General features: G+C 40.2%; 4 protein-coding genes and 2 pseudogenes across 4 annotated transcripts in view; 2 read left to right on the top strand and 4 right to left on the bottom strand.

The window, feature by feature from the left end:
* Window positions 1-9,110: 9,110 nt before the first annotated feature.
* On the top strand, window positions 9,111-20,594 carry LOC116512687 (transmembrane protein 68-like). The gene is made up of 6 exons (XM_032223293.1): window positions 9,111-9,419; window positions 13,801-13,965; window positions 14,154-14,347; window positions 16,736-16,796; window positions 17,736-17,875; window positions 20,371-20,594. Exons 1-6 carry the CDS (start codon window positions 9,128-9,130, stop codon window positions 20,473-20,475), a joined length of 957 nt encoding a protein of 318 aa, XP_032079184.1. The 5' UTR covers window positions 9,111-9,127; the 3' UTR covers window positions 20,476-20,594.
* A 12,776-nt stretch (window positions 20,595-33,370) lies between these two features.
* LOC116512794 (transmembrane protein 68-like) lies at window positions 33,371-39,662 on the top strand. Its single transcript, XM_032223460.1, has 6 exons — window positions 33,371-33,679; window positions 35,289-35,453; window positions 35,640-35,833; window positions 37,403-37,463; window positions 38,352-38,491; window positions 39,531-39,662. Exons 1-6 carry the CDS (start codon window positions 33,388-33,390, stop codon window positions 39,633-39,635), a joined length of 957 nt encoding a protein of 318 aa, XP_032079351.1. The 5' UTR covers window positions 33,371-33,387; the 3' UTR covers window positions 39,636-39,662.
* A 22,142-nt stretch (window positions 39,663-61,804) lies between these two features.
* On the bottom strand, window positions 61,805-76,297 carry LOC116512714 (transmembrane protein 68-like). Its single transcript, XM_032223336.1, has 6 exons — window positions 75,989-76,297; window positions 71,604-71,768; window positions 71,223-71,416; window positions 68,760-68,820; window positions 66,922-67,061; window positions 61,805-62,074 (listed from the first exon to the last, which is right to left on the bottom strand). The coding sequence occupies exons 1-6, from the start codon at window positions 76,278-76,280 to the stop codon at window positions 61,970-61,972; spliced, it is 957 nt and encodes a 318-aa protein (XP_032079227.1). The 5' UTR covers window positions 76,281-76,297; the 3' UTR covers window positions 61,805-61,969.
* Window positions 76,298-85,758: 9,461 nt separating this feature from the next.
* On the bottom strand, window positions 85,759-97,508 carry LOC116511996 (annotated as a pseudogene).
* An 18,595-nt stretch (window positions 97,509-116,103) lies between these two features.
* Window positions 116,104-124,932, bottom strand: LOC116511953 (annotated as a pseudogene).
* Window positions 124,933-133,874: 8,942 nt separating this feature from the next.
* Window positions 133,875-144,179, bottom strand: part of LOC116512603 (transmembrane protein 68-like) — an 18,848-nt gene continuing 8,543 nt past the window's right edge. Inside the window, exons 4-6 of the mRNA XM_032223181.1 lie at window positions 135,930-135,990; window positions 135,234-135,373; window positions 133,875-133,975 (exon numbers count right to left, since the gene is read on the bottom strand). Of these exons, the coding sequence (XP_032079072.1) occupies window positions 133,892-133,975; window positions 135,234-135,373; window positions 135,930-135,990 (285 nt within the window). The 3' untranslated portion in view covers window positions 133,875-133,891. The remainder of the gene's footprint in view (window positions 133,976-135,233; window positions 135,374-135,929; window positions 135,991-144,179) is intronic.

Genomic DNA, 144,179 nt, shown 5'->3' with positions numbered 1-144,179 from the left:
CAGTCAACACTCGGGCGGGTAAATTGGGAACCTATCCCCAGGCCTGATGGGATAGCCAGGTCTTAAGGGCTATGCGGAAGGTCTGGACAGTGGTGAGGGTGCGGATCTCGACGGGGAGGTTATCAAGATCATATGGCCAGAAATGAAGAAAGAGGAGGTGAAGAACTCTGAAATACTTGAGTATTTAGGATATTGCATGAGGGGTCTCCGGTAATTCAGAGTCAGTACTGTGAGGGCTCTCATCTCAAGCAATTCCATCTTCCAAGAACACCAACCCAATTTCAGGCCCCATTGTGGTATTCCTCCTGAGGTAGCAACAGCAGTGGTGGGATTCAATTTTTTTTACTACCGGTATCGGCATGGCTTGGCGGATGTGACATGGCTTGGTGGGCGTGGCATGGGGTGTGAGGCTGGGGAAGGATACTGTAAAACCTCTATTCCTTCCCCACTCCAGGGGAAGGTTACTGCAAAATCCCCATTTCATTCCGATCAGCTGGGACTCAGGAGGCAGAGAATAGATGGGGGTGGAGCCAATCAAAGTTGGTGTTTACTGGTTCTCCGAACTACTCAAAATTTCCACTATCAGTTCTCCAGAACTGGTCAGAACCTGTTGAATACCACCTCTGAGCAATAGACTTTTCCAGTAGGGGCAGTAAGAAGGCAAGTCAGAAGTTGTCACTTAGCACTAGTTAACCCACCTTGATGGGATATGGTGGTTCAGTGGCTAAGAAACTGAGCTTGTCGATCAAAAAAGTCGGCAGTTCAGTGGTTTGAATCCCTAGCGCCACATAACGGAGTGAGCTCCTGTTACTTGTCTCAGCTTCTGCCAACCTAGCAGTTCGAAAGCATGTAAAAATACAAGTCGAAAAATAGGAACCACCTTTGGAGAGAAGCATTCGATGTGCCTTCGACATTTAGTCATGCTGGCCACATGACCACAGAGACGTATTTGGACAGTGCTGGTTCTTCGGCTTTGAAATGGAGATGAGCTCTGCCCCCTAGAGTCGGGAACAACTAGCACACATGTGCGACGGAAATCTTTACTTTTACAGTAATCCACCTTGAGCGCTATATTTGACAAAGTAAAGTCATTATTTATATAATTTCTATGATATGTGCTCAACAAGGCTTACTTGACAATTGAGGATCAAAGAGGAAATCTACTTCCTGCAATTTAGAAACTTTATCTCTGTTAAAGCAGCTTAAAATTGTATTTGCTTTCTGTTGTATCTGAGTCTGTTGAACTACAATTCCCACCCCCTTTAAAGTATTATTACTGGTCTAGGTATTTCATAGCTCTATTCTGAGACAACTGAATTATTTCTGATTGCATACAGTTGCATTAATATGAGCTAAATTTTCATTTCCTGCTATTTCTGTACCCTATTAATTTTTAGTGAATTCAATTTATGTTTTCTAGGTATGAATTATCCTACCCAGTCTTGAGATATCTGGAAATATGTTAAAACATGCTTCATATCTAAGTATAATCTTTATTGTCACTATACTTAAATAAAACCTCACTGGTGCAAAATTAGGGCAGAAATGAAAAAAAAAAGGAATAGAGAAAAAAAGCTAGCATGTGCATGCAGTGATTGTGGTTGTATTTAAAAGTCTGACAGCCCAAGGATAGGAACTATCTTTAAACCTATTTGTTCAGGTGGCTAGAATGGTAGACGTGCGAAGAGACACTGACCAGGGTGTGAATCATCTCTGAGTATCTTCCTTACTCTGCTAAAGCAGTGAGATCTGGTGATGTCATCCAGTGGTGTCAGAGGGCAACCAATGGTTTCTTATGCCGAATTGATAAGGTGACCAGACGTCCCGCATTTGGCGGGACAGGCACGCCTTTTCATAAATTTTCCCGCGTCCCGCGTCGTTCTTAAATAAACACGCTTTTTTTGCCGCTCGCAGTTCCCTCGCTCCTCCACCGCTGGGCTGGCTCATCATTCACCTGATTTTTTTGCAGAACTCTAAGGAAATGAAATCTCTGTTGGGCCTTTCCAATCACCAGAGACGTGTTGTTTTTCCAGGTGAGATCTTGACTAATAAGCACTCCCAAGAATTTAAAAGAGGAAACCCTCCCCACAAAACCCCACTCGATATACAGTGGGGAAGGCTCCTCTTTGTGCTTCCGGAAATCTAGCACCATCTCCTTTACTAGTATTTAGTTGTAAGTTGTTTCTTGAGCACCTTAATTAATATAAGTTATTAATTAAATCATTGAAGAGTACAGGATTCCCAACTGAATATTGTGTGATCGCCAAGGAGTAGTGACCTTCCTCCCATATTTGGGCATACCGGGGGTTGTAAATCTAAATAGATATCTTTCACCCTGGCTGATAAGGAGTCGAGCTCTGTGGCTCAGTGGTTAACACATCTGCCTAAGATGCAAAACAGCACAGGTTCGATTCCCAGTAAGGGTATGGCTAGCAGATGAGAGCTAAATAGCTTGAAATAGATCTATACTAGTCTCCCTTTATTTATTAATCAGCACAAATACAACATATATATATATATATATATATATTTAGGGTCACAACCCCTGGTATGCCCCAATTATGGGAGGAAGCTAATTGCTTCCATTCTCTGTCCATCGGCTCATCACAAGAGACCATCCAGACAGAAAGCCCAATATTTTACTGTTGCCTTTGTTACATTTTGTATTGTGTTATTTATCAGCACAAATACAACATATATATATATACACACACACACACACACACATAGACACACAGACACACATAGATAGATATAAACTAACTTCTAGAATTGAATACCTGCATAAATGATAGAAATGGGAGACATCTATTGGTATAAGATAATAGTGTGCTATATAAATCTATGATATATATTAATTAAGGACCAAAATAGAATTGAATACTATATAGGAATGTTCAGGTATTTAAACGTGATATTAAGGAAGGTTAACTATTGTTAAATATTGAAATATACAATTACTTATATTATTTATATTACTGATAAAGTAGAAGTAAAGTAAAACTTATATGCAATTGTGGGCAAGGATAAATAGGGGGATAAAAATGGCAACTTCAATAAAATTAGTGAAAAAAACTACACCCAATGTGATTTCAGCCACACCCCCTTCCTCAAATCAAAGATCAATTGAGAGTGTGTTGGAGTTGGAGAGAGGTGAAAAGATGGCAGGAACAATAGGGACAGCTCCAACGATGCAGAATATGCAATTGATGCTCCACATGATACAAGAGACATTGGCAAAAAGCCAGGAAGTGACAACTACTAATCATGAAGAGACAAGGAGGAATCATGGAGAAATGAAAAATGAATGGGAGAATTGAAAGGAACTATCAAAAATGTAGATGACAAAATTGAAAGTATACAGAATGCCTTAGCAATTAATGAACAGAAAATCCAGTGTATGGAAGAAAAAATTGTACAAGCAGATCAGAAGATGGGAAAAATGGAATTGGAATATAAAAAACTTAATAAAGAAATAAAAATATCAATAACCTGACTTGAAAATGAAAGAGCTGCATTCTACGTAAAATTCCAAAACATACTGGAAGAGAAGGAGGAAGACCTGAAAAGAAAAATGATTGAAATTTTCACTGAAATTCTCCAAAGAAAAGAACAAGAGTTGAGAGGAGAACTCGATGAAGCTTATCGGAAGCATACTAACTATGCCAGAAGACATAGACTCCCGAGAGAAGTGCATGTAAGATTTGCTAAAAAAACAATGAGAGATGAAGTGTACAAAAAAACTAGAGAAGACATCGATTACATTACAGGAAAAAGAGTTGATCATGCTCAAACAGATTCCAGATTCCAGAATTCGGGAACAAGGTAGGCAGTACCAATTTTTAACAAACCAGTTAAATAAAAATAGAACAATGTACAGATGGTTGGTACCAGAAGGAGTTCTGATATCTTGGCAAGGAAAAAGATATAAGATAGAGAATACAGAAGAAGCACAGAAATTCTATGAAGAATATAGCAAAGCAGAAGAAGAACAAAGAAGTAAGGAGGGGAAGAAACGTTAGGTGACAAGGAAAGAAACAAGAGAGAAGAACAGAGGCAAGAAAGAGAGAGAGCAGAGAATGAAGGCGCGAGAGGGAAATGTCAGATACAAACTAGAAATTAAAAAAAAGCCCAGCTAAAGATGGATCAAGAAATAACAATTAGCTCGATAAACTTGAATGGACTGAATGAACCAAAAAAAAAAAGAGCCCAGATGTTTAATAAACTTAAGAAATTGAAAGTAGATATAGCCTGTATACAGGAAGTAAAAATTGACAGAACTTGGATTTCATCTGGGCTATGTAGACGAAACTGAAATAGAACCAAATGAGTGGGCAGACCAATTTAATAACTCAAAAGGAATTAGCACAGAAAATTAAAGTAGTCAGACTGAATTACTTGGAATAAGCCATCAAATCAGGACGATGGCTGGCATATAGACTGTAGAACGAAAGAGAAAAAAGGAAATGATACGAAACTATATGGGTTTGTGGAAATACCATCCCCCAGAAACATAAACTGAGATTTGAAAGAGACACCTATAACAATAGAAAAAGAAAGGGAGGGAAGAAGGAAGGAGATGAGAGGAGGAAGGAAGTAGAGAAGGGAAGGAAGAAGGAAGGGAAAGGAGAAGAGGGTGGAAGGGAAAGAAAGAGAAGGAGAGATAGTAGGAAAGGAAGAGGAAGAGTGGAGGAGAGGTAAGGGAATAAGAAAGAGGTAAGGAGAGGTGGGTGAAAGGGAGAGAAAGAGAAGGAGAGGAGGGTGGAAAGGAGAGAAAGAGAAGGAGAGAGGGCAGGAAGGGGAAGAGAGAGGGTAGGAGTAGGGGAGAGGTAAGGGAAGAAAGAAGGGGAAGGAGAGGAGGAAGGAAGGAAGTAGAGAAGGAAGGGAGGGAGAAAAGAAAGGGAAAATAAAGCGCTAGGGATGGTAAATAGGCGCTAGGGATGGTAAACAAAACAACTCAAACTGTATATTATAACCTTTTAAATGGAATAACAAAAGTATAAGAATGGCAAAGAAAAAGAATAACTATGTGAATGTATGCCTATAATTGTATGTAAGAGAATAAATGACAGTAAGAATATAAAACACAATATAGGTAAACAATATTTTGTTATAAATAGCTAACTATGCATAAATATAGAATTCTACATAAAAATGGATAACGAATAAGGAGAACATGAATGCAAGATAGAAATGTATAGAAGGGAAAACACTAACTGTAAAGAAACCGATACGGAACTGCTGTATGATATATGATGGAACTTCTTGTTCCTATGTTGTTTTAAGTCATGTGTTTGTTTTTGTTTATGTGTTTATGTGTTTAAAATAAAAAAATTAAAAAAAATGTGATTGGTTACTGTTTTCCTCAATTGGCCGTAAGAGGGAGCCAGAATGCCTGTTACCTCTCTCTCTGTTTGTTAGATGCTGGGCTGATCTGATCTGAGTGCCCTGAGCTATTGTAAGTTTTGCAACTGTTAGCAACTCTGTGTACCGGACTGATTATATGTTACTGGACTATGTTATTTGGATTATCCCTTAACTGAAAGATGTTGATGACGGACTGTCTTATCCGTCTATGACTTGGACTGTTTGATGGACTCTGATACCTCTATTTCCACGAAAGTAAAAGCCTATTTAAACTGCAGTGCAGGGCTGGGTTTCGACCGGTTCGCACCGGTCCCTGCGATCCGGTTGGTCGCCGAACCCGGAAGTAAGTAACTTCCGGGAACGGCGAAGCCCCCCCCCGTGCCCGCGCGCGCCCGCACACCCGCGCCCGCTCCTTACCCGGTTTTTTCGAATTTCGCGCTTTCCACGCATGTGCAGAACGCCTGCGTGATCCTCCAGGAGCAGCTGGAGCATCGCGCAGACACTAGTACGCATGCGCGTGTCGTGCGCGTGCACGAGTGCAGCGTGTGCGTGCGTGAGGACACCGTGTGCGTGCGCGAGGACGCCGCGTGCGTGCACGAGGACGCCGCATGCGTGCGCGAGGACGCCGCCGGCCTCGTTCCAACCGATCCGGTTGGAACGGGGCGAGAAACCCACCCCTGCTGCAGTGTCTCTGTATGCTGGTTTGTGTGTTCTCCAACACAACTCTCACAATGCTTCGCTGAACGTACTCACTCTCCCAATGGGGAGCTTACCTAACAGTTTCCATTGATGCCTTCTTATCCATACAAAGGAAAAGCTGGAGACAGTTTTCAGAAAGTTTCCAGATTTCTCCTTCTATGGATAAAAGGGCATCAATGGAGGTTGCTCTTGTTCTATGCTACAAATGTTCTTTTTCTTGTTCCTTATTTATTTAATTGTTGATTTCCTAAATTTATTCAGCTGCCCATCTTACTCATGTGACTTCACTGGCATAGAAAAATATAACAGCAATGACCAAATACATTATGACAAAAATTATTTTAAAATATTTTTTTTTAATTCTTATAATCTTTGGTATGGTGCAATCAATTTCCCTACCAATGCAGCCACTTTTCAGGTGCCCATATACACATTCCCAAATCCCAGGCTAAATGGAAAAAAACATGTCTTCTGGTAGGTCACAAAATTGGAACCAATCTGACTCTAGGATGATTGAGAGTTGTGCACCTACCAGTTGTGCAATGATCGCCACAAAGTTGGAAGTTGAAAAGAGCTGCAGATAGATCAATGCAAATAAATATCTCCCAAATCCAAATTGCATGTTGTGCAGAAGAGCATTCCCTCATGCTGATTGGTTCTGACTTCCTGCTGAGAAACAGGGGAAGGTAAGGCACATTCAAGTGGAAAATGTTAAAATTTGCAGATGTATAAAAAGAACACTGATGCAACCATCATTGAACGACAGGCACTAGACATGTTTTCTCATGTGCAGGGCTGGAAAAGTTTGTTGCAGGCTTCAGGAAGACATCCCAAAGGATAGATGTCACAACAGAAAATAATCTTCCAATTAAATGATATTCCTTTGTGTAATATCAAAAACTGATATTCCCACAAAATGCCTTCCTGCTTGAGATTACATCAGATCACAGCTCCCAAAGGGTCTCATGGTCCAGGACTCAGACTCAGATAAATCTGCCTCTGCTGAACCAAGTGGAAAGTCAACTCAGCAGAATACCAAACCAGGAGTCTTCTAAGGTTGATTAAGCACAAGGCACCATGAGAACAGTTAGAGCAGACTTAATTCTCATTTCATAAGCTGCTTGTTCTTCACTTAAAGATAAATGTTGGCATTGGCTAAAAGAATGGTTAAGTCTAGGTTTATGAATTGAGTTTGTTCTCACTCCACCCTCCGAGGGAGGAGAATTTATTCATTTAAAAACCATATTTCATCAGCATAAAATTGATCTTCCAAGCAAGCTGTTTGAAGGAGGTAATGATTGTGTATGCAGGTGAAATTCATCTCTTTTTTTCAATACCAGTGGGTCCCTTCTGTTTTTAATCAATAATGCTCTGATTGTTCATAAATTTACAACTTTTCTTTTAATGTTTTGACATTGACCTCAGTAGGATATTTCTATTGCAGAAAAGTTGGATAGTGAGAGGTTGTTAATGTATAAATTACTGTTTCATTCTGAAGGAAATTCAGTTGAATTAACTATTTTTATCACCTGTTCTAAATGACTTGGGGGGTCGGATGAAGAGTCTTAGAATCATTTTGCAAAAAGCTGAATATTATTACAAGACTTTGTGGCCATTCTGAGGTAGCTTTTCAAATATCTGTAGAATCTGAAATATTACTGCTATATTATTTCATCTATGAACAAAGCCAAGAAGAAAGGCTAATAGTGATACCAGCTATCAGAGTGTGCATGGAATAGTGTTATGCTATTGCTTCTATCTGTCTCGTTCTGCTAGAAGTTCTTTGAGCAGGTTAGCTCACAGAAAACAAAGACAGGAAATATTTATTCATTATTAATATTTTTTAGAAAAATTATATTTATTATTCTGAATAATGAATTTATTACTCATTCTGTCAGTAAATCAGAGCGTTTCCTTAATAATAGATTGCGAAAGATTGATAGATTGCGAGGCAAGATATTTCTTCACCCTGTTCTGCATTACTGTATAGTGGTATAAAGAAATCCTTAAATGAAGCATTTCTTACTGAACAGTTAAGGGAGTGGGTGCCTTTTTCCATACTTATACGGCTGCTTTGGCATCTGTTCTGTTGAATCCGTGCACATCATTTTTTTCCCTCGAACTCAATATACTCAGCAGCTATAGAATGTTTAGATTTATAACCAATGTTTTTTTAAAAAAACAGTTATATTAAATGGGAGTAAAACACTTGCTATGTTAGAGTAGCACAATGTTTTTATAAGCTCTGGGAGACTGCTTTGCTGTGCAACATCCGTGATATATTAGCTGCAGTAGAACTACAAGAGTCGTATTTTGGAATTTATGGTGATGAAACTCTTGAAGCTAACTTGCCAACTGAAGATTAATGTCTTCAGACACAAACCTATTTTAGTGTTTGTTTCTATTAATTGAAGCTAACCTGCCTACTGAAGTTTAGTGTCCTCAGACAGAACTACCATCCCTGTTTTAATCGCATTCTGCCTTGGAGATGCCTGTCATAATGAAACAGGTTCTAGCAGAAGGGAACAGAAGGTGGGTTTCTTGCAAGAAGTCTACAATTGATCCCTTTCTAATAAAAATAAAGGAGGAGGTAGAAGCTCAGGGACAGAATGGACATCAGTCAGGAAGAAAGAGTTTCTATGACAGATTTTTAACAGAGGATTTCAAGATTTGTCTTGTATGCACAAAAACCCACAAGTTCTTTCAAAAATCAAGGACTCCCTTCTGAATAGACACCTTTGGCTGGTCAAACCTTTTCTTTCTTGGTTGGTTAAAAAAACAAGTTTAGTGTCAGCCTCTAATTATACTAGTAATATTTCATTAAAAGTACCAATAGTTTGATTGATTGTACTAAGATTTGATTTGTTTTATCATCTCAGCCCAATCTTCTCCATTAGGCTATATGAAAGCGTCATTACAATGTATTCAGTGCTATTCTGATATTCTGCTCTTATCCGAAAGCTCAATATTGCAAATAGTAATTATATTAAAGAATGTTTGTATGGTTTTTTTCAGGAAGAAAACATTTTTGGACTTTTATTCCTGTAGTCTGAGTTTAAACATGACTGCAGAAAATATTTACTATACCCCTGGAAAAGAATATTTCATCTGGCCAACTTACATTTTGGAAGAATGTGCAGGCTTTATGGTGTATCCCATGACAGTGTTAGTAATATTGATAATATTATATTATCCACTTATATTTGCATTTTCATTCTTCTATACCACTAGTCTAGTATATTATGTGTTAGAAAAAATTGGTAATTTTCCAGAAGATGGCAATAGCAAACAATGGGATATGCCAAAGAAAATGTACGCATGGATAACAGACTTGTTTGGAAAGATATTGCATGGTAAGTAGGATGTTCTTCATTAATTCTTTAAGGCAGAGATAAGAAATTTATTTTCACTCATAGACATAATTCTTGGGGCCAACCCTTAACTGCAGTCATTTGCATCTTGAAACCTCATCAGAATGTAGTAGAAAATAAAGGGGAAACTGAGGCTGCATACTGTCAATTTATATAGAATTCACTTATTAAAAAATGCTTCTACAATTAGTCAACAAACTCCCTTAATCTTTGAGGTTGCAGAACTGAATGCAGGAGCTGCCTTAATCTCAATTTAAGAAACTAATTGCAGGTATTACACACAATATCAAGTTTGCTTATGGTCACTCACACACAGTGATGTACTGTGAGGTTTATGGCTGGTGAGGCAGTCTTCCCCCCCAACATCCCACTGTCTAAAGTGGCTTCTTTCTTTCGCCCGCCTGAGCTCTGACAGCCCACCAGCTTGCTTGCTTTTGATGGCTGCTGTTTCTGCGGCTGCCGCGGACATAGAGGTGGGCAAAAGAAAGCGGCAGCCCGGCAGCCCGCCTGAGCTGCCCACACCTGTGGCGGGTAAAAGAAAGCGGTAGCCTGCCAGCTGGCTTTCTTTTGCTGGCCCCTATGTCCGCGGCTGCTGCAAAAGAAAGAAAGCGGCAAAAGAAAGAAAGCCGCAGCCCGCCAGCTCGCTTTCTTTTGCCCGCCTCTGTGTCCACAGCAGCTGTGAACATACAGGCCGGCAAAAGAAAGTGAGCTGGCAGGCTGCCACTTTCTTTCTTTTGCCCAGAGGGAGCAGCCCAACTGAGCTGCCCGCCTCTGGGCAAAAGAAAGCAGCAGCCCGCCAGCTCGCTTTCTTTTGCCCGCCTCTGTGTCCACAGCAGCCGTGAACATACAGGCCGGCAAAAGAAAGTGAGCTGGCAGGCTGCCACTTTCTTTCTTTTGCCCAGAGGGAGCAGCCCAACTGAGCTGCCCGCCTCTGGGCAAAAGAAAGCAGCAGCCCGCCAGCTCGCTTTCTTTTGCCCGCCTCTGTGTCCACAGCAGCCGTGAACATACAGGCCGGCAAAAGAAAGTGAGCTGGTAGGCTGCCACTTTCTTTCTTTTGCCCAGAGGGAGCAGCCCAACTGAGCTGCCCGCCTCTGGGCAAAAGAAAGCAGCAGCCCGCCAGCTCGCTTTCTTTTGCCCGCCTCTGTGTCCACAGCAGCCGTGAACATACAGGCCGGCAAAAGAAAGTGAGCTGGCAGGCTGCCACTTTCTTTCTTTTGCCCAGAGGCGGCAGCCCAACTGAGCTGCCCACCTCTGGCCAAAAGAAAGCAGCAGTCCACAAGCTTGCTTTATTTTGCCCCCCTCTATGTCCACGGCTGCTGCAAAAGAGAGAAAGGGGCAAGAGAAAGAAAGCGGCAGCCCGCCAGCCTGCCTGAGCTACCCACCTCTGGGCAAAAGAAAGCGACAGCCCACTAGCAGAGGCGGGTAAAAGACCCGCCTCTGCTGGCAGGCTGCCGCGGACACAGAGAAAGAAAGCTCGCAGGCTGCCCTCCTTGCCTCTCCTAACCCCTTCCCTCTCTTCACTCTCAAACACACACACACATACAAAGTTGCAAAGTCCCTTCGACCCACATACCTTTTCAAGCTGTTTCACAGAGGATTTCAACTCTGCTCTTGCCTGCCATCATGAAAATGTAAAAATGTAAAAGGAAAAAGGCAAGAGCTGCCTAGGTCAGGCTGGGCTAGTTGCTGCCAGAGTGCCCAATGGATGACTCTGCTTAACTATTTAAAAAAGCCTCTAAAAAACTCCCTCTACAGGAGGAGGCAAGAGAACCACGTGACTCATCTACATAAGGAATTTTTCAGCTTTTAACCCTTGCCTAAGGGTTGCTCAAGTGATCATAAAGTCAGACTAAATGAGGCACGTGGTTCTCCTGCCTCCTCCTGTAGAGGGCACTTTTTAGAGGCTTTTTTAAACAGTTAAGCACTAAGCAGAGCCATCCATGGTGACTCTGGCAGCAACTAGCTTAGCCTGACTACAGCTCTTGCCGTTTCCTTTTACATTTTTTTTCTTTTCATGATGACAGTGGTGAGGCTCAGCCTCCCCTGCCTCCCCTGACTGCATGTCACTGCTCACAAACACACACACACAAACACAAACACACAATCGCAGCCCAGGTCAACACCCATGATCCAATTATTTTTAACTGAATACTGAGTTACAACTGGTTCTTTGGAATTTGTGGAGGCCTGAAGAATTTAAAGTAAGTGAAAAACTTTACTGGTTTTGCAATGTACATTTTCATTTTCTCACATGCACACAGACACTTATCCATATTTGTCACATCCTTCTCAGCTAGGCTGCCAAGTATTAGTCAGAAGGATGGAAGCCACCAATTACATATCGAAAGTTAACTCAAAATGCACAGGCCTTAGGATCCCTTTTATCCACCAAAGAATTCAGTTTGTTGATTCGTAGGACTTGCCGTGATCAGTTTCAAGTCTGTTGGTGGGACTTTGGGAAGGGTTTTCCATGTGCTCAGGCTCAATTTCTTTAGTCTAGTTTGGGTGACATTTTTGTTTTGTTTCCTTAAAGACTTAGCTCCTTTGTATATACTTCCTGGAGGTTTTCAAAAATAAAAAGGTCAACCATTTGACTGAGATATTATGCATTTTGTGCTTTGGCCAGGGGTTAGAGTAGAAGACCTCCAAAGTCTCTTCCATCTCTATGATTCTATGGTTCCATAATCTAGAAGACCTAATTTCTGGCTTTTTGTCTGCACTGCTTATGTGCTTGTTTCATCTTTAGTCTCATACATACATAATTTTAAAATAATAATAAGATCAACCCTATGTATACTGTAAAACTAACCATAAAATACCAGAAATATTTAGGTATAGTAGTATAGTCTGTATTGTTATTGTACAAAATAAATACAGTGAAATTGGTTTTAGACTCACTGGTGCAAAATTATAGTGGAAACTAAAAAAGAAAGAAAAAGAAAAAAACTACTCGTACATTTCCACATGTGCATGGAGTGATTGTGGTTGTATTTAAAAGTCTGACAGTCTAAGGATAGAAACTATTCTTAAACCTATTTGTTTGGCTGGCTATACTTTGATGTCCTCTGCCCGATAGTAGAAGTGCAAAGAGACACTGACCAGGATGTAAATCAGCTCTGAGTATCTTCCTTACTCTGCTAAAGTAGCGAGACCTGGCGATGTCATCCAGAGGGCAACCAATGGTTTCTTATGCCAAATTGATCACTCTCTGCAGTGCCTTTCTGTTCACAGCTGTGAAGCCAGTTATATATACATTTTCATATCATTATATTCCTAAAAATTCAGAATTATAAAAATAAAAACCAGTATATAATCATCTTAGGAAAAGTTTTAAAAAAATCAGAGAGGATATTGTTCAGTACATTGGAGGAGCAAGACCTTATATCTAGTAAAAACACTAGCAAATGTTTTCCCTGTTGGGACAGAGAATAGAGCCTGGGTCTTCCATGTGTAAGGGAGCATGTGCCTATCATCACCGGCGTAGCAACCCCAAAAAGCCCTGGCCTTCTCCCCAGTGCTCTATTTAGTGACTGCAATTTGGAAAACAGTCATTGAGTGAAGCGGCCATATGGCTTCTCCTATTATAATCACAAGAAGACCTATAATATATTTTGTGCTAAGGTTTCAGTTGCTTAGAAACACATTGGCTTTACATTTTACATTAAGACATAATTTCTCCTGGTTTGGGTCTGGCCATCCAACCTAGTAATCTGTAATTCTAGTCTTTTTGACAATTAAAATAATTGGAATTTTATTTCATATGCAAAGTACAATAACTAGAGGTCTGACAGTAAACAAATTAAATCAGGAATATTTCTTCTAATCCTTGCTTCTACCACGTACAATTTTTCCTGTGCCTTAATATTAAACTCCAAATGAGCTGTTTAATTTAAACTTGTTTTTTTCAAAATTGTAGTTAAGCTATTAAACATTACCATTAAATATACCTTTGGATAAAGCTGGAAGAAGCCATCTAAAGCCCATACATTCTATATGTTTGTAAGAATTTTGGAAAGTATCAACAGAATACTAAAATTGTGTTTGTAAAATGAGTTTTTTAAAATGGACAAAATTTTCAAAGACATAAATATTTGTAGGAAAGGTTTGATGCCATTAACTAACACGAATGTAAATAACTTATAGGAAACTAGGCCAGATGTGCAGGATCACAAAAGCAGTAACATTGATTTCTCAGAGGAGTCTTTTTTCTTTTTTTAGGATTCAATGTGATGGTTCCAAAAAGCACATTTGATTTAAAATATTTAGCTTGATAAGAAAAATATGCCATATTTTTATGTGATCTTATATAGGAAACTCTTGTGACAAAAAAGTTGAAGCCATTTTATTGTTCTCCCAATAACAGGTTATGAGATTTCTGGATTAGAAAATTTACCCCAAGGACCAGCGCTTCTTGTTTTTTATCATGGAAGCTATCCAATTGACTATCACTGTTTTGCAATAAGGTTGTATAGACTCACTGGGAGATTCTGCTATTCTGTGATAGACGATTTGCTCTTGAGTTTACCAGGTAAAAAAAATTACTATGTTTAGGCGGGTGGGTTTTTGGGGGGGAGTTAATAAAATTGATTCACTAGCGTGTGAAGTCCAGTTTTCCTTTCCAAGGTCTTATTTGGAGTTATGTTATTATGGAAATACATGTATTCTGTTTTATTTTACAAGCAAGAACAGAATGATTCCTTAGGTCTGTTTTTGCAGGACTAAAACGATTCATTTCCATTCATCGCTGTGATTGTTCTACAAGAGAAAGGTGCATAAATGTTCTGAAACAAGGGCACTTACTTGGAATTGCACCAGGAGGACTACGAGAGCAGAACTATGGAAATAACCAGTATAAAGTAATATGGGGAAAACGTAAAGGATTTGCTCAAATAGCTATAGATGCCAAAGTGGTAAGCCATTTGTCTTCATATTTTTTCCTAGTGGTCTTTTAAGTGGAATATGCATTTGCAAATATTATCTATTTATTTTTAAGCTATTTGCTAATGCACAGGAGGGTGCATACAACCACAAATCAGATTTGCCAGACCAGGAAAAGAAAAATCTTATTTCTTTCAGTTCACATAATTCAAATTACTTTTTTTATTTTCATCAATTTATTATGCTAAACTATTTAGGAGAATGAAAGTATAAATGCATATATTATACATTATGTTGTCATGCATACAAATAGTATAACTACAAAAGTAGTGAAAATAAAAGTAATAATTAAAATAGGAAGGAAGGGTTGTGTTTCCTTTTGCTCTAGTAAAAAGTTGCCTATCCAACCCTAAGCAATCCATACAATGCATCAACGATTAGATATTAAAGGCAGTACACAGGAAACAAACCTTATGACTTATCCATCTTATGCCAAATTTGACTGTAATAAAAAGTATGCTGCTCTCGCCACATCTCCTGGAAAAAAAATGAAAAAAATAAAGTGATAAATAATGCAAGTATTATTTATACAAGTATATAATAATACAAGTATACATAAAATTAGAAATAAAGTCATTGCCCTATAAAACTTAAAAATTATGCTGCTCTCCTGCACTCCCCATAAAAAAAAAGAAAGCCATTGATATATAAAATTTGGTGCAAAATTTGGTGGAATCAGGCAGTTAACTTGTGTTTTCTATGTTTAATTCCTTTTATCAGATCTCAAACCAGGTGAGGTGTTTCTGTGTGTTTCTGTTTGTGTTTGATTGATTAGTGGGCATATCTATATCTGCCTGGTTCATATTCAAAAAAGTTCCATCATTACCTTCCCTTACAAAAGTGTCATTGGTGGCAGCTAGTTGGAAAATGGCTATGAGAGTGAATATGAAAACTGTTGAATTTAATTTTTCAATTGATTGAAAATAAACCCATTCAGCAAATTTTAAATTTGAGATTACAAAGGTTTTCAATCCACAGGTCATACATCTCATTTAAAGTACACATCTGTGCTCTAGTAATCAACTTTCAAAGTTTTCTTTTAAGAATGAAATGTAAACATGACACTTTTTCAAGAGGCAACTGGACTTTCTGGATTTTCTTTGAAGATGTTTTGCTTCTCATCCAAGAAACTTCTTGGATGAGAAGCAAAATGTTTTCAAACATTTGGGCAATGATGACCTGGATGACAGAATCACTATAGATATGTAAATAGTACGCTTTTTTCCACACTGGAAGGTATAATTAATTTCAATTTCTTTCTTTAAATCAATTTTACAAAGTCTTAACATTTTTAAAAACTTTCAAAAACTGACTTTAAAAATCACATCTTTGTTGTATATTTGGGGAGGGATGCAAACAAATAAAGATCTCAGCAAGCTGGAAAAAATATGTTTTTCTTTTTAAATGTATTAAAGATTAACTAATTCAGCAAATGGTAAACTTGAAGTGCTGAATGATTTTCAATCTTAAAGAAACAATAAACAGTAAAACTCCCAAAGGATTAAAAAGAAGATGACCTTGAAGACCTTAAAGGCTTAATGTGCTTTATGGCGTAGATTTGGGCAAACTCCAGATCTCGATTCCAGACAGAGTTTTGGCTGTCCAGATCTTATATCCAGTTACCTTTTCAGCCATAATGCGCCTGCAATGCAAAAAATAAATTGAAATTTTAGTTCATTTTCACCTCATTGGAACATTTCTGTCTCTGAATTGGAAGGTTCTGGAAGGTTTCTACCTTCCCCCAAAGGTCTACGTCAGTGTGGTCAAACTCAAGGCCTGGGGGTTGTAACCAGCCTGCTTAGGCCTGGCCCACTGGGCTGCCCTGAAAACAGCAAAAGACTCACCCGTGGTGCCTGTGTCAGCATTTGCCTGAGTATACTAGATGCCAATAACTGATCTGAAGGAGTAAATTTATCTGTAAGAAAGATGGACAAAGTTATAGGACAATGTAATAAACGCTCAATAAAAAAAGAATCATAATATTTTCATTCAACTCTTGCGTTTGTCTTCCCTTTGCATATTAGTTGGTTATGTGAAAAATAAAACTGAAGTTTAATATTAGTTTAAAAATCAGGATCTTTTGGATGTATGAGCATGAAATATCAGCATTAAGAAAAAACGTTCAGCATGTCAGTACCTGAACTACATTTAGTACAATGACAAACCAAACTACATTTAGTTCAACAATGCCCTGCTGAAAAGGGATGTCATAAAAATACAATGATCTTATACACTATATTGTTCATATTAGTTAAAATAAGTTTTTTATTGATGTATTTTATGTCCAACCAATACATTTTATTCCTTTCACATATTATAACTAAAAGAAGCTCATTATTTGTTTCTTTTATTTCTTCTAGCCAATCATTCCTTTATTTACACAAAATATTAGAGAAGGATATATGGCATATACAAACATAAGTAAGTAAAACTTTATGTATTCTTGAAAATGTTATTTATTTAAGACTATAAATTTGTACATCTGCATCTTTGCTTATGTTTAATTTGAATGAAAAATAGCTAAATCTGGGTTCTAAGTAAACTAAAAATATATTTGGGGTAGATTAATTTGGGATTATTTTTATTTTATTTAATGTGAAAAGACTGTATATGCTCTGTCTTCAGATATCTATCTGCCTGTCTGTCTGTCTGTCTGCCTGTCTGCCTGCCTGCCTGCCTGCCTGCCTGTTTGTCGGCCGGCCGGCCGGCCAGCTGGCCGGCTGGCCGGCCGGTAGGTAGGTAGGTAGGTATGTCTTTCTGTCTATCTGTCTGTCTTTCATCTATCTCTCTTATCTCTCTATTTCCTATGTATCTATTTATCTATCTATCTCTAGATATAGATTACAAATCTACAGATATACAAACACATATACTGTATACATATACATACATATGTACATACTCCAGAACTCCAGAGCTTTGGTGGAAAAAACTGATTTAATACATTTCCCATAACTGACGTGATGTCATGGGATTACAAGACATACGGATGACCCAGAAGTTATGGATATTCAGCAAAGTTATCCATATTCTGTAAATTAATTGGTAATTATCCTGGAAAGACTGCCTGTCTTGTCTGTTTATCTGTCTACTTATATTTGTGTGTCTATTTATATGTCAGGATTCTCCTAACTCTAATTTTTTCATAACTTTTTAATCTAAGTTGTATTTTGCAAACTGTAAGGTTCCAAACATGATGGCTTATTTTCTTGTTTCTACACACTGCAAAAACTTTCCATTAGTTGATTTCATTGCTGGCATTAATTATTGCATTTAAATATAGGCTCCCAACAAAGTCAAATATGAAACTCTTGGCAATCTACTAATATACATATCATATTTTCTAAAATTTGTACCCAGGACCAATGAGATGGTTTTATGAGAGAAACCGATGGTTCATCTTTCCATTGTATGGAATGTTTCCAGTTAAACTTATAACCCATATTGGAAAACCAATTCCATATGATCCAGATATAACTCCTGAAAAATTAGCTGAACAGGTAAGCGTATTTCTATTCTAAAAAGAAAGTATCCATTCAAATTAAAACTTCCTTATTTATGAAATTATAAGTTCTATAATAACTATTTGCAAACAGTTATGGAAATAGACTAAGTCTATATGCAGAAATATTGTTGAGTGTTTGTTACATAAATGTCAATGTAACATTATCATTCATTCATCCCTTACTGTTTAAACAGCACTTATTCAAACTACACAATGTTTGGAATGTTTGGAATGTTTATTATAATTTATAGGCCGCCCTTTTCCCTGAGGGGACTCAGGGCGGCTTACAAAACACGGGAAAGGGGGTACAAAGACAAAAGACATAAGACAATACATAATATTAAAAATAGAGCACAACATTCATTCATCATTCGGGAGGGGACAAACTAAGATTTTTCATCCCCAGGCCTGACGGGCTAGCCAGTTCTTGAGGGCCGTGCGGAAGGCCTGGGCGGTGGTGAGGGTGCGAATCTCCACGGGGAGATTGTTCCATAGCGTCGGAGCTGCAACTGAGAAGGCTCTCCTCCGAGTAGTCGCCAGTCGGCACTGACTGGCGGATGGGATTCGGAGGAGGCCTACCCTGTGCGATCTGATGGGACGCAGGGAGGTAATTGGCAGAAGGCGGTCTCTCAAATAGCCAGATCCACTACCATGGACCGCTTTGTGAGTGGTAAGTAGGACCTTGAAGTGCACCCGGAGATCAACAGGTAGCCAGCGCAGCTCACGGAGGATCGGTGTTATGTGGGCGAACCGTGGTGCGCCCACAATCACTCACGCGGCCGCATTCTGGACTAGCTGAAGTCTCCGGGTGCTCTTCAAGGGCAGCCCCATGTAGAGCACGTTGCAGTATTCCAGCCTAGAGGTCACAAGGGCTCGAGTGACTGTTGTGAGAGCCTCCCGGTTCAGGTAGGGCCGCAACTGGCGCATCAGGCGAACCTGAGCAAATGCCCCCCTGGTCACAGCTGACAAATGATGGTCGAAACTCAGCTGTGGGTCCAGGAGGACTCCCAAGTTGCGGACCCTGTCTGAGGGGTATAAATTTTGTCCCCCCAGCCTGATTGATGGAACATTAACCAAATTTTTGGGAGGAAAACACAACAGCCACTCGGTCTTTTCCGGGTTGAGCACCAGTTTGTTAGCTCTCATCCAGTCTTTAACAGCCTCAAGGCCCCGGTTCATCACTTCCACCGCTTCATTGAGTTGGCACGGGGCGGACAGATACAACTGTGTATCGTCCGCATATTGGTGGTATTTTATCCCGTGCCTCCGAATGATCTCGCCCAGCGGTTTCATGTATATGTTAAATAGTAGGGGGGATAAGACCGAACCCTGCGGCACCCCACAAGTAAGGGGCCTCGGGGACGATCTCTGCCCCCCCACCAACACCGACTGCGACCTGTCCGAGAGGTAGGAGGAGAACCACTGCAGAACAGTGCCTCCCACTCCCACCTCCCGCAGTCGTCGCAGAAGGATACCATGGTCGATGGTATCGAAAGCCGCTGAGAGGTCAAGGAGAACCAGGATGGACGCATGGCCTCCATCTCTGGCTCTCCAGAGATCATCGGTCAATGCGACCAAAGCGGTTTCTGTGCTGTAACCGGGCCTGAAGCCAGACTGGAAGGGGTCAAGATAGTTAGCTTCCTCCAAGGTACGCTGAAGCTGGAAGGCCACCAATATGATTAAGAGCATGTATAAATGAAAATATCCATCAAATATACTGTATGTCACACTAAAGCTTCATCATGGAGGGTTCAACCTCTTCTTACCCAATAAGTTTATATTTAAAATTTATCCAATTATGGTTTATTCAGCAAACCACTGTTAGGAACAAATTAAATAAGAGGCATCAGCATGCATTCTGTTTTTTAATTATACAACTGGGTGCAGGAAACCGTCTAGCCTAGGTCAGAACAAGAGGATGTAGAAGAAGGCTTGAACACCATCTCCAGCCATACGGCATAATTCCAACTCTTCTGCAAGGGCATTTCTAAGAAGGAGAAAGGGATGAAGGTTTGTGTTTTTACATGCAAAGGAGGAATATTCTTTTTTATAGACATTGCTGCAAATGTTCAACTCCGTTTACCAGGGTCTTATTCTCGCCCACATGAATTTACTCTTGTTACAGTATACAAAAAGAGACAGATATTTGCACATCATATATTTTCAGATTTATAGGAAAATGTGATTTATGTGAATGGTGTAGCATGAGCAGGAAGAGAGAAAAAAAATCTTTGCCATAAGATAAAATCAAAGATAACATTGGTTTCCAAATGTATGTTAAAGACTGTGATGAAGAGCAAGTTAGAATTTTATATATGTGCTTAAATATGTGGTGTGTTCTATTAAAGAGTCCATATATTGTATATTTAGTTCCAGAATGTTCTCTCAATAGGTCCTGAACCATAAATCTAAATTGAATCTCTTTTTTTCCTTTTTTTTCTCCCATTCCATCCCACTCCACTGTTCCATGCCACTCCACTGCTCCAACAGACTCAAAGGGCAATAGAAGATTTACGGGACAAACACCAAAAAATCCCAGGAAGCATATTGCATGCTCTTCGGCAACGCTTTGATGCACATGCCAAACATAAATAGTGATATAACATCAACAATCTTGTGGATAAGATATGTGCATATGTAGTTAATATGCGTGTATGTGTAGTGCATGCGTTCCATCAGGCACTTTTTAAAAACAGAATGTCAGGGCAAGACTGTTATCATAAAAGAACTTATCATTAAACACTTTGAAAACAATTACTAGAAACCTGTCTTACCTTATCTAATATTTTTAGATAGCTTCCTTAGTAGACCTTAGGAATTTTGTAAAGTTAGTATGATATCTCTTGCTTTCTTTACAAAGACGTTGACAGAGTATTTTATTCTGTGCAGCAGGATGTTAGTGAACAGGTTACATGATGATTGATTGAGTGCACTGCTGACTTGAAAATTATTCTGAAAGAGTGATCATCATTCATCAAATACAGAGATATTCAGTTGGGAATCCTGTACTCTTCAATGATTTAATTAATAACTTATATTAATTAAGGTGCTCAAGAAACAACTTACAACTAGATACTAGTAAGACAAAGGAGATGGTGCTAGATTTCCGGAAGCACAAAGAGGAGCCTTCCCCATTGTATATCGAGGGGGGGTTTGTGGGGAGGGTTTCCTCTTTTAAATTCTTGGGAGTGCTTATTAGTCAAGATCTCATCTGGAAAAACAACACATCTCTGGTGATTGGAAAGACCCAACAGAGACTTCATTTTCTTAGAGTTCTGCAAAAAAATCAGGTGGAACAACAGCTGATGACCTCTTTCTATTGGTCCACCATAGAAAGTGTCCTCACATACTACATTACAGTATGGTATGCTGGTTTAACAGCTACGGACAGGAAGGTACTGCAGAGAGTGATCAATTCGGCACAAGAAACCATTGGTTGCCCTCTGACACCACTGGATGTCATCGCCAGATCTCGCTGCTTTAGCAGAGTAAGGAAGATACTCAGAGATGATTCACACCCTGGTCAGTGTCTCTTCGCACTTCTACCATCAGGCAGAAGACATCAAAGTATAGCCAGCCGAACAAATGGGTTTAAAGATAGTTTCTATCCTTGGGCTGTCAGACTTTTAAATACAACCACAATCACTGCATGCACATGCTAGTTTTTTTCTCTATTTCTTTTTTTTTTTCATTTCTGCTATAATTTTGCAAGAGTGAGGTTAAAACCAATTTCATTTTATTTAAGTACAATGACAATACAGATTATACTTAGATATGAAGCATGTTTTAACACATTTTTATATATCTCAAGACTGGGTAGGATAAGGTGACCAGATGTTCCGCTTTTGGCGGGATAGTCACACTTTTTCACAATTTATCCCGCGTCCTGCGACGTTTTTAAAAAGTCCTGATTTTCATGGGTGAGTGGACAAAAGGGCATCGGCACTGCAGCCAGGACCCGCTGTGCGAGGGCGAGGGAAAAGCAGGGCGGAGCCTGAGGGAAGCCGGAGGGAGGGGGCTCGGAGGGAGAGGGAGCCAAGGTGGCGGTGGCTGAGGAGGAGGAGGTCTCGTGGCCGCCGCTGCCACCGCCGCCGCCAAGGAATTGCAGGATAGTGGCTTTGTGCCGGGAGGACGGCCTGCGGAGCTGGAGGCTGTGTGGCAGGTACGCGCTGCCGAGCACTAACAGGAGTCGCGGGCATCCGGGCGGGAAGACTCCAGGATGACTGAGAATCCCCCCTCGAAATTATTCCGTGTTATTCCAGATAGGATAGAATATTGCCTTTTCCACTTTCTCCACTCCCCCCAATGGCGGTTAAGAATCGGCAAAAATTTGGGGCGTGTGTCTGTGGGAGAAAGAAAAGAAAAGAAAGGAAAAGAAAAGAAAAGAAAGGAAAAAAGAGAAGAAAATGTCTTTTTCTCTTCCACGGTTATTTCTGCGGGGCCGCTCGGAGGCGTTTTCCCCACAGCACGCGCACACTCCTTTAAAGTTGCGGGGAGAAAGCAAGAGGTGAACCCCACTTCTCTGCAACGTGTCTGAAGCGCGTAGGGGAATCGCTGCCCCACTCAGGTTTCAACTTCGGGGGGGTGACCAAGCGAAGGAGGGGAGCAGAGGGGAGAAAAAGTGGTTTGTTGTAGAGTTGATAAAGCTTTAAGAGTTTGGCGGCGAGAGGATTCTGAATGGATCCCGAATGATCAGCACTCAAAACCAGTCTATTACGTCCTGCTTTTTGTGGGGGAAAGATAGAGAAAGAGGGAGAGGAAAGAAGTTTTGGGAACGGCCGCAGCCTTCCTCATCTGGATCCTGGAGTGAAGCACGGAGAACAACACAAAAAAAGTGTTGGGTTGGGGTTTTTTGGATACTCTGATTTTCGTCTCTCTCGTTACTGTTTTCAATTCAATTCTTTTTTTCCCCAGCCTTTTTTTTAAACTGAACGCTTCTACCTCCACCCCTCCTCCGCCATCTGCCCCAAGGAGTTTTGGAGTGGAGGGGAGGAAGAGGGTTTGAGGCGCGGGAATGGAGGTGGTGGTCGCCGCCAAGTCCCCCCGCCCGGGTTCCGGCGGAAAAAAGAGGACGGGGGTGGGGTGGGTGGGTGGGTGGATCAGCTGGCGTAATCCCCCGCTTTCCAAGCTCGCAAAGAGCACGGATCTCTCCAACTCTTTATTGCTCTAAGCTCCCCGCGCCCCGCTTCCCAACCATTCACTTTGCGCTTGGGGAATTTGCAATGTGCGGTTGCCGGTCAGAATTTGCAAGATGGTACATAGTTGTGCATTTTTTTCCCTCTTCCCAGGGTGGGGTATCCGGAGCGGGGTAGTTCCAAATTTTGGCAGCTTTTGTCAAGTTTTATTTTATTTTTTATAAAGCGAGTTTTGTCACTTTAGGTGGGCGGAACTGGTTAAACCAGGTGCAGCCCTATCTACCTACCCAGGCAGGGGACCCTTGGGTGGGTTGATCTGCTGCCCCCCCCAGTTGTAATCCATCTGACATGATGGAGTGGAGGGACTGCTGCTTTACAGGAGCCGCCTACGGTTTCTGACAGGTTCTTCTCTCTCCCAACTCCGCCTAGTAAACTATTTCAATCCCTTTTCTAAATGACACTGGTCATGAGAACAAGGTTTCATGATGAGGTGGTTTACGTGGAAGAGTTTCCGAGGAAATAAATAAAAAGAAATTGCCAGGCGTGCTGAGTTCGACGGGACTCAAACTCAGGGTGGGAAATGAACGTCTGGGCTGCGTGCTCTTTGCTGCGTCCCCAGTTCCTATATAGTACATCGATCTAGAATCTTTACTGGTTCTCTGGTTTTTCACCATGGATTTGTCCCCCTTTGGCTTAGCAGCCCTTGAATCTGAGAAGCCCCATTGAGCTTCTGATCTCCATGGTGTTAAGAGTGTTTCCCTCTTCCAAGTGTATCCCCAAAACCTGTTGTAGTAATACCTTAATTACTACAACAGGCTTAATTAAATTCCCCTAACTCTTTCCAACACTGGTTTAACAGAGAACATTGGAAGTACAAGTAAACATTTTAGCCTATGCCAAGTTCTTCCCTGTCCCCCACTCCCAATTTATGAATTTGCCTCAAGGGACAGAATCTCAAGTTCTCCCTAGAAGTATTTTACACTAAGGTTTTTAGCTCCAGCATCCCTGTTTTTAAAATGCTGAAGACCCATCCTGATCCCTCCAATGACGTTCCAGATAATGAAATATGCACGGCATGTTGTAGTAAAAAAAAAAGTTGCCAATTATCATGGTTGAAACAGGATCTGAATTGTAGAACTCCAATTTGCTTGGCATAATGTTTAAAGAACTTTGATTTGAAGAGAAGAGATTTCAGAGGAAGAAATGGCTGTGGCTTCAGAGGAACAAGTGGCAGCCTCAAGTTACATGAGCTTGCCATATGTCATACCTACATGCTTGCAAATTATTTTACTTATTGCACCAAAGACCCAGCTAGGAAAAATGATAACACATAGAATCCTTTAGTGAATGCTATGCAGCAGTATGTGTATCAAAAGCATAGATTTACAGGAGCTTAGTAGAAACGTGCTGTAGTACTAATGCAAATCAAAAGCAGAAGAATTTATCCTTGAGGATCTTTACTATGTTCAGCCTCTTCCCTCTTCAGGCTTCAGAATTTAAGGAAAGAGAGAGGAAGAGGGTGAGGAGGGAGGGAGGGAGGGAGAGAGAGAGGGGGGAGTGTGTGCACGGAGGGAAGATTTTCTAAACCCCATTGAATCCAGAGGGGGGGGGGAGAGAGAGAGAGAGAGAGTGAGTGAGAGTGCACCGAGGGGAGATTTTCTAAACCCCATTGAATCCAGAGGAGGGGAGAAAGAGAGAGAGAAAGAGGGAGTGTGTGCACAGGAGGGGGGTTTCTAAACGTCCCATTGAATCCAGAGGAGGGAGAGAGAGAGAGAGAGAGAGAGAGAGAGAGAGAGAGAGAGAGAGAGAGAGGGAGTGTGTGCACAGGAGGGGGGATTTTCTAAAAGTCCCATTGAATCCAGAGGAGGAGAGAGAGAGAGAGAGAGAGAGAGAGAGAGAGAGAGAGAGAGAGAGAGAGAGAGAGAGTGCACAGGGGGGGATTTTCTAAAAGTCCCATTGAATCCAGAGGAGGGGAGAGAGAGAGGGGGGGAGTGTGTGCACAGGGGGGGATTTTCTAAAAGTCCCATTGAATCCAGAGGAGGGGAGAGAGAGAGAGAGAGAGAGAGAGAAAGAGGGAGTGTGTGCACAGGAGGGGGGATTTTCTAAAAGTCCCATTGAATCCAGAGGACAGGAGAGAGAGAGAGAAAGAGAGAGAGAGAGAGAGCACAGGAGGGGGGATTTTCTAAAAGTCCCATTGAATCCAGAGGAGGGGAGAGAGAGAGAGAGAAAGAGGGAGTGCGTGCACACAGGAGGGGGGATTTTCTAAAAGTCCCACTGAATCCAGAGGAGGGGAGAGAGAGAGAGAAAGAGGGAGTGTGTGCACAGGAGGGGGGATTTTCCAAAAGTCCCATTGAATCCAGAGGAGGAGTGTGTGTGTGTGTGTGTGTGTGTGTGTGTGTGAGTGAGAGAGAGAGAGAGAGAGAGACTATCACTAAGTGTTGTAGCTTATGATTCTTGATGAATGTATTGTATTTTATTTTTTTTATGTACACCGAAGACAAATTCCTTGTGTGTCCAATCACACTTGGCTAATAAACTATTCTACTCTACTCTACTCTACTCTACTCTACTCTACTCTACTCTACTCTACTCTACTCTACTCTACTCTACTCTACTCAGAGTAGAGGACCCAGATTGTTGGGGGCAATATGCTGACTCTCTGTAAACCGCTTAGAGAGGCCTGAAAGGCCTATGAAGCGGTATATAAGTCCACTGCTATTGCTACTCTACTCTACTCTACTCTACTCTACTCTACTCTACTCTACTCTACTCTATCTACTCATTTCTAATAAGAAGTTTAGCTTCTCTCTTGAAAATGTAAGCTAGCATAAGGCATTATAATGCAAACTAGCTTTAGCTTTTAAGTGACCAAAGTTACATTGGCATTGAAAAAAGTGACTGATAACCATTTTTCACACTTAGAGACCATTTTTCACACTTAGCGACCGTTGCAGCATCCTCATGGTCACCTGATCAAAATTTTGATGTTTGGCAACAGATTCATATTTATGATGCTTTCAGTGTCCTGGGGTAATGTAATCGCCTTGTGTGACCTTTTGACAAAATATAAAACTTTTAATCAAGTCCCCCCCTGCCCCCAATCAATGGTGTCCCTCTTTACCAATCTGAAAATCTGGTCACCTTAGGGTAGGATAATTTATACCTAGAAAACATAAACCGAAATCACTAAAAATTAATAGGGTACAGAAATAGCAGTAAATGAAAATTTAGCTCATATTAATGCAACTGTATGCAATCAAAAATAATTCAGTTGCCTAGGAATAGATTTCTAAAATACCTAGACCAGTAATAGTACTTTAAAGGGAGGGAAATTGTAGTTCAACAGACTCTGACACAACAGAAAGCAAATACAATTTTAAGCTGCTTTAACAGAGATAAAGTTTCTAAATTGCAGGAAGTAGATTTCCTCTTTGATCCTCAATTGTCAAGTAAGCCTTGTTGAGCATATATCATAGAAATTATATAAATAATGACTTTACTTTGTCAAATATAGCGCTCAAGGTGGATTACTGTAAAAGTAAAGATTTCCCTCGCACATATGTGCTAGTTGTTCCCGACTCTAGGGGGCAGCGCTCATCTCCATTTCAAAGCCGAAGAACCAGCACTGTCCAAATACGTCTCTGTGGTCATGTAGCCAGCATGACTAAATGCCGAAGGCGAATCGAACGCTGTTACTTTCTCACCAAAGGTGGTTCCTATTTTTCTACTTGCATTTTCACATGCTTTCGAAATGCTAGGTTGGCAGAAAATGGGACAAGAAATGGGATCTCAATCCGTTATGTGGCACTAGGGATTCAAACCACTGAACTGCCAACCTTTTTGATTAACAAGCTCAGTGTCTTAGCCACTGAACCACCATATCCCATCAAGGTGGGTTAACTAGTGCTAAATGACAACTTCTGACTTCTTACTGCCTTCTTACTGCCCCTACTGGAAAAGTCTATTGCTCAGACATGGTATTCAACAGGTTCTGACCAGTTCTGGAGAACTGATAGTGGAAATTTTGAGTAGTTTGGAGAACCAGTAAATACCACCTCTGATTGGCTCCACCCCCATCTATTCTCTGCCTCCTAAGTCCCAGCTGATCGGGACGAAATGGGGATTTTGCAGGAACCTTTCCCACTCCAGGGGAATAGAGATTTTACAGTATCCTTCCCCTGCCACGCCCACACCAGTAAAACTAAAACCAGGAACTATCCTTCCATTTGGTTAGGACCAGCAATGGTGACCGCATAAGAAGGAAGGAAACAGAGAGGGAAGCAGTTGAAATTAGGATATTTGTTACTATTGCTGACAACCCAAAGAGGAGGTCAACGCGAAATTGGCAGAGAGGGTGAGCTGGAAAGAAGGAGGCGCTGGGAAGGAGACTGTTTTTGCAGTTCATTTTTGCCAAAAAGAAGTGAAGCAGAGAAGCTGAGTTTGCCGAGTTGAAAGAGACAGCCCGAATAACTTGAAGGAATTGGCCAAGTGAGAATGAAAACCCGGCATGGACAACAGGAGTAGAAAATAATATCTGCAGAAAAGATTTGGAAAGTTCCGACTGTTTAACAATCGGGTTGGTAGTTTAGTTGTTTTTTTCTTTTTCTTCTCACTCTTCTGTCTGCTGTTTTGTTTTTCCCCAAAGAATAGTTGAACTTATAAGTATTTGATATTTATTTGCCTCGGAACAGTGTCAGAGAGAGAGGAATGTTTTCGAAGGGACCTCTTCCTTACTTGTTTGCTGGAAACCTGGATATTAACAGTCTCTGTGAGGGGAGAGTGACACCTAGTGGATTGTAAATTTGGACCTTGAAATCTGATGCAAGAAAACCAACGGTGACATAAGTTTATACATACATACATACATACATACATACATACATACATACAGATAAACTAACTACTAGAATTGAATACCTGCATTAATGATAAAATTGAGAGACATCTATTGGTATAAGATAATAGTGTGGTATATAAATCTATGATATATATTAATTAAGGACCAAAATAGAATTGAATACTATATAGGAATGTTCAGGTATTTAAACATGATATTATGGAAGGTTAACTATTGCTAAATATTGAAATATACAATTACTTATATTATTTATATTACTGATAAAGTAGAAGTAAAGTAAAACTTATATGCAATTGTGGGCAAGGATAAATAGGGGGATAAAAATGGCAACTTCAATAAAATTAGTGAAAAAAACTACACCCAATGTGATTTCAGCCACACCCCCTTCCTCAAATCAAAGATCAATTGAGAGTGCGTTGGAGTTGGAGAGAGGTGAAAAGATGGCAGGAACAATAGGGACAGCTCCAACGATGCAGAGTATGCAATTGATGCTCCAGATGATACAAGAGACATTGGCAAAAAGCCAGGAAGTGACAACTACTAATCATGAAGAGATAAGGAGGAATCATGGAGAAATGAAAAATGAAATGGGAGAATTGAAAGCAACTATCAAAATGTAGATGACAAAATTGAAAGTATACAGAATTAATGAACAGAAAATCCAGTGTATGGAAGAAAAAATAGAACAAGCAGATCAGAAGATTGGAAAAATGGAATTGGAATATAAACAACTTAATAAAGAACTATAAATATCAATAACCCGACTTGAAAATGAAAGAGCTGCATTCTACCTAAGATTCCAAAACATACTGGAAGAGAAGGAGGAAGACCTGAAAAGAAAAATGATTGAAATTTTCACTGAAATTCTCCAAAGAAAAGAACAAGAATTGAGAGGAGAAGTCAATGAAGCTTATTGGGTGCATACTAACTATGCCAGAAGACATAGACTCCCGAGAGAAGTGCATGTAAGATTTGCTAAAAAAAAACAACGAGAGATGAAGTGTACAAAAAAAACTAGAGAAGAGATGGATTACATTACAGGGAAAAGAGTTGATCACGCTCAAACAGATTCCACGGAGAAATCGGGAACAACGTAGGCACTATCAATTTTTAACAAACCAGTTAAATAAAAACAGAAAAATGTACAGATGGTTAGTACCAGAAGGAGTTCTGATATCTTGGCAAGGAAAAAGATATAAGATAGAGAATACAGAAGAAGCACAGAAATTCTATTAAGGATATAGCAAAGCAGAAGAAGAACAAAGAAGTAAGGAGGGACTAGAAAGTAGGGTTGAGAGGAAGAAACATTAGGTGACAAGGAAAGAAACAGGAGAGAAGAACAGAGGCAAGAAAGAGAGAGAGCAGAGAACAAAGGCGCGAGAGAGAAAAGTCAGTTACAAACTAGAAGTAAAAAAAAAACAGCTAAAGATGGATCAAGAAATAACAATTATCTTGATAAACTTGAATGGACTGAATGCACCAAAAAAAAGAGTCCAGATGTTTAATAAACTTAAGAAATTGAAAATAGATATAGCCTGTATACAGGAAGTAAGAATTGACAGGGCTTGGATTTCATCTGGGCTATGTAACCAAGTAGACGAAATTGAAATAGAACCAAATGAGTGGGCAGACCAATTTAATAACTCAAAAGGAATTAGCACAGAAAATTAAAGTAGTCAGACTGAATTACTTGGAATAAGCCATCAAATCAGGACGATGGCTGACATATAGACTGTAGAACGAAAGAGAAAAAAGGAAATGATACGAAACTATATGGGCTTGTGGAAATACCATCCCCCAAAAACATAAACTGAGATTTGAAAGAGACACCTATAACAATAGAAAAAGAAAGGGAGGGAAAAAGGAAGGAGATAAGAGGAGGTAGGAAGCAGAGAAGGGAAGGAAGAAGGAAGGGAAAGGAGAAGAGTGTGGAAGGGAGAGAAAGAGAAGGAGAGATAGTAGGAAAGGAAGAGGAAGAGTGGAGGAGAGGTAAGGGAATAAGAAAGAGGTAAGGAGAGGTGGGTGGAAGGGAGAGAAAGAGAAGGAGAGGAGGGTGGAAAGGAGAGAAAGAGAAGGAGAGAGGGCAGGAAGGGGAAGAGAGAGGGTAGGAGTAGGGGAGAGGTAAGAGAAGAAAGAAGGGGAAGGAGAGGAGGAAGGAAGGAAGTAGAGAAGGAAGGGAGGGAGAAAAGAAAGGGAAAATAAGGTGGTGTTACAACAGGCGCTAAGGATGGTAAACAAAACAATTCAAACTGTATATTATAACCTTTTAAATGGAATAACAAAAGTATAAGAATGGCAAAGAAAAAGAATAACTACGTGAATGTATACCTATAATTGTATGTAAGAGAATAAATGACAGTAAGAATATAAAACACAATATAGGTAAACAATATTTTGTTATAAATAGCTAACTATGCATAAATATAGAATTCTACATAAAAATGGATAACGAATAAGGAGAACATGAATGCAAGATAAAAATGTATAGAAGGGAAAACACTAACTGTAAAGAAACCGATATGGAACTGCTGTATGATATATGATGGAACTTCTTGTTCCTATGTTGTTTTAAGTCACGTGTTTGTTTTTGTTGATGTGTTTATGTGTTTAAAATAAAAAAAATTAAAAAATGTGATTGGTTACTGTTTTCCTCAATTGGCCGTAAGAGGGAGCCAGAATGCCTGTTACTTCTCTCTGTTTGTTAGATGCTGGGCTCATCTGATCTGAGTTTTGCAACAGTTAGCAACTCTGTGTACCGGACTGATTATATGTTACTGGACTACATTATGACAAAATTTTAAAATAATTTTTTTAATTCTCATAATCTTTGGTATGGTGTAATCAATTTCCCTACCAATGCAGCTACTTTTCAGGTGCCCATATACACATTCCCAAATCCCAGGCTAAATGGAAAAAAGCATGTCTTCTGGTAGGTCACAAAATTGGAACCAATCTGACTCTAGGATGATTGAGAGTTGTGCACCTACCAGTTGTGCAATTATCGCCACAAAGCTGGAAGTTGAAAAGAGCTGCAGATAGATCTATGCAAATAAATATCTCCCAAATCCAAATTGCATGTTGTGCAGAAGAGCACACCCTCATGCTGATTGGTTCTGACTTCCTGCTGAGAAACAGGGGAAGGTAAGACACATTAAAGTGGAAAATGTTAAAATTTGCAGATGTATAAAAAGAACACTGATGCAACCATCATTGAACGACAAGCACTAGACATGTTTTCTCATGTGCAGGGCTGGAAAAGTTTGTTGCAGGCTTCAGGAAGACATCCCAAAGGATAGATGTCACAACAGAAAATAATCATCCAATTAAATGATATTCCTTTGTGTAATATCAAAAACTGATATTCCCACAAAATGCCTTCCTGCTTGAGATTACATCAGATCACAGCTCCCAAAGGGTCTCATGGTCCAGGACTCAGACTCAGATAAATCTGCCTCTGCTGAACCATGTGGAATGTCAACTCAGCAGAATACCAAACCAGGAGTCTTCTAAGGTTGATTAAGCACAAGGCACCATGAGAACAGTTAGAGCAGACTTAATTCTCATTTCATAAGCTGCTTGTTCTTCACTTAAAGATAAATGTTGGCATTGGCTAAAAGAATGGTTAAGTCTAGGTTTATGAATTGAGTTTGTTCTCACTCCACCCTCTGAGGGAGGAGAATTTATTCATTTAAAAACCATATTTCATCAGCGTAAAATTGATCTTCCAAGCAAGCTGTTTGAAGGAGGTAATGATTGTGTATGCAGGTGAAATTCATCTCTTTTTTTCAATACCAGTGGGTCCCTTCTGTTTTTAATCAATAATGCTCTGATTGTTCATAAATTTACAACTTTTCTTTTAATGTTTTGACATTGACCTCAGTAGGATATTTCTATTGCAGAAAAGTTGGATAGTGAGAGGTTGTTAATGTATAAATTACTGTTTCATTCTGAAGGAAATTCAGTTGAATTAACTATTTTTATCACCTGTTCTAAATGACTTGGGGGGTCGGATGAAGAGTCTTAGAATCATTTTGCAAAAAGCTGAATATTATTACAAGACTTTGTGGCCATTCTGAGGTAGCTTTTCAAATATCTGTAGAATCTGAAATATTACTGCTATATTATTTCATCTATGAACAAAGCCAAGAAGAAAGGCTAATAGTGATACCAGCTATCAGAGTGTGCATGGAATAGTGTTATGCTATTGCTTCTATCTGTCTCGTTCTGCTAGAAGTTCTTTGAGCAGGTTAGCTCACAGAAAACAAAGACAGGAAATATTTATTCATTATTAATATTTTTTAGAAAAATTATATTTATTATTCTGAATAATGAATTTATTACTCATTCTGTCAGTAAATCAGAGCGTTTCCTTAATAATAGATTGCGAAAGATTGATAGATTGCGAGGCAAGATATTTCTTCACCCTGTTCTGCATTACTGTATAGTGGTATAAGGAAATCCTTAAATGAAGCATTTCTTACTGAACAGTTAAGGGAGTGGGTGCCTTTTTCCATACTTATACGGCTGCTTTGGCATCTGTTCTGCTGAATCCGTGCACATCATTTTTTCCCCTCGAACTCCATATACTCAGCAGCTATAGAATGTTTAGATTTATAACCAATGTTTTTTTTAAAACAGTTATATTAAATGGGAGTAAAACACTTGCTATGTTAGAGTAGCACAATGTTTTTATAAGCTCTGGGAGACTGCTTTGCTGTGCAACATCCCTGATATTTTAGCTGCAGTAGAACTACAAGAGTCGTATTTTGAAATTTATGGTGATGAAACTTTTGAAGGTAACTTGCCAACTGAAGATTAATGTCCTCAGACACAAACCTATTTTAGTGTTTGTTTCTATTAATTGAAGCTAACTTGCCTACTGAAGTTTAGTGTCTTCAGACAGAACTACCATCCCTGTTTTAATCGCATTCTGCCTTGGAGATGCCTGTCATAATGAAACAGGTTCTAGCAGAAGGGAACAGAAGGTGGGTTTCTTGCAAGAAGTCTACAATTGATCCCTTTCTAATAAAAATAAAGGAGGAGGTAGAAGCTCAGGGACAGAATGGACATCAGTCAGGAAGAAAGAGTTTCTATGACAGATTTTTAACAGAGGATTTCAAGATTTGTCTTGTATGCACAAAAACCCACAAGTTGTTTCAAAAATCAAGGAGTCCCTTCTGAATAGACACCTTTGGCTGGTAAAACCTTTTCTTTCTTGGTTGGTTAAAAAAACAAGTTTAATGTCAGCCTCTAATTATACTAGTAATATTTCATTAAAAGTACCAATAGTTTGATTGATTGTACTAAGATTTGATTTGTTTTATCATCTCAGCCCAATCTTCTCCATTAGGCTATATGAAAGCGTCATTACAATGTATTCAGTGCTATTCTGATATTCTGCTCTTATCCGAAAGCTCAATATTGCAAATAGTAATTATATTAAAGAATGTTTGTATGGTTTTTTTCAGGAAGAAAACATTTTTGGACTTTTATTCCTGTAGTCTGAGTTTAAACATGACTGCAGAAAATATTTACTATACCCCTGGAAAAGAATATTTCATCTGGCCAACTTACATTTTGGAAGAATGTGCAGGCTTTATGGTGTATCCCATGACAGTGTTAGTAATATTGATAATATTATATTATCCACTTATGCTTGCATTTTCATTCTTCTATATAACTAATCTAATATATTATGTGTTAGAAAAAATTGGTAATTTTCCAGAAGATAGCAATAGCAAACAATGGAATATGCCAAAGAAAATTTACGCATGGATAACAGACTTGTTTGGAAAGATATTGCATGGTAAGTAGGATGTTCTTCATTAATTCTTTAAGGCAGAGATAAGGAATTTATTTTCACTCATAGACATAATTCTTGGGGCCAACCCTTAACTGCAGTCATTTGCATCTTGAATCTCATCAGAATGTAGTAGAAAATAAAGGGGAAACCGAGGCTGCATACTGCCAATTTATATAGAATTCACTTTTTAAAAAATGCTTCTACAATTAGTCAACAAACTCAATTTCTTTAGTCTAGTTCTGGTGACATTTTTGATTTGTTTCCTTAAAGACTTAGGTTCTTCATATATACTTCCTGGAGGTTTTCAAAAATAAAAAGGTCAACCATTTGACTGAGATGTTATACGTTTCATGCTTTGGCCAGGGGTTGGAGTAGAAGACCTCCAAAGTCTCTTCTAGCCCTATGATTCTATGGTTCCATAATCTAGAAGACCTAATTTCTGGATTTTTGTCTACACTGCTTATGTGCTTGTTTCATCTTTAGTCTCATACATACATAATTTTAAACTAATAATAAGATCAACCCTATGTGTACTGTAAAACTAATAATAAAATATCAGAAATATTTAGGTATAGTAGTATAGTCTTTATTGTTATTGTACAAAATAAATACAATGAAATGGGTTTTACCCTCACTGGTGCAAAATTATAGTGGAAACGAAAAAAGAAAGAAAAAGAAAAAACTACTCGTACGTTTCCGCATGTGCTTGGAGTGATTGTGGTTGTATTTAAAAGTCTGACAGCCTAAGGATAGAAACTATACTTAAAGCTATTTGTTTGGCTGGCTATACTTTGATGTCCTCTGCCCGATAGTAGAAGTGCAAAGAGACACTGACCAGGATGTAAATCAGCTCTGAATATCTTCCTTAGTCTGCTAAAGTAGTGAGACCTGGTGATGTCATCCAGAGGGCAACCAATGGTTTCTTATGCCAAATTGATCACTCTCTGCAGTGCCTTCCTGTCCACAGCTGTTAAGCTAGATATATATACATCTTCATATCATTATATTCCTAAAAATTCAGAATTATAAAAATAAAAACAAATTAAAATAAATCAGAAATATTTCTGCTAATCCTTGCCTCTACCATGTACAATTTTTCCTGTGCCTTAATATTAAACTCCAAATGTGCTTTTTTAATTTAAACATGTTTTTTCAAAATCGTAGTTAAGTTGTTAAACATTACCATTAACTATACCTTTGGATAAAGCTAGAAAAACCCATCTAAAACCTATACATTCTATATATTTATAAGAATTTTGGAAAGTATCAACAGAATACCAAAATTGTCTTTTTAAAAATGATTTTTTTAAAATGGACAAAATTTTTAAAGACAAAAATATTTGTGGGTAAGGTTTGATGCCATTAAGTAACATGAATCTAAATAACTTATAGGAAACTAGACCACATGTGCAGGATCACAAAAGCAGTAACATTAATTTCTCAAAAGATTTTTTTTTATTTTTTTAGGATTCAATGTGATGGTTCCAAAAAGCACATTTGATTTAAAATATTTAGCTTGATAAGAAAAATATGCCATATTTTTATGTGATCTTACATAGGAAACTCTTGTGACAAAAAAGTTGAAGCCATTTCATTGTTCTCCCAATAACAGGTTATGAGATTTCTGGACTAGAAAATTTACCCCAAGGACCAGCACTTCTTGTCTATTATCATGGAAACTTTCCAATCGATTATCACTGTTTTGTAATAAGGTTGTATAGACTCACTGGGAGATTCTGCTATTCTGTGATAGAGGATTTGATCTTGAGTTTACCAGGTAAAAAAATTACTATGTTTAGGCGGGTGGGTTTTTGGGGGGGAGTTAATAAAATTGATTCACTAGCGTGTGAAGTCCAGTTTTCCTTTCCAAGGTCTTATTTAGAGTTATGTTATTATGGAAATACATGTATTCTGTTTTCTTTTACAAGCAAGAACAGATGATTTCTTAGGTCTGCTTTTGCAGGACTAAAACGATTCATCTCCATTAATCGCTGTGATTGTTCTACAAGAGAAAGGTGTATAAACGTTCTGAAACAAGGGCACTTACTTGGAATTGCACCAGGAGGACTACGAGAGCAGAACTATGGAAATAACCAGTATAAAGTAATATGGGGAAAACGTAAAGGATTTGCTCAAATAGCTATAGATGCCAAAGTGGTAAGCCATTTGTCTTCATATTTTTTCCTAGTGGTCCTTTAAGTGGAATATGCATTTGCAAACGTTATCTATTTATTTTTAAGCTATTTGCTAATGCACAGGAGGGTGCATACAACCACAAATCAGATTTGCCAAACCAGGAAAAGAAAAATCTTATTTTTTTCAGTTCACATAATTCAAATTACTTTTTTTTAGTTTAGTTAATAGTTTATGCTAAACTATTTAAGACAATGAAAGTATAAATGCATATATTATACATTATGTTGTCATGCATACAAATAGTATAACTACAAAAGTAGTGAAAATAAAAGTAATAATTAAAATAGGAAGGAAGGGTTGTGTTTCCTTTTGCTCTAGTAAAAAATTGCCTATCCAACCCTAAGCAATCCATACAATGCATCAACGATTAGATATTAAAGGCAGTACACAGGAAACAAACCTTATGACTTATCCATCTTATGCCAAATTTGACTGTAATAAAAAGTATGCTGCTCTCGTCACATCTCCTGGAAAAAAAATGAAAAAAATAAAGTGATAAATAATGCAAGTATTATTTATACAAGTATATAATAATACAAGTATACATAAAATTAGAAATAAAGTCATTGCCCTATAAAACTTAAAAATTATGCTGCTCTCCTGCACTCCCCAGAAAAAAAATAAAAAAGAAAACCATTGATATATAAAATTTGGTGCAAAATTTGGTGGAATCAGGCAGTTAACTTGTGTTTTCTATGTTAATTCCTTTTATCAGATCACAAACCAGGTGAGGTATTTCTGTATGTTTCTGTGTGTGTTTGATTTATTAGTGGGCATATCTATATCTGCCTGGTTCATATTCAAAAAAGTTCCATCTTTACCTTCCCTTACAAAAGTGATATTGGTGGAAGTTAGTTGGAAAATGGCTATGAGAGTGAATATGAAAACTGTTGAATTTAGCTTTTCAATTGATTGAAAATAAACCCATTTAGCAAATTTTAAATTTGAGATTACAAAGGTTTTCAATCCACAGGTCATACATCTCATTTAAAGTACACATCTGTGCTCTAGTAATCAACTTTCAAAGTTTTCTTTTAAGAATGAAATGTAAACATGACACTTTTTCAAGAGGCAACTGGACTTTCTGGATTTTCTTTGAAGATGTTTTGCTTCTCATCCAAGAAACTTCTTGGATGAGAAGCAAAATGTTTTCAAACATTTGGGCAATGATGACCTGGATGACAGAATCACTATAGATATGTAAATAGTACACTTTTTTCACCAATGGAAGGTATAATTAATTTCAATTTCTTTCTTTAAATCAATTTTACAAAGTCTTAACATTTTAAAAAACTTTCAAAAACTGACTTTAAAAATCACAACTTTGCTGTATATTTTTTGGGGGGGATGCAAACAAATAAAGATCTCAGCAAGCTGGAAAAAATATGTTTTTCTTTTTAAATGTATTAAAGATTAACTAATTCAGCAAATGGTAAACTTGATGTATTTTATGTCCAACCAATACATTTTATTCCTTTCACATATTATAACTAAAAGAAGCTCATTATTTGTTTCTTCTATTTCTTCTAGCCAATCATTCCTTTGTTTACACAAAATATTAGAGAAGGATATATGGCATATGCAAACATAAGTAAGTAAAACTTTACGTATTCTTGAGAATGTTATTTATTTAAGACTATAAATTTGTACATCTGCATCTTTGCTTACCATGTTTAATTTGAATGAAAAATAGCTAAATCTGGGTTCCAAGTAAACTAAAAATATATTTGGGGTAGATTAATTTGGGATTATTTTTATTTTATTATTAGGAAAACTGTTTTAAGAGGTGGTACATATTAGTTTTCATCTAGAATGTGAAAAGACTATATATGGTCTCTCTTCAGATATCTGTCTGTCTGTCTGTCTGTATAAATGTATGTCTTCCTGTCTCTCTGTCTTTCTGTCTATCTATCTATCTATTTTCTATCTGTCTATTTATCTATCTATCTCTAGATATAGATTTACAAATCTACAGATATACAAACACATATACTGTATACATATACATACATATGTACATACTCCAGAACTCCAGAGCTTTGGTGGAAAAACTGATTTAATACATTTCCCATAACTGACGTGATGTCATGGGATTACAATGCACAGGGATGACCCAGAAATTATGGATATTCAGCAAAGTTATCCATATTCTGTAAATTAATGGGTAATTATCCTGGAAAGACTGCCTGTCTTGTCTGTTTATCTGTCTACTTATATTTGTGTGTCTATTTATATGTCAGGATTCTCCTAACTCTAATTTTTTCATAACTTTTTAATCTAAGTTGTATTTTGCAAACTGTAAGGTTCCAAACATGATGGCTTATTTTCTTGTTTCTACACACTGCAAAAGCTTTCCATTAGTTGATTTCATTGCTGGCATTAATTATTGCATTTAAATATAGGCTCCCAACAAAGTCAAATATGAAACTCTTGGCAATCTACTAATATACATATCATATTTTCTAAAATTTGTACCCAGGACCAATGAGATGGTTTTATGAGAGAAACCGATGGTTCACCTTTCCATTGTATGGAATGTTTCCAGTTAAACTTATAACCCATATTGGAAAACCAATTCCATATGATCCAGATATAACTCCTGAAAAATTAGCTGAACAGGTAAGCGTATTTCTATTCTAAAAAGAAAATATCCATTCAAATTAAAACTTCCTTATTTATGAAATTATAAGTTCTATAATAACTATTTGCAAACAGTTATGGAAATAGACTAAGTATATATGCAGAAATATTGTTGAGTGTTTAGTACATAAATGTCAATGTAACATTATCATCCATTCATCCCTTACTGTTTAAACAGCACTTATTCAAACTACACAATATGATTAAGAGCATGTATAAATGAAAATATCCATCAAATATACTGTATATCACACTAAAGGTTCATCATGGAGGGTTCAACCTCTTCTTACCCAATAAGTTTATATTTTCAATTTATCCAATTATGGTTTATTCAACAAACCACTGCTAGGAACAAATTAAGTAAGAGGCATCAGTATGCATTCTGCTTTTTAATTATACAACTGGGTGCAGCAGCCAGTCTGGCCTAGGTCAGAACAAGAGGATGTAGAAGAAGGCTTGAACACCATCTCCAGCCATACAGCATAATTCCAACTCTTCTGCAAGGGCATTTCTAAGAAGGAGAAAGGGATGAAAGTTTGTGTTTTTACATGCAAAGGAGGAATATTCTATTTTATAGACATTGCTGCAAATGTTCAACTCCGTTTACCAGGGTCTTATTCTGGCCCACATGAACTTACTCTTGGTTACAGCACACAAAAAGAGACAGACATTTGTACACCATATTTTTAGAGATTTATAGGAAAATGTGATTTATCTGAATATGAATGGTATAACATGAGCAGAAAGAGAGAAAAAATCTTGCCGTAAGATGAAATCAAAGATAACATTGGTTTTCAAATGTACGTTAAAGACTCTGATGAAGAGCAAGTTAGAATTTTATATATGTGCTTAAATATGTGATGTGTTCTGTTAGAGTCCATATATTGTATATTTAGTTCCAGGATGTTCTCTCAATAGTTCCTGAACCATAAATCTCAATTAAATCTATTTTTTCCTCTTTTTTTTTCTTCCATTCCATCCCACTCCACTGTTCCATGCCACTCCACTGCTCCAACAGACTCAAAGGGCAATAGAAGATTTACGGGACAAACACCAAAAAATCCCAGGAAGCATATTGCATGCTCTTCGGCAACGCTTTGATGCACATGCCAAACATAAATAGTGATATAACATCAACAATCTTGTGGATAAGATATGTGCATATGTAGCTAATATGTGTGTATGTGTAGTGCATGCGTTCCATCAGGCACTTTTTAAAAACAGAATGTCAGGGCAAGACTGAGATGGGGTGAAAACATTTATTTCTTCAATGTGTTTAAATCTCCAACACCAGATTAAATTACATACTAAGGTACCAAAAGCATTGCGTGATTCCACCCCCCCCCCCAAACTCTTATGAATTACATTTGAGAAATCCTGATGAACTGGAGGATGACTGGATAACACCAACTGTTATTCTAATTTTCAAAAAGGAGAAAAAAGAAAACACATCAAGATATAGGCCCGTTACTCTGATGTCAATACGCTGAAAAATTTAAGAGTGCATACGGTTATCATAAAAGAACTTATCATTAAACACTTTGAAAACAATTACTAGAAACCTGTCTTACCTTATCTAATATTTTTAGATAGCTTCCTTAGTAGACTTTAGGAATTTTGTGAAGTTAGTATGATATATCTTACTTTCTTTACAAAGAAGTTGACAGAGTATTTTATTCTGTGCAGCAGGATATTAGTGAACAGGTTACATGATGATTGATTGAGTGCACTGCTGACTTGAAAATTATTCTCAAAGAGTGATCATCATTCATCAAATACAGAGCATCACACAATATTCAGTTGGGAATCCTGTACTCTTCAACAATTTAATTAATAACTTATATTAATTAAGGTGCTCAAGAAACAACTTACAACTAGATACTAGTAATACAAAGGAGATGGTGCTAGATTTCCGGAAAAACAAAGAGGAGCCTTCCCCATTGTATATCGAGGGGAGTTGTGTGGTTTCCTCTTTTAAATTCTTGGGGATGCTTATTAGTCAAGATCTTACCTGGAAAAACAACACATCTCTGGTGATTGGAAAGGCTCAACAGAGACTTCATTTCCTTAGAGTCCTGCGAAAAAATCAGGTGGAACAACAGCTGATAATCTCTTTCTATCGGTCCACCATAGAAAGTCTCCTCACATACTGCATTACAGTATGGTACGCAGCAGCGGACAGGAAGGTACTGCAGAGAGTGATCAATTCGGCACAAGAAACCATTGGTTGCCCTCTGACACCACTGGATGACATCACCAGATCTCACTGCTTTAGCAGAGTAAGGAAGATACTCAGAGATGATTCACACCCTGGTCAGTGTCTCTTCGCACGTCTACCATTCTAGCCACCTGAACAAATAGGTTTAAAGATAGTTTCTATCCTTGGGCTGTCAGACTTTTAAATACAACCACAATCACTGCATGCACATGCTAGCTTTTTTTCTCTATTCCTTTTTTTTTCATTTCTGCCCTAATTTTGCACCAGTGAGGTTAAAACCAATTTCGTTTTATTTAAGTACAGTGACAATAAAGATTATACTTAGATATGAAGCATGTTTTAACACATTTCCAGATATCTCAAGACTGGATAGGATAATTCATACCTAGAAAACATAAATCGAATTCACTAAAAATTAATAGGGTACAGAAATAGCAGGAAATGAAAATTTAGCTCATATTAATGCAACTGTATGCAATCAGAAATAATTCAGTTGTCTCAGAATAGAGCTATGAAATACCTAGACCAGTAATAATACTTTAAAGGGGGTGGGAATTGTAGTTCAACAGACTCAGACACAACAGAAAGCAAATACAATTTTAAGCTGCTTTAACAGAGATAAAGTTTCTAAATTGCAGGAAGTAGATTTCCTCTTTGATCCTCAATTGTCAAGTAAGTCTTGTTGAGCACATATCATAGAAATTATATAAATAATGACTTTACTTTGTCAAATATAGCGCTCAAGGTGGATTACTGTAAAAGTAAAGATTTCCCTGGCACATATGTGCTAGTTGTTCCCGACTCTAGGGAGCAGTGCTCATCTCCATTTCAAAGCCGAAGAACCAGCACTGTCCAAATACGTCTCTGTGGTCATGTGGCCAGCATGACTAAATGTCGAAGGCACATCGAATGCTTCTCTCCAAAGGTGGTTCCTATTTTTCGACTTGTATTTTTACATGCTTTCGAACTGCTAGGTTGGCAGAAGCTGAGACAAGTAACAGGAGCTCACTCTGTTATGTGGCGCTAGGGATTCAAACCACTGAACTGCCGACTTTTTTGATCGACAAGCTCAGTGTCTTAGCCACTGAACCACCATATCCCATCAAGGTGGGTTAACTAGTGCTTAGTGACAACTTCTGACTTGCCTTCTTACTGCCCCTACTGGAAAAGTCTATTGCTCAGAGGTGGTATTCAATAGGTTCTGACCAGTTCTGGAGAACTGATAGTGGAAATTTTGAGTAGTTCGGAGAACCAGTAAACACCAACTTTGATTGGCTCCACCCCCATCTATTCTCTGCCTCCTGAGTCCTGAGCTGATCGGAAGGAAATGGGGATTTTGCAGTAACCTTCCCCTGGAGTGGGGAAGGAATAGAGGTTTTACAGTATCCTTCCCCAGCCACACACCCCATGCCACGCCCACCAAGCCATGTCACATCCGCCAAGCCATGCCGATACCGGTAGTAAAAAAAATTGTATCCCACCACTGCTGTTGCTACCTCAGGAGGAATACCACAATGGGGCCTGAAATTGGGTTGGTGTTCTTGGAAGATGAAATTGTTGAGATGAGAGCCCTCACAGTACTGACTCTGAATTACCGGAGACCCCTCATGCAATATCCTAAATACTCAAGTATTTCAGAGTTCTTTACCTCCTCTTTCTTCATTTCTGGCCATATGATCTTGATAACTTCAGTATATAAGAAGATCTAAAATGACCAAATAATGTTCACAAAGTTTTGGCAACAATGAACTAGAATGCTTCTGAAATGCTGGCAAAACCTATTTGGCTATTTATGCAATGTGGCATAAATGGACTTAAAATAGGATTTGATGGAGTAAGAGTATTTTTAGCTAAATCCCTGGATATTGCATAGACCTGGAGATTAATGACTAGATAGTTACAACATGCTCTGCCCCACCTGTTTCCTACTAAATTATGCACTGAAAGTATTTGCCAGTAATCCTCAATTTACAATAGCATTTAGTGGCCATTTGAAGTTACAATAGCAATGAAAAACAGTGGTATGTGACTATTTTTTATACTTATGACTGTTGCAGCATCCCCATGCTCACGTGATTTATATTCAGATGCTTGACAACTAAATCAAATTTATGACAGTTGCAGTGTCCTGGAATTATGTTTAATATAAAAATACATTTTAATATAAAAATGTTGCTGTGGGTGTCACAGTTTACTAACTGTAAAGCTAACAAAATATGTGTGGCAAGATATATGTGGATAAACTTATCTGTATATTTGAATGTGAAAATTTTATCTATGGATGTGTCAGATTGGTGTAAGGAAGAGCTACAATTACTGGAAAGTCTGAAGACCTAAGAAATTAAGGTTTCCCCAGCCTGCGGCTAATTATTCTCAGACTAGTTGTTTTTTTTACACATTAACCTATCCTGGTTTCCTTTCATGGAGCTTCTAAAATCTGTAAGCAATAGTTACGGTTAGGGTTAGGAAGAAAAATATCCATCATTCAGACTTATCATTAGTATTACACAATGAATATCTCTATGATGAAATTCTTTGCCTGGGAATAAAAGTCATCATTTCTAAGTGTGGAACAAGAACACGTGAGTATTTCATCCTACCAAATAAACAATCTCCCCATTAAAGATTTTGTAATAGATCAAAGCAATAGGAAGGCCACATCTTAATATATTTACTGAGAAATCAGTGCTGAAATACACCTATTCCTTTTCCAACATTATGTAATCTATAGGCTTTCATATTTAGCACCTGTTTGGCAATGTCGGGCGACAAACCACAGGCAGCTAATCAGGGACTGAGTTAGATGACAGGAACAAACCAACTTTGGTCTGAAGATGCCAGTCACAGTTCCAGAATATAGGTAGTCCTCGACTTACAATAATTAAGTGACCGTTCAAAGTTACAACGGCACTGAAAAAAGTGACTTATGACCATTTTTCACACATCATCATCCCGTGGGTGCTCACGGGATCAGAATTCAGTTGACTCATCAAAATGACAATTGAAACATATTTATGATTGTTGAAGTATCCTAGAGTCACATGATCACCTTTTGAGAACTTCTGACAAGCAAAGTCAATGGGGAAGCCAGATTTACTTAACAACCATGTTATAACTTAACCGCGCAGTGATTCACTTAACAACTGTGGCAAGAAATGTAATAAAATGGAGCAAAACTCACTTAAAAATGTCTCATTTAGCAACATAAATTTGGGGGCCAATTGTGATAGTAACTTGAGGACTACCAGTAATGTCAGAAAATTTGTTGTTCAGGACACAGACACTAAAGTCTGAAGCTCAATGCTGCCTTACATTCTGTAATCTAACTCTAGTGGGATCCAGTTCACACCACTTCGGGAGAACTGGTTGTTAACTTTCTGACCAGTTTGGTGAAGTGGTTGTTGGAAGAAATCATTAGGGCAGAGAACTGGTTGTTAAATTATTTGAATCCTACGTAGCACTGCCTAATTCCTAACCCATTGCCGTAAGGCTATGAACCAATGGTGAAATCTTAAAAAAATTTCTACCCGTTTTGTGAACGTAGCTTGGTGGGAGTCATGTGACTGGGTCGGTGTGGCTATGTAGTCATGTGACTTGGGGATCAAAAGACAGAAACTCACTTTAACAATGTCCGGCTGGAGCAGGGGGTTGGAGTAGATGACCTTCAGGTCCCTACCAGCCCTGGATTGCTGTGCTTTTTCAAGGTATCCTCGAAGTCTAGTGCCAGGTTTGTGGTCCTTCCTCCCTTTCCTTTTTTTGTCCATCTCTCCGTCTCTCTCTCTCTCTCTCTCCCTCCTTCCATCCCCCCTCTCTCTTTCTTTCTTTTGCAGCACCCCCACCCACTGCCTTTTAAAGTATTTTTTCCCTGCCTGTTCACCTGAACCAGCAGGAGAAAAAAATGTGTTAAAAAGCAGTGGGGGGGGGGGAGATTCAGAAAATCGTGCGACTCACAGCCGAGCCATGTAATCCTCGGAAGCTATTTTTTAAAATCCCTGTTCGCAGAACCAAGGACAATCGTCCCTATCAGTTTGGCCAAACCCAGCCAAACCAGGAGGATTTCACCCCTGCTCTGAACTCTGAATTGGTGAATATATTACCATATTCTATGTGTTTCATTAGTAGTCTTCTTTTCATCTTTTTCCTTTCTGACCAAAAAGGGGAACAAAGAGAAATGGCACTGGCTATGCATAGGAAATGAAAGGAATCTTATGCTGCGCTCTTTAAAATGAACATGGAAAGATTTCAAACATATGCCTTGAAACTTTTATCATAAGTCAGCTTTTGATATTTTTCAATCACTTATGTCAGGAGGTTATTGGTATCACTAAAATGCACATCCCAGCTAAGGAAATTTAGACTTTTCTGTGAATTTTTTTTCACCATTAGCTGAAGAGTTTTGTTTGCTTCTGTTATTTAATTCTCTTTAGAATTAAAGGCTCACTGTCGTAGTGATAAACACATATGGGACTCCCATATACAAAACAACTGCATCTGCTGAAACACACTTTTTCTCTATAAAATGTTTAGTGATGTACCATATCTTTCAAAAGGGAAATGAGTTTTGTATCAATGATTTTGTGTAGAATAGGAAAAAGAAGTGGGAGATGTATTTGAAGAATCTGCTGCTGTGTTGTTTTGTATATTTTATATTGAATTTAATCTAATAAAACTGGAATCTTAGAGAATATTATGGGTACTAAATCTAGTAGAATCATTTCTAAGGAGGCCTGCAGAAAGAAGGTTATGAAATTGATTTTGTTGCTACATTTTGAAGAGGCTTTTAGGAAAAAGGTTCCTAGATCAGGGATGAAATTCAGCAGATTCTGACAGGTTCTGGAGAAGCAGAAATTTTGAGTGGTTCGGAGAACTGGCAAATATCACCTCTGACTGACCCCCGAGTGGGGAGGGAATGGGGATTTTGCAGTATCCTTCCCCTGCCACGCCCACTAAGCCACCCCTACAGAACCAATAGTAAAAAAAATGAATTTCATCGCTGTCCTAGATTATCAGGTTCAATGGAATAGAAATTAGGATTTGCAACCCACGTAGTGGATTTGGAAATTTTATCCTTGCTTCTGGTCTTAGTAAGACTATAGGGGTGGTGACAGTTGTAATTACACTTATGATAATTATGTATTCACCAGCAGTCAAGCTCAGCTCAATGGCTGAGAGCCAACTTTAGGAGGGAAGGAAGCAAACCAACAAGCCTAGCAAGAAAAACTGGTTGCAGCTGCAGAAGATCATTTGATCTGAATTCTCTCAAGTTCTTTTTAGGCTAATGGATTTTTGCTATGACCATAAGAGCTCCTATCCTAGTCTCATACTAACATATTTTTGCTCATAGGATTGAAGGCATTTTCTCCCTCTATGTGGAAAGGTGGAGTGGTACAATATTTGCAAATGTTAGAAAGTACAATGTAATAAACTTTGTAAGGGATTGGACTTTAAGTTTAAACTGGATTATTTCCAGAAATGTTCTCTTAAACCCTTGTACTCACATCTGTACGTTATGAGTCATGAGTTTTTATTCTTACAAGCAAGTGTGACTTAGATAGGGTAAGTTCCTTGGTGCTCTCTGAGCTTGATTGATTTCTTGCAGATGTTTCATTACCCAACTAGGTAATTTCATCAGTACTAGATGGTAGTGGTGTTTGCTTTCATTTTATGTATTAATGGCTTGCCTTGTTTGCACAAAGGATTGATACAACACATAGATACACTTAACCAGTGGTGGGATTCAGCCAATTCGCACCACTTCAGAAGAACCGGTTGTGAACCATCTGAGCAGTTTGGTGAACTGGTTGTTGGAAGAAATCATTAGGGCAGAGAACCAATTGTTAATTATTTGAAATTAATCGTAGTTTCAACTGTGAGCATCCTAGACCAAGACATGTCCAGAAATACAATAGAGTGCCTAGAACCTTGCCACTCAGACAGATTGGCCATAAACAGGCACATAACGATAAGCAACATTTACATATCATTTCCTACCAATCATAAATTACTAATTCTTCTAAGGCTACACCTCTTGCTAACCAAAATTGGAACACAATTCACTCTTTTTTAGAGATCACATGGAATTTAATTTGAAGACATGTAGAATACAGAGGTGAGATCGCTAAAGAAGGAAAAACAACTGTTATAATTAAAGGGGGGAAGGACATCCTATTAATTGAAGCCTGTATTGAATAGTCATGAGTTCTATGATCTTGGTTTATGGAATGAAATGCAGTTGGTTGAATTTTCTAACCACAATTGCCCTACTAGGTCTGTTACAATTCATGTAATATGTAAACCTGGCTACTGCATTTCATGTCTTAAACATCTGATGTTTAGATCACTTTTAACTTTTTTTGCTTTTGATTTTTGAGAGTCATATTCTTACAATGAAAAGCATAACATCTTAACAGAATCATAATAGCATATTAGAACCTGTTGGGTGCAGTGGTGAAGATGCTGGGCTAGAAAGCAGAGATTGTGAGATCATTTTAGGAAAAAGCAGTCAGGATGATTTCGAGCCAGTCACTTTCTTTCTGTCTTCCTCTCTGAATGGTTGTTTTCGGAGAAATATGAGGTAGGCAAACAAAACCCACCTTGCTTGAAACTGCCTAAATTTTTAGATGTTACCTTAATAATTTTTAGCTTTTGGGGAGGGGGGGGAGGAGGAGGAGGAGGAAAAGGAGAAGGAGAAGGAGGAAAAGGAGGAGAAGGAGGAGAAGGAGAAGAGGAGAAGAGGAAGAAGAGGAGGAGGAGAAGCAGAAGAAATGGAGGAGGAGGAGGAAGAAGAAGAGGAGGAGGAGGAGGAGAAGAAGCAGCAGCTTAATTAGATTTTGTTATCCCATGGTTATCAGTGCATGGAGGAAAATATCAAAAAAAAAATATTGGGCCAAATATTTAGGTTCAGACCTTGACTAGGATTCTAATTTCAGGACTTAAAATCATGACTAATATTACAGGCCTGATGCCTATGCTATTACTGTAGAATTACCAATTTCATTGGGGCTGCTATCTCTGCAGCTAACTTTGCAGTCCTGGCCTCTTTAATGAATATTTAGGCCAATTGACCCTGGAGAAGTAGAAATCAATAGTAAAAGAGAGAATCAGGGACATTGATCATCAAAATGAAATCTCCAGTGTCCCTGAACACGATTGCCATGATCTGAGGCTTTCTACTGCAGGGTACCTTACATAAATACAGATGAACATTTTCCAGAGACCATTATGATGCCTCACATCACTTCTACTAATGGAAAGATTTCATGGAACTCCTTACTTGCAAAGATTTTGCCTTGTGGATACAGGGAAATAGAAATTCGCATTCATGTTGTCATACGGGATCCCTTTCTATGATGCCCCAAGGTATGCTCTCATCACCTCAATCATCTTAAAATATGACGGCCACGTAGATAAATTTTATATCTATTTTATTGTTTATTTTAAGGAATGCTAACCTTACATTCATATATCAGTGGACAAATATCTTCACCATGTTATACAACTGTACAAATCTTTTAATTTTACATATTGTTTTATTACCCTACTGTTTTTCCCTTCCTCAATTTTTATTTATTTATTTATAATTCATTGGCCATCCATTTACCATAGAGTAACGTTGGGGTGCTTGCATCTAAGCTAAAACATAAAAAGTTAAAAACAAACATTAAAACCAATAAAACATGGTGGGGGGGGGGGCAAGTGGAGGGTAAAGTGCTATGTGTTATTACTCCATTAACCATCACCATTACACTGTTTCCTAAGCCAACTGCCAAAGTCACATCTGTAATGCTCTTATTAAAAGATAGGAGAGTTGGGGCCAACCTTACATGGGGTGGGGGGGCAGGCAAGATGTTCCAAAGGACAGGAGCAACAGCAGAGAAGGTCCTTCTCCTGGACCAATCGAATAATTGAGCTGATGGGACGCGCAGCATGCCTCTTGCTGACACAAGTGGTGCAGGCCAATCCCAGTAGGGGGAGACGATCCCTGAAGTAATCTGGACCCATGCCATGAAGGGCTTTAAAGATGATCACCAACACCTTGAATTGCTCCTGGAAGCAGACCAAGGCAGCTCGTGGGGCAGTGGTGTAACAGGGACTATTCTTGGGGGGCCCTGAAACTATTCACACTGTTCCACTCTGCACCAGTTGTAACTTCCAAATAACAAATAGTTGTGTCAAACTATTTCTGTTTCTACCCTACTCTTTTTATTGCAAAAGCTGGTCAAAGACCATAATATAGATATTTTATTTTGATTTGCTATACTGATATATTATTATTTCCTAGGTCCTTGGAAAGAACTCGATGTTATGAAAGTCAACACAAGCTGAAAAACTGGCACCTGTGATTTCACATTTTTAGGTAAATAATATTCTTCCAGTGAGGCACAAACATTATGTGGTTATGGGCTTGTTTGCTCTGACAAACATGAGATTATGTCAGACATTCAACCGGTATCCACAGAGAAGACAGAGAAGAGTGTCTCTCCCATAAACTATAAGGTAAAATACAATTTACAGAAACATATTTAGCATCCATTGTTACCCTGTTTCCCCAAAAATAAACCTTCCCCTGATAATAATAATAGGGCTTTTGAGCGCATGTGCTGAAATAAGCACTCCTCCAATAATAAGCCCTCCCAAAAATATTGCAACACAACAGCAGGCATGAGGTGACTATAATTGCTGCTTCCTGCACCTCAAAAATAATAAGACCTCCCCAAAAATAAAGCCAAGTACTTATTTTGGGGGTCAAAAGAAAATAAGACCGTGTCTTATTTTTGGGGAAACACGGTATATAAGCATCATTGCTCATATTCATACATCATCTTCAATCAGAATAAATCATAATTTGTTGGCTAGGACACAATTGTATAATTCATATACAATATTGAACCCTAGTGGATGGATATGGCTATCACAGTTTCTGAAAACAGATAAGCCACATTACACTTTAACACTAGTGTGACTAGGAGCCCTCTGCATCACATGGAAATATAGAGATATCTGTGTTGCAATATATCCTGATCTAGCAATGAACAAAAATAAATAAATAAAAGTGCTTAGCAGTAAATAGTTAGGAGCCCTTTTATGCCTCCAAAGTCCTTGCTTTGCTGAGGGCAGGGAAGGGAATAATAAATATAACTTATACAAACAAAAACTCTTTTGGGTTCTTCCATAAATTTTAAAGTGTGAAGGGTTCCTGGGAGAAACAAAAGTTTAAGAAATACTCTTCTAAATAAATCTTAAATTGATCAGCTAATCTTTTAACTTACTTTCAACTATTATGATCCATCAAGGTAGAATAGTCTTATTCAGGTTTGTGCGCTGAGAATGTATTGGCCAACAGTGACAATTTGAACTATTGAGTAGAATTCCTAAGATTTGAAACACAGCATATCCAATGAGAAGCAAAGTAAGGAAAGCTGAGTTAAAACAATGTCCTGAAGCAGTGTGAAATTATAGTCTCCTAAATCTACTAGGGTCTAAGCTTTCATGAGTATCTTTGTCTATGAATATATTTAAGTCTTCGGGCATTTGACAGAATTAGCAAAACATGACTGCATATGTGACAGCCAGATTGCGCATGTGCAAGATCAGAATGGCTACCAGGCTTTTTCACTCTGATTTAACTAGGCAAAAAACGCTGGAAACCTCATAAAACCAACCTCGTAACCATGCAGAATAGGGTCCCTGGGGATGACTGCAATTCAGGGGACCCAAGAAGGCAGACATCTGGGAGAGTTGCCACTATCAGGCTGCCCCGGTCCATGCAGCCTCTGGCTTTCGCGTGACCTGGGTTGTCTGACGGTGAAGATGGCGACGCCACGCTGATGACGGTGGCATTTTTCGGCGATTTTCGGTGGCCCCGGCGACTTCCAACTCCGTCCTCCCGACTTGGTGAACCCTTGGGGGCTATACTTGATTGCCATCGCCCCAGAGAGGAGGCGGTCAGCTTGTGCTCATGCCGGTGCTGGGCGGATCGGGCGGCTGGCTCTGTTTGCCACCGCCACGGCCCTTCCGGACGCCCGCCCCTCCCTACTTGGCTTGAGCTTCTTGTCGAGCTTCTTGTCAGCGCTGCCTCTTCCCTCCTTTGCTACCCACTCGATTCGACCTGCTTGTTAGTGCAGCTTCTGCTTTGCCTGCCCTCGCTGCTGTGGGGCCTCCCCCTGCTTCTTCCGTCTAACACCAGGCTTTCTCTAACCTCGGCCTCTGAACATCTGGCCTCTGAACATCTGGCCTTTCCCAACCGCGGCCTCTGGGCTCCTAGACTTGCCCTTTCAGCCCCATTTCTACGACCATTGCCACCCACCGCTGCCTCTGGAGTACCATCTTGTATAGCGCCTACTCAATTCATCTTACTAAGGCAGTTTGGACTTTGGATGGGTGGGGGCACCTGCAGTGAGTGTGGGGGTCCTTCGGCATGTCGGCGATACCTACAGTTTGCTCCTTGGTGCATCTGTTTAGTGGAAGGAGCGATGGAAGATGGCAGAAACACGGGTGGGGACTTAACTTTTTTTCAACTCCCCCCTCACTTTTTCGATCCGCCTCAGCCACCCCGGACTTTGGACCTTTCTGTTATACTCTTCAGGTCTACAGGAGAGGAGAGAGCCTTTTGGACCCTGTGCCCCTTGTGGGAGAGGATCGGGATATTAACTTCCTCTTCCATATCAGGAGAATTCTGAGCAAATTGCATTTGACACTAGTGCACAGTTTTTAAATTTTTAATTTGTATGGAGAGTATTGTGGTATGATTGTGGTTGATTGAATGTACCCACTTTTATTATTATACTGTTGTTATTTTGTTTTAAATTGTTTGTGGGGATTGTCTGATAGTATGGTTGTGTATGTTTGAGAAGGCTGGGACCACAGCCAGGTACCTCCTGCACTGAGTGCTCTGCAGAAGTGTCAGGGGGGCCTAGGCCTAATCCCATCCTTAGGATGTCTGTGTTGAAGGGCCTGCCGGGGAATGCGGTGGCCATGGGGAAGGGTGGAGGGACCATGGACATGGGAGTGGGCCGGAGCATTACAGTCATAACAGGGAGGGGCAGATATGGCGGGGACTTTAGGGCTAGCCATTACTGGGGAAGGAGGGTTCGCTACGTCACAGAGATCCCCCTTTCCGGCCCTATTAGTTCCACTCCAAGGCCAGATGGCATGAGTAGTCAGGGCCCTGGTCTCAGGCTGCTGCTGCTAAATGCCAGGTCTGTGGTTCACAAGGCTCCCCTCATCAGGGACCTAATTTTAGATGAGAGGGCAGACCTGCCATGTATTACTGAAACCTGGCTGGGCCCGGAGGGAGGAGTCCCCCTCACTGAGATGTGCCCAGAGGGTTTTCAGGTGCTTCATCAGCCGTGACCCCAGGAAAGGGGTGGGGAGTGGCCATTGTTATCCGAGGGTCTCTAGTTCCTCGTAGGATCCCTGTTCCGGAGCTTGTCGGGTGTGAGTCCTTACTGGTGAAGTTGGACCTTGAGGGTCAAGTGGGCTTGTTGTTAACATACCTGCCTCCCAACAGCGTTACAACAGCCCTCCCCTTGCTCCTCGAGTCAGTAGCCAAGCTGGCAGTTGAGTTCCTCAGGCTTTTGGTGCTGGGGGATTTCAATTTGCCTTCGCTTGGCGAGCACTCTGATGGAGCATAGGAGTTCATGGCTTCCATGACAGCCATGAGCTTGACCCAAGTAATTCAGGGCCCGACTCACTCAGCGGGTCACACACTCGAACTCGTATTTCTCTCGGAGCAGTGGAGTTGTGATCTTGGTTTGAGGGGTATTGAGATCTTGCCCCTGTCATGGTCGGACCACTTCCTACTGAGGCTTGACTTTCGGAGGCCAATCCCCCACTGTAGGGAGGAGGAACCGATTAGGTGGTTCCACCCCAGATGCCTTATGGACCCTCCGGGCTTTCAGACGGCGCTTGGTGTTATACCTGATACTCTCGTCCACAGTCAGGTGGAGGCCTTGGTCGCTGCTTGGAACTCAGCGGTGGCGGAGTCTCTAAACTGGATTGCGCCTTTACGGCCTCTCCGAGGTAGTGGATCCAGGAGGGCCCCTTGGTTTACTGAGGAACTCCGGGAGATGAAACGCCAAAAGAGAGGCCTACAGCGCCGCTGGAAGTCCAGTAAATCCGAGTCAGACTGAGCACTGTTGAAAGCCTGCATCCTGGCAATTTGGACATCAAAGAACGCATATTTTGCCTCTCTGATTGCATCCGCTGAGTCGCGCCCAGCCGCCTTGTTCAGAATAACCCGCTCCCTCTTGAAAGGGAGGGATGCGGGTAACCCTTTACAAGGTAGAGCTGAGGAATTCGTCCAATTTCTCGCGGATAATGTTGCTCAGCTTCGGACAGACCATTATATGTATATATATATGTATATATAATTATATGTATATATATATGTATATATAATTATATGTATATATAATTATATGTATGTATGTATGTATGTTTGTATGTATGTTTGTGTGTTTCCATTCTCTGTCCTTCGGCTCGTCACAAGAGACCATCCAGGCAGAAACCCAATATTTTTACTGTTGCCTTTTTGTTACTTTTTTTGTTGTATTTGTGCTGATAAATAAATAAATATATAAATATTATACATATAATTAGTTCATCTTTTTTGGGCTGCCCATTTCAATCAATGACTCTGGTGGCTTATAATTCATAAAATATACCATTTTTACAACTAGAAATTTAAACAACATTTTAAAACAATAAAAACATCAAATTTAAGATAAATAAGAACAAGGTATTTAACCTGGTTAGCAATATAGCCAGGAAACTGTGCCCTTGGCACATTCAGGACATTAACCTCAGGAACATAGCCAGGTTTTTAAGGCCTTATGAAAGGCTAAGAAGGTAGGGGCCATTCTTATATCTGAAGGGAGGAAATTCCATTCAGCAGGGGCCATTCTTTGGCTGATGGGACCTGCAGCATGCTCACTCTGCTCGACCAAGTTGGATGGGTAAGAGACTCTTGAAAAAAGACAATCCTCAGGTACCTCAGTCTCAAGCCATGTAAGCTTTACAGATAATCACAAGCACCCAGAATTGTGAAAGATTCCCTAGAAAGTGGAGGTTGGAGACCAAATAAAAACTGTCCTGGCTGCTGGGTCAAGCAATGGTCCTTTGCGGAGGGGACACACCACTGCCTCTTTAAAAACTGGCAGCACCACTGCTTCTCTCAAGGATAAATTAACTATCACCCAAACCCACTCAACAGGTCCCCTCCTGCAAGGCTTTAGTCAGAAGGGACATGAATCTAACATACAAGTGGTCAAACTAGCAGCTGAGAGAGCCCAGTGCTCTTCTTCAGGTTCAACAGGCTGAAACTCTTGACAGATTACCTTAGAAGACATAGTCACCATTACCTCCATAAACTTTGCTCTAAAGCTGGAGTCCAGTGTAGAGAGAATGCAACCGATTTGCATTGCACGTGTAGTATATTCTTCATAGTAACCGTTTAGATAGACTTTGGCATTTTTTTTCTCCAAGGAGGAACCAAGTCAAGACCACTCAGAACAGGGCTGCTCAGCAACCATGAGCAGACACAATAAAGGCAGAGAAGTACTTATGTTTCCCCCACCCTTATTGCCATGGGATAGTCATTAATAGTGGCTCTAGCTTGTGTCTGATTGTCTTCACCAGTGACATTCTAGGTATCTTTTAATCCACTTAAGTTCTTTTGATTCTCTCGTGTACCATGGGAAATTTCAGGAACTCTGGGCGCAAAGAAACTGCTCAGGCACAATCTGATCTAAAGATGCTTTATTATTCCAGGCAGCCACCAAGGCTTTAATTGGACTGAGTATTAGACTTTCCAGAATAACCCCAAGTTCTCCCTGGAACCCAATTATCTTCATTAATCTCGGGAAGAGGTGGGCTGATCCATTAAGTTCAGCCTCCCTGCAGAGGGAGGTAGCACCTGAGAAACAAGGGTCACCAGTGAATGGTCTGTCCATAGCAGGGAGAAAGCAAAATCTCCCCCAATTACCACTACTACGAATTGAGCCCTGGACTACTTGGGTCAGGTCTGTAGCTGCCATGAGGGCCATAAATTTCTGATACCTCTGGCCTGCACCTAGGTGTGTTGAAATCTCTCAGCACCATAAATCTAGGGAAGTCCACCACCAGGCCAATCATAGAATCAAGGAAGTCAGGCAGGGAAGCTGCTACATAGCAAGGAGACTGGAACAACACCAACAACCTAATAGACCTCTCCTTGGTGGCCAACTTAAGAAATAGCATCCCACATCCAACAATTTGTGGATCAAGGCCCCTGAATGTTTGCCAAGGATCCCTGATAGGGTTTTTTGCCAAGGATCCCTGATAGGGGCTTTTGTTCTCACTTGGCCAATTCCTTCAAGTTATTCGGGCTGACCCTTCCAACTCAGCGAACTCAGCGTCTCTGCTTCACTTCTTTTCGGCAAAAAATAACTGCAAAAACAGTCTCCTTCCCAGCGCCTCCTTCTTTCCAGCTCACTCTCTCTGTCAATTTCGCGTTGACCTCCTCTTTGGGTTGTCAGCAATACTAACAAATATCCTAATTTCAACTGCTTCCCTCTCTGTTTCCTTCCTTCTTATGTGTTCACCATTGCTGGTCCTAACCAAATGGAAGGATAGTTCCTCGTCTGTTTAGGGGGTTTCTTCTATCTGCTGGGGGATTTGCCTTATCACCCTAGCGTCTACTGAGTATCCCCTTTAATCTGCTGGCCCCTTCAGGATCAACAGTGCTCAAAAATGAGCCCAAACGAAGAAGTTAGAGTTAGAAGTTAGGAGAGTTTCCTTTCCTCCGCTCTAAGCATGGTGGTGTCATGACAGGAAGATCCACCAACTAATCACATTTTACAGTATGATTTAAAGACACAGTAATAGCATTTCTATATGATTTATATATTGCCAATCCAAGTGTTAGAATTATATTCCTAACATTCTCCCCTTTGGGTAGGACGATATATAAATCTTAGAATCTTAATCCGTATTCCTCACAACAATGTTTATGCTATATATTACCTTGGGCCTTAGTAAAGTGGTCTGCAATGTTGTCTTCAGACATACAATACTCCAGTGAAACTAATTTACTATTCACACTTTACCGTACATTCAGATATCTTATATCAGTGTGTTTTGACCTAGTTTTTACAACAAGATTGGATGCTATATGAATTACTGCTTGATTGTCTTCATAAACAACAATAGGCTCTCGTATGTCAATCCCCATATCAAGTAGGAACTGTTTCTAAAACACCAAATCTGTACATACTAATGACAGACATGAGAATTCAGCCTCCATAGTTGATAGACTGCCATCCAATTAGTGCCTTTTCCAGGAATACAACAAACCCTGATGTTGATTTCCGTGTAGACACATCTGTAGCAAAACTTGCATCAGTATATGCAGTTAAGCTCAGATCATCTCTAGGTTCTAAATATAATGCATAATGCATTGTTTGCTTAAGATATCTTAATATCCTCTTAGCAGCTTGCCAGTGCCTTTCAGCAAGTTCAGCATTAAACCTGGCTAATTGATTTACACTGTATGTTATGTCGGGCCTTGACAAATTACTCAGATACGATAAGCTACCAATCAATGATTGATAAATACCTTTATCAAACACAGGGTTTTTTATATCATCATGGCTAAATTCCAGACCCATTGGAGTTTTAGCTGGTTTACACAGTTCCATCCTGAACATTCTGAGTAGCTGGTTAATTTTCTTGGTTTGTGAGATTTTGTATGCTCCCCTAGTTTTACCTATTTGTAAACCAAGATATTGCCTAACCTAACCTAACTGAGATGTTTGAGACTGAACTGCATCCTCAACAGTGTTATAATACTCATAGCTTCTTGCTCAGTTTTAGTGATTAATGGTATGTCATCAGTGAACAATAGCAACAATGAAATCACACCATTACTTTCTTTCTTAAACAAACATGGATCAGTTATGCAGCTTTAAAACCCATCTTAGTTAACTCTTTCACTATACTTTGATTCCATTCATAGCCTGATTGCTTTAAGCCACAAAGACTCTTTTTTAACTTCCAGCAATCAGTATTATTACCAGTGTTTAACCCTGAAGGCTTCTTTAAATATAGAGTATGTTGCAACGGTGCATGGAGATATGCCGTCTCAACATCTAAATGATTCGCTACATATCCATGCCTAGCTGCCCAAACTAATGATGCACGTAATGAGCAAATGAGCAAACCATTGTGCTACCAATCTGGCTTTATGGGTAACAGTCCCATCTACACTTGTTTTAATCTTGTAGATCCATTTATATCCTATGGCATGTTTACCTGGGGGTAACTTTACATTTTCATACACCTCTAACTTTTGTAAGGAATTCGGTTCATTTTCCATTGCTGTTTTCCAAACTGTCTGCTTTTTCTTAGGATACAGGGTTAATTCATGATATGTAGCAGGAACTTTATCTACTTGACACGCTATAGTAACTTGATATCTGTAAGGTGGTCGTGTTACATTGGTTGAACATCTAGGCAGCTCAGGACTCACCTGTGGACTCTCCTGTTTCACCTGCTCCCATTCTTCTAGTTCCTCCTGTACCTGCACTTCCTGTTTAATTGCTGGTTTTACTATTTCATCACTAGGGACTACCTGGATGTTGATAACTACATCATTGTTAAATTCCAATTTATTCCACCCAACGTGTTCTATAAACTTAGCACTAACACTGCAGTGAACTTTAGTTGTGCCTTTCTCCCAAAACCTAAACGATCTATTGTTGACCTCGTAACCTACGAAAAATAACTGTCGAGCTCTATGTTGCCCTTTCAGTCTTACTTGTGAGGGAATATGCACCCATGCTGGGGCTCCGAATATATGTAGGTAACTCAGATCTGGCTTTCTGCCATGCCACCTAGTGAATGGCAATTCACCGGTTGTTGTATTCACCACATTATTTAAAACATGATTACTACACATCATAGCTTCACCCCAGAGTGTTTCCTGCAAACCTGAATCAGCTATCATAGTTCGAGCCATGGCCTGTAATGTTTGCCCCCCTTGTTCTACAAACAAATTATGTTGTGGCCTATAAGGAGCAGAACGTTTGTGGTCAATACCAGCTGTTCTCAACATTTTTTGGAATTTATAGTTGGTAAACTTCGTCCCATTATCAGTAACTACAGTGATAATCTTGGCTTTCATCTTTCTTTCCACAAACCTCAGCCAATTAAAGAAATGCTGAAATGTTTCTGTTTTGTTTTCATTAAATAAGAGAAACCATATCTAGAATAATGATCCATGATACTCAAAACATACAGTGGGGCAAAAAAGTATTTAGTCAGCCACCAATTGTGCAAGTTCTCCCACTTAAAAAAATGAGAGAGGCCTGTAATTGATATCATAGTAGTCCTCAACTATGAGAGACAAAATGAGAAAACAAATCCAGACAATCACATTGTCTGATTTGGAAAGAATTTTTTTTGCAAATTATGTTGGAAAATAAGTATTTGGTCAATATCAAAAGTTCATCTCAATACTTTGTTATATATCCTTTGTTGGCAACGGCAGAGGTTAAACATTGTCTGTACGTCTTTGCAAGGTTGGCACACACTGTTGCTGGTATGTTGGCCCATTCCTCCATGCAAATCTCCTCTAGAGCAGTGATGTTTTGGGGCTGTCGCTGGGCAACATGGACTTTAAACTTCCTCCAAAGGTTTTCTATGGGGTTGAGATCTAGAGACTGGCTATGCCACTCCAAGACCTTGAAAAGGTTCTTATGAAGCCACTCCTTCATTGCCCGGACGGTGTGTTTGGGATCATTGTCATGCTGAAAGACCCAGCCACATTTCATTTTCAATGCCCTTGCTGATGGAAGGAGGTTTGCACTCAAAATCTCATGATACATGGCCCCATTCATTCTTTCCTATACACAGATCAATTGTCCTGGTCCCTTTGCAGAGAAACAGCCCCAAAGCATGATGTTGCCACCCCCGTGCTTCACAGTAGGTATGATGTTCTTTGGATACAACTCAGCATTCTCTCTCCTCGAAACACGACGAGTTGTGTTTTTACCAAATAGTTCTACTTTGGTTTCATCTGAGCATATGACATTCTCCCAATAATCTTCTGGATCATCCAAATGCTCTCTAGCAAACTTCAGACGGGTCCGGACATGTACTGGTTTAAGCAGGAGGACACGTCTGGCACTGCAGGATCTGAGTCCCTGGCGGTGTGTTACTGATGGTAGCCTTTGTTACGTTGGTCCCAGCTCTCTACAGGTCATTCACTAGGTCCCCCCGTGTGGTTCTGGGATTTTTGCTCACCATTCTTGTGACCATTTTGACCCTACGGGGTGAGATCTTGCATGGAGCCCCAGATCGAGGGAGATTATCAGTGGTCTTGTATGTCTTCCATTTTTTAATTATTGCTCTCACAGTTGATTTCTTCACACCAAGCTGCTTGCCTAGTGCAGATTCAGTCTTCCCAGCCTGATGCAGGTCTACAATTTTGTTTCTGGTGTCTTCGAAAGCTCTTTGGTCTTCACCATAGTAGAGTTTTGAGTGTGACTGTTTGAGGTTGTGGACAGGTGTCTTTTATACTGCTAACAAGTTCAAACAGGTGCCATTAATAGAGATAATGAGTGGAGGATAGAGGAGCGTCTTAAAAAAGAAGTTACTGGTCTGTGAGAGCCAGAAATCTTGCTTTTTTTTAGGTGACCAAATACTTATTTTCCACCATAATTTGCAAAAAAATTCTTTCCAAATCAGACAATGTGATTGTCTGGATTTGTTTTCTCATTTTGTCTCTCATAGTTGAGGTCTACCTATGATATCAATTACAGGCCTCTCTCATCTTTTTAAGTGGGAGAACTTGCACAATTGGTGGCTGACTCAATACTTTTTTGCCCCACTGTAACAGGCAACTCCCAAACTGGGTTTTAAAGGTCCTATTATATCAGCAAAAACAACTTCCAGAGGTTCCTTTGTTTTAAAACCATTCGGTCTGTTTACAGGAGTAACTTTGCTCTGCTCCTGAATGCAAACATTGCAGTTTAAATATTTACTTCATGGTTTTAGTTTTACTGGTGTGGGTGTGGCAGGGGAAGGATACTGTAAAATCTCTATTTCCCCTGGAGTGGGCAAGGTTACTGCAAAATCTCCATATCCTCCCGATCAGCTGGGACCTAGGAGGCAGAGAATAGATGGGGGTGGAGCCAATCAGAGGTGGTATTTACTGATTCTCCGAACTACTCAAAATTTCCACTATCAGTTCTCCAGATCTGGTCAGAACCTGTTGAATACCAGCTCTGAGCAATAGACTTTTCCAGTAGGGGCAGTAAGAAGGCAAGTCAGAAGTTGTCATTTAGCGTTAGTTAACCCACCTTGATGGGATATGGTGGCTAATACACTGAGCTTGTTGATCAAAAAGGTCGGCAGTTCAGTGGTTTGAATCCCTAGTGTCACATAACGGAGTGAGCTCCCATTACTTGTCCCATTTTCTGCCAACCTAGCAGTTCGAAAGCATGTAAAAATGCAAGTAGAAAAATAGGAACCACCCTTGGTGAGAAAGTAACAGTGTTTGATTTGCCTTCGGCATTTAGTCATGCTGGCCACATGACCACAGAGACGTATTTGGACAGTGCTGGTTCTTCGGCTTTGAAATGGAGATGAGCACTGCCCCCTAGAGTCGGGAACAACTAGCACATATGTGCCAGGGAAATCTTTACTTTTACAGTAATCCACCTTGAGCGCTATATTTGACAAAGTAAAGTCATTATTTATATAATTTCTATGATATGTGCTCAACAAGGCTTACTTGACAATTGAGGATCAAAGAGGAAATCTACTTCCTGCAATTTAGAAACTTTATCTCTGTTAAAGCAGCTTAAAATTGTATTTGCTTTCTGTTGTGTCTGAGTCTGTTGAACTACAATTCCCACTCCCTTTAAAGTATTATTACTGGTCTAGGTATTTCATAGCTCTATTCTGAGACAACTGAATTATTTCTGATTGCATACAGTTGCATTAATATGAGCTAAATTTTCATTTCCTGCTATTTCTGTACCCTATTAATTTTTAGTGAATTCGATTTATGTTTTCTAGGTATGAATTATCCTATCCAGTCTTGAGATATCTGGAAATGTGTTAAAACAGAGGGTGTCAGAGGGCAACCAATGGTTTCTTGTGCCGAATTGATCACTCTCTGCAGTACCTTCCTGTCCGCTGCTGCGTACCATACTGTAATGCAGTATGTGAGGACACTTTCTATGGTGGACCGATAGAAAGAGATTATCAGCTGTTGTTCCACCTGATTTTTTTGCAGGACTCTAAGGAAATGAAGTCTCTGTTGAGCCTTTCCAATCACCAGAGACGTGTTGTTTTTCCAGGTGAGATCTTGACTAATAAGCACCCCCAAGAATTTAAAAGAGGAAACCCTCTCCACACAACTCCCCTCGATATACAATGGGGAAGACTCCTCTTTGTTTTTCCGGAAATCTAGCACCATCTCCTTTGTTTTACTAGTATCTAGTTGTAAGTTGTTTCTTGAGCACCTTAATTAATATAAGTTATTAATTAAATTGTTGAAGAGTACAGGATTCCCAACTGAATATTGTGTGATCTCTGTATTTGATGAATGATGATCACTCTTTGAGAATAATTTTCAAGTCAGCAGTGCACTCAATCAATCATCATGTAACCTGTTCACTAATATCCTGCTGCACAGAATAAAATACTCTGTCAACTTCTTTGTAAAGAAAGTAAGATATATCATACTAACTTCACAAAATTCCTAAAGTCTACTAAGGAAGCTATCTAAAAATATTAGATAAGGTAAGACAGGTTTCTAGTAATTGTTTTCAAAGTGTTTAATGATAAGTTCTTTTATGATAACCGTATGCACTCTTAAATTTTTCAGCGTATTGACATCAGAGTAACGGGCCTATATCTTGATGTGTTTTCTTTTTTCTCCTTTTTGAAAATTAGAATAACAGTTGGTGTTATCCAGTCATCCTCCAGTTCATCAGGATTTCTCAAATGTAATTCATAAGAGTTTGGGGGGGGGGGGGAGAATCACGCAATACTTTTGGTACCTTAGTATGTAATTTAATCTGGTGTTGGAGATTTAAAAACATTGAAGAAATAAATGTTTTCACCCCATCTCAGTCTTGCCCTGACATTTTGTTTTTAAAAAGTGCCTGATGGAACGCATGCACTACACATACACACATATTAGCTACATATGCACATATCTTATCCACAAGATTGTTGATGTTATATCACTATTTATGTTTGGCATGTGCATCAAAGCGTTGCCGAAGAGCTTGCAATATGCTTCCTGGGATTTTTTGGTGTTTGTCCCGTAAATCTTCTATTGCCCTTTGAGTCTGTTGGAGCAGTGGAGTGGCATGGAACAGTGGAGTGGGATGGAATGGAAGAAAAAAAAAGAGGAAAAATAGATTTAATTGAGATTTATGGTTCAGGAACTATTGAGAGAACATCCTGGAACTAAATATACAATATATGGACTCTAACAGAACACATCACATATTTAAGCACATATATAAAATTCTAACTTGCTCTTCATCAGAGTCTTTAACGTACATTTGAAAACCAATGTTATCTTTGATTTCATCTTACGGCAAGATTTTTTCTCTCTTCCTGCTCATGTTATACCATTCATATTCAGATAAATCACATTTTCCTATAAATCTCTAAAAATATGGTGTACAAATGTCTGTCTCTTTTTGTGTGCTGTAACCAAGAGTAAGTTCATGTGGGCCAGAATAAGACCCTGGTAAACGGAGTTGAACATTTGCAGCAATGTCTATAAAATAGAATATTCCTCCTTTGCATGTAAAAACACAAACTTTCATCCCTTCTCCTTCTTAGAAATGCCCTTGCAGAAGAGTTGGAATTATGCTGTATGGCTGGAGATGGTGTTCAAGCCTTCTTCTACATCCTCTTGTTCTGACCTAGGCTAAGGTGACCAGATTTTCAGATTGGAAAAGAGGGACGCCCTTGACCGGGGGGGGGGGGGGGCTTGATTAAAAATTTTTCTTTTGTCAAAAGGTCACCCCAGGACACTGAAACCAGCATAAATACGAATCTGTTGCCAAACAAAATTTTGATCACGTGACCATGAGGATGCTGCAACAGTCGCTAAGTGTGAAAAATGGTCGCAACGGTCGCTAAGTGTGAAAAATGGTCATCAGTCACTTTTTTCAATGCCATTGTAACTTTGGTCACTAAATGTTTTCCCCCTCCTCGAGACTCCTCACTTAGCGACCATCAGAAATATGAATCTGTTGCCAAACATCAACATTTTGATCGCGTAACTATGAGGATGCCACAACGGTCGCTAAGTGTGAAAATGGTCGCTAAGTGTGAAAAATGGTCATCAGTCACTTTTTTCAATGCCATTGTATCTTCCTGATTATTAAAAGTGCAAATTCACTCAGTGTCAATCATGACTCCTGAGTCCATTTCAAAGTATTGTGCATAGAAATTTTAAAAATGGCTTGTTTCAATTTATTTTGGATAGAATCTTTTTTTAAATAGTCTAAGACAATTTAAAAAAAGAATCAACACAGAATACCACTATTTTAAAAAATCATATGCACAATAAATAAAATATTATTTTAAAATACATTGAGCCTATACTCCTTACAGTAAATGACTCATCTGGAAACAAGCCAATAGCATTTTTTGTGCTTTCAAATTTACAGATGTTCCAAAATCAGCTTAAAGTCCAAATATTTAAAGACCACCCCCCTCAAAGCTATCTTACCAGAGCTTTAAATATCTTCTGGGGAGGCCCTGTAATCCCATTCATGACAAAGGTAGGGCTTTCTCAGGAGGAAGGTCTCAGCTGGTGCCCATCCTTTGGAAACCTCCTCCAGAGCAGGGACCCCTAACCTGCTGTCCATTCAGGAAGGCTGTACAAATTATTCTGTCTTCTAGAGCCATTGGGATTTAATATGGTTTTATCACTGGATTTTCTTTTTATTGTTTTTGTGGAATTGTTACAATGATTTTATAATAATATAATTTTATTTGGCATTTTTGTTGCTGTAAACTGCTGAAAGCCCCTGATAGAATACAAATTATTTAATAATAAATTTAAAAAGCTGGATGCAAAATATGAAAACACTGCAAACTATTGTTCAAGATAATTTGAGAAAAGGGAATCATTCACCAAGAGTGCTAATAACTACTGCTAAGTTATATAGCAAATCAGATACTAAGGCCTAATGCCACAGAGGGGAGAGAAATTCATAAGTTTTCAAGATTTCCTGCACTGCTTCAAACATATACACTTAATACCAATGAATCCACAGCTATTATTTGATACAAGAAGATGGGTATGGAGAACGGAAAGAAATTTAAATTAATAAAAAAGATGCCACTGAAATCATCTGTTTTAAATTATAATCCCTCTTCCTGACAGTGGATCAATAAAAAAAGATTATGCCCAATTCAAACTGGAAAAATACATTTAGCTCAAAAAAATAAGATCGTCATGGTGATGAAAGAACATGGCAAGTATCCCTAGGAATTATCTATCTCCAGGCAAATAAGGAAATACCTGTTGCTCTGGTCTTTAATGCAATTCTTGCTTAAGGCAGAGCCCTCCCCCCCCCGCCCCAAACGACGAGGCAAGCCACCTTGAAGCAAACAGCCTCCGCCACAATTTTTTTTTTTAAAAAAACCATGCAGTGGCAGAAATGTCAGTTGTAGGAAAGCCGGGGAAGAATGGCTGGAGGGGGAAGTGATTTTATGAATTACCTCTCTCTCTCTCTCTCTCTCTCTCTCACACACACACTCTCTCTCTCTCTCTCTCTCTCTCTCACACACACACACACACACAGATGAAAGAACATGGCAAGTATCCCTAGGAATTATCTATCTCCAGGCAAATAAGGAAATACCTGTTGCTCTGGTCTTTAAGGCAATTCTTGCTTAAGGCAGAGCCCTCCCCCGCCCCAAACGACGAGGCAAGCCACCTTGAAGCAAACAGCCTCCGCCACAATTTTTTTTTTAAAAAAACCATGCAGTGGCAGAAATGTCAGTTGTAGGAAAGCCGGGGAAGAATGGCTGGAGGGGGAAGTGATTTTATGAATTACCTCTCTCTCTCTCTCTCTCTCTCTCTCTCTCTCTCTCTCTCTCTCTCTCTCTCTCTCTCTCTCACACACACACACACACACACACACACTCTCTCTCTCTCTCACACACACACACACAGATGAAAGAACATGGCAAGTATCCCTAGGAATTATCTATCTCCAGGCAAATAAGGAAATACCTGTTGCTCTGGTCTTTAATGCAATTCTTGCTTAAGGCAGAGCCCTCTCCCCCCGCCCCAAATGACGAGGCAAGCCACCTTGAAGCAAACAGCCTTCGCCACAATTTTTTTTAAAAAAAAACCATGCAGTGGCAGAAATGTCAGTTGTAGGAAAGCCGGGGAAGAATGGCTGGAGGGGGAAGTGATTTTATGAATTACCTCTCTCTCTCTCTCTCTCACACACACCCACCACCAGTGAGTAAGCCAGCTGCAACCCCAACAAGAAAGAAAGACGAAATAAAATGTAGACTCGCGCAGGCGTCCTCAGCTAAGGAGTCCAGCCAATCAGTGAGCTGGTTGGGATGGAAAATTTTCAGCACATGGCGTGCTGAAAATTTTCCATCCCAGCCAGCTCACTGATTGGCTGGAGTCCAGGCCAATTAAATCAGTGAACGGCAGGCTGGGCTGGCTTAAATTTGTAGGTACATAACGAAACGATGAGCCAGCCCAGCGAGCTAGCTAGCAGCTGATGGGCGGGGGAGGCTCCCCAGCCCAGGCTGGCTCATTGTTTCGTTATGTACCTACAAATTTAAGCCAGCCCAGCCGGGGAGGGCGGGCGGGGCGGCGGCTGTTTTTCACCTCGGCCAGAGAACTTCCACGTGGCTTCTGCCGGGCTGCGAGAGCCGCGGAAGCCACGTGGAAGGTGTCTGCACGGCTGAAAAACGGACTCTGTTTGCTGGGCTGGGGGGAGGAGATAGCCCCCTGCCTTCTCCCCCTTTGGTTTTGCGGAGTTCACAGCCAGCCCCTGTGCTGAGCTGGCACGGGCGGCAAGTCTGGATGGAACCACGTGGAAGTTCTCTGCGCGACCGGCAGCCGCTTTTTACTCCCGAGTAAAATTTTTACTCGGGAGTAAATTTTACTCCCAAGTAAAATTTTTACTCGGGAGTAAGTAAAATTTACTCCCGAGTAAAATTTTTACTCGGGAGTAAAAAGCGGCTGCCGGTCGCGCAGAGAACTTCCACATGGTTCTATCCAGACTTGCCGCCCGTGCCAGCGCAGCACAGGGGCTGGCTGTGAACTCCGCAAAGCCAAAGGGGGAGAAGGGGGCTGTCTCCTCCCCCCAGCCCAGCGCCTCCCAATTCCCACGGTACCAAATAAGACAATAAGAATAAAATAAGTACATTATTTACAAAACATGATTTATTTTACTCACCACCAGTAAGCGCAGCTGCAACCCCAACAAGAAAGACAAAATAAAATGGAGACTCGCGCATGCGTCCTCAGCTAAGGAGTCCAGCCAATCAAATCAGTGAGCGGCAGGCTGGGCTGGCTTAAATTTGTAGGTAGCATAGAACAGAACGATGAGCCAGCCCAGCAGCTGATGGGCGGGAGCTGCGAGCGCCAAAAAAAGCGTGCCTTTTAAAAAAGCGGGCGGGACGCGGGAAAATGCATAAAAAAGCGGGGGTGTCCTGCCAAAAGCGGGACGTCTGGTCACCTTAACCTAGGCCAGACTGGCTGCTGCACCCAGTTGTATAATTAAAAAGCAGAATGCATGCTGATGCCTCTTATTTAATTTGTTCCTAACAGTGGTTTGCTGAATAAACCATAATTGGATAAATTGAAAATATAAACTTATTGGGTAAGAAGAGGTTGAACCCTCCATGATGAAGCTTTAGTGTGATATACTGTATATTTGATGGATATTTTCATTTATACATGCTGTTAATCATATTGTGTAGTTTGAATAAGCGCTGTTTAAACAGTAAGGGATGAATGGATGATAATGTTACATTGACATTTATGTACCAAACACTCAACAATATTTCTGCATATATACTTAGTCTATTTCAATAACTGTCTGCAAATAGTTATTATAGAATTTATAATTTCATAAAGAAGGAAGTTTTAATTTGAATGGATATATTCTCTTTAGAATAGAAATACGCTTACCTTTTCAGCTAATTTTTCAGGAGTTATATCTGGATCATATGGAATTGGTTTTCCAATATGGGTTATAAGTTTAACTGGAAACATTCCATACAATGGAAAGATGAACCATCGGTTTTTCTCATAAAACCATCTCATTGGTCCTGGGTACAAATTTTAGAAAATATGATATGTATATTAGTAGATTGCCAAGAGTTTCATATTTGACTTTGTTGGGAGCCTGTATTTAAATGCAATAATTAATGCCAGCAGTGGAATCAACTAATGGAAAGCTTTTGCAGTGTATAGAAACAAGAAAATAAGCCATCATGTTTGGAGCCTTACAGTTTGCAAAATACAATTTAGATTAAAAGTTATTAAAAAGTAGAGTTAGGAAACATAAATAGACACATAAATAGACACACAAATATAAGTAGCCAGACAAACAGCAGGTTGATAGATAGTAGACAGATAAACAGAGAAGACAAGACAGGCAGTCTTTCCATGATAATTACCAATTAATTTACAGAATATGGATAACTTTGCTGAATATCCATAATTTCTGGGTCATCCCTGTGCGTTGTAATCCCATGACATCATGTCAGTTATGGGAAATGTATTAAATCAGTTTTTATACCAAAGCCCTGGAGTTCTGGAATATGTACATATGTATGTATATGTATACAGTATATGTGTTTGTATATCTGTATATTTGTAAATCTATATCTAGAGATAGATAGATAAATAGATAGATAGATAGATAGATAGAAAGAAAATAGACAGACAGACATCTGAAGAGAGAGCATATATAGTCTTTTCACATTCTAAGTGAAAACTAATATGTACCACCTCTTAAAACAGTTTTCCTAATAATAAAATAAAAATAATCCCAAATTAATCTACCCCAAATATATTTTTTAGTTTACTTAGAACCAGGGATGTGCAGTCACTAGAGGCAAGGGAGGCGGGGCCGCACCAGTCTCCTCAGGGAAAGGAAAGGATTTTAAATAATTTTCTTAAAATAATTAAAGCCAGGGTAGTTGCTACCAGATTTCAAGTCACAGTGGCTTGGTGTCTGCTCTCAGAATTAACTAGGAGGAGGCCAGAGAACTAGGGGCCTCTTTTGCATAAGGATTTTTTCGCCTTTTAAGAGTTAAGCAAGGGTTAACAAGGGAAGAATTTCTTATTCAAATGAGGCACGTATTCTCTCGCTTCCTGTAGAGAGCATTTTTAGAGGCTTTTTAGAGTTCTCTGGAAGCGACTAGCTCAGTCTGACTTCAGAGCTCTGGCTTTTCAAGAGGGGAGGGGAGGGCAGGGAGAAGCAGAGTTGAAATCGTCTCTGAAACAGCTGGAAAAGGTCCATGTGGGGGAGGGGGGAGGAATTCAAAAAGTTTGATTGGAAGGCAGCAGGGGAAGGGGGGGTATGGCAGAGGAGCTGCTTTCAAGTCTTTGGATTTGGAAAATATATCCAATCCAACTTCTGTTGTGTTTGAGAGTGAGTGAATGAGAGAAGGATCGAAGTTCTCTCTTTGTGTGTGTCTGTTTGAGAGAGGGGGAGGGAAGGAGAGAGGGAGGAAGGAGGGGGAGGGAGAAGAAAAAGAATGGGAAAACTTATTTTGCAAGGGGGAAAAATGGTTCGCTGTAAATCGGAACTGAGCATGCCTGGCTGTGGAATTCTGGGAGTTGAAGTCCACAAGTCTAAAAACAGCCTCACCGGGGCTAAAGCTGACCGCACGTCACTGCTTAGAACCCACATTTAGCTATTTTTCATTCAAATTAAATATGGTAAGCAAAGATGCAGATGTACAAATTTATAGTCTTAAATAAATAACATTTTCAAGAATATGTAAAGTTTTACTTACTTATGTTTGCATATGCCATATATCCTTCTCTAATATTTTGTGTAAACAAAGGAATGATTGGCTAGAAGAAATAAAAGAAAGAAATAATGAGCTTCTTTTAGTTATAATATGTGAAAGGAATAAAATGTATTGGTTGGACATAAAATACATCAATTAAAAAGTTATTTCAACTAATATGAACAATATAGTGTATAAGATCATTGTATTTTTATGACATCCCTTTTCAGCAGGGCATTGTTGAACTAAATGTAGTTTGGTTTGTCATTGTACTAAATGTAGTTCAGGTACTGACATGCTGAACGTTTTTTCTTAATGCTGATATTTCATGCTCATGTATCCAAAAGATCCTGATTTTTAAACTAATATTAAACTTCAGTTTTATTTTTCACATAACCAACTAATATGCAAAGGGAAGACAAAGGCAAGAGTTGAATGAAAATATTATGATTCTTTTTTTATTGAGCGTTTATTACATTGTCCTATAACTTTGTCCATCTTTCTTACAGATAAATTTACTCCTTCAGATCAGTTATTGGCATCTAGTATACTCAGGCAAATGCTGACACAGGCACCACGGGTGAGTCTTTTGCTGTTTTCAGGGCAGCCCAGTGGGCCAGGCCTAAGCAGGCTGGTTACAACCCCCAGGCCTTGAGTTTGACCACACTGACGTAGACCTTTGGGGGAAGGTAGAAACCTTCTAGAACCTTCCAATTCAGAGGCAGAAATGTTCCAATGAGGTGAAAATGAACTAAAATTTCAAAATTTTTTTTTGCATTGCAGGCGCATTATGGCTGAAAAGGTAACTGGATGTAAGATCTGGACAGCCAAAACTCTGTCTGGAATCAAGATCTGGAGTTTGCCCAAATGTACGCCACAAAGCACACTAAGCCTTTAAGGTCTTCAAGGTCCTCTTCTTTTTAATCCTTTGGGAGTTTTACTGTTTATTGTTTCTTTAAGATTGAAAATCATTCAGCACTTCAAGTTTACCATTTGCTGAATTAGTTAATCTTTAATACATTTAAAAAGAAAAACATATTTTTTCCAGCTTGGTGAGATCTTTATTTGTTTGCATCCCTCCCCAAATATACAACAAAGATGTGATTTTTAGAGTCATTTTTTGAAAGTTTTTTAAAATGTTAAGACTTTGTAAAATTGATTTAAAGAAAGAAATTGAAATTAATTATACCTTCCATTGGTGAAAAAAGTGTACTATTTACATATCTATAGTGATTCTGTCATCCAGGTCATGATTGCCCAAATGTTTGAAAACATTTTGCTTCTCATCCAAGAAGTTTCTTGGATGAAAAATAAAACATCTTCAAAGAAAATCCAGAAGTCCAGTTGCCTCTTGAAAAAGTGTCATGTTTACATTTCATTCTTAAAAGAAAACTTTGAAAGTTGATTACTAGAGCACAGATGTGTACTTTAAATGAGATGTATGACCTGTGGATTGAAAATTTTTGTAATCTCAAATTTAAAATTTGCTGAATGGGTTTATTTTCAATCAAATGAAAAGCTAAATTCAATAGTTTTCATATTCACTCTCATAGCCATTTTCTAACTAGCTGCCACCAATGTCACTTTTGTAAGGGAAGGTAAAGATGGAACTTTTTTGAATGTGAACCAGGCAGATATAGATACGCCCACTAATCAATCAAACACACACACACACACACACACACACACACACACACACAAAACTCACCTGTTTTGAGATCTGTTAAAAGGAATTAACATAGAAAACACAAGTTAACTGCCTGATTCCACCAAATTTTGCACCAAATTTTATATATCAATGGCTTTCTTTTTTTTTTTAATGGGGAGTGCAGGAGAGCAGCACAATTTTTAAGTTTTATAGGGCAATGACTTTATTTCTAATTTTATGTATACTTGTATTATTATATACTTGTATAAATAATACTTGCATTATTTATCACTTTATTTTTTTCATTTTTTTTCCAAGAGATGTGGCGAGAGCAGCATACTTTTTATTACAGTCAAATTTGGCATAGATGGATAAGTCATAAGGTTTGTTTCCTGTGTACTGCCTTTAATATCTAATCGTTGATGCATTGTATGGATTGCTTAGGGTTGGATAGGCAACTTTTTACTAGAGCAAAAGGAAACACAACCCTTCCTTCCTATTTTAATTATTACTTTTATTTTCACTACTTTTGTAGTTATACTATTTGTATGCATGACATAATGTATAATATATGCATTTATACTTTCATTGTCTTAAATAGTTTAGCATAATAAATTGATGAAAATAAAAAAAGTGATTTGAATTATGTGAACTGAAAGAAATAAGATTTTTCTTTTCCTGGTCTGGCAAATCTGATTTGTGGTTGTATGCACCCTCCTGTGCATTAGCAAATAGCTTAAAAATAAATGGATAATATTTGCAAATGCATATTCCACTTAAAAGACCACTAGGAAAAAATATGAAGACAAATGGCTTACCACTTTGGCATCTATAGCTACATGAGCAAATCCTTTACGTTTTCCCCATATTACTTTATACTGGTTATTTCCATAGTTCTGCTCTCGTAGTCCTCCTGGTGCAATTCCAAGTAAGTGCCCTTGTTTCAGAACATTTATGCACCTTTCTCTTGTAGAACAATCACAGCGATGAATGGAAATGAATCGTTTTAGTCCTGCAAAAACAGACCTAAGGAATCATTCTGTTCTTGCTTGTAAAATAAAACAGAATACATGTATTTCCATAATAACATAACTCCAAATAAGACCTTGGAAAGGAAAACTGGACTTCACACGCTAGTGAATCAATTTTATTAACTCCCCCCCCAAACCCACCCGCCTAAACATAGTAATTTTTTTTACCTGGTAAACTCAAGAGTAAATCATCTATCACAGAATAGCAGAATCTCCCAGTGAGTCTATACAACCTTGTTACAAAACAGTGATAATCGATTGGAAAGTTTCCATGATAATAGACAAGAAGTGCTGGTCTTTGGGGTAAATTTTCTAGTCCAGAAATCTCATAACCTGTTATTGGGAGAACAATGAAATGGCTTCAACTTTTTTGTCACAAGAGTTTCCTATAGAAGATCACATAAAAATATGGCATATTTTTCTTATCAAGCTAAATATTTTAAATCAAATGTGCTTTTTGGAACCATCACATTGAATCCTAAAAAAAGAAAAAAGACTCCTCTGAGAAATCATTGTTATTGCTTTTGTGATCCTGCACATCTGGCCTAGTTTCCTATAAGTTATTTAGATTCATGTTAGTTAATGGCATCAAACCTTTCCCACAAATATTTATGTCTTTGAAAATTTTGTCCATTTTAAAAAATTCATTTTTAAAAATACAATTTTGGTATTCTGTTGATACTTTCCAAAATTCTTATAAATATATAGAATGTATGGGCTTTAGATGGCTTCTTCCAGCTTTATCCAAAGGTATATTTAATGGTAATGTTTAATAGCTTAACTACAATTTTGAAAAAACAAGTTTAAATTAAACAGCTCATTTGGAGTTTAATATTAAGGCACAGGAAAAATTGTACGTGGTAGAAGCAAGGATTAGAAGAAATATTCCTGATTTAATTTGTTTACTGTCAGACCTCTAGTTATTGTACTTTGCATATGAAATAAAATTCCAATTATTTTAATTGTCAAAAAGACTAGAATTACAGATTACTAGGTTGGATGGCCAGACCCAAACCAGGAGAAATTATGTCTTAATGTAAAATGTAAAGCCAATGTGTTTCTAAGCAACTGAAACCTTAGCACAAAATATATTATAGGTCTTCTTGTGATTATAATAGGAGAAGCCATATGGCCGCTTCACTCAATGACTGTTTTCCAAATTGCAGTCACTAAATAGAGCACTGGGGAGAAGGCCAGGGCTTTTTGGGGTTGGTACGCCGGTGATGATAGGCACATGCTCCATTACACATGGAAGACCCAGGCTCTATTCTCTGTCCCAACAGGGAAAACATTTGCTAGTGTTTTTACTAGATATAAGGTCTTGCTCCTCCAATGTACTGAACAATATCCTCTCTGATTTTTTAAAAACTTTTCCTAAGATGATTATATACTGGTTTTTATTTTTATAATTCTGAATTTTTAGGAATATAATGATATGAAAATGTATATATAACTGGCTTCACAGCTGTGAACAGAAAGGCACTGCAGAGAGTGATCAATTTGGCATAAGAAACCATTGGTTGCCCTCTGGATGACATCGCCAGGTCTCGCTACTTTAGCAGAGTAAGGAAGATACTCAGAGCTGATTTACATCCTGGTCAGTGTCTCTTTGCACTTCTACTATCGGGCAGAGGACATCAAAGTATAGCCAGCCAAACAAATAGGTTTAAGAATAGTTTCTATCCTTCGACTGTCAGACTTTTAAATACAACCACAATCACTCCATGCACATGTGGAAACGTACGAGTAGTTTTTTTCTTTTTCTTTCTTTTTTAGTTTCCACTATAATTTTGCACCAGTGAGTCTAAAACCAATTTCACTGTATTTATTTTGTACAATAACAATACAGACTATACTACTATACCTAAATATTTCTGGTATTTTATGGTTAGTTTTACAGTATACATAGGGTTGATCTTATTATTATTTTAAAATTATGTATGTATGAGACTAAAGATGAAACAAGCACATAAGCAGTGCAGACAAAAAGCCAGAAATTAGGTCTTCTAGATTATGGAACCATAGAATCATAGAGATGGAAGAGACTTTGGAGGTCTTCTACTCTAACCCCTGGCCAAAGCACAAAATGCATAATATCTCAGTCAAATGGTTGACCTTTTTATTTTTGAAAACCTCCAGGAAGTATATACAAAGGAGCTAAGTCTTTAAGGAAACAAAACAAAAATGTCACCCAAACTAGACTAAAGAAATTGAGCCTGAGCACATGGAAAACCCTTCCCAAAGTCCCACCAACAGACTTGAAACTGATCACGGCAAGTCCTACGAATCAACAAACTGAATTCTTTGGTGGATAAAAGGGATCCTAAGGCCTGTGCATTTTGAGTTAACTTTCGATATGTAATTGGTGGCTTCCATCCTTCTGACTAATACTTGGCAGCCTAGCTGAGAAGGATGTGACAAATATGGATAAGTGTCTGTGTGCATGTGAGAAAATGAAAATGTACATTGCAAAACCAGTAAAGTTTTTCACTTACTTTAAATTCTTCAGGCCTCCACAAATTCCAAAGAACCAGTTGTAACTCAGTATTCAGTTAAAAATAATTGGATCATGGGTGTTGACCTGGGCTGCGATTGTGTGTTTGTGTTTGTGTGTGTGTGTTTGTGAGCAGTGACATGCAGTCAGGGGAGGCAGGGGAGGCTGAGCCTCACCACTGTCATCATGAAAAGAAAAAAAATGTAAAAGGAAAAGGCAAGAGCTGTAGTCAGGCTAAGCTAGTTGCTGCCAGAGTCACCGTGGATGACTCTGCTTAGTGCTTAACTGTTTAAAAAAGCCTCTAAAAAGTGCCCTCTACAGGAGGAGGCAGGAGAACCACGTGCCTCATTTAGTCTGACTTTATGATCACTTGAGCAACCCTTAGGCAAGGGTTAAAAGCTGAAAAATTCCTTATGTAGATGAGTCACGTGGTTCTCTTGCCTCCTCCTGTAGAGGGAGTTTTTTAGAGGCTTTTTTAAATAGTTAAGCAGAGTCATCCATTGGGCACTCTGGCAGCAACTAGCCCAGCCTGACCTAGGCAGCTCTTGCCTTTTTCCTTTTACATTTTTACATTTTCATGATGGCAGGCAAGAGCAGAGTTGAAATCCTCTGTGAAACAGCTTGAAAAGGTATGTGGGTCGAAGGGACTTTGCAACTTTGTATGTGTGTGTGTGTTTGAGAGTGAAGAGAGGGAAGGGGTTAGGAGAGGCAAGGAGGGCAGCCTGCGAGCTTTCTTTCTCTGTGTCTGCGGCAGCCTGCCAGCAGAGGCGGGTCTTTTACCCGCCTCTGCTAGTGGGCTGTCGCTTTCTTTTGCCCAGAGGTGGGTAGCTCAGGCAGGCTGGCGGGCTGCCGCTTTCTTTCTCTTGCCCCTTTCTCTCTTTTGCAGCAGCCGTGGACATAGAGGGGGGCAAAATAAAGCAAGCTTGTGGACTGCTGCTTTCTTTTGGCCAGAGGTGGGCAGCTCAGTTGGGCTGCCGCCTCTGGGCAAAAGAAAGAAAGTGGCAGCCTGCCAGCTCACTTTCTTTTGCCGGCCTGTATGTTCACGGCTGCTGTGGACACAGAGGCGGGCAAAAGAAAGCGAGCTGGCGGGCTGCTGCTTTCTTTTGCCCAGAGGCGGGCAGCTCAGTTGGGCTGCTCCCTCTGGGCAAAAGGAAGAAAGTGGCAGCCTGCCAGCTCACTTTCTTTTGCCGGCCTGTATGTTCACGGCTGCTGTGGACACAGAGGCGGGCAAAAGAAAGCGAGCTGGCGGGCTGCTGCTTTCTTTTGCCCAGAGGCGGGCAGCTCAGTTGGGCTGCTCCCTCTGGGCAAAAGAAAGAAAGTGGCAGCCTGCCAGCTCACTTTCTTTTGCCGGCCTGTATGTTCACAGCTGCTGTGGACACAGAGGCGGGCAAAAGAAAGCGAGCTGGCGGGCTGCGGCTTTCTTTCTTTTGCCGCTTTCTTTCTTTTGCAGCAGCCGCGGACATAGGGGCCAGCAAAAGAAAGCCAGCTGGCAGGCTACCGCTTTCTTTTACCCGCCACAGGTGTGGGCAGCTCAGGCGGGCTGCCGGGCTGCCGCTTTCTTTTGCCCACCTCTATGTCCGCGGCAGCCGCAGAAACAGCAGCCATCAAAAGCAAGCAAGCTGGTGGGCTGTCAGAGCTCAGGCGGGCGAAAGAAAGAAGCCACTTTAGACAGTGGGATGTTGGGGGGGAAGACTGCCTCACCAGCCATAAACCTCACAGCACATCACTGTGTGTGAGTGACCATAAGCAAACTTGATATTGTGTGTAATACCTGCAATTAGTTTCTTAAATTGAGATTAAGGCAGCTCCTGCATTCAGTTCTGCAACCTCAAAGATTAAGGGAGTTTGTTGACTAATTGTAGAAGCATTTTTTAATAAATGAATTCTATATAAATTGGCAGTATGCAGCCTCAGTTTCCCCTTTATTTTCTACTACATTCTGATGAGATTCAAGATGCAAATGACTGCAGTTAAGGGTTGGCCCCAAGAATTATGTCTATGAGTGAAAATAAATTCCTTATCTCTGCCTTAAAGAATTAATGAAAAACATCCTACTTACCATGCAATATCTTTCCAAACAAGTCTGATATCCATGCGTAAATTTTCTTTGGCATATCCCATTGTTTGCTATTGCTATCTTCTGGCAAATTACCAATTTTTTCTAACACATAATATACTAGACTAGTGGTATAGAAGAATGAAAATGCAAATATAAGTGGATAATATAATATTATCAATATTACTAACACTGTCATGGGATACACCATAAAGCCTGCACATTCTTCCAAAATGTAAGTTGGCCAGATGAAATATTCTTTTCCAGGGGTATAGTAAATATTTTCTGCAGTCATGTTTAAACTCAGACTACAGGAATAAAAGTCCAAAAATGTTTTCTTCCTGAAAAAAACCATACAAACATTCTTTAATATAATTACTATTTGCAATATTGAGCTTTCGGATAAGAGCAGAATATCAGAATAGCACTGAATACATTGTAATGACGCTTTCATATAGCCTAATGGAGAAGATTGGGCTGAGATGATAAAATAAATCAAATCTTAGTACAATCAATCAAACTATTGGTACTTTTAATGAAATATTACTAGTATAATTAGAGGCTGACATTAAACTTGTTTTTTTAACCAACCAAGAAAGAAAAGGTTTTACCAGCCAAAGGTGTCTATTCAGAAGGGACTCCTTGATTTTTGAAAGAACTTGTGGGTTTTTGTGCATACAAGACAAATCTTGAAATCCTCTGTTAAAAATCTGTCATAGAAACTCTTTCTTCCTGACTGATGTCCATTCTGTCCCTGAGCTTCTACCTCCTCCTTTATTTTTATTAGAAAGGGATCAATTGTAGACTTCTTGCAAGAAACCCACCTTCTGTTCCCTTCTGCTAGAACCTGTTTCATTATGACAGGCATCTCCAAGGCAGAATGCGATTAAAACAGGGATGGTAGTTCTGTCTGAGGACACTAATCTTCAGTTGGCAAGTTACCTTCAAAAGTTTCATCACCATAAATTTCAAAATACGACTCTTGTAGTTCTACTGCAGCTAAAATATCAGGGATGTTGCACAGCAAAGCAGTCTCCCAGAGTTTCTAAAAACATTGTGCTACTCTAAGATAGCAAGTGTTTTACTCCCATTTAATATAACTGTTTTAAAAAGAAACATTGGTTATAAATCTAAACATTCTATAGCTGCTGAGTATATTGAGTTCGAGGAAAAAAAATGATGTGCACGGATTCAGCAGAACAGATGCCAAAGCAGCTGTATAAGTATGGAAAAAGGCACCCACTCCCTTAACTGTTCAGTAAAAAATGCTTCATTTAAGGATTTCTTTATACCACTATACAGTAATGCAGAACAGGGTGAAGAAATATCTTGCCTCGCAATCTATCAATCTTTCGCAATCTATTATTAAGGAAACGCTCTGATTTACTGACAGAATGAGTAATAAATTCATTATTCAGAATAATAAATATAATTTTTCTAAAAAATATTAATAATGAATAAATATTTCCTGTCTTTGTTTTCTGTGAGCTAACCTGCTCAAAGAACTTCTAGCAGAACGAGACAGATAGAAATAATAGCATAATACTATTCCATGCACACTCTGATAGCTGGTATCACTATTAGCCTTTCTTCTTGGCTTTGTTCATAGATGAAATAATATAGCAGTAATATTTCAGATTCTACAGATATTTGAAAAGCTACCTCAGAATGGCCACAAAGTCTTGTAATAATATTCAGCTTTTTGCAAAATGATTCTAAGACTCTTCATCCGACCCCCCAAGTCATTTAGAACAGGTGATAAAAATAGTTAATTCAACTGAATTTCCTTCAGAATGAAACAGTAATTTATACATTAACAACCTTTCACTATCCAACTTTTCTGCAATAGAAATCTCCTACTGAGGTCAATGTCAAAATATTAAAAGAAAAGTTGTAAATTTATGAACAATCCACTGGTATTGAAAAAAAGAGATGAATTTCACCTGCATACACAATCATTACCTCCTTCAAACAGCTTGCTTGGAAGATCAATTTTACGCTGATGAAATATGGTTTTAAATGATTGAATAAATGAATAAATTCTCCTCCCTCAGAGGGTGGAGTGAGAACAAACACAATTCAACTACCTAGAATTAACCATTCTTTTAGCCAATGCCAACATTTATCATTAAGTGACGAACAAGTAGCTTATGGAATGAGAATTAAGTCTGCTCTAACTGTTCTCATGGTGCCTTGTGCTTAATCAACCTTAGATGACTCCTGGTTTGGTATTCTGCTGAGTTGACATTCCACTTGGTTCAGCAGAGGCAGATTTATCTGAGTCTGAGTCCTGGGCCATGAGACCCTTTGGGAGCTGTGATCTGATGTAATCTCATGCAGGAAGGCATTTTGTGGGAATATCAGTTTTTGATATTACACAAAGGAAACTGCTTTGGTCGCGCTGATCGATGATCTCTGGAGAGCCAGGGACAGGGGCCATGCCTCCGTCCTAGGTCTCCTTGACCTCTCAGCGGCCTTCGATACCATCGACCATGGTATCTTTCTGCAGCGGTGGCGGGAGGTGGGAGTGGGAGGCACTGTTCTTCGGTGGTTCTCCTCCTACCTCTCGGACAGGTCACAGTCGGTGTTGGTTGGAGGACAGAGGTCGACCCCTAGGCCCCTTAAGTATGGGGTGCCACAGGGTTCGGTCCTGTCCCCCCTCCTGTTTAACATCTACATGAAGCTGTGATCTGATGTAATCTCATGCAGGAAGGCATTTTGTGGGAATATCCGTTTTTGATATTACACAAAGGAATATCATTTATTGGGATGATTATTTTCTGTTGTGACATCTATCCTTTGGAATGTCTTCCTGAAGGCTGCAACAAACTTTTCCAGCCCTGCACATGAGAAAACATGTCTAGTGCCTGTCGTTCAAAGATGGTTGCATCAGTGTTCTTTTTATACATCTGCAAATTTTAACATTTTCCACTTTAATGTGTCTTACCTTCCCCTGTCTCTCAGCAGGAAATCAGAACCAATCAGCATGAGGGTATGCTCTTCCGCACAACATGCAATTTGGATTTGGGAGATATTTATTTGCATTGGTCTATCTGCAGCTCTTTTCAACTTCCAACTTTGTGGCAATAGTTGCACAACTGGTAGTTGCAGAACTCTCAATCATCCTAGAGTCAGATTGGTTCCAATTTTGTGACCTACCAGAAGACATGCTTTTTTCCATTTAGCCTGGTATTTGGGAATGTGTATATGGGAACCTGCAAAGTGACTGCATTTGTAGGGATATTGATTACACCATACCAAAGATTATGAGAATTAAAAAAATTATTTTAAAATAATTTTTGTCAGAATGTATTTGGTCATTGCTGTTATATTTTTCTATGCCAGTGAAGTCACATGAGTAAGATGGGTAGCTGAATAAATTTAGGAAATCAACAATTAAATAAATAAGGAACAAGAAAAAGAACATTTGTAGCATAGAATAAGAGCAACCTCCATTGATGTCCTTTTATCCATAGAAGGAGAAATCTGGTAACTTTCTGAAAACTGTCTCCAGCTTTTCCCTTGTATGGATAAGAGGGCATCAGTGGAAACTGTTAGGTAAGCTCCCCGTTGGGAGAGCGAGTACGTTCAGCGAAGCGTTGTGAGAGTTGTGTTGGAGAACACACAAACCAGCATACAGAGACACTGCAGTTTAAATAGGCTTTTACTTTCATGGAAATAGAGGTATCAGAGTCCATCAAACAGTCCAAGTTATAGACGGATAAGACAGCCAGTCATCAACGTCTTTCAGTTAAGGGATAATCCAAATAACATAGTCCAGTAACATATAATCAGTCCAGTACACAGAGTTGCTAACAGTTGCAAAACTCAGATCAGATGAGCCCAACATCTAACAAACAGAGAGAGAAGTAACAGGCATTCTGGCTCCCTCTTATGGCTGATTGAGAAAAACAGTAACCAATCACATTTTACAGTATGATTTAAAGACACAGTTATATCATTTCTATATGATTTATATATTGCAAACTCAAGCATTAGAATTATATTCCTAACATTCTCTCCCCTTTGGGTAGGACGATATATATAAATCTTACAATCTTAATCCGTATTCCTCGACACAACGTTTCTGCTATATATTACCTTGGGCCTTAGTAAAGTGGTCTGCAATGTTGTCTTCAGACATACAATACTCCAGTGAAACTAATTTACTATTCACACTTTACCGTACATTCAGATATCTTATATTACTGCTGTTTTTAAACTGTTTTCCTTTATTGTTATGTGTTTTTTTATATTTTTTGTAAGCCGCCCGGGATTGGGTGGCATATAAATACATATAATAATAATAATAATAATAATAATAATAATAATAATAATAATAACTCCGCCGTTGCCGGTCCCAAGCCCGGATGAGAAAGGAGGAAGGTTGGGAACAGGTTGGCATCTGGTCCCGTAAAAAAAACCCCGCCAACCCATACAATATGGTGAAAAAAACGAATAAGAATTCCATACCGCATCGGTCGTCGCGCGGGTTAACAAGGGCCGCGGAGGATGTTGGGGTCCCTGGACATCCGTCGACAAGTGGGCTACAAGTGGACCAGCCAACAAAACGACAAAAATATAGTGCAGATGAAAACCGTGCCATAATGGCCTGTTACTACAACTCAGAGCCAGAAAAAAGAGGATATTTAAAGCGAATGTATGAATTATGGAAACAACAATATCCAGATTCAAATGTTAGTGAACAACGACTAGCAGATCAAAGGCGATTTATTATACGGAATAAAGTGTTTAGTGAAGTTGAACATGAGGAAATTCAGGCAAATTGCAAAACCCAAAAAACAATATCACAAGCGGAAATAACTGATATTCAAGACACAACTAAAGACACTATAGTAGAACTCCCAGAAGAAGCTCTCAGGGAGGAAATAACATCACCACCACTAGAACCAGTTATCACTGAACCAACTGATGAACTAACTCAAAAACAAAAAGAATTGAAGGATAAGATCATGGAGCATTTTCTGCTTAATGAGGAAAGGCAACCATCACTAAAAACTGTGCCTAAGAAAATTTTGGCCCCTATCATGAAAATGGTTAATGCAGTGTTTTCAACAATTGAACCGGGATCCATCTTGGAAACAAACCAGTTAATGTACAGCGCAGCTGTAATAGTCACTAATGAACTAGGCATTAAAATTAAAGTACCTAGTCACACAACAGAAAAAGCATCAAAGCCAAAGTGGAAAATCCGTCTAGAACAAAAAATCAAAAAATTAAGGGCAGATGCTAGTAACTTAAAGAACATGCATGAGCAACGGCTTAAAAACAACAAAATCATAGATCGGCTAATCAGAAGATATAGATTGGATACAAGAAACATCAATGAAGCTGTAGAGATTGTAAAACAGCAGATAACAGCAACAGCTAGAAAAATTGAAAGATATGAGGCACGAATCATCCAATATAAACAAAATCAGCAATTTCGATCAGACCAACGGCGTTTTTATCAAAGTCTTAATGTGAATGGTGACACCAAAAGTGAAAAACCAGAAAAGCAGGCCACAGTTGAATTCTGGAAAGAATTGTGGGAAAATGCAAAGGACTACAACAAGGAAGCAAAGTGGATACATGACTTTGAGAAAAGCATTGGCAACAAACAAATGCAAGTATTAGAAATAACAACTGAGATGGTCAAAAATCGAGTAAAAAAAGTAAAGAATTGGACATCACCTGGAAAGGACCAATTACATGGTTTCTGGCTCAAATATCTGACCAGTTTACATGCAATATTGGCCAGGCAACTGAATGAAATTTTACAAAAGGGCCAAATTGATGAATGGTTGACAACTGGAAAAACATACTTGATTCAGAAAGATCCAACTAAAGGAACAACACCTGAAAACTATAGACCAATAACATGCTTACCAACAACCTTCAAATTACTCACAGGCATTATTGCAGATAACATGATGGATTATTTGGAAACAAACAACATCTTGCCAGTAGAGCAAAAAGGCAACAAAAGAAGGAGCAGGGGCACAAAAGATCAGCTTCTAATTGATAAAATGATATTAGAAAATTGTAAGAACAGAAAAACGAACTTGAATATGGTCTGGATTGATTACAAAAAGGCATTTGACTCACTGCCACATAGTTGGATCATAAAATGCTTAGAAACAACTGGCATTAGCAAAAATATTACATCCTTTACTGAAAAGGCGATGAAACAATGGAGAACTGAGTTGGCAGTAGGGAATGAGAGCTACGGAATGGTTAATATCAAGCGAGGAATTTTCCAGGGTGATTCACTTTCACCTCTTCTCTTCATCATCGCAATGATCCCACTATCAGTAATCTTAAAAAAAATGAAATTAGGCTACCAAACAGCCAAAAAAGCTGAAAAAATTTCGCATTTACTATATATGGATGATTTGAAACTCTATGGAAAGTCAGAAATAGAAATCCAATCATTGACAAATACAGTCCGAGTATTCAGCACCGATATTTCAATGCAGTTTGGCATGGAAAAATGCGCCACTGTATCCATAAAAAGGGGCAAAATCACTGCATCTGAGGGAATTGAAATGCCCAATGGCCAACTAATTAAATGCAAAGAAAATGAAGCCTACAAATACTTAGGCATTCTGCAGTTGGATAACATCAAGCACGGAGAAGTAAAAACTATTGTCAGGCGAGAGTACACCAACAGAGTTAGGAAAATTTTGAAATCTAAATTGAATGGTGGAAATACAATCAAGGCCATAAATACCTGGGCAATACCAGTTATAAGATACACAGCTGGCATAGTTAACTGGACACAAGCTGATTTGGACCTTTTGGACCGAAAAACCAGGAAATTAATGACAATGCACTACAGTTTACATCCACGTGGTGATACTGATAGACTATATCTGCCCCGAAAATCAGGTGGCAGAGGATTATTACAAGTGAAGCAAACAGTTGAAGAAGAAAAACATGCACTGGCTGATTATTTAAAAGACACTCAAGAACATCTATTAATCGAAGTAAAGAACAAAAATCTACTGAAGGCCCAACAGACAAAACAAGAATACAGAAAAGATGTGATAAAATCAAGAATGGAGAGTTGGCAGAACAAAGCACTGCATGGTCAATTTCTGGAAAAAATAAAAGATAAAGTGGACAGGGAACAAACTTGGTTATGGTTAAAAACAGGTACATTAAAGAAAGAAACAGAGTCACTAATCCTGGCTGCGCAAGAACAAGCTATCCGCACAAATGCCATTAAGGCCAAAATCGAAAAATCCTCTGATGATGCCAAATGCAGACTTTGCAAAGAAGCTGATGAAACTGTTGATCACATACTCAGCTGCTGTAAAAAAATCGCGCAGACTGATTATAAATTGCGGCACAATTCAGTAGCACAAATGATCCATTGGAATTTGTGCAAAAATTATAATATTAAAACAGCAACAAACTGGTGGGAACATCAGCCTGAAAAAGTCACCGAAAATCAGATGGTCAAGATCTTGTGGGATTTCCGTATACAAACCGACAAAATACTGGCGCATAATACACCAGACATCATTTGCGCTACTGAATTGTGCCGCAATTCTTTGCAAAGTCTGCATTTGGCATCATCAGAGGATTTTTCGATTTTGGCCTTAATGGCATTTGTGCGGATAGCTTGTTCTTGCGCAGCCAGGATTAGTGACTCTGTTTCTTTCTTTAATGTACCTGTTGTTAACCATAACCAAATTTGTTCACTGTCCACTTTATAATAATAAAGTAATTTGCAAAAAAATTCTTTCCAAATCAGACAATGTGATTGTCTGGATTTGTTTTCTCATTTTGTCTCTCATAGTTGAGGTCTACCTATGATATCAATTACAGGCCTCTCTCATCTTTTTAAGTGGGAGAACTTGCACAATTGGTGGCTGACTCAATACTTTTTTGCCCCACTGTAACAGGCAACTCCCAAACTGGGTTTTAAAGGTCCTATTATATCAGCAAAAACAACTTCCAGAGGTTCCTTTGTTTTAAAACCATTCGGTCTGTTTACAGGAGTAACTTTGCTCTGCTCCTGAATGCAAACATTGCAGTTTAAATATTTACTTCATGGTTTTAGTTTTACTGGTGTGGGTGTGGCAGGGGAAGGATACTGTAAAATCTCTATTTCCCCTGGAGTGGGCAAGGTTACTGCAAAATCTCCATATCCTCCCGATCAGCTGGGACCTAGGAGGCAGAGAATAGATGGGGGTGGAGCCAATCAGAGGTGGTATTTACTGATTCTCCGAACTACTCAAAATTTCCACTATCAGTTCTCCAGAATAACGGAGTGAGCTCCCATTACTTGTCCCATTTTCTGCCAACCTAGCAGTTCGAAAGCATGTAAAAATGCAAGTAGAAAAATAGGAACCACCTTTGGTGAGAAAGTAACAGTGTTTGATTTGCCTTCGGCATTTAGTCATGCTGGCCACATGACCACAGAGACGTATTTGGACAGTGCTGGTTCTTCGGCTTTGAAATGGAGATGAGCACTGCCCCCTAGAGTCGGGAACAACTAGCACATATGTGCGAGGGAAATCTTTACTTTTACAGTAATCCACCTTGAGCGCTATATTTGACAAAGTAAAGTCATTATTTATATAATTTCTATGATATGTGCTCAACAAGGCTTACTTGACAATTGAGGATCAAAGAGGAAATCTACTTCCTGCAATTTAGAAACTTTATCTCTGTTAAAGCAGCTTAAAATTGTATTTGCTTTCTGTTGTGTCTGAGTCTGTTGAACTACAATTCCCACTCCCTTTAAAGTATTATTACTGGTCTAGGTATTTCATAGCTCTATTCTGAGACAACTGAATTATTTCTGATTGCATACAGTTGCATTAATATGAGCTAAATTTTCATTTCCTGCTATTTCTGTACCCTATTAATTTTTAGTGAATTCGATTTATGTTTTCTAGGTATGAATTATCCTATCCAGTCTTGAGATATCTGGAAATGTGTTAAAACAGAGGGTGTCAGAGGGCAACCAATGGTTTCTTGTGCCGAATTGATCACTCTCTGCAGTACCTTCCTGTCCGCTGCTGCGTACCATACTGTAATGCAGTATGTGAGGACACTTTCTATGGTGGACCGATAGAAAGAGATTATCAGCTGTTGTTCCACCTGATTTTTTTGCAGGACTCTAAGGAAATGAAGTCTCTGTTGAGCCTTTCCAATCACCAGAGACGTGTTGTTTTTCCAGGTGAGATCTTGACTAATAAGCACCCCCAAGAATTTAAAAGAGGAAACCCTCTCCACACAACTCCCCTCGATATACAATGGGGAAGACTCCTCTTTGTTTTTCCGGAAATCTAGCACCATCTCCTTTGTTTTACTAGTATCTAGTTGTAAGTTGTTTCTTGAGCACTTTAATTAATATAAGTTATTAATTAAATTGTTGAAGAGTACAGGATTCCCAACTGAATATTGTGTGATCTCTGTATTTGATGAATGATGATCACTCTTTGAGAATAATTTTCAAGTCAGCAGTGCACTCAATCAATCATCATGTAACCTGTTCACTAACATCCTGCTGCACAGAATAAAATACTCTGTCAACTTCTTTGTAAAGAAAGTAAGATATATCATACTAACTTCACAAAATTCCTAAAGTCTACTAAGGAAGCTATCTAAAAATATTAGATAAGGTAAGACAGGTTTCTAGTAATTGTTTTCAAAGTGTTTAATGATAAGTTCTTTTATGATAACTGTATGCACTCTTAAATTTTTCAGCGTATTGACATCAGAGTAACGGGCCTATATCTTGCTGTGTTTTCTTTTTTCTCCTTTTTGAAAATTAGAATAACAGTTGGTGTTATCCAGTCATCCTCCAGTTCATCAGGATTTCTCAAATGTAATTCATAAGAGTTTGGGGGGGGGGGAGAATCACGCAATACTTTTGGTACCTTAGTATGTAATTTAATCTGGTGTTGGAGATTTAAAAACATTGAAGAAATAAATGTTTTCACCCCATCTCAGTCTTGCCCTGACATTTTGTTTTTAAAAAGTGCCTGATGGAACGCATGCACTACACATACACACATATTAGCTACATATGCACATATCTTATCCACAAGATTGTTGATGTTATATCACTATTTATGTTTGGCATGTGCATCAAAGCGTTGCCGAAGAGCTTGCAATATGCTTCCTGGGATTTTTTGGTGTTTGTCCCGTAAATCTTCTATTGCCCTTTGAGTCTGTTGGAGCAGTGGAGTGGCATGGAACAGTGGAGTGGGATGGAATGGAAGAAAAAAAAAGAGGAAAAATAGATTTAATTGAGATTTATGGTTCAGGAACTATTGAGAGAACATCCTGGAACTAAATATACAATATATGGACTCTAACAGAACACATCACATATTTAAGCACATATATAAAATTCTAACTTGCTCTTCATCAGAGTCTTTAACGTACATTTGAAAACCAATGTTATCTTTGATTTCATCTTACGGCAAGATTTTTTCTCTCTTCCTGCTCATGTTATACCATTCATATTCAGATAAATCACATTTTCCTATAAATCTCTAAAAATATGGTGTACAAATGTCTGTCTCTTTTTGTGTGCTGTAACCAAGAGTAAGTTCATGTGGGCCAGAATAAGACCCTGGTAAACGGAGTTGAACATTTGCAGCAATGTCTATAAAATAGAATATTCCTCCTTTGCATGTAAAAACACAAACTTTCATCCCTTTCTCCTTCTTAGAAATGCCCTTGCAGAAGAGTTGGAATTATGCTGTATGGCTGGAGATGGTGTTCAAGCCTTCTTCTACATCCTCTTGTTCTGACCTAGGCCAGACTGGCTGCTGCACCCAGTTGTATAATTAAAAAGCAGAATGCATGCTGATGCCTCTTATTTAATTTGTTCCTAACAGTGGTTTGCTGAATAAACCATAATTGGATAAATTGAAAATATAAACTTATTGGGTAAGAAGAGGTTGAACCCTCCATGATGAAGCTTTAGTGTGATATACAGTATATTTGATGGATATTTTCATTTATACATGCTGTTAATCATATTGTGTAGTTTGAATAAGCGCTGTTTAAACAGTAAGGGATGAATGGATGATAATGTTACATTGACATTTATGTACCAAACACTCAACAATATTTCTGCATATATACTTAGTCTATTTCAATAACTGTCTGCAAATAGTTATTATAGAATTTATAATTTCATAAAGAAGGAAGTTTTAATTTGAATGGATATATTCTCTTTAGAATAGAAATACGCTTACCTTTTCAGCTAATTTTTCAGGAGTTATATCTGGATCATATGGAATTGGTTTTCCAATATGGGTTATAAGTTTAACTGGAAACATTCCATACAATGGAAAGATGAACCATCGGTTTCTCTCATAAAACCATCTCATTGGTCCTGGGTACAAATTTTAGAAAATATGATATGTATATTAGTAGATTGCCAAGAGTTTCATATTTGACTTTGTTGGGAGCCTGTATTTAAATGCAATAATTAATGCCAGCAGTGGAATCAACTAATGGAAAGCTTTTGCAGTGTATAGAAACAAGAAAATAAGCCATCATGTTTGGAACCTTACAGTTTGCAAAATACAACTTAGATTAAAAAGTTATGAAAAAATTAGAGTTAGGAGAATCCTGACATATAAATAGACACACAAATATAAGTAGACAGATAAACAGACAAGACAGGCAGTCTTTCCAGGATAATTACCAATTAATTTACAGAATATGGATAACTTTGCTGAATATCAATAACTTCTGAGTCATCTGTATGTCTTGTAATCCCATGACATCACGTCAGTTATGGGAAATGTATTAAATCAGTTTTTACACCAAAGCCCTGGAGTTCTGGAGTATATACATATGTATGTATATGTATACAGTATATGTGTTTGTATATCTGTATATTTGTAAATCTATATCTAGAGATAGATAGATAAATAGATAGATAGATAGATAGATAGATAGATAGATAGATAGAAAATAGATAGATAGACAGAAAGACAGATAGACAGACAGACAGAAAGACATACATACATACATACATACATACATACATGCAGACAGACAGACAGACAGACAGACAGACAGACAGATATCTGAAGAGAGAGCATATATAGTCTTTTCACATTCTAGGTGAATACTAATATGAACCACCTCTTAAAACAGTTTTCCTAATAATAAAATAAAAATAATCCCAAATTAATCTACCCCAAATATATTTTTTAGTTTACTTGGAACCCAGATTTAACTATTCTTGATTCAAATTAAATATGGTAAGCAAAGATGCAGATGTACAAATTTATAGTCTTAAATAAATAACATTTTCAAGAATACGTAAAGTTTTACTTACTTATGTTTGCATATGCCATATATCCTTCTCTAATATTTTGTGTAAACAAAGGAATGATTGGCTAGAAGAAATAAAAGAAAGAAATAATGAGCTTCTTTTATAATATGTGAAAGGAATAAAATGTATTGGTTGGACATAAAATACATCAATTAAAAAGTTATTTTAACTAATATGAACAATATAGTGTATAAGATCATTGTATTTTTATGACATCCCTTTTCAGCAGGGCATTGTTGAACTAAATGTAGTTTGGTTTGTCATTGTACTAAATGTAGTTCAGGTACTGACATGCTGAACGTTTTTTCTTAATGCTGATATTTCATGCTCATGCATCCAAAAGATCCTGATTTTTAAACTAATATTAAACTTCAGTTTTATTTTTCACATAACCAACTAATATGCAAAGGGAAGACAAAGGCAAGAGTTGAATGAAAATATTATGATTCTTTTTTTATTGAGCGTTTATTACATTGTCCTATAACTTTGTCCATCTTTCTTACAGATAAATTTACTCCTTCAGATCAGTTATTGGCATCTAGTATACTCAGGCAAATGCTGACACAGGCACCACGGGTGAGTCTTTTGCTGTTTTCAGGGCAGCCCAGTGGGCCAGGCCTAAGCAGGCTGGTTACAACCCCCAGGCCTTGAGTTTGACCACACTGACGTAGACCTTTGGGGGAAGGTAGAAACCTTCTAGAACCTTCCAATTCAGAGGCAGAAATGTTCCAATGAGGTGAAAATGAACTAAAATTTCAAAATTTTTTTTTGCATTGCAGGCGCATTATGGCTGAAAAGGTAACTGGATGTAAGATCTGGACAGCCAAAACTCTGTCTGGAATCGAGATCTGGAGTTTGCCCAAATGTACGCCATAAAGCACATTAAGCCTTTAAGGTCTTCAAGGTCCTCTTCTTTTTAATCCTTTGGGAGTTTTACTGTTTATTGTTTCTTTAAGATTGAAAATCATTCAGCACTTCAAGTTTATCATTTGCTGAATTAGTTAATCTTTAATACATTTAAAAAGAAAAACATATTTTTTCCAGCTTGGTGAGATCTTTATTTGTTTGCATCCCTCCCCAAATATACAAGATGTGATTTATAGAATCATTTTTTGAAAGTTTTTTAAAATGTTAAGACTTTGTAAAATTGATTTAAAGAAAGAAATTGAAATTAATTATACGTTCCATTGGTGAAAAAAGTGTACTATTTACATATCTATAGTGATTCTGTCATCCAGGTCATGATTGTCCAAATGTTTGAAAACATTTTGCTTCTCATCCAAGAAGTTTCTTGGATGAAAAAGAAAACATCTTCAAAGAAAATCCAGAAGTCATTTACATTACATTTTACATTTTACATTTTATTAGCATTTATAGGCCGCCCTTTTCCCTGAGGGGACTCAGGGCGGCTTACAATGATAGGGGAGGGGAGTGCAGGACAAAACGCAAAAAGAAAATGTGAATAAAAATAATTAGCAATAAGAACCCAGCATTCATTCAACATCCGGGAGGGGCGAGAATAAAGTCTTATCCCCAGGCCTGACAGGATAGCCAGATCTTGAGGGCTGTGCGGAAGGCCTGGACGGTGGTGAGGGTGCGGATCTCCACGGGGAGATTGTTCCATAGCGTCGGGGCTGCAACTGAGAAGGCTCTCCTCAGAGTAGTCGCCAGTCGGCACTGACTGGCGGATGGAATTCGGAGGAGGCCTACTCTATGCGATCTGATGGGACGGAGGGAGGTAATCGGCAGAAGGCGGTCTCTCAAATGCCAGATCCACTACCATGGAGCGCTTTATAGATGGTAAGAAGGACCTTGAAGTGCACCCGGAGACCAACAGGTAGCCAGCGCAGCTCACGGAGGATCGGTGTTATGTGGGCCAACCGTGGTGCGCCCACAATCACTCACGCGGCTGCATTTTGGACTAGCTGAAGTCGCCGGATGCTCTTCAAGGGCAGCCCCATGTAGAGCACATTGCAGTATTCCAGCCTAGAGATCACAAGGGCTCGAGTGACTGTTGTGAGGGCCTCCCGGTTCAGGTAGGGCCGCAACTGGCGCACCAGGCGAACCTGGGCAAATGCCCCCCTGGTCACAGCTGATAAGTGGTGGTCGAAGTTCAGCTGTGGGTCCAGGAGGACTCCCAAGTTGCGGACCCTGTCTGAGGGGTGTAAATTTTGACCCCCCAGCCTGAGCGATGGAATGTCAGCCAAATTGTTGTGAGGAAAACACAACAGCCACTCGGTCTTGTCCGAGTGGTTTATTTTCAATCAAATGAAAAGCTAAATTCAATAGTTTTCATATTCACTCTCATAGCCATTTTCTAACTAACTTCCACCAATATCACTTTTGTAAGGGAAGGTAATGATGGAACTTTTTTGAATGTGAACCAGGCAGATATAGATATGCCCACTAATCAATCAAACACAAACAGAAACACACAGAAACACCTCACCTGGTTTGAGATCTGATAAAAGGAATTAAACATAGAAAACACAAGTTAACTGCCTGATTCCACCAAATTTTGCACCAAATTTTATATATCAATGGCTTTCTTTTTTTTTTTATGGGGAGTGCAGGAGAGCAGCACAATTTTTAAGTTTTATAGGGCAATGACTTTATTTCTAATTTTATGTATACTTGTATTATTATATACTTGTATAAATAATACTTGCATTATTTATCACTTTATTTTTTTCATTTTTTTTCCAAGAGATGTGGCGAGAGCAGCATACTTTTTATTACAGTCAAATTTGGCATAGATGGATAAGTCATAAGGTTTGTTTCCTGTGTACTGCCTTTAATATCTAATCGTTGATGCATTGTATGGATTGCTTAGGGTTGGATAGGCAACTTTTTACTAGAGCAAAAGGAAACACAACCCTTCCTTCCTATTTTAATTATTACTTTTATTTTCGCTACTTTTGTAGTTATACTATTTGTATGCATGACAACATAATGTATAATATATGCATTTATACTTTCATTCTCCTAAATAGTTTAGCATAATAAATTGATGAAAATAAAAAAAGTAATTTGAATTATGTGAACTGAAAGAAATAAGATTTTTCTTTTCCTGGTCTGGCACATCTGATCTGTGGTTGTATGCACCCTCCTGTGCATTAGCAAATAGCTTAAAAATAAATAGCTAATATTTGCAAATGCATATTCCACTTAAAAGACCACTAGGAAAAAATATGAAGACAAATGGCTTACTACTTTGGCATCTATAGCTATTTGAGCAAATCCTTTACGTTTTCCCCATATTACTTTATACTGGTTATTTCCATAGTTCTGCTCTCGTAGTCCTCCTGGTGCAATTCCAAGTAAGTGCCCTTGTTTCAGAACGTTTATACACCTTTCTCTTGTAGAACAATCACAGCGATTAATGGAGATGAATCGTTTTAGTCCTGCAAAAGCAGACCTAAGAAATCATCTGTTCTTGCTTGTAAAAGAAAACAGAATACATGTATTTCCATAATAACATAACTCCAAATAAGACCTTGGAGAAGAAAAATTGGACTTCACAAGTTAGTGAATCAATTTTATTAACTCCCCCCGCCAAACCCACACGCCTAAACATAGTAATTTTTTTACCTGGTAAACTCAAGATCAAATCCTCTATCACAGAATAGCAGAATCTCCCAGTGAGTCTATACAACCTTATTACAAAACAGTGATAGTCAATTGGATAGCTTCCATGATAATAGACAAGAAGTGCTGGTCTTTGGGGTAAATTTTCTAGTCCAGAAATCTCATAACCTGTTATTGGGAGAACAATGAAATGGCTTCAACTTTTTGTCACAAGAGTTTCCTATAGAAGATCACATAAAAATATGGCATATTTTTCTTATCAAGCTAAATATTTTAAATCAAATGTGCTTTTTGGAACCATCACATTGAATCCTAAAAAAAGAAAAAAGACTCCTCTGAGAAATCATTGTTATTGCTTTTGTATCCTGCACATCTGGCCTAGTTTCCTATAAGTTATTTAGATTCATGTTAGTTAATGGCATCAAACCTTTTCCAGAAATATTTATGTCTTTGAAGATTTTGTCCATTTTAAAAACCACATTTTTAAAAAGACAATTTTGGTATTCTGTTGATACTTTCCAAAATCTTTACAAATATATAGAATGTATGTGTCATGGCGGCCTCCCTCAGTAACCAAGAAAGAAACCACTCAAGTCCATTTTGCATAATTAAGAGTATTTTTACTGGTCATGAGTAGATAGCAGCTGGGCGAAGCAAGATCTGAAGCAAAAGCATGCGTAATCATAGATAACAATATGTGACCCAATCCCCTCCTCTTGGTAACCCCATCCCATAGTCCAATCCATGCACCCCACAGGTGTCATGTGGGAGACATCTTCAAAAAGCGTCATCAGGTTGGTATGCCGGACAGTTGGCCTTGGCGGCAACTCCTCTATCTGCAACTTGCACAGTAGATGGTGAGAACAACTCCCTTTTTACAGTCACTCCTGCACTGGACACTTCCCCACCCAGATACCATGCGCCTCCCTGTTTCAATGGCAGCTGAAAGCAAGCAGCAAAACAGAGGCTGACATCCAGCCCTCCGTCAGGAAGGAAATCATCCCTGCAAAAAAGGAACAGACAAACAGACAAATAACATAAAACAGGAACAAGAGAAGGTGGAAATGTCAAAGTCAAGTCGGGTCATGGCTTGTCGTGCTAGGTAGAGTAGAATTTACGTAAAAGTCGAGGATCTTCTGGTAATTCAACAATGAAGTCCATAGATATTTCTTTCCATGGAGCTTCAAGATGGGCTACACCTTGGAGCAGGCCTTGGGGCTTCCCTGGTGGGCGTTTTGCAGCAGCACATGTGGGGTAACTGGCCACATAGGACTCAATGTCCTTCTTAAATGAAGGCCACCAAAATTGCCTTTTAATGAGATGCAAAGTTTTCACAAATCCAAAATGGCCTGCCATACATGAATCATGGGGCCGTTGAAGAACCAAAGTCCTAATGGTAGTAGGAACATACACTTTAGCTCCTATCCAAGGTAGTACCATCTTTTATGGTACACTCATTTGAATATTGTTTAAACCATTTATCGGACTCAAGGTCCTCCTTGAGTTTGAAGATGAGGTCCTTTGTGACCTTAAAGTTAGAGTTGCTCTGGCTTCTGGTAACCACCGGAGCAGCGAGACTCTTTGCTGGGATGACTGGGTGAACCATGCTAAGCTTCGAGCTGTTGTATTGTGGGAGTCTGGATAGAGCATCTGCCATAAAGTTCTTCCCCCCTGGGATATACTTTAAAGTGAAGTTGAACCTGTTGAAATGTTGTGCCCGCCTCATCTGTTTAGGAGACAACTTTTGAGAGGTCTTTAACGCCTCCAAATTCTTGTGATCAGTCCATACTTCAAAAGGGTGTTTAGTCCCCTCCAGGAAATGTCGCCAGGTCATCAAGGCCCACCTTATTGCAAAAGCCTCCTTTTCCCATATAGCCAATCATCTCTCTGTCTCAGTTAGCTTCCGAGAGGTGTAAGCGCAAGGTTGCAGCTTCCCATCAGCATTCATTTGTAGTAGTACTGCCCCCTCTGCTACATCACTAGCATCGGCCTGGACAACAAATGGTGAATCCATGTCTGGGTGTTTCAAAATTGGTTCAGCCACAAAGAGTCGCTTTAGTTTTTCAAGTGCGGCTTGACATTCCATAGTCCAATTTAATGGCTTCTAGGTTTGGCCTCCCCTTTAGATTTTAGGAGGTTCGTAATGGGGAGGGCAATGCTGGCGAATGAGGGAATAAATTGATGATAAAAATTCGCAAATCCTAAAAAACTTTGCAATTGTTTGCAGGTGCGGGTGGGCACCCATTCAGTGGCAGCTTTGACCTTTGCTAGGTCCATCTCGATGGCATCATGGGAGATGCGATACCCAAGGTAGTCAGTTTTCTCTTGATGAAATTCACACTTAGACAGTTTGGCATACAGTTCCGCTGCACGGAGTTTCTTGAGCATTGAGCAGAATAATTTCACATTTTCTTCACGTGTTTCCGTGTAAATAAGGATGTCATCAAGATCGACCCTTATGTCTTTGTACAGGTGTTCATGCAAAACTTCATTTATCAGTTGCATGAAAACAGCTGGTTCCCCCTGCAGGCCAAATGGGAGTACTCGGAATTGAAAACAACCAAGTGGGCAGTTGAAAGCAGTTTTCCATTCGTCACCCTCTTTAATTCTGACTCTGTAATAGGCGTCTCGAAGGTCTAATTTTGTGAAAATTCCCTTTACCCAATTGGGTGGGGGCTGTTTACACAGTTCTGGTATATGTCTTTGTTTAGCCCATCCATGAAGCCGTCCATTAATGCCTCTTCGGACCAGCCATGCATATACTATGATAATTCACGAAATTCTTGTATATATTCAGCAACTGGCCTCTTTCCCTGGGTAAGAGTTTTAAATTTAATTCTTGCTTTACGCTCCGTGAGTGGATCATCAAAGCGTTTCCTCAGGGTGGCCATAAATCTATTATAGTCTCTCAGTAGGGGGGAATCAGCATTATGCAGGGGCACCATCCATGCAGCTGCCTTATTTTCCAATGCCATTGTATTTATTCTTACCTTGCCTCTTCATTTGGAAGATCATCTCCGTACATTTGCATGTAATTCCATACTTGAATGAGAAAAAAACCTAAATCCTTAGATTCTCCTCCAAACTTCACATTCAGGGCGGGGTGACTTTAGCTATCCGGCGTCTGCTGGAGAAACATCCCCTCTTGGAATGTTTCTGGCTGCTGCTACTGGGGTTGGAGCTGAGTCATCCTGATCAGTTCCACCTTCTGCCCCCCCCCCCCCCCCCGGCTCCTCTCGGGCAGAACAAGCTCTCTGCATACCTTTCCTCCATTTCTGGGAGATCTGCTTCCCTTTCAGGACCACTCTCACAGGCACGTCGTCTCTCCCAAGACCCTTCAAAGAACTTCATCACCTGGGACATCATAAGGTTCTCCTCATCTGCCTCATGCCAAGCAGCTGCTGGTTGTCTCAATCTCCTCATGGTAACTCCAGCCGGAGGTTCCTCAGGGTCATCCTACCGTCCCACTCCCCACGTCCATCTAGGGTGAACGGATTGTTCTTCCAAGTGCAGTCCAGCTATTCACTCCATTTCCAAAGGGTACGAGGACGCAGCTGCTCCCATTTTCTCCTCCAGATCGCTGCCTTAGTGGGACATCCTTCAGGGTTTTGGGATTTTGTTGCGCTCCCCTCGGAAGGTATTAGCTCCGGGATGAGTGCGAAACTGAGATCTTGCTTAATGTCATGGTGGCCTCCCTCAGTAACCAAGAAAGAAACCACTCAAGTCCATTTTGCATAATTAAGAGTATTTTTACTGGTCATGAGTAGATAGCAGCTAGGCGAAGCAAGATCTGAAGCAAAAGTATGCGTAATCATAGATAACAATATGTGACCCAACCCCCTCCTCTTGGTAACCCCATCCCATAGTCCAATCCATGCACCCTACAGGTGTCATGTGGGAGACATCTTCAAAAAGCATCATCAGGTTGGTATGCCGGACAGTTGGCCTTGGCGGCAACTCCTCTATCTGCAACATGCGCAATAGATGGTGAGAACAAATCCCTTTTTACAGTCGCTCCTGCACTTAACACTTCCCCACCCAAATACCATGCCCCCCCTCCCCGTTTCAATGGCAGCGGAAAGCAAGCAGCAAAACAGAGGCTGACAGATGGCTTCTTCCAGCTTTATCCAAAGGTATAGTTAATGGTAATGTTTAATAGCTTAACTTCAATTTTGAAAAAACAAGTTTAAATTAAAACAGCACATTTGGAGTTTAAAATTAAGGCACAGGAAAAATTGTACATGGTAGAGGCAAGGATTAGCAGAAATATTCCTGATTTAATTTGTTTACTGTCAGACCTCTAGTTATTGTACTTTGCATATGAAATAAAATTCCAATTATTTTAATTGTCAAAAAGACTAGAATTACAGATTACTAGGTTGGATGGCCAGGCCCAAACCAGAACAAATTATGTCTTAATGTAAAATGTAAAGCCAATGTGCTTCTAAGCAATTGAAACCTTAGCACAAAATATATTATAGGTCTTCTTTTGATTATAAAAGGAGAAGCCATATCACCGCTTCACTCAATGACTGTTTTTCAAATTGCAGTCACTAAATAGAGCACTGGGGAGAAGGCCAGGGCTTTTTTGGGTTGCTACGCTGGCGATGATAGGCACATGCCTCCCTTACACATGGGAGACCCAGGCGCTATTCCCTGTCCCACCAGGGAAAACATTTGCTAGTGTTTTTGCTAGATATAAGATCTTACTCCTCCAGTGAGTTAACTTTCGACCTATAATTGGTGGCTTCCATCCTTCTGACTAATACTTGGCAGCCTAGCTGAGAAGGATATGACAAATATGGATAAGTGTCTGCGTGCATGTGAGAAAGTGAAAATGTACATTGCAAAACCAGTAAAGTTTTTCACTTACTTTAAATTCTTCAGGTCTCCGCAAATTCCAAAGAACCAGTTGTAACTCAGTGTTCAGTTAAAAATAATTGGAGCATGGCTATTGACCTGGCTGCGAGTGTGTGTGTGTGTGTGTGTGTGTGTGTGTGACCATAAGCAAACTTGATATTGTGTGTAATACCCGCAATTAGTTTCTTAAATTGAGGTTAAGGCAGTTCCTGCATTCAGTTCTGCAATCTCAAAGGTTAAGGGAGTTTGTTGACTAATTGTAGAAGCATTTTTAAAAGTGAATTCTATATAAATTGGCAGTATGCAGCCTCAGTTTCCCCTTTATTTTCTACTACATTCTCATGAGATTCAAGATGCAAATGACTGCAGTTATGGATTGGCCCCAAGAATTATGTCTATGAGTGAAAATAAATTCCTTATCTCTGCCTTAAAGAATTAATGAAGAACATCCTACTTACCATGCAGTATCTTTCCAAACAAGTCTGTTATCCATGCGTAAATTTTCTTTGGCATATCCCATTGTTTGTTATTGCTATCTTCTGGCAAATTACCAATTTTTTCTAACACATAATATATTAGATTAGTTATATAGAAGAGTGAAAATGCAAGCATAAGTGGATAATATAATATTATCAATATTACTAACACTGTTATGGGATACACCATAAAGCCTGCTCATTCTTCCAAAATGTAAGTTGGCCAGATGAAATATTCTTTTCCAGGGGTATAGTAAATATTTTCTGCAGTCATGTTTAAACTCACACTACAGGAATAAAAGTCTAAAAATGTTTTCTCCTTGAAAAAAACCATAGAAACATTCTTTAATATAATTACTATTTGCAATATTGAGCTTTCGGATAAGAGCAGAATATCAGAATAGCACTGAATACATTGTAATGACGCTTTCATATAGCCTAATGGAGAAGATTGGGCTGAGATGATAAAACAAATCAAATCTTAGTACAATCAATCAAACTATTGGTACTTTTAATGAAATATTACTAGTATAGTTAGAGGCTGATACTAAACTTGTTTTTTTAGCCAACCAAGAAAAGAAAAGGTTTGACCAGCCAAAGGTGTCTATTCAGAAGGGAGTCCTTGATTTTTGAAAGAACTTGTGGGTTTTTGTGCATACAAGACAAATCTTGAAATCCTCTGTTAAAAATCTGTCATAGAAACTCTTTCTTCCTGACTGATGTCCATTCTGTCCCTGAGCTTCTACCTCCTCCTTTATTTTTATTAGAAAGGGATCAATTGTAGACTTCTTGCAAGAAACCCACCTTCTGTTCCCTTCTGCTAGAACTTGTTTCATTATGACAGGCATCTCCAAGGCAGAATGCAATTAAAACAGGGATGGTAGTTCTGTCTGAGGACACTAAACTTCAGTAGGCAAGTTAGCTTCAATTAATAGAAACAAATACTAAAATAGGTTTGTGTCTGAGGACATTAATCTTCAGTTGGCAAGTTAGCTTCAAGAGTTTCATCACCATAAATTCCAAAATACGACTCTTGTAGTTCTACTGCAGCTAATATATCAGTGATGTTGCACAGCAAAGCAGTTTCCCAGACCTTATAAAAACATTGTGCTACTCTAACATAGCAAGTGTTTTACTCCCATTTAATATAACTGTTTTAAAAAGAAACATTGGTTATAAATCTAAACATTCTATAGCTGCTGAGTATATTGAGTTCGAGGGAAAAAAATGATGTGCACGGATTCAGCAGAACAGATGCCAAAGCAGCTGTATAAGTATGGAAAAAGGCACCCACTCCCTTAACTGTTCAGTAAGAAATGCTTCATTTAAGGATTTCCTTATACCACTATACAGTAATGCAGAACAGGGTGAAGAAATATCTTGCCTCACAATCTATCAATCTTTCGCAATCCATTATTAAGAAAATGCTCTGATTTACTGACAGAATGAGTAATAAATTCATTATTCAGAATAATAAATATAATTTTTCTAAAAAATATTAATAATGAATAAATATTTCCTGTCTTTGTTTTCTGTGAGCTAACCTGCTCAAAGAACTTCTAGCAGAACGAGACAGATAGAAGCAATAGCATAACACTATTCCATGCACACTCTGATAGCTGGTATCACTATTAGCCTTTCTTCTTGGCTTTGTTCATAGATGAAATAATATAGCAGTAATATTTCAGATTCTACAGATATTTGAAAAGCTATCTCAGAATGGCCACAAAGTCTTGTAATAATATTCAGCTTTTTGCAAAATGATTCTAAGACTCTTCATCCGACCCCCCAAGTCACTTAGAACAGGTGATAAAAATAGTTAATTCAACTGAATTTCCTTCAGAATGAAACAGTAATTTATACATTAACAACCTCTCACTATCCAACTTTTCTGCAATAGAAATATCCTACTGAGGTCAATGTCAAAACATTAAAAGAAAAGTTGTAAATTTGTGAACAATCAGAGCATTATTGATTAAAAACAGAAGGGACCCACTGGTATTGAAAAAAAGAGATGAATTTCACCTGCATACACAATCATTACCTCCTTCAAACAGCTTGCTTGGAAGATCAATTTTACGCTGATGAAATATGGTTTTTAAATGAATAAATTCTCCTCCCTCGGAGGGTGGAGTGAGAACAAACTCAATTCATAAACCTAGACTTAACCATTCTTTTAGCCAATGCCAACATTTATCTTTAAGTGAAGAACAAGCAGCTTATGAAATGAGAATTAAGTCTGCTCTAATTGTTCTCATGGTGCCTTGTGCTTAATCAACCTTAGAAGACTCCTGGTTTGGTATTCTGCTGAGTTGACTTTCCACTTGGTTCAGCAGAGGCAGATTTATCTGAGTCTGAGTCCTGGACCATGAGACCCTTTGGGAGCTGTGATCTGATGTAATCTCATGCAGGAAGGCATTTTGTGGGAATATCAGTTTTTGATATTACACAAAGGAATATCATTTAATTGGATGATTATTTTCTGTTGTGACATCTATCCTTTGGAATGTCTTCCTGAAGGCTGCAACAAACTTATATAAAGTTATAAATCATGTAACAATGGTATACCTGTTTCTTTCAATCATATTGTAAAATGTGATTGGTTGCTGTTTCCTCAATCAGCCATAAGCGGGAACCAGAATGACTGTTAGCTCTCTGTTTGTTAGATCCTGGTCTGATCTGGTCTGAGTGTTTTGGAAGCTGGCTATTAAAAAGTGCTGTGAGCTATTGTAAGTTTTGCAACCGCTAGCAAACTTTGAGTACTGAACTGATTATATGATACTGGACTATGTTATTTGGATTCTCCCTTAACTGAAAGACATTGATGACTGACTGTCTTAACTGTGTATGACCCCGACTGTTTGATGGACTCTGATACTTCTATTTCCATGAAAGTAAAAGCCTGTTTAAACTGCAGTGTCTCTGTATGCTGGTTTGTGTGTTCTCCAACACAACTCTCACAACGCTTCTCTGAACGTACTCGCTCTCCCAATGAGGAGCTTACCTAACAGCATTCTTCTTCTGAAAGTGTAGGCACCATTCTCCCTCTACAAATGAATTATTCTATTGATGATTTAAGAGCTGTATTAAAAATAATTAACTTTAAATTTTAATATATGTGCTGTAAATATGCAACTGGAACAGTGGTAGGCTTGGCTTGGTGGTCATATGATTCGGTGGGTGTGGCTGGGTGGGCATGTGACTGGATGGGCATGGCCAACTTTGCATCACTCATGTGAAGGGGTGCTTCTGTTGTATAGTAAAAGTTAGTCCTCGCTGTTACGAATGACAGCTCGGCAGCAGCCAGGCGCGTCTTAGCCAATCAGACGCGCCTGTCAGTTGCCGGGCGAGTCTGAGGAACTATAAAAGGCAGACTCGTTCAAACTGTCAGTTGTTCAGCACCAGAGCAGACGAACACTCCAGTCCAGCTGGAGCTGCTTCTCTGCCTCTCTCTCTGCACAGATCATCCTTCTGTTGCTACATTGTTAAACCAGCACCCTGCCTGGTTGTTACCTGTTACTGTTACAAGTTGTGTTAAAATAAATTGGTTACAGAGTTACCGGACACGAGCCTCTGTCTCATTCCTGAAGATATAATACTGGCGACGAGGACTGGGGACCTGTAACCAGAAGAAAAAGGAACCAACTGCCACTTCTCCAACCAACTGCTATGGCCGGAATGCCAATGTTTGCCCCTTTTGGGGTTGGAGGTGAAACCTGGGAGGCATTTCTTGAACGGTTTGAATGCTTTTTAATCGCTAACAACCGTCAAGGTCAGTCTCAAGCGAGGAAATGTGGGTTCTTCCTTACGGCTTGTGGCCCAGAAATGTTTGCCACCGCAAGGTCCTTTGCCGCCCCTAGAGCGGTGTACGACCTCACCTGGCAAGAACTAACAGACAGATTGCAGGCATACTACGCACCTACTCCATCTCAAATAGCCAGACGCTTCGCTTACCGCAGGCGAGTCCAAAAGCCTGCAGAAACGGTAAATCAATTTTTGCAAGCCTTGAGAGTTGCTGCAGCGCAGTGTGAGTTCCCAGATCTTGAGGCAAATCTAGCAGAGCAATTCGTCTGTGGCCTAAAGGATATTTTTCTCAGGCGTAGACTTTTGGGCAAGCCTAAGGTCACATTAGCTTATGCCATAGACGAGGCTCGCGCTGCGGAGTTGGCAGATTCATCCTCCAACGAAATAGAACGCTACCTCGCGCAGATGACGGTTGCTGGAGGATTACCTGCCACTCAAGCCTCAACCGTTCCAACTCCTCCTCCGCTCCAGCAGCCAACGTACATTACAAATCTAATTGATGAGCTAGCCCCCCTGCCTGACTATCTACAACAACTTCAGGTAGATAGACTTGGAGCACAACCCCGCCGTCAGCAGCCTCGACAGAGTCAAGCCATCAGCCGTTTCCCTTCAAACTCCTCTGCTTGCATTGGCTGTGGCGGAGCGCACGCCCGGGCTAATTGCCCCTTCAAGGCAGCGGTTTGCCGCCGCTGCGGAAAGAAAGGACATTTAGCCCATGTCTGCAAGGCTTCACTTCCTACTCCTTCTGCAGCAATCGAGCCACCTCCTCCACATGGTCCTCCTCCACCCCCGCCGAAGAGCTCGCAGCAGAGGAAACCTGCTCAGCGTCAAGACGAATGGTTTAACATCAATCAAGCTTCTTCGTCCCTGCATGACACCTCCATCAACTCATCCTCACAGGGTACGGACAAAATCAATATTAAAATACTGATTGAAGGGAAGCCGTGTCAGATGGAAGTGGACTCCGGCTCATCAAAATCCCTTCTTTCTTGGGACACTTTTTCTATGTTGTGCCCCCACGTGAAACGTTGTCACTTGTCACCCCTTAACGCAATTTTAACAGACTATCAAGGCTCCCATATCTCTATCCTAGGTTCATATGCCTTGAGGGTTTCTTATGGCAAGTTTTGCGCTGTTTTACCTGCTTTAATTGTTCAGAAACCTTTACCAGCAATTCTGGGGTTAGAATGGTTTTCTCCCTTGGGTATCTCCCTTCAGGGGATTCATTCTACTGCGGACACGCCCCCAGACATAGCAGCAGTCTTGTCAGACTATGCTGATATCTTTGATGGCCAGCTAGGCCATTACAAAGGCAGCCCCATATCCCTTAGCTTGGACCCCCAGGTTGCACCAATCAGACTGAAGGCCCGCAGGGTGCCCTTTGCATTAAGGCCAAAGGTTGAAGCTGAGCTCGATAAGCTCGTGGCGCAGGGCATACTGGAGCCCGTCGACCATTCACCTTGGGAGACCCCCATTATGATTGCGGTGAAGGCCGACGGCTCCATTAGGATCTGCGCCGACTATAAGTCGACCATCAACCTTGGCCTTCAGGCAAACCCCTATCCAGTCCCTGTTGTACAGCACCTGCTCCATTCCTTGGGGCAGGGCCGTATTTTCGCTAAACTGGATATGGCGCAGGCCTACCAGCAACTCCCTGTGGATGACGATGCGGCGGCTGCCCAAACCATCGTCACCCACCGGGGGGCTTTCCGTTGTCGCCGCCTTCAATTCGGCGTTTCCGTTGCCCCGGGGATTTTCCAGAGCCTCATGGAACGTCTGCTCCATGGGCTCCCTGGAGTGGTACCTTACTTTGATGACGTCCTGATCGCTGCTGACAGCCGCTCAGACCTCATCAAAGTACTGAGGAAAGTCCTCGACCGTTTCAGGGGCGCGGGTCTTAAATTTAAACGCAGCAAATGTTTCTTTGCTGTGCCCCAAGTGGATTTCCTGGGCTTCATAATTGATGCCCAGGGAATTCATCCTACCCCTTCTAAATTGGCAGCTATCAGGAACGCTCCCACTCCTACTACAAAGGCGCAGCTCCAATCGTTCCTGGGGCTTCTAAATTTCTATGCGCCTTTCATCCCTCACAAGGCATCACTAGCCGAGCCGCTACATCGGTTGCTCGACCGATCCGCGCCTTGGCAATGGGGCAGCCGCGAAGCGCATGTGTTCGCGGCTGTCAAATCCCTGCTGACGTCAGAGGCAGTCTTAGTGCAATATAGCGACAAGATGCCCCTGACTCTAGCATGTGATGCCTCCCCCGTCGGTTTGGGGGCTGTTCTGAGTCACGTCCTGCCCAACGGCTCAGAAGCCCCCATAGCTTTTTATTCCAGAACACTGTCCTCGGCTGAGAGGAACTACAGCCAGATTGACAAGGAGGCTCTGGCTGCAGTGTCTGGAATCAAAAAGTTTCACAACTACCTATACGGGCGGCACTTCACCCTATTCACAGACCATAAGCCACTCCTTGGGCTACTGGCTGGTGATAGACCGACCCCTCCTATCCTGTCCCCAAGGATGACCTGCTGGACGGAGTTCTTAGCGGCGTATTCTTACGCCCTGTGCTACCGTCCGGGCAAGCAAATAGGGCATGCAGATGCCCTTAGTCGCTGCCCTCTTCCGGACACGGAAGATCAAGCGGTTCCTTGCCGTTCTGTTCTGGCAATTGCTCAGTTAGAATTGCCATTGACTTCTACCGATGTGGCCGCCTACTCTCGGTCTGACCCCACACTGTCACAGCTATTGAACTGGGTCCTGAGAGGCTGGCCTGCGGGTGAGTTACCACCTCAGTTCAAGCACTTCAAGAACAGACAGTGGGAGCTTTCTATACATTCAGGCTGCCTACTGTGGGGCGACCATGTGGTCATCCCAACGGTCCTCCGACAACAGATTCTGCAATGTCTCCATGAAAGTCACCCCGGAGTAAGCAGAATGAAGGCCCTTGCTCGCAGTTTCGTTTGGTGGCCAGGGTTAGATGCAGAGATCGAAGCCTGGGTCGCCAAATGCGAAACCTGCCAGCAGTCCTGACCATCTCCTCCTTCCTCTCCCTCCCGGGAATGGGAGATGCCTCGGGGTCCCTGGTCTAGAATACATATAGATTTCGCTGGCCCCTTTCACGGCCAGACTTTCCTTATAGTTGTGGACGCGTACTCTCGATGGGTGGAAGTATTGCTCATGCACTCCACCACATCTGACAGTACTGTGCGAGCCTTGCGACGATTGTTCGCAACCCACAGGTTGCCGGACACAGTAGTGTCCGACAACGGCCCGCAATTCACGTCTACAACGTTCCAAACATACCTGGCCGAGCAAGGGGTCCGCCACGCGCTGGTTGCCCCTTACCACCCGGCCAGCAATGGCCGAGCGGAAAGGGCGGTTAGATCTGCCAAGGAGGCTTTGGGCCGTCTAAACCGTGGAGACTGGCAGGCAAGGGTGGATGCTTACTTATTGGCACAGCACTCCACACCTTGCCCCCTGACACAGAAAAGCCCCGCGGAGATGTTGATGGGCAGGCGCCTGCGGACCACCCTGGATAGATTGCATCCCGTCTATTCAGGAATTCAGTCTGGCAACCTGGGGCCTCCAACCCCCTCCCGCACTTTTAAGCCTGGGGACCTGGTTTGGGCTAGAAACTATGGAGGAGAGACGAGATGGGTGCCCGCAATTATAACCGAAATAACAGGGCCCGTTTCCTACAGGATTCGAGTTTCAGATGGATCAACCTGGAGAAGACACCTGGATCAATTGAGACAACGATGGTCATCAGAAAATGATTCTCAAGCCGACACGCAAGGTCCTGGCTTAACCGTTTCTCAGCCAGACCTGAATCCGCAACCGCAGTTAAATAACCACAACTCTCCAGCCTTCTCCAATCCAGGCCAGCCTAGCTCAGTATCACAGCCCAGCAGTGCTTCTCAATCCGGAGTTGAAAACCCCAACCCATTACGTTTAGGCCAACATAGACCTAGCCTTCCCCTTCCAGAGGCCACCTACCGGCCTAGTCATAAGCCGTCAACATCCTCGGCCACGCCCCCTTCGCCCAGCTTACCATTCAGTGGGAGTCATCCATTCAGGGTTCCTCTGCCATCAGACGTCACCTGGAGCTTCACTCCCCGAGGGGAGGAGCTCAGACAGGGACATCAATGCGATGATCCGCCTGCAATGCAATTGCGGCGTTCGGGGCGTGTCCGCCGTTCTCCTGTATACTTACAAGACTACGCGTGCGCAAACATCACGCATGCGCACAGCTGGGGGGGAAGAAGTGTTGTATAGTAAAAGTTAGTCCTCACTGTTACGAATGACAGCTCGGCAGCAGCCAGGCGCGTCTTAGCCAATCAGACGCGCCTGTCAGTTGCCGGGCGAGTCTGAGGAACTATAAAAGGCAGACTCGTTCAAACTGTCAGTTGTTCAGCACCAGAGCAGACGAACACTCCAGTCCAGCTGGAGCTGCTTCTCTGCCTCTCTCTCTGCACAGATCATCCTTCTGTTGCTACATTGTTAAACCAGCACCCTGCCTGGTTGTTACCTGTTACTGTTACAAGTTGTGTTAAAATAAATTGGTTACAGAGTTACCGGACACGAGCCTCTGTCTCATTCCTGAAGATATAATAGCTTCGTCCAGCCCCTCCCCTCCCAGCCACTCCTTGTCACCCCTGGCCTCAATCTATCTATAGTTCTGTAAAAATATTGTTCACCTTTTTTCAACTTTATAATCTGAATCTACATACTATAGATGTATTTTCATGGACCAGTGAAAGGAGAAAATGGCTCAGATGCTTTGCCCAAGAGTGTGATAGGTAGGTAAAAAAACAGTCTTTTGAGGGTCTGCCACAAAGAAGTGGGAAAATATATTTTCCAAAGAAGCAGAAGGCAAAACAAGAAGCAAAAGATGGAAACTGAACAAAGAAAGAAGCAACCTAAAACTAAGGGGAAACTTCCTGACAGTAAGAACAATTAACCAGTGGAACTACTTGTCTCCAGACATTCTGGGTGCCTGACAGTGGTGGGTTCCGGATCCCGTTACAACTGGTATGGTGCAATGGGGCTGGGCATCCACCATATGCACATGTGCAGTGCGCGCATGCATACTTACTGCCCACGACGCTGCAGCTGCTTGGTGGAGCATTGTCCAGGCACCATACACTCCATACGCATAAGCCCTAATTGGCTCAAATACAGATAAGGAGGGCGGTGGGCACTCTGGAGCACCATACTGGAACGTATACCACCACTGGTGCCTGATCACAGGAAGTTTTTAAAAAAAGACTGGACAGCCATTTGTCTGAAATGGTATAGGGTCTCCCCCAAAGTTCCTTTTAAGTGTTGTTCTGTTATTCTGACACCTTTCCCAAGCCAAGAGATTTTGGCATCCTCAGTTTTCCTGCCTGAGTAGGGGGTTGGACTGGAAGACCTTCAAAGTCGCTTTCAGCTCTGTTATTCCATTGTTCCTGAGCTAAATAGCTAAGACCCCCATTGAGGCCCTATATCTTTTGTTCCCTCTGGCTTAAAGCTAAAGAGCTGTTTCTATCTAGACATTCATTTTAATAAGTTTTTTAGAAACCTGCAGTTGAAAGTTCTTCATCTCTCCTTACCCTGAAGACCCAATTTCATTTGGAATTTAATACTAAAATGATTGCCCCTTTAGCATTTCTCTTGACAATTCTCCAAAATGTGATCCCAAGAAGCAACATCTCTCTCCCTCTCCCTCCCTTCCTCTCTGCTTTAGGCTTAGAAAGTCTGCCAGTGCTGCTCCTCATTTGACAATGCTTAAGGAGAATTAGGGGCTAGAGACAGTTGACATTCTCATCTCTGCTACAGCTGTCTTCTTCTCAGCCTTTCAGCACAAATGAGAGATGCGGCTCTACTGCGCAGGGTAGGGAAAGCTTTTCATTTTGTACAAACCATCTGCTGCTGGAGGATATGCACTTATGGGTGGTGTGGTTGGGTCCATCCAGGGCACGGAAGTTCTGTCGCTAGCCCAGCAGCCCGGCTCGAGCCAAGGGGTTATCAAACAATTTTTAATTTTCCCTACAGGGGTTTTACCAAAATGGGGAGCATGCCTCTGCCTGCTTAACTAGGGGGAGACTCTCTACCCCACAAAAACCAATGGCTTGAAAGCAGCTCCTCTGCCACACCCACATTTCCGCCTTAACCGGTCCGAGCCAGCTGAATACCACCTCTGAACTGGAATATGTAACTGATTCTTGTTTGCAAAGTTAGAGTTGTGGATTTGTATTTGTGTTTATTTACTATATAGAAAAGGATATGGATTTTTTGATTTTGTATTCAGGTAAAATCTCTTTAATGATGACCAATCTTTTTGAGGGATTTGGTTCATTTAATAAAGTCATGCTCCTTAAAATTAGAAAAAAAATTCTTGAACTTCTCTTGCTTGAAAAAGTAGATTCAGTGTTATTCAGCATTTTTAATATAATAGAAATGTGCAAATTACACAAGATTAATTCAAAATTCATATGTAAGGTTCTATTAAGATATTGCTCAAATTTTAAATTGATTCAGAATTTGATTTGATCCCAGATTCAATCATAGGGCATAATGACAAAACATTAGTACTCCCATAGTTGCTTCATATTTACTGATTAATTAGGGAGGAAAACAAGAAACATTAAAACTCCTGCAGCTATTTCATATTTAATTATTAATTAGGAGAAAGAAAGAGCTTAGCAGAATGGAGTGAAAATGGCATCTGCTGTCCACCTACTGTCTGCTTGAGGGCTGTAGAGAAACAGACAGAAGCTGAGATTTGTCCCACAAGCCATAGTTTGCTACTTTAGGCATTAAAACCAGAACAACAACAACAACAACAACAATAACAACAACAACAACAACAACAACAACAAAATACAGGTTGCCAAGCACCAAAGTTTTGTTCATGTCACCATGGAAGTGATGCAGTGACTGTAACTTCAGGAACTGAGCTAAGTTGCATTTGCTCAGGGCCATTGGAACTTCAAACTGCTGCTAAATAACTGGTCTAAATTTGAGGACTACTTGCATAAACAATAAAAATCACATTAATGAGTGATGTTAATTTGATTAACATTACAGTTAATCACATATGCTAAATCAGAGACCATTGAAGAACACCTGTAGCTTCAGCATGTGCAAAATGCAGTGGTACAACATTCAGGTGCCCTCCTCTTTTAGTACATATTACACCTCTGCTCTGTGAGCTGCGTTAGTTACCATTTTGCTTTCAGGTTCAATTGAGGATGATGATGATGATAATCTATAACAGGGGTGTCAAATTGGATTTATCTGAGGGCCAGGTCAGCATTCTAGTTCTCTGTGGGATGGCTGGGGGACTGGGAGGGGAGAGATGGGATGGATGCCTTCTGCAGCACTCTGCGGGTCAAAATGGGGTGTGAGCGGGGGGCGGGGCTTGTGCAATCCCCATGCCATTTTGACCCGCAGAGTGCTGCAGGAGGCCCTCCAGACTGAAAATGGGGCATGGGGGTCTGTGCACCTCTCCCCCATGCCCCTTTTTGGTTCCCAGAACCACCACAGTCTGCTCCTTTACTATTTCCAGGCTGGCCCTGCAGGCCAGATTTAAGCACCCTGTGGGCTGGATTTGGCCCGCGGGCCTTGAGTTTGACACTCCTGATCTATAAGGCTTTTTATGGTATGGGTCTGAATTATTTGAGGAGCTAGAGCTCTCTGGCTACACCTAAACATCCCATCAGATCCCTTCAGGTCTGAAAGAAAGAGCCTATTATGGGGCCTGTATATTATGGGGGGTCATCTGATGGGAATGTTTTCTGTCATATGTGCCATCATCCCCTAACATCCCCAGGAGTTAAATTGGTCCAACCCTGTTTGCCTTTTGAAAGGCTTTAACACAGGGGTTCCTAAAAGTTTTTCCATCACATGTCCCTTTAGTGTAATTTTTTTAACAGTAACAGAGTTGGAAGGGACTTTGGAGGTCATCTAGTCCAACCCACCGTTCACGCAGGATACCTGTACTAGGGATTTGAACCACTGAACTGCTGACCTTTCTGATCGACAAGCTCAGTGTCTTAGCCACTGAACTACCTTGTCATTCTAATGTACACATCTCCCGCAAAATTCCAAATACCCAAATGCACACACATGAACAATGCAAACAATAGGACAAACTCTTGAAAAACAGGCATATATTGTGACCATATTGCTAAAGAGTTCTTTAACCCTCCCCTGGATTCTATCTGCACCTCCACACCAGGGATGGTATTCAGCAGGTTCTGACCAGGTCTGGAGAACTGGTAGTGGAAATTTTGAGTAGTTTGGAGAACAGGTAAATACCACCAGTGACTGGCCCCTTATCTATTCTCTGCCTCTTGAGTCCCAGCTGATCAGGAGGAAATGAGAATTTTGCAGTAACCTTCTTCTGGAGTGGGGTAGAAATTGACATTTTATAGTATCCTTCCCCTGCCAGTCCCACCAAGCCATGCCATGCCCACCAAGCCACGGCCACAGAACCAGTAGTAAAATGTTTTGAATCCCACTACTGCTCCATACCTCACAGTTTGGGACACCCAGGTCTAAGACATGGTTGTATCAACAGATCTCAGGATCTAGTTAAGGTTTGGAGCCTGTTCAATCATTGTTGATTTACCTGTTAACTACTTTGTTTTTACATGTAGCAGATAAATGGCAGGCCAAGTTAGCTATAAATTGATGTAGAAGCCTATAAACTATGGGCCTTCTTTGGAAGGGGGAGTAACTAACTAATACATATTTTTAATGTTTTGTCTATTTAACTTTTTTGCGCTTGGACATTTTTTGGGAATTTGTATTTAAACTTTCTGAATAAAATAACAAATCTATTTTAAAAAAGGAAACAATAAATTGAGAACCAACTACAACGCTTCCTGTACACTGAAACCAAAGTATAAAGAATTGCTTAATAAAACTAATATCTATAGAGTGATTGTTCAAGCTATGTGATCTTTATGATGTAACTCAGTGGTTGCCCCAGATTCATGCTGCTTAGCTGTATTTTTGTCCACCTGTCTCATAAAGTTTCCCTCTATCAATTTAGCCTATTGGCTTGGTGAAATGAAGAGTGGGTGCTTCAGAATTCATAGATGGGAAAATTTAGAACTTCAGGATACGTTTATTTATATATATAACAGAATATATATTAAAATTCCCATTTGTTCTTTATTATAAAATGATGTCCTTGATTTATGTTTTGTGTGTGTGTATGTGTGTGTGTATGTGTGGCACAGCTATTCTTTTTTATTCAAAATATAGACAGTTACAGACAGAGTGTTTTTTTTTTAATATTATTTGCTTCTGCTGCTTTTCTGTAAATAGCTGAAAGTGATGAATATTCACACTTTCTGTTTTCTTCACCAAACAAATCAAACCAAAAACAATAATCTAATAGATGGACTGGGCTGAAATAGAGTGACTGATCCACCCTGGCCAGTTTTCATGCTAAAATGAGATTAGAACTCAGTCTTTTACTTCCTAGATCACCACTTTTACCACAACATCAAACTGTCTCTAATAGCTTATTATGGTTGTTACCTATTGAGACTGGAGCAATAGGTTCCACCAAGATCCTCCATCCGGTGGGAAAATACTTAAAGCTGATTGGCTGAGCTGTCTGACAGTTCCCTATAAAAAGGCTAGTTGTCAGACAGGCCAGTGCTGGACATAGTTATGGAATAAGGAGCTGTTTGTTGTCACTGAAGCCTGAGCCTTGTCTCATCTGTTCACCCTATTTAACAATGGTTCTTTTAATTTGTTACAGTTTTCATGCAAAAGGGTATGACTTTATTAGAAAACATCATTTTAAACCATGAAATGTAATAGCCAGTTTATACACATGAACTGTAAAAAAGTAGTAGAGCCAGTAATTGTTGATAGAAAATGCAGACAGCTGCATTTTATTCAATAAACCAAGATGATAGAATTCATGATTATGTAATACAGGCTTCAATTTGTTTGCTTGATGTACAGTAATGTCTTTCCCCTTAGGGTTCTATCCCACACCAGTTTTTTTTTCCCCTTTTTCAGGACTCTCATCCCAGTCTTCTACTTGCCTTCACATGAAATTCCATGAAATCTCTGCAATTTTGGATGGCAGGAGATTGACAGTTTGTGAATAACATAAAAGAAAAACAAAATCTAAAAAAATCACACATGTTTTCAAGTAGGAAACAAAGAATATGGAAGTTAATTACAATTAAGAATTCTATAGTGTATTCCACAACAGCCTAAATTCATCCTAAACTCAAAATCAAACTTCTTATAATACCTGTTACATTCTATTTCCTAACATTTGACAAATACAACTCCATCCTTCCCAATGTAAAGGAGGAAATCCTATGAGCAAGGATCCATTGAGTTAAGCACGGGAACAATAGAACAAAAGTTCTCATATCATAGGAAAAACGCATTTGCATAAGAAGTACTTAGGAAAATTCAGGGCAAACGTTCTTCTCCACCTGTAACTTGCTTAGCTTGTTTATTTGTTCACTTCCCTCCCTCATAAAAGTTGGTTCTCAGCCAATCAGCTGGGTTTAATTGCAGGTAAATACATATCTTTCTCAATTGTCTTACTAAGACAGAAGTAAGAACAATATTTCCACGTCCATTATGGAGGTTGCAAATTAAAAAAAATTCCACTGAGCCTGATCATCTAAGAACCTTTCTCCTAAATACCTCTTCAAAATGAGGCAACAAAACCAATTTCATAACTGCAGGCCTATTTATAAATGAATCTACCTGTATTACCTTTAGTGCTCCTACTATTGTCTAAAGTTACAATCTTATTAGAAAGAAAGAATAACACAGCAGCCGATTGTTCAATTCTGCCAACCACTTTTTTCTGTCCTGCACAAAACTATCCACAAAAAACTTGGTTTCCCTTTAAAAGGATAAGAGAGAGAGAGAGAGAGAGGGAGGGAGGGAGGGAGGGAGGGAGGGAGAGAGAGAGAGAGAGAGAGAGAGAAAGAAACACATGCACAGAAAATTCTAAACTTTCTTAGCTACAATCTACATATTATAAGACTATGAATATTAGCCATATTCATAGTCCTATAATCTGACATGTGGTCATAGGCAATGTCAAAACATGGCTTATCGTCAAACTTCCAAGGCTTTCCTTGGAAGCTTTGAAGCTTCACATCTACCTTATAATGAGCACAGTTTAGGCCACATTGGGCCAAATGATATGAACAATGGCTCAATCTGCTCATGTGACAATTTCCCAGGCATACCCAGTTCCATTCGCCCTTGTTCCTCTGTTGTGGCAAAAGTGGAAATGAGAAGAAAAGAATTAACCGATTAACAGATTGATTGCTAATGAAACACCTTCAGAAAGTTTCAGAGTCCGAAGCAGTGATGTGCAGTCAGGTGAGGCAGGTGAGGCATAGCCTTACCGCTCTCATCATGAAAAGAAAAAAAAAGGTAAAAGGAAAAAGGCGAGTGCTGAGGTGAGGCTAGGTAGCTGCTGGCTCACCGTGGATGACTCTGCCTAACTGTTTAAAAAAGTCTCTAAAAAGCGCCCTCTACTATGAGGCAGGAGAACTGCATGCCTTATCTAGTCTGACTTTTAGTCATTTTATGATCGCTCCAGCAGAATTAAGTGAGGCTTAAAAGCCTAAAAAGTCCATAGGTAGGTGACGCACGCTGTTCTCCTGCCTCATAGTAGAGGGCGCTCATCCTTCCTGTGACTTAACAGCACCGCTGCTACCCCTCTTCCCTTTTTCTTCCCTTCTCGCTTGCAATACAGTGACAATAAAGGGGGAGTGCAGAAATGTACATTCATCACTTATTGATTTCTCTTTTTACAGGATGAGCCAGTTTCCTGCTTCTTTTATTTTCTAGAGGTCTCCTTTCTCCATTTCTGCCATTTTTTATTTTATTTTATTTTATTGTTTGGTGTGTGTGTGCGTGTATATGTGTGTGTGTATTTGCTTTGCTGGAGATGAAATAGCTGCTGGTATTATTTGGGAAAAAGCTTTCGGGGGAAGGTTGTGGAGAGGAAGGGGGGAGGACAGGGGTGTCTTTTAGCGCTGGGTAAAAGTGTCAATGGGTGTCAAAGGAGAAGAACTCCAACCATTTTCTTGAGCTTATCTTTTGCATGCCCGCGCGCAAACAAAATATCCTCCTGGGTCAGGATCACGGTGGCGGGCCAGTGACTCCTTCCGCTGCTGCTACTAAGAAGTGAGTAACTGGCTGCGCTGCAGAGGAGAGCCACGCTGTGCAAGAGACTCCTCAGCACTAGACTCAGGTCAGGGCGAGCCGCGGTCACCTTCATGTTGACTCAGGAAGGAGGGGAATGGGGAGTGGCAGCAGCAGCTGGTTGGGTGCAAGAAGGGAACACGAAGTCAACATGAAGGGGACCGCGGCTGGCGCTGACCTGAGTCTGATGTTGAGGAGTCTCCTGCACAGTCTCCTGTAACACCTTCAGAAAGTTTCAGGTGGGTCCAATGTGTACCAAACCAATCACACACCTCCAGAAGGTATAAAGCAAAAAGATCCAATTAATTCTAGCAGGAACAAAAACTTAATCTGCAGGAACCATCCCAAAAATTCAGAGCTCCAGATGTGTTAAACTCCTGTAGCAACTTATAATGAATAAGGCAATATCTTCACTGATTCAGAGTTTGTAGCCTTATTACAGCAATTAGTAATGTATGGAGTTAGGTTACAGAAAAGAAGCAGTGTTGAATTTCAGGGTTTAGTGACTGTGGTCTAGACAACAAATGTTCTGACATTTCTATGGCAGCTATGACTATCATCTTCAGAAGTTGAAAATAGCTATGGTTTGGCACCTTCCCAGATAAGTTGGTGTGTTCAAGTCAATCTAATTTAGTTGCGTGTGATCACTTACCTAACACTGCCCAACAGTTACTGGATGTGAAAACCAACATAGGTTACACAATGATGAAAAAGGAATATGTGTAACTTGTCCCCAATTTCTTAGTAAATGTTTAGGAGTGGGCTTTCTATTACTTTGATCTTCTTTCTAATAGTCTTTACTTAATGAGGAGATTATTTATTTGGTTGGATGAAATATTTATGTGTTCTTCCACAATATTTGGAAATGACCATTTTTATTCCTTGCGGCAAAGAATTTCACCACAGAGCGATTAAATGTGCAATATACTAATGATATGTTTGAAGGTTGGAATTTTTTTCCTCCTACCAATAATTACTCCATATGTATTTTAGAAGTTCCTGAAAGCGAACCAGTATAGGTGAATTTGTAGTGAAATAACACCTGATATTATAGCACTTCAATGATCACCTGATATTATAGCACTTCAAACTACAATAATGGTACATCCTTGTTAGTCTCAGCCTGGGAAACCTTAATTTCATAGGTCATTGAGCTTCCAGTACTGGTAGCTCCTCCTTAAATTAATCTGATATATCCATTGATAAAGTTTTCACATTAAAGTTTAGGAAAAAGTGTAAAGTTTATATAACCACCACACATATTTAGAATCATGTTACCTTTGCCCTTAGACCACTGTGATTACAATATGTAGTCTAAAAATTTCAGAGTATGGAAGTCTGAGTGACTGGTTTATATTTCTTGTATTTTCCTTTTCTTCCTTTTTGAAAATAGGAATAACAGTAGATCTCATCCCGCAGATCACTGGGATATCTTGCAAAACAGTGGTTCTCATGGTTAGGATTGGAGGTTTTCAAGCCTGCATTTGAGAGCAAGTATCAAACCTTGGTGGGGATTTGCCATAGTTGGGGGGAAGGGGATTTGGAAAAAGCAGCAATGGCACAATAAATAATGGCAGCAAACAGCAGTGGCAGATCCACCATACCTAATCAGCAGCATGCCAGGAGGCCGAGATCCAGCTGACCTGTGGTGGCTGTAACAGAGTGGTGGCGGCCCACAGAATGGAGCCTTGCCAGTGTTGTAGTGCTGCAGAGTCAGTCAGTGAGGAGGTTGGGGAGGAACATGGACCAGTCCTGAAGTCTGGGCAAGTCTTTAAGAAGATGTTGGATAGCCATTTGTCTGAAACAGTATAGGGTTAGGGTTAGGGTTGGTATATGGTATAGGGTTTCCTGCCTAGACAGGGGGTTGGACTAGAAGACTTCCAAGGTTCCTTCCAACTCTGCTATTGTATTGTATTAGTTCATATGGTCGGTTCAATCTCTGAGAAGTCCTATTTGACTCTGTGCTATGTTTGGCCTTGCAAAACTAATTGGCAATTAGGGCTCTGGGAGAGTTTCAAGGGAGATAAATGTGGGTGCTTGTCAATATTACCCTGAAAGACTGTGGCAACCTGAGCAGACATCTGTCGGAGTGTTTGTGAATGACCATAATTCACAGCTGTCTAAATAAAAGAGGGATTTTGGGACTAAGATTGTGATTTATGCTGTCTGAGGAAGTCTAGGTCAGAACAGGCAAACTGGTTGCTGAGAAAGGAGAATGGATTCCTGGCAGACTGTTTATTGAAAAGGACTGCTAGCTGAACCAGTCGGCTATCGGATGGTGGTTGAATGGCTAGAGATCTGTCCAGGAGGACAGAGCATGGATCCCACCTACAAAACACGTGGCTTCCAGTGATGACTTTACCATTAACTTTAACAGGCCTCAATTTGTGCCGAGGCCCCAGCCGAAATAAACGTTGAGATTCTGTTTCACAGTTCCAGAGTGAAACTGTTTTGGCTAAGTCTGAACTTTGGACCATTGAGACCAGGAACATGAAGGAACCCCCAACTGGGTGTCCTCTGGGCAACAGTGATCTCTTCAACTAATCTTTTCAATCCAGACGCACTTCAGTCCTTCTGACACAAGTGTGATGTCACCAGGATTATTCAAACATAATTCATAAAAGGATGGAATGATAATCATGTAATGCCTTGGATTTTCAAATGAAATTCATTCTGATGTTGGGGATTTAAACACATTGAAATAAACATATATTCTTCCCCATCTCAATCTTTCATTTTTATTTATTTTAACAAAGGTTCATTGGGGAACCAAAAACTACACATTCACATATGTTATCTAAACACGCACGCACACACACACACACACACACACACACAAAACACACACACACACACAATTGTTGTTATATCACTGTTTTTCTTTGTTACATGTCTCAAAACGTTGCCTTAGAGCACGCAATATGTTTCCTGGGATTTCCTGGTGTTTGTCCCGTAAAGCCTCTATTGCCCTTTGAGTCTGTTGGAGAGATGGAATGGCATGGGTGAGATGCGGAAAAGAAAGAAAAAAGGTGACATAATTAGATTTATGTTTCAGAAATTATAGAGAGAACATTTCAGAATTAAGATATAGACTATTCTATAGAACTTATTTAAACATACTATATATGTAAAATTCCAATTTATGGCAAAGATTTTTTTCTCTGTTCCTACTGATACCACAATGTACATAATCAGATAAATCATATTTTTCCTTTGGGTTAACTCATATGGTGCATATGCAGTGTAGAATTACTTCTCTGCCTACATTCAGTAGTATAATTAAAACAAAAAACAAAATAGACCCTGGATGCCTTTCATTTAATTTGCTCCTAACTGTGGCTTGTTGAGTAAACCACAATTATCTGGATTCAGCATTTACTTGAATATGTAAATCTCAGTTTAGATGCCACAATAATTGGTTTTTCAGAACATGCATATCCCAAAGGAAATTGATGATGGCTTTATAGGCTACATGAATGTTTAAATTTCGCAGCTGAGCTTCCCTCTTGCATTCTATGTCGAGCCCATTTTTCCTCTAAGGAAAGATTGCTCCATTCTATTGATCAGAAAAATAAAGAAGCAGGACATATAGAAAGGTGCTCTAAGGACTATAAAATACTATAAATGTGACTGAGTTGAATCACTTTGTCTTCAACAATCTGGAGCCTCATATCATTAATGTGATGATATTTATCAGCATTACAAATTAAACAGGAGATACATGGCAGTCTTGACTGCTGCTTGGATTTGTGAAGGACTTGAAGGAGTTAAGAGTTGAATCCCAGAAAGTCAGATGCTTTATTATACTGAAATCATCTGATTACATGAAAATTCTGCCTACTGATCTCGACATGGTTGCAGTCTTTCCAAAAGAAGTTGGTATGCAATGGGATATTTGTGAACTACAACATTTGCTCTAATAGGAGATTGAAGCTGTGCCCTAAACAGTCCTCAACAGATCTGAAAGCTATACCTATTCTTGGACTGCGCCTTCAGACACTGACTCCTGCCTTTGTCATTTCTCAAAATGTTTTCATTTATTCTATGTGAAGCTACCATTGAAGAGAACTGTAGCTGTTTGCTGCACTTCTTAGAACTTTAGTATGATAGTAATTTGATGAATGTTTTCATTTAAGTGTGCAGCTAGCCTTGTTGAATAGTTTGAATAAGTGATGTTTAAACAGTGATGGATGGATGATGGATGGATGGATAATAGTCTTACACTGACAGTTAAGTACCAAGCACTGAACTATAATTCTGCATATCTAAGTTGTGTATTCTAATAACTGTTACTATAGAATTATAATTTCATGAACAAAGTGAAAATTTGAATATATATTTTATTCCCTTATAATACTTACTTTTTCAGCTAATTTTTCAGCAGATATATTTGGATCATATGGAATTGGTTTTCCAATATGGGTTATAAGTTTAACTGGAAACAATCCACATAATGGAAAGGTAAACCATGGAATTCACTCATATAACCATCTCATTGGTCCTGGGTACAAGATTTAGAAAATTTTAGAAACAATTATTAGCAGCAGTCTGCGAGTTATGTATTAGTCTTTCTAAAATCCTATATTTGAATATTAGCAATTTTTAGTAGCAGTATTGGAACTTAGTAAAGTAAAGGTTTTTCAGTTGAAGGGGGGGGGAAGTTCCCATGTTTGAGAGCTACAATTTGCAAAGTTCAATTTATAGCAATAGCAGTAGACTTATATACCGCTTCATAGGCCTTTCAGGCCTCTCTAAGCGGTTTACAGAGAGTCAGCATATTGCCCCCAACAATCTGGGTCCTCATTTTACCCACCTCGGAAGGATGGAAGGCTGAGTCAACCCTGAGCCGGTGAGATTTGAACCGCTGACCTGCTGATCTAGCAGTAGCCTGCAGTGCTGCATTTAACCACTGCGCCACCTTTTAAAATTTATATTTTAAAAGGCTTAGAAAATTAGAATTATGAAAAACATACGTATAGATCTCACAAGGCTGATAGAAGGCAAGATGATGGATGGACAGACAGGTAGGCTTCCTGTAATAAGCACCAATGCATTTAAAATATATGGTTAACTTTGCTGAATTTCCATAATTTCTGGGTCAGCCTTGGGTCCATAAAATCCCATGACATCATGTCACCTTTGGGAAATGTACTGAATCAGATTTTACAGCAAAGGTCTGATGATTGAGCTACAGTATCTTTAAATTAAACATGGTAGGCAAAGATGCAGATGCATATATTTATAGCCTCAAAAGTAATAATATTCCTGAGAATACATAAAGTTTTACTTACGTATATTTCCATATGATACATATGCTTCTCTAATATTTTGTGTAAACATAGGTACGATTGGCTAGATTAAGGAAAAGAAAGAAATAATGAGACTATTTTAGTCCCTGTACATGAAAGAAATAAAATACTGGGTTTCACTGTCTCTTATAGGAAAGGGATTATCATGGATCAAATTTCTAACTGGCACTTTCTCTTTCATATTTAATTCTAGGAAAGTAACGTAGAGAAAATCTTATTCTTTTGATGGGGATTAAATGAAAGGTTGATACACAAAAAGAATAATTGAGGACTGCAAGGAGAAATTAATTTTTTTAAAAAAATATTTATGTAAAGTCACAGATTGGATATCCTTTGGGATTCACATAAAGTCTTCATGAAATATTATTTCATACAACATGATATTAACTTAAAAAGGAATATCAGCAGAGAACACAACCTATTTTTGAAAAACAAAACAGAAAAGAAAGAAAATCCCAGAGAAGATAAGTATTCCTCAACAAATTAGGCCCTTACAGTGACATTATCAATAGTATTAGTGAAAATTGAGTGTGTAGATGAACTAGGGATGTAGCTAGCATGTGAATAACAAAAAGAAAAAGAAGAGAAAATAATATTGCAATTAGAACAGGAAAACATAATACTAATGTAAAATGTTGCCAATAAAAAAATCCATAAATTTTAAATGAAAGAGAAATATGTAGATAATAGTAGTATGTGTAAAGAAACCAATTTTTTGGAGCATAAGAAAGGACAGATTCGCCGTTTCCTGGTCTGTCAAATCTGATAGATGGTTGCATTCACTTTTCTGTTCATTTGCCAATAGGTATAAATGATTGATATGAAATGGAAGCATAGCATTTACAAATACATTTTTCAATTAAGAGCAGGACTAGGAAAATGACAAATGGCTCACCACTTTTGCATTGATGGCTGTATGAGCAAATCCTTTCCGTTTGCCCCATATTAGTTTGTAATGATTATTTCCATAGTTCTGCTCTCGCAGTCCCCCTGGTACAACTATCAGGTGGTTCCCTTGTTTCAGAATGTCTACACTCTTTTCTCTTGTAGGATGAACATTGTGTTGAAGGTCAAAGTACAGAGTTAGTCCTGCAAAAGCAGACCTAAAAAATCATTCAGTTCTTGCTTGTAAAAGAAAACATGATAATTCAGCTAAGAGTTTAAAGAAGAAAAATTGGACTTTCCACACCACTGAATCAATGTCTTTTGATGATAATTAAAACTAAACATAGAGTATTTTTACCTGGTAGACAAAAAAGAGTATGATGCATCACACAATACCAAAATTTCCCAGTAAGTCTATACATCTTATGGACAAAAAAATAGATGTCCTTTGGAAAAGCTCCATGGTAAAAAACAAAGATTGCTGGTTCTTTTGGTAGATTTTCTACTCCAGAAACCTCATAACCTGTTAATAGAGGATCAGTGAAATGACTTCAGTATTGTTTCACAAGGGTCTCCTCCAGAAGAAAATATGATTGTATAGAAAAATTGCTTTTCTTATCTTTCTTAGCTACTTGTGAAGCTAAATATTTTAAATCATATGTCACTTCTGGAACAACATGCTGTCACATTGATCAATCAGAACATCAATATCAATCAGAATCGTATGAGATTTAGGTGTTATTACATTTGTGACACAACATATTCCTTCTAATTTCCTATAAATCATTTAGATTCATACCAATTAAACTGACATAAAGGCTTATCTTTTATCTTAAATATCTCAATACAATCTTAGGATATTTTGACCATTGTAAAACATTTTTAAAAGACAATTTTGGTATTCTGCTTACATTTCGAGAATTATTAACTGACAAATAAAATGTTTGATGTCCATATTGTGCCATGCGGCCATGCCAAAACCATGGTAAATGATGGGTTAGTATACAATGTAAAGGCATCAGCTTTTAAACAGTTACTGAACTGACTGAAACCTTTGGACTTTGCAGGTCATCCTTCACTTACAATCAGAATTGGACCCTAAAATTGATTTGTTGAGTGAAGCAATTGTTAAGCTAATACCATGTCACCACATTTCTTAATGACAGTAATCCTAACTGTCCTAGTTTTGATCATTAGGTGACTAGATACATTTTTAACTGGATTGCTGGGAAGGACCCTGAGCCTCCTCGGAATAATGGGACAGGAGAGGACACAGGTTTCTGAATACATTCAGACTAAGGCAGAATATCAGCAAATGGCTCGAGCCTGTAAAAATGAAGTAAGGAAAGCCAAGGCTCCCAATGAAGAAAGGCTTGCCACAAAAGTAAGAAATAACAAAAAAACCTTCTTCCAACATGTTAAAAACAAGAAAAAAGTTAAGGAAACAATTGGTCCATTGCTGGGAGGAATTGGCAAGAAGTGACAAGCAACAGGGAGAAAGCAAAACTATTTAGCTCATTTTTTGCATTTGTCTTTACACAAAGGGATAAAACAGTCCAACCTATCAAAAACAGCACCACAAAAATCAGATTAGGAACACAAGTTGAAATAGAGAGGAAAATGGTAAGTGAGCACCAGTCTACCCTAGACAAGTTCAAATCACCAGGACCAGATGGATTGCACCCCAGGGTTCTGAAGGAACTGGCAGACGAGATCTCAGAATCACTGAACTATATCTTTCAAAGATCCTGGAGCACCGGGGAATTGCCAGAGGACCAGAAAAGAGCTGATGTGGTTCCCATCTTCAAAAAAGGGGAAAAACAGATCCAGGAAACTATAGACCTTTCAGCCTGACCTCAATATCAGGAAAGATTCTGGAAAAGATAATCAAGCAACGAATTAGTGAACACCTAGAAGCAAACAAAGTAATAGCCAACATGGGTTTGTCAAAAACAGATCATGCCAGACTAATCTTATTGCATTCTTTGACAAAGTGACAAAATTAGTGGACCAGATGCCGTTGATATAGTTTACTTGGACTTCAGTAAGGCATTTGATAAGGTAGACCATAACCTACTACTAGATAAAGTAGAAGAATGTGGTTTGGACAGCATCACCACCAGATGGATTCGTAACTGGCTGACCAACCGCACTCAATGTGTAGTCCTCAATGGAACTGCATCTATATGGAGGGAAGTATCCAGTGGAGTACCCCAAGGCTTTTTTTAGGCCCAATACTTTTCAACATCTTCATCAATGCTTTGGATGAGGGAATAAATGGGGAACTCATCAAATTTGTAGATGACACCAAGCTGGCAGGAATAGCCAACACTCCAGAAGACAGGCTTAAAATACAGAAAGATCTTGACAAACTTGAATGTTGGGCACTATCTAAAAAAATCAAATTCAATGGTGAAAAGAGTAAGGTTCTACATTTAGGCAAGAAAAATGAAATGCACAGGTACAGTATAGGTGGTACCTTCCTCAATAGTAGTAACTGTGAGAGGGATCTTGAAGTCCTAGTGGACAACCATTTAAATATGAGCCAGCAGTGTGCAGCAGTTGCCAAAAAAGCAAACACAGTTCTAGTCTACATAAACAGAGGGATAGAATAAATAACACATGAAATGTTAATACCACTTTATAATGCCTTGGCAAGGTCGCACTTGGAATACTGCATTTAGTTTTGGTTGCCATGATGTAGAAAAGATGTGGAGACTCTAGAAAGAGTGCAGAGAAGAGCAACAAAGATGATTAGGGGACTGGAGACTAAAAGATATGAAGAACGGTTGCAGGAACTGGGTATGTCTAATTTAATGAAAAGAAGGATTAGGGAAGACATGATAGCAGTGTTCCAATATCTCGGGGTTGCCACAAAGTAGAGGGAGTCAAACTATTCTCCAAAGCACTTGAGGGCAGAACAAGAAGCAATGGGTGGAAACTAATCAAGGAGAGAAGCAACTTAGAACTGAGGATAAATTTCCTGACAGGACAATGAATCAGTGGAACAGCTTGTCTCCAGAAGTTGTGAATGCCCCAACACTGGAAGTTTTTAAGAAGATGTTGGATAGCCGTTTGTCAGACAAACTGGGCTTGGTCCTTATCCCACAGGGGAGGACAATGGTGTGTACTATTGTTTCTCAAGATTTGAGATCCATTCTGTTACCCTTTTCTCCTCTTGGGAACATTCATATTTGATTTTTGATGTTTTGTACCACTGGACATGAAAATTATACATTTTTTCTAGTTATTTTTAGGAATATAATGATACCAACATGTGCATGCCTAAATATTTTTGGTAGTCTATGGGTTATATATGAAGTTTTTCTTTTTAAAAATATGCCTGACCATAGGATTCAATCAACTTCTAAGGGAGTTTCTTGACTAGTTTCTGAAGCATTTTTACAAAAATGATTTATACATAAATTGATGCTTTACATCAGTTTTCCATTCAAATTCTATTAGATTCAGTTGCAGCTCCCAGATGGACATTACTGCTCGTTATGGGTGGTCAGAAAAATGATGCTTAGACTGATAGTAAATTCCTCATCTCTGCCTAAAGAATGAATTAAGATATACTTACTGTGAAGAATTTTTCCATGCCACTTAGCTGCCAGTGCCAAAAATTTCTTTGGCTTGTCCCATTTTTTGCTCTCGATATCATCTGGCAGATTGCCAAGCATTTTCCATACAAACATTATTGTATTGTATAGATACATGAGAGACAACATAGATAAAATGGGATAATATAAAATTATCAGAATTACTATCAAAGTTAAGGGATATACCATAAAGCCTGCACATCCTTCCAAAATACAAGTTGGCCAGATGGTAAATTCATTTCCTATGGTATAATATATATTTTCCTCAGACATGTTTGAAGTCAGACTATATAAATAGAAATCCATTCATAAATAAAGTATTTCTTCCTGGAAAAAAAAATAAAGATACAAGCAGGCTTTATTATGAGCTCTGGGAGAACCAGCAGAATATCAGCTGGCATTGTATACAAGATAATGACACTTTTAAATAGCCTCTGGAGAAGGTTGTGCTGAGGGATGGTTAAAAAAACCAAGGGTTAGTACAATCAATCTGATTATTGATCCTTTTAATCAAACATTACTGGGATTGTTAAAAGGTCTTTTTTTTAACCAACCAAGAAAGAAAAGGTTTAAATGACCAGCCAAAGATGTCTGTTTAGGAAGGGGTTTGTGATTTTAGAAACAACTTGTTGGATATTGTGCACACAGGACAATTCTGGACACCTTTTCTTCCTCTGCTGATATCCATTCTTTTCCTTCAACTTCAATGCCCTTTATTTTTATGAAAAGAAATCAAGTGCAGATACTTTGCAAGAACCCCACTTTCCTTTTCCCTCTGCTAATACCTGGTCAATACCAGGCTGATTGGGATGAAGAGAACAAGGGCACTAGTTCTATTTGAAAATATTAATCTTCTAAAATTTTGGCAAATTAACACCATCATCACTAAAAATTTCCTCTTGTAGTTCTTTTACAGAGAAAATATCAAGGATGAGTAAAGTGCACTACATCATTCTCCAAAGAACTTCCATTGTGCTCCTTTAAACATAGGAAGTGGCCCCCCACCCCATAATAAAACTCTTGGATGAGAACTGAAAAGTCTTGAAAGGAAAATGAAAAAGTCCAGTTGCCTCTTGAAAAAGCACCTTTCTGACATGACATTCTTCACCTTATGAAATTTGAAGGGAGGAGAAATGTGAATGGAATCATGCCCAATCAGACACATAAGTGTAGAAATGGCACCACTCCTTTAATAGTTCAATAGAAGTGCTTGATACAGGCTTCATTTAAAGATTTCCACAACATCACAGAGTAATACACAATAAGAGAAAGAATAGCTTGTTTCACAATATAAGAAACTCTCTGATCTGCTGACACAATGAGTATTTCCTCTTTGTTTTTGTCAGCTAAGCTGCTCAAAGAACTAGCAGAAGTCTGATAGAAGCAATAGAATATTCCATGTACTCTGACAACTGGTATCACTATCAGTTTCTCTTCTTGGCTTTGCATGTAAATGGAAGGAAAATAGTTGTAATGTTTCAGATTTTCAGGTATTTGAGGAGCATCTTCAGAAAAGTCATAAAATCCTGGAATAATATTTAGTTTTCTGCAAAAAGATTCTAAGCGCTTCATCTGATGCCCTAAGTCACTTAGAAGTATTGTTGAAAATGGGCAATTCAACAGAATTTCCTTCAAAAGGAAGGTGCAAGTTATATATTAAAAACCTTTCATCAGCTAACCTTTTTGCAATAAAAAATATTACTCTCAATTCAGTATTAAAATATTAATGGAGTTTAAAAATAATCAAAACATTATTGATTAAAAATAGAAAAATAGAAGAACCGCCCAGCCCCCCCCCCCCATTCAATAAAAGAAGATGAATTTTACCTGGCTACCAGAATCATTACCTCTTACAAACAGCTTGCTTGGAAAATCAGTTTTACTCTGATGTAATAACTTTTAAAATGAACAAATGTTATGTTCTCCTCCCTCAGAGGGTGGATTGAGAACAAACTCAATTGAAATAAATCACGACCTAGAATTAACCATCATTTTAGCCAATGCCAACTAACATTGATCTAATTTTTACTACGTGGAACTCGGAAGCTGTACAGATTCCTTTGCACAGCAGCCAAGTTGAATAATCTAGCAGGAACCATAAAAATGGCAACAGAGTCAAGATAGAAATCTGTAATGGATAAACACATTGAATACTAGTAGAGTTTTTTTGCTATTGCAAAGTTGGATGGAGAATACCTTAATGTGCACTGAGTTCCTTTTGAGTGTTTTCCCAACATATTCAGTGACTGGATAGGGTATTGGTTAGAATGCTGCCATTTATGCAGGTGACTTTAAGGCCTCATTAAAAGTTTGAATATGCCCCTTCCTGAAGTGTAATATGTTATAAGTCACAGATCTATGGTTTATTCTAGTCACATTTTGATGACTCATACCCATTACAAAACTGGATTTCCCTTTAGAAGGATATGACAGATAGAGGAAAAAAGAGAAAAATACATTTGCAGAAAATTCTAAAGTTCCTTAGCTACGATCTACAGTTTAGCCATATTCATTGTCGTATAATCTGTCATAAGTGGTCATAGGCAATCTCAAAACATGGTTTATCATCAAACTTGCAAGGCTTTCCTTGGAAACTTCACATCTACCTTATAAAAAGCACAGCTTAGACAATATTGGCCCCAGTGATATGAAAAGTGGTTCTGGCTGCTCTTATGACAATTTCCCAGGCATAACACAGTACCATTAACCCTTGTTCCTCTGTTGGGGCAAAAGGGCAAATGAGAAGAGAAGGAGATGGCTAATGAAACACCTTCAGAAAGTTTCAGGTGGGTCCAATGTGTACCAAACCAATCACACAGCTCAAGAAGGAAAACAGCAACAAGATCCAACTAATTCTAGCAGGAACAAACACTTATTCTGCAGGGACCAAACCAAAACTTGAGAGCTCCAGAGGGTGTTAAACTCCTGTAGCAACTTATAATGAATAAGGCAATATCTTCACTGATTTAGAGTTTGTAGCCTTATTACAGCAATAAGTAATGTATGGAGTTAGGTTACAGAAAAGAAACAGTGTTGAATTTCAGAGTTTAGTGACTGTGGTCTAGGCAACAAATGTCCTGACATTTCTATGGCAACTGTCACTACCATCTTCAGAAGTTGTAAATGGTTAGGTTTGGCATCTACACAGGCAAGTTGGTCTGCTCAGGTCAATCTAACATAGTTGCCTGTAATCACTTATCCAACACTGCCCAACAGTTACTCGGTGTGAAAACCAACATAGGTTACACAATGTTGAAAAAGGAATATGTGTAACTTGTCCCTGATTTCTTAGTAAATGTTTAGGTGTGGCCTTTCTATTACTTTGATCTTCTTTATGATAGTCTTTATTTAGTGGAGAGATTATTTATTTGGTTGGATGAAATATTTGTGTTCTTCCACAATATTTGGAAATGACCATTTTTATTCCTTGCGGCAAAGAATTTCACCACAGAGAGATTAAATGTACAATACTAATGATATGTTTGAAGGTTGGAAATTTTTTCCTCCTACCAGTAATTACTCCATATGTATTTTAGAAGTTCCTGAAAGCGAACCAGTATAGGTGAATTTATAGTGAAATAACTAGTCTGAAAATGATCACCTGATATTATAGCACTTCAAACTACAATAATGGTACATCCTTGTTAGTCTCAGCCTGGGAAACTTTAATTTCATAGGTCATTGAGCTTCCAGTACTGGTAGCTCCTCCTTAAATTAATCTGACACATCCATTGATAAAGTTTTTTCATTAAAGTTTAGAAAAAAGTGTAAAGTTTAAATAACTGCCACACATATTTGGAATCCTGTTACCTTTGCCCTTAGGCAACTGTGGCACTTACGGCAACATATAATTTTATATTCCATTGGAAAAATTGTGATGTACTACAGAAAGTCAGCATTCCTTCCTATGCTTAGTTCTGCACTTTGAATAAAACAGCATTCCACTGAATTTTCTTGTGTAGCATTAAATTATGTTGATCCCTTTTCCCAAGGTTACATCTTGCCAGGATAGTTTGGGCATGGCTTGAAGATTGACCTCTGTACCACTGTCTCTGTAATCAGCATGAAGCCACAGAACAGAAGTTCTGCTGTAAGTAAACCAAGGATTACACTACCATCTAGATTCATCAAGTTGTGTTCTACAAACATTTTCTAGATCCCAGTACATACTTTTACAATATGTATAATGAATTAGGACATAATAGTAGGACCGGGCATGTTGCAAATATCTAATTATTAATCTCCAGGTTTATGCAATATCCATGGATATATCTGAGTTCTGCTTGCCCTATCAAATACTATCATTACCTTTCTATATGGAGCACGTGGCATAATTGCCAAACAAGCATATTATACAGAGCTTTTTCAGAGTCAGGGATGTCACACTCAATTTCATTGAGAGCCACATCTGGCTTTTGTTTTGTTAGATACCAGAATCGGTTACAATGGTTTCCACCAAGTCCTCTGTTCCGGCGGGAACAGAGATTCAACCTGATTGGTCGAAGGGTTTGACAGTTCCCTATAAAAGAGCTGCTGTCAGCCTGAACCTTCACTGGATTGTAGATAGTTGTTTTGTTACAATAAAGAGCTGTTGCTGTCTAAGCCTGAGTGTGCCTTTCCTTTACCCAATCTAACACTGACGACTAAGATGGGATTGGAAGGCAACTAGGCATGCAAAAAGAGCACAACAATCCAGCAAGTGAATTTATCCCGGAGCTCAGTAGTACTCAAACAGGCTATGCCTAGCCTCAAGAAGCAGCATCTATGAGTTCCTGACATCCGCCTTCGTGACTACCAGGAGAACTGAGTCCCCATTGTGGGCCAGGGCACCCACTCTGTTGACTACCTTCCAGTGATGGTAGTCAACAGAGACCTGCAGAGCCTCCTGGGGCATGACTGGTTTGAAGCCCTGGGCCTACAAGTGACCAGAATCAATCCCATGCGAGACGAAAGCACTGAGGAATTCCTTAAGGAGTTTGAGGACGTCTTCGGTACCAGTCTAGGTAAGTATGTGGGGACTCCAATATCGTTTAACTTGGACTCCAATGTAGCCCCCATCAGGCTAAAACCCAGGAGAGTACCTTTCACTCTCCGCCCTAAAATTGAGTTGGAACTGTACAAATTAATAGGCCGGGGAATCCTAGAGTCGGTACATTATGCATGCTGGGAGACCCCCTATAATGACACCTGTCAAATCTGATGCGTCTGTCTGCATATGTGTGGACTACAAGTGCACAATAAATAAAGCTTTACAACAAAGCACTTATCCTGTACCCACTGTACAGCATTTACTACATTCATTAGGCCCCGGAAAAGTTTTTGCAAAATTGGACATGGTGCATGCATACCAACAGTTGCCTGTAGATGGCGTCACAGCGGAAGCCCAAACCATTGTGACGCACAGGGTGCATTCAAATGCAATCTCCTGCAATTTGACATTACTATCGTTTCTGGACTGTTCCAAAGCATCATGGAATGGCTTTTGCAGGTGATTCTAGGAGTCATCCCCTATTTTGATGACATCTTGGTATTGGCTGCAAATAAGGCACAATTATTCAATAGATTGAGATCTGTTCTGTCCAGAATCAAAGACAAAGGCCCCCACTTTAAAAAAAATGCTAAATTAACGTGGGGTTGAATTCCTAGGTTATCTCATTGACAGCTGTGGGATTTACCCAACCAACAAAAAAATTAAGGCAATCCAGGATGCCCCTACACCTCGCAATCAGACCGAGCTGCAGGCTTTCCTCGGGCTCCTTAACTTCTACAGCATCTTTCTCAAACAGAAAGCCACTGTTGCTGAACATTTACACCAGCTTCTTGCAAAGAATGTAAGGTGGTCCTAGAAAAAAGCTAAGGCAGCCACATTTGCTGCGGTAAAGAGACTGCTATCAGCAGACACATTTTTGATCCAATACAGACAGGCCCTGCCACTTGTTCTAACGTGTGATGCTTCCCAGTTTGGCATCGAAGCCATCCTCAGCCACCGCATGCCCAATGGAACCGAGGCACCCATTGCCTATTACTTGCGAATCTTGTCTGCTGCCAAGCGGAACTAAAGCCAACTGGACCATGAGGCTCTGGCTGCAGTTGCTGGTGTTAAAAGGTTCCACGAATACCTCTACGGCCAGGATTTTGAACTCATCACGGACCACAAACTTCTACTGGGCTTGCTGGCTGTGGACCAGCCTACTCCTGCTTCTTTGTCGCTGTGAATGACCAGATGGACAATCTTCCTCATGGCCTATAGTTATTGCCTTGTCCATCGACTTGGCTCTACATTGGGGCATGCCAACCCCTTGAGTCGATGCCCACTGCCTGAACTGCTTTCAGACCCTACCCCCGAGATGCCATTCCTCCTCATTGACTGCCTAGAGACTGGCCCTGTCTCGTCTAGTAATGTTGCTCTCCATTCGGCAAAATACACCACTCTCAAACAGGTTTTGAAATGGATGTGGGGGTGGCCCAAGGGGTCTGTCGGGTCTGAGTTTAAATTTTTTTACTGCAAATGTCTGTAATAAACGGTTGTCTACTGTGGGGGGATCGGTTCGTTGTTCCACCCAAACTGGGCATTGCAGTATTAGAGGCTTTACACATAGGCTATCCTGGAATTGTCTGATGAAGTCTTTGGCCAGGAGTTATGTGTGGTGGCCTAACATGGACAGGGAGATAGAAGAATGGGTGGCTACCTGCACATCGTGCCAGGAGTCCAGACCAGCTCCCCCAGAGGAGCTGGTCTCCCATGCCCACTATGGAGTGGGAGCGACCTCAAGCACCATGGTCTAGGGTGCACATAGATTTCGCTGGTCCAGTTCACGGCCAGATTTTCTTGGTAGTTGTGGACGCCTACTCAAAATGGCTAGAAGTAGTCCTGACGACCTCTACCATGGCAGAAATGATCATCAAGGCACTACAGAGACTTTTCTCCACTCATGGCCTGCCCGATGTTCTGGTTTCTGACAATGGGTCCCAATTTACGGCTATGCAGTTCGAGACCAACTTAGCAGTGCAGGAATCAGACATGCCCTGGTCGCTCCATTCCATCCGGCCTCCAATGGTCAGCCAGAGCGAATGGTGAGATCTGCAAAAGAGGCCCTATCCAGAATGGGCCCGGGAGATTGGCAAACATGGGTTGATCAATTCCTCCTCATTCAACACATCATGCCAAGTTCTACCACTGGGAAAAGTCCCTCCGAACTTCTAATGGGTCACCGGCTAAGGTCTCACTTAGACCGGCTACACCCAAACTACTCTGCCACATCGTCCCCCCCATTCGACAAGCCAAATAAGGAATCTTAGCATAGAGGATTCAGTTTATGCCCACAACTATGCTGGGGGAACTCTGTGGGTTCCTGCCACAGTGATAGACATCACTGAACCTCGCTCTTACCTAGTAGAGCTTGAGGATGGTCGGAATTGGAAAAGGCATGTGGCCGTCTCTCCAACTCCAATCTTAGGCAACCAGAGGTAACTCCTGCATGAGTTAGTCAAAGCCCTACCCAAAAGGAGCACGAAGTCACTCCTTTCACAGAGATAACTCAAGCCCGATGGTGCCGGGATACTCATCTATTAAGGTTGCAGGCTCACAGCGAGCTCCAAGTGAACTGGCTCTAGAAGCTCCAGCCGCAGCCTGGGAAAGGTTCCAGGAAGCTGCAGAGCCAACAGGTCAGTCTGACCTGACTGAAGAACACACAACAACTGAACTGCACAGGTCTGGGCGAGCCACCAGAAAGCCCACCTACATGCGTGACTACATCACAAGTCGATTGATCCCATCTAAGAGGGGAGGGATGTTAGATACCAGAATCAGTTACAATGGTTTCCACCAAGGTCCTCTGTTCCAGCGGAAACAGAGATTCAACCTGATTGGTTGAAGGGTCTGACAGCTCTCTATAAAAGGGCTGCTGTCAGACTGAACCTTCGTTGGATTGTACATAGTTGTTCTGTTACAATTAAGAGCTGTGGCTGCCTAAGCCTGAGTGTCTCTTTCCTTTGCCCAATCTAACATGTTTGACCTTGGGGGGGTGGGGGGGTGGGCTGTGGCCAGGGTAGGCATGGCCAGCTCAACGTCACTTATGTCAGGGACGCCTGTGGTCTCCTGAGTGCTCTGTCAGAGAAAACGGAGTTTTGAGCTCTGTTTCCAGCTGTGACAGCCTCCTGTAACCCTCTGCCAGCAAAAACGGAGTTTGGGGTAGACCGCTTGCAGCCCTCCCAAGCTTTGTTTTTGCTGGAAGCAACACTGAGGGCTGGTCTTTTGCTATTTTGAGGGTGGCTCCGTGGGCCAGATCTAAGTATCCCATGTGCGGGTTCTAGCTCCTGGGATTTGTTTGACACCACTATTCTAATTAATGTTTGCTGAAACTTTGTAAAAAAAAGATTTAGTAACATTCTTAACTATTCAAACCAGGTTTTGGTATCAAGATCATATATCTGAAGTGCAATTTTTAATTCCACTTAAATTTAAATAATAAGGCAGTTATCTTAAATATACATACATATATATTATCTACAAATATTGTGTTTGTTATATCACTTTATATTATATGACTTGTCTTAGAGCATGCAATATGCTTCCAGGCATTTTCTGGTGTTTGTCTCATAAAGTCTCCACTGCTGGTCAATAATTTCCTGGGACTTTCCTCCCCCACTCCCATTTGCCATCACAGATGCCCTCCGACACAAGTGATGTCGAGCTGGCCATGCCTAACCCAGCCCCCCCCCCCCCAAGGTCAAGCACATTCCTTATGCAGTCCTCAATGAAATCGAGAATGACACACCTGATCTAAGTCATTAACACATTGAAAAGTACAGGAGTCTCAATTAAATCTTGTATGTTTCTGGACTCAATTTCACTCACATTTAATGAGTGATGGACAATTTTCAAGTTGGCAGTGAGCCAATTAGTCTCTATGCAGCCTATACATTAGTAATCTGCTAGTCAGAATGAAATACTCTGTCAGCTGCTTTGTACAAATAGAGATATATTATATTTACAAAAATCTTACAGTCTACTGTCTGAAAAAAATAAATAAGACAAGCCAGATTTCGTGTAGTTATGTTGAATGATAAACATTTTCATGATTACAATATGTAATCTAAAAATTTCAGAGTATGGTAGTCAGAGTGCCTGGTTTATATTTCTTGTAATTTCCTTTTCTTCCCTTTTGAAGATAGGAATAACAGTAGATCACATCCAGTCATTTGCAGTTCACTGGGATATCTTGCAAAACAGTGGTTCTCCTGGTTAGGATTGGAGGTTAGCAAGCCTGCATTTGAGAGCAAGTATCAAACCTTGGTGGGGATTTGCCATAGTTGGGGGGAAGGGGATTTGGAAAAAGCAGCAATGGCACAAAAAATAATGGCAGCAAACAGCAGTGGCAGATCCACCATACCTAATCAGCAGCATGCCAGGAGGCCGAGATCCAGCTGACCTGTGGTGGCTGTAACAGAGTGGTGGCGGCCCACAGAATGGAGCCTTGCCAGTGTTGTAGTGCTGCAGAGTCAGTCAGTGAGGAGGTTGGGGAGGAACATGGACCAGTCCTGAAGTCTGGGCAAGTCTTTAAGAAGATGTTGGATAGCCATTTGTCTGAAACAGTATAGGGTTAGGGTTAGGGTTGGTATATGGTATAGGGTTTCCTGCCTAGGCAGGGGGTTGGACTAGAAGACTTCCAAGGTTCCTTCCAACTCTGCTATTGTATTGTATTAGTTCATATGGTCGGTTCAATCTCTGAGAAGTCCTATTTGACTCTGTGCTATGTTTGGCCTTGCAAAACTAATTGGCAATTAGGGCTCTGGGAGAGTTTCAAGGGAGATAAATGTGGGTGCTTGTCAATATTACCCTGAAAGACTGTGGAAACCTGAGCAGACATCTGTCGGAGTGTTTGTGAATGACCATAATTCACAGCCGTCTAAATAAAAGAGGGATTTTGGGACTAAGATTGTGATTTATGCTGTCTGAGGAAGTCTAGGTCAGAACAGGCAAACTGGTTGCTGAGAAAGGAGAATGGATTCCTGGCAGACTGTTTATTGAAAAGGACTGCTAGCTGAACCAGTCGGCTATCGGATGGTGGTTGAATGGCTAGAGATCTGTCCAGGAGGACAGAGCATGGATCCCACCTACAAAACACGTGGCTTCCAGTGATGACTTTACCATTAACTTTAACAGGCCTCAATTTGTGCCGAGGCCCCAGCCGAAATAAACGTTGAGATTCTGTTTCACAGTTCCAGAGTGAAACTGTTTTGGCTAAGTCTGAACTTTGGACCATTGAGACCAGGAACATGAAGGAACCCCCAACTGGGTGTCCTCTGGGCAACAGTGATCTCTTCAACTAATCTTTTCAATCCAGACGCACTTCAGTCCTTCTGACACAAGTGTGATGTCACCAGGATTATTCAAACATAATTCATAAAAGGATGGAATGATAATCATGTAACGCCTTGGTATTTTCAAATGAAATTTATTCTGATGTTGGGGATTTAAACACATTGAAATAAACATATATTCTTCCCCATCTCAATCTTTCATTTTTATTTATTTTAACAAAGGTTCATTGGGGAACCAAAAACTACACATTCACATATGTTATCTAAACACGCACACACACACACACACACACACACACACAAAACACACACACACACATATATATATACACACATAAACACACAGTACGTATGTATGTGTGTGTGTGTGTGTGTGTGTGTGTGTATGTATGTATGTATATATATATATATATATATATATATATATATATATATATATATATATATATATATATAATATAATATAATATAATATAATATAATATAATATAATATGATTGTTGTTATATCACTGTTTTTCTTTGTTATGTGTCTCAAAATGTTGCCTTAAGAGCACGCAATATGTTTCCTGGGATTTCCTGGTGTTTGTCCCGTAAAGCCTCTATTGCCCTTTGAGTCTGTTGGAGAGATGGAATGGCATGGGTGAGATGCGGAAAAGAAAGAAAAAAAGTGACATAATTAGATTTATGTTTCAGAAATTATAGAGAGAACATTTCAGAACTAAAAGATATAGACTATTCTATAGAACTTATTTAAACATAGTATATATGTAAAATTCCAATTTATAGCAAAGATTTTTTTCTCTATTTCTACGGATGCCTTTCATTTAATTTGCTCCTAACTGTGGCTTGTTGAGTAAACCACAATTATCTGGTTAAAACATTTACTTGAATATGTGAATCTCAGTTTAGATGCCACAATAATTGGTTTTTCAGAGCATGCATATCCCAAAGGAAATTGATGATGGCTTTATAGGCTATGTGAATGTTTAAATTTCGCAGCTGAGCTTCCCTCTTGCATTCTATGTCGAGCCCATTTTTCCTCTAAGGAAAGATTGCTCCATTCTATTGATCAGAAAAATAAAGAAGCAGGACATATAGAAAGGTGCTCTAAGGACTATAAAATACTATAAATGTGACTGAGTTGAATCACTTTGTCTTCAACAATCTGGAGCCTCATATCATTAATGTGATGATATTTATCAGCATTACAAATTAAACAGGAGATACATGGCAGTCTTGACTGCTGCTTGGATTTGTGAAGGACTTGAAGGAGTTAAGAGTTGAATCCCAGAAAGTCAGATGCTTTATTATACTGAAATCATCTGATTACATGAAAATTCTGCCTACTGATCTCGACATGGTTGCAGTCTTTCCAAAAGAAGTTGGTATGCAATGGGATATTTGTGAACTACAACATTTGCTCTAATAGGAGATTGAAGCTGTGCCCTAAACAGTCCTCAACAGATCTGAAAGCTATACCTATTCTTGGACTGCGCCTTCAGACACTGACTCCTGCCTTTGTCATTTCTCAAAATGTTTTCATTTATTCTATGTGAAGCTACCATTGCAGAGAACTTTAGCTGTTTGCTGCAATTCTTAGGGCATTAATATGATAGTAATTTGATGAATGTTTTCATTTAAGCAAGCAGCTAGCCTTGTTGAATAGTTTGAATAAGTGATGTTTAAACAGTGATGGATGGATGAATGGATAAGTCTTACACTGACAGTTAGGTACCAAGCACTGAACTATAATTCTGCATATCTAAGTAGTATATTCTAATAAGTATTATATTCTAATAACTGTTACTATAAAGTTATAATTTCATGAACAAAGTGTAAATTTGAATATATATTATTCCCTTATAATACTTACTTTTTCAGCTAATTTTTCAGCAGATATATTTGGATCATATGGAATTGGTTTTCCAATATGGATTATAAGTTTAACTGGAAACAATCCACATAATGGAAAGGTAAACCATGGAATTCGCTCATATAACCATCTCATTGGTCCTGGGTACAAGATTTAGAAAATTTTAGAAACGCATATTAGCAGCAGTCTGTGAGTTATGTATTAGTCTTTCTAAAATCCTATATTTGAATATTAGCAATTTTTAGTAGCCGTATTGGAACTTAGTAAAGTAAAGGTTTTTCAGTTGAAGGGGGGGGGGGAAGTTCCCATGTTTGAGAGCTACAATTTGCAAAGTTCAATTTATATTTTAAAAGGCTTAGAAAATTAGAATTATGAAAAACATAGATCTCACAAGGCTGATAGAAGGCAAGATGATGGATGGACAGACAGGTAGGCTTCCTGTAATAAGCACCAATGCATTTAAGCTATATGGTTAACTTTGCTGAGTTTCCATAATTTCTGGGTCAGCCTTGGGTCCATAAAATCCCATGACATCATGTCACCTTTGGGAAATGTACTGAATCAGATTTTACAGCAAAGGTCTGATGATTGAGCTACAGTATCTTTAAATTAAACATGGTAGGCAAAGAAGCGGATGCATACATTTCTAGCCTCAAAAGTAATAATATTCCTGAGAATACATAAAGTTTTACTTACGTATATTTCCATATGATACATATGCTTCTCTAATATTTTGTGTAAACATAGGGACGATTGGCTAGATAAAGGAAAAGAAAGAAATAATGAGACTATTTTAGTCCCTGTACATGAAAGAAATAAAATTTATTGTTGGGACATAAACTGAATATATTAAAAGATCACTTTGAAAAATCAATATTGACAATCTGTCAGCCTCTGCTTTGCTGCTGCTTCGGCTGCCATTGAAACGGGAAGGGGTGGCATGGTATTTGGGAGGGGATTTACTACTTGTGCTGGAGGAAGATTCTGGAGTTATGCTGCCTGTCTTACTGCGCATGCGGAGGAGGTTTCCCGCCAAGGCCAAAGGAACCGACATTCCATCTTGGTGATGCCTTTCAAAGTTATCTCACAACTGACACTTGGGAGAATTATGACTGGACTGTAACTGGGATGCCAAGGGGTGGGGAATGGGTTATTCTATATATCATTCGCTTTTGCGCCTAAATAATCAGTCTTCACTTTGCTACGCTTCTGATCATTTATAATTAGTAAAAGTACACTTGATTTCTATCAATGGAGTCTCGTGGTTTTCTTTCCTAATTATTCAATGGAGGAGTGCTGACAGTAAGCTAAGACTCACTCACACCCCACCAGGAGTTTTCAACCTACCGTGGGGGGTGTACTCACAAGAAGGAAAGGAGAAAATGTCATTGCAAGCGAGCGATGATGAGGAGACTGGAAGAGAAACTGCAGAACCATCTTTACCTGAAAGGCTAGCTGGCCTAAGGGTAGAAGAGCCTGCGGTTCAGCCCCGATGGACTTTGGGAGTGGGTCAAAAAGAGGATTTTGAGAATTTGGATGCAGGAGTTACCAGAAGGAGACAAAAGAAAAAACCAGTGGACTGGGAAGAGGTTATGACCGAACTGAGGTCCCGAGAGAGAGAGATGGAAAGAGAGCAAACGGAAGAATTTGAACAAAGGTACTCCATACATAAATTTGTGACCCATCAAAACCGCGCTCGACTAAACCACGCCCGATTAAACCGCATCGCTGACGTCATCAACAGGGTGACAACAGCCAGCGCGGAGAAAGAAGGGCGCTTTAAATAGCGCTTTGAAAGCAAGCCGATTCAACTTAAGGTAAGAGTTAGGGTTAGGGTTAGCTTTAGGGTTAGGTTTAGGGTTAGGGTTAGATTAAGACCAAACCTCCACTGTAGGGAGGAGGAACCGATTAGGTGGTTCCACCCCAGGCGACTTATGGACCCTTTGGGCTTTCAGACGGAGCTTGGAGTTATTCCTGATACCCTCGTCCGCAGTCCGGCGGAGACTCTGGTTGCTGCCTGGAACTCAGCAGCGACAGAGGCTCTTAACCGGATTGCGCCTTTATGGCCGATCCGAGGCAGTGGATCCAGGAGGGCCCCTTGGTTTACTGAGGAACTCCGGGAGATGAAGCGCCGAAAGAGACGCCTAGAGCAACGATGGAGATCCAGTAAGTCCGAGTCAGACTGAGCGCTTTTAACATCCAGCATCAGAGCTTACCTCCGGGCAATTAGGACGACTAAAAGAACACACATTGCCTCTCTGATTGCTTCCGCTGAGTCGCGCCCAGCCGCCTTGTTCAGGATAACCCGTTCCCTCCTAAATAGGAGGGATACGAGTGATCCTTTGCAAGGCAGAGCTGAGGATTATGTCCAATTCCTCGCGGATAAAGTTGCTCAGCTTCAGACGGACCTGGACTCCAATTGCGCAGAACCAGCTGAGGCACCAGGGGAGAATCTGGCAGGACATCACTGGATTGATTTTCAGGCTGTTACCCCTGAGGACGTGGACAAGGCCATGGGAGCTGCAAGTGCCTCCACATATGTACTGGACCCATGCCCCTCCTGGCTGGTTGCTAATAGCAGGGAGGTGACACGGGGCTGGATCCAGGCGGTTGTTACCGCCTCCCTTCAGGAGGGGTTCCTTCCCCCCGCTCTAAAGGCGGCGGTGGTGAGACCCCTTCTGAAGAAGCCATCTCTGGATCCAGCCGTTTTAAACAATTACCGTCCAGTCTCCAACCTCCCCTTTGTGGGGAAGGTTGTTGAGTAGGTGGTAGCCTTTCAGCTCCGGCGGTCCTTGGAGGAAACTGATTATCTAGATCCCTTCCAGTCAGGATTTAGACCGGGCTACAGCATGGAAACCGCTTTGGTCGCATTGATCGATGACCTCTGGAGAGCCAGGGATGGAGGTTATGCCTCCGTCCTAGTGCTCCTTGACCTCTCAGTGGCTTTCGATACCATTGACCATGGTATCCTTCTGCGACGACTGCGGGAGGTGGGGGTGGGAGGCACTGTCCTACGGTGGTTCTCCTCTTACCTCTCGGACAGGTCGCAGTCGGTGTTGGTCGGAGGGCAGAGGTCGACCCCTAGGCCCCTGAATTATGGGGTGCCACAGGGATCAGTCCTGTCCCCCCTCCTGTTTAATATCTACATGAAGCCGCTGGGTAAGATCATTTGACGGCACGGGATAAAATACCATCAGTATGCGGACGATACACAGCTGTATCTGTCCGCCCCGTGCCAACTCAGTGAAGTGGTTGACGTGATGTGCCAGGGCCTCGAGGCTGTTAGGGACTGGATGGGGGTTAACAAGCTTGTACTCAACCCAGATAAGACTGAGTGGCTGGTGTGCTTCCCTCCTACTAATTGGCTAAGTGTTCCATCTCTCAGGCTGGGGGGGTCAAACAGTACGCCCCTCAGACAGGGTTCATAATTTGGGAGTCCTCCTGGACCCACAGCTGACTTTTGAACACCACTTGTCGGCTGTGACCAGGGGGGCATTTGCACAGGTTCGCCTGGTGTACTAGTTGCGTCCCTACCTGAACCGGGAGGCTCTCACAACAGTCACTCGTGCCCTTGTGACCTCTAGACTGGACTACTGCAACGTGCTCTACATGGGGCAGCCCTTGAAGAGCATTCGGCGACTTCAGCTTGTCCAGAATGCAGCCGCGCGAGCGATCGTGGGTGCGCCTTGGTTCACCCACGTAACACCTATCATCCGCGAGCTGCATTGGCTGCCTATTGGTCTCCGGATATGCTTCACGGCGCTAGTCGTCACTTATAAAGCCCTTCATGGTATTGGACCTGGGTACTTGAGAGACCGCCTGCTGCCAATTACCTCCACTAGACCGATTAGATCCCACAGATTAGGCCCCCTCTGAATTCCATCCGCCGGCCAGTGTCGACTGGCGACTACCCAGAGGAGAGCCTTCTCTGTGGCTGCTCCGACCCTCTGGAACTAAATCCCCGTGGAGATTTGAACCCTCACCACCCTCCAGGCCTTCCGCAAAGCCCTTAAAACCTGGCTGTTCCAACAGGCCTGGGGCTAAAGAGCTGTTGCCCCCGTCTCGAATTGGTATGACTGTTGTGTTTTAATCATGCATTTTTTTAAATGTCATTTTAAATTCTTATTTGTATCCCCCTTCACTGGTTGAGTTGTGAGCCGCCCTGAGTCCCCTTCGGGGGAAAAGGGCGGCATATAAATAAAATCAACAACAACAACAACAATTAAGGGTTAGGTTAAGGGTTAGGTTTAGGATTAGGTTTAGGGGGGGTTAGGTTTAGGTTTAGGGGTTAATTTTAGGTTTAGGGTTTACAGCGTGCTTCTGTCTCTGCGCTGTTGTCGCCCTGTTGATAACGTCAGCAACGCGGTTTAGTCAGGCGCAGTTTAGTCGAGCGCGGTTTTGTGGTGGAACCCATAAATTTAGGGAGGGTGAAGAGGCCGAGGGGGGATGGGAGCAAACAAACCCAGAAACAGCCTCCCCCCCAGCCAGGGCTGCTGCCAGAGTAGGGGCCCCCCCCAGAAGACACAGAATGGCAAAAGTCCCTCCCTTACCAGTAAAATATAACGGTAATGCCAGGGACCTGGGTCTGTTTGTTATTCAGATTTGGAATTATATGGAAATTTATGGGCCCTATTTAGAAACAGATGAGATGAAAGTGCAAATGGTTTTACTTTCTTTGGAAGGCCTTCTGCAAAGCCACCAAGTCCTGGCTGCTCCAGCAGGCCGGGGGCGCTGTGAAATATCCAGCTCCACGGAAATTGTGAATGTTGCTCTTTTGTTTTTAAAATGTTGCCTTTGTCTAGTTTCCCCTTTCCCTTGTCTATTGTGAGCCACCCGGAGTCCTTTGGGAGTGGGCGGCATACAAGACAAATAAATAATAATAATAATAATAAAGCAGCCTATTGGATGGTCAGCTTACACCAATGTAACTCCCCCCTCCTGAGGAATTTTGATGTCTTTATGACTGCACTAAAGAGGAGATTTGATGATCCGCTGATTGAGAAACGAGGGAAGGTGAAATTTATGGCCCTAAAGCAGGGAGATAGACCAGTGGCTGAATATGTTCAGGAGTTTCAACAGCTTTCATCGTATATGAGGGGTTGATCTGAAGAGGCGCTCCTGGATCAGTTTGCATTGGGATTAAATGAGGACATTTACCAACAATGCGTTAACAGACACCTTCCCAAGCGAGTTGCGGCTTGGTATGAAAATGCAGCAGATGTTGAGCTAGACTTGATTAGACTTCAATGTGTGAAAGAGGAAAAAGCAGAGAAATTGCCCCCCCCCAGCTCAAAGGGCCCCATTCCGCATCAGGGGTGAAGGGAAGGGAAGCTCCGCTGGCAAGGCCAAGCCTTTCACGGGCTTCCGGTGTGGGAAAGGAGGCCATCAAGCCATGGAATGCCGCATTAAACTTCCTCCAACCGCCCCACCCCCTACCAAGAGGGAAGGGAAGACTAGCAAGGCCCCAGGTAGGAAGAAGGAGGCTGCCTTCGTTGCTGAAAATACCCCCCAGCGTTTCCGGCAGGAGGTGGAGGAGGAAGCGGATGTAACCACCAGCTCCTCTGATGACTCTGATGACGACGCCTTGCCATGTTGGGTGAGCTCAAATAAAGGCCCTCTGTTGATCCCAATTGAGTTAAGGGTGCCACCTGCTGGGGAGACAGAACGGCTTTCCGCCCTCCTCGATTCGGGCTGTTCTAGATGTATGATTAATCCTGCAATGGTTGAGAAACTGGGCTTGAAATTGAGGACTTTGAAAACCCCTATTGTTTTTTGCCAAATCGATGGATCCATTGCGGGGGGGGGGCAGCCCATTTCTACACTGAACCTCTAGAGATGAAAATGGGCACCAATGTAGAATTGATCTCTTTTATTGTGGCACCTGGGATGGACAGACCCCTTATTTTGGGACTCCCCTGGCTTCGTAAATGGAACCCTCGCATTAATTGGAGGGAGGGGTGGGTGTGTATTCAGACCAGCACAGCCCCAGACAGGGATGCCGACGCCCCTGAGCCTGCAGGCTCCAGCCCCGCATTGGCCGTCAGGGGCCAGGAGAAAATTGAGGGGGAAGAAAAGATTCCGAAAGAGTATTGGGACCTAAAGGGTTTTTTAGTGAAAAATCTTCAGATAAACTTCCACCCCACAGACCCACCGATTGCTCCATTGAAATTTTGCCTGGAGTGCCGCTTCCAAAACCCCAAATATATTCTATGTCGCCCAGAGAAATGGGGGAAATGAGGAAGTTTATTGACAAGAACTTGCAAAGGGGTTTCATTGAACCAGCCAGGCCCAAGGTAGCAGCCCCTGTACTATTCAGGGAGAAAAAAGATGGCTCTCTTCGTTTGTGTGTTAACTTTAAGAACCTTAATTCAATCTCTTCTCATAATCTCTACCCTTTGCCTCTGATGAAGGACATGCTGGCCCAACTAGGAAAAGGCCGCATTTTTACTAAACTGGACTTAAGGGAGGCATACTACAGGGTCCACATAAAGGAGGGGGATGAGTGGAAGACTGCTTTCAACTGCCCCCTGGGTTGCTTCCAGTTCCGTGTAATGCCCTTTGGCCTGCAGGGGGCACCTGCAGTTTTCATGCAATTGATTAATGACATTTTGCATAACCACCTTTACAAAGGCGTTATCGTATATTTAGATGATATCCTTATTTACACACAAACATATGACGAACACGTCAAGTTGGTCCGTACTGTCCTGAAGAAACTCCGAGCTTCGGAACTATATGCCAAGTTATCCAAATGTGAATTTCATCAGGAGAAGATAGACTACCTTGGGTATCGTATCTCCCCCGCTGGTGTTGAGATGGATCCCGCTAAGGTCAAGGCGGTCAATGAGTGGGAGGCGCCCCGTACACGTAGACAATTACAGAAATTTTTGGGTTTTGCCAATTTTTATCGTCAGTTCATCCCTTCTTTTGCCAAAATTGCACTTCCCATCACTAATTTGTTGAAGTCCAAAGGTGGGCCTAAACCTAAACCTGGCAAGCCGTTGAATTGGACCATGGAATGTCAAGCTCCTTTTGAAAAGTTGAAACGACTTTTTGCCGAGGAGCCAGTTCTGAAGCATCCGGAGATGGACAAGCCTTTTGTCATTCAAGCTGATGCCAGCGACATGGCGGTGGGGGCCGTCTTGCTTCAGACTAACGACTAAGGTAATTTACAACCTTGTGCCTACACCTCCTGTAAATTCACAGATATGGAGAGATGTTGGGCGATCTGGGAGAAAGAAGCATTTGCTGTACATTGGGCTTTGGCCACATGGCGCCACTTCCTGGAGGGCGCTAAGCACCCGTTTGAGGTGTGGACTGACCATAAGAACTTTGAGGCTTTGAGGACTCCCACGCAGCTCTCCCCTAAGCAGATGTGCTGGGCTCAGCATTTCAATCGTTTTAATTTCACACTTAAGTACATCCCGGGAGGGAAGAATTTCATGGCTGATGCTTTGTCCAGACTCCCTCAATACAACTGCTCTAAGCTCAGCGTTATCCAGCCTGTGGTTCCCACGTCCAGTCTCGCTGCTCCTGTTGTTACTAGGCAACAGGCATGCTCAAAGGTGTCTCAAGATTTTCTTTCCGATCTCAACGCACTCATGATTCCTAGTTGGCGGGGCACTTTGGATTTGTGAAGACGCTGCATTTGGTGAAACGGCAGTTTTGGTGGCCCTCTTTAAAGAAAGACATTGAACTTTACGTCGCCAGCTGTCCTGTTTGTGTGGCCACTAAACGCCCGCCGGGGAAACCGAAGGGTTTGCTCCAGACTGTAGCTCGCCTTGTCGCCCCCTGGAAGGGGATTTCTATGGACTTCATTGTCGAACTTCCTGAGAGCCAGGGGCACAATGTCATATGGGTGGTTACTGACTTGTTTTCCAAGCAAGTTCATTTTATATCTTGCCCTAAGATTCCTTCTGCAAAGGCACTCGCTAAACTTTTCATTTCTCACATTTACCGTTTGCATGGTGTGCCTGATCACATCATTTCTGATAGAGGCGTGCAATTCACTTCCGTCTTCTGGAAAGAATTTCTTAAGTGCATTGGCTCCGCCCAGGGTCTAAGCTCCGCCCAGGGTCTAAGCTCCGCCCACCACCCTCAGACTAATGGGGCTTGCGAGAGGACTAATTCTGTTCTAGAACAATATTTATGTTGTTTCATCAATTACCAGCAAGATGATTGGGTGGACTTGTTGCCGCACGCGGAAGTGGCTTATAATAATTCTGTACATAGCAGCACTGAATTCACCCCTTTTCGAGTTGTATTTGGCCAGGACTTTGTTCCTATTCCCGAAGTTCCTCTTGAGCAGCCACAGGTTTCATCCATCTCCGAGTGGAGTGAGTGGTTGCGGCATATTTGGCCTTTGGCACTTTGTACTTTGGATGCTGCGCATCGCGCGCATAAGAAGCTGGCTGATAAGAAACGTGCTCAACCTTATCAGTACAAGGTGGGTGACCAAGTTTATCTATCCACAAAGTTCATTCAAACTACGCAGAAATCAAAGAAGTTGGGGCCTAAGTATGTGGGCCCGTTTCCCATAATCAAGGTCATCAATCCTGTTGCGGTTCGCTTACAGTTACCCAAGCACCTCCACCGTGTATATCCTGTTTTCCACATTAATCTCATCAAACCTGGTCGTTTTTCATCTTTACGTCCGCCAGTGTATCCGCCACCTGCCCCCCTATTGATTGATGGTGAACAGCATTTTGAGGTCCGGGAAATATTGGACTCTCGGCGAAGGCGGAATCGACTTCAGTACCTGGTGGCTTGGAAGCATTTTCCTCCGTCTCATGCCGAGTGGGTGGACAAGTCCCATCTCTGGGCTCCCCAGCTGCTCTGCCAGTTCTATTCTGCTTATCCTGACAAACCCTAGTTGACTCTCCTTCCTGACTTTCTCTCCTCCCCTTTTTTTCTTTTTCTGTTTTTTTTTGCTCGTCTGTTTGTTTG

The sequence above is a fragment of the Thamnophis elegans genome, chromosome 8 (genome assembly GCF_009769535.1).
Source record: "Thamnophis elegans isolate rThaEle1 chromosome 8, rThaEle1.pri, whole genome shotgun sequence".
In the NCBI taxonomy this organism is placed as follows: Eukaryota; Metazoa; Chordata; class Lepidosauria; order Squamata; family Colubridae; genus Thamnophis; species Thamnophis elegans.
Note: the sequence above shows the minus strand (reverse complement) of the source record. Positions and strands in the feature narration are given on the sequence as shown.

What these genes read in the sequence shown, in the direction of transcription:
- LOC116512687 (XM_032223293.1), top strand. Translation starts at nt 9,128, where the DNA reads ATGACTGCAGAAAATATTTACTATACCCCTGGAAAAGAATATTTCATC. An exon ending in TAGCTATAGATGCCAAAGTG is followed by an intron (nt 14,348 to 16,735) that starts GTAAGCCATTTG and finishes TATTTCTTCTAG; the next exon opens with CCAATCATTCCTTTATTTAC. An exon ending in TATGGCATATACAAACATAA is followed by an intron (nt 16,797 to 17,735) that starts GTAAGTAAAACT and finishes ATTTGTACCCAG; the next exon opens with GACCAATGAGATGGTTTTAT.
- LOC116512794 (XM_032223460.1), top strand. Translation starts at nt 33,388, where the DNA reads ATGACTGCAGAAAATATTTACTATACCCCTGGAAAAGAATATTTCATC. An exon ending in TATGGCATATGCAAACATAA is followed by an intron (nt 37,464 to 38,351) that starts GTAAGTAAAACT and finishes ATTTGTACCCAG; the next exon opens with GACCAATGAGATGGTTTTAT. An exon ending in CTGAAAAATTAGCTGAACAG is followed by an intron (nt 38,492 to 39,530) that starts GTAAGCGTATTT and finishes CTGCTCCAACAG; the next exon opens with ACTCAAAGGGCAATAGAAGA.
- LOC116512714 (XM_032223336.1), bottom strand. Translation starts at nt 76,280, where the DNA reads ATGACTGCAGAAAATATTTACTATACCCCTGGAAAAGAATATTTCATC. An exon ending in TATGGCATATGCAAACATAA is followed by an intron (nt 67,062 to 68,759) that starts GTAAGTAAAACT and finishes ATTTGTACCCAG; the next exon opens with GACCAATGAGATGGTTTTAT. An exon ending in CTGAAAAATTAGCTGAAAAG is followed by an intron (nt 62,075 to 66,921) that starts GTAAGCGTATTT and finishes CTGCTCCAACAG; the next exon opens with ACTCAAAGGGCAATAGAAGA.